The following is a 107,111-nucleotide window of genomic DNA, read 5'->3' on the forward strand; positions in this document are numbered from 1 at the left end:
ACTGTATTTGTAGATTTTATCCTCATTTAAGCGACTATATCTGTAGATTTCAGTCTTATTAAGCGACCATAGCTTAAGATTTTATGCTCATTAAAGCGACTGTATCTGTAGATTTTATACTCATTTAAAAGACTTTAACTGTAGATATCATTCCCATTAAAACTTCTTCTTCTTCTTCTTCTTCTTCTTGCGTCTGATAATTTTTTCCAACAATGATTCTTTTACAGTTACAGTCTCTTTAAACCTACATTACGTCATCTTATTAAATGTAAGTTGTAAACTTGAAAATTCTATAGGAACAGGGGATTTGAAAGGTTTTCAATTTTAGTAATCACTTATAGGTACGGAATATCGAACTTTTTGAAATTGAAAAAAAAAGACAAGAAATAGTAAAATGTTTGAAAAATGTTTTCTTTCTGAAAGTAAATATGAATACCATATTTTGAAGCTCTATATGATTATGCGTCGGTAATAGAACTGGTATACATAATGTACATCAGAGTATTGAGGATTTGAATTCGCTCGATTGGACATTAACTTGATATCCTACAGTATTGTACGACACATGTGTAACAATACTACTTGATTACATGTTAAAATACTATAATCAGCTTATATCGACCCTAGCACTCCTGTGATATATATATATAAATAATAAAATAAAAAGCCAAACACAGATCTGCTGTCTCCCTAGTACTTTCGCGGCTACATTCTGCCGCTCTTCAGGAGTACTTTCGCGGCTACATTCTGCCGCTCTTCAGGAATCCCTGAAGAGCGGCAGAATGTAGCCGCGAAAGTACTCCCTGAAGAGCGGCAGAATGTAGCCGCGAAAGTACTAGGGAGACAGCAGATCTGTGTTTGGCTTTTTATTTTATTATTATTTACCGTCACATGGACATTTCAACTTTATTCTATATATATATATATATATATAAACAACAACACAAACAACCATCAACCAAAGATTATATATTTAATGATACATAATGTTACGAGTCACATTCAATTTATTATTTAAATACATGTACGTATCTACATGCTATATCTGAAGCATTATAAATACTTACTTTATTACGGCAGAGTTAATCATGATTGACTCCCATTCAAATTTATCAATAATCAATTAACTACACCATTAATAATTAATTAAGTAAATCCAACTAGGAGCACACTAAATATTCAATATTCATACTGTGTACTTTAACATATAAGTCAACAACAATTGACAGCTGAGTGGAGTTAAATCACTCAATCGGTCTAGAATCAATATTTCAAACCTTTCTTTCCTAATTTTTAGAATACCGACCGGCACTGGCCGAGAGTTTTCTTATGAAATATCTGACACCCCCAACCCCTTAATACCATAATACCTATAATGGTGATAATATATGTCAAGTAGTAATAACGACAGTACAGACAAGTAAATTGTCGAATTTCCGAGGCATTCTGCCCCTTTATCAAGACACGGGTAAATTTCATACGATCGCATATAGACAAAGAACATGGAACAGTTACACAAATATAGTAGTATAAAAAATATATATATCGTAATGTTGTAAAAATGACCCCCCCCCCCCCCCCCCCCCCCCCCCCCCCCAGCCGATACGTAATTCGCCGAGGGACTGTTATGATTAATTAGGAAACATCTTAGGTGGTGTACATATGCTAAATGTAAATGAATGAATGAATAAATAAATAAATAAATAAATAAGGCATGGAAATTTCAACTCGGCTTGGATGATTTTGTTTGGATTTACATTTAAAATAAGAAATCAATCAATGATAAACATAGCATTGTTGATTTGATCTGCGTACGTTGTATCGAGCATTCTGATTAGTCAGTTTTATAGCAAATGATAGCTGGAATGAAAACACGTTTCACTTCTCGCCTAGAATAACAAAGCCAGGTTACAGTAAAGTGATTATAAAGATTATCATTCTCTAGAAAAAGAAGTACGTATTCAACAATACACCATGGAGATAGGTGCTGTACACGAGGGATATGAGATGTCGGAACGAACAGAAAGCCATAAGGTAATGATGAAATATTTCAAAGCTGCCCTTTTATGATAAAGTTTCTTAAGGATGTACTTCAATGATGAAACATCTTTAGGGTCACTTTAATGAAATATTTAAAGGGTCACTTTAAAGATGAAATACCTTAAGGGCCACCTTAATTATGAAGTATCTTAAGTGTCACTTTAGCGATGAAGCATATTAAGGGTAACTTAAAGCATATTCTTTGTATGTAAAAATTATACGAAACACTTTACTTTTGTACAATTTTCTGTGTTTGTCACTGTAAATTACATCAAAATGTGCTAATTACTTTGATTACTACTAGACGTATGCCGTAGCAATACAGTATTCACGCTCACATTCTAAATGTCCTACTTAAAAAGAATGTGGAATAAAGTCGCAAGGAAATGTAATGTGTATGGAGTAAATCTTCACAACAAAACAACATACATGGTTTGATTTACCAAAGGAAAAAAAAAACTTTAGGAAAAAGTGATTTGTAAAGTAAGTTCTTTTTGTGAAAAAAAAAAAAAAAATATGCATATACCTGAGAAATATACCCAAAGCGAGATATTCATGAAATATGATTATTTTTAAAAATGTATTCTGCAGTTGTTTGTTGAATTTAATGAGAGTTGGTAAAGATTCTGTGATAACGATGTTCATTATTTTAATGGCCAGTCACGTCGACACATTGTCTGCCATCAAAGCCACCATGGTTGGTTCGACTGACCAGTGTCCAGCTAATTACCCTTTGGTCGTGTTATCTTCTTTAAGTATCTCATTACAGATGTGTGATCTGATTTAACTGCCAACACATGAAATGGAATATATTTCATTTAAGTGTCACACATTTTGAATATATAAATGTTCATCAAATACATACATTAAACTGTTCAGTCATACCAGATTTGTGATGCACTATAAACACCAGACATATGTTGACTGTGTGGTTTTTAGACAAAAATGACGAGATACAAACACACATTGTTTTCGATCCTTTCAGCAGGTTATGTCACTGGAGTTTGTTTTGGGTTTCCTGTGTTTCAAATGCTATTTTTTATCAGTATGTGGTATAAATACAGGCGTTTTGACAATATTGTCGGTATCAAAACAAGAACCTACATTGCAAATATCAAATAAAATGCGATAATGAATAACAAAAAATTCAGAATGTAATTACAAGAAACTTTCAGGACATAATTACTGGGCATCAGATATAAAACACAAGATTTAGGACATAATTACATAGCATCATATATAAAACACAACATTTAGGACATAATTACATAGCATCATATATAAAAACACAACATTTAGGACAAAATTACATAGCATCATATATAAAACACAACATTTAGGACATTTCTTACATGGCATTAGATATAAAACACAACATTTAGAACATAACTTCGTGGCATCAGATATAAAACACAACATTTAGGACATAATTACATAGCATCATATATAAAACACAACATTTAGGACATTTCTTACATGGCATTAGATATAAAACACAACATTTAGAACATAACTTCGTGGCATCAGATATAAAACACAACATTTAGAACATAATTAGGTGCCTAATGGGCATCAGATACAAAACACAACATTTAGAACAAAATTACAAAAAGACAGCCGGCACGCGCTATATGACGTTGCTCACAATAGCGTCATCATTTTACGTTGGTAACCAAGTCGTAAATGATGACGTCATCAATGTTGATGCACATTCAAAGGAACATTGAAGATGGCACAATTATAAACTTTCATAAAAACTTACATTTGTTTGCAAGTATGCGTGTAAGAGTTTGGCTGGCCAGCACTCGGCAAGGCTCGTGCTGACTGGCCAAACTCTTACACTCGGGTTGAGATATCCCTGTCCACGGCACAGACCCGTGATATATTCTAATATAATTTTAGGCATGGCCTATGTGAGAGCGCAGCAATCCCGGTGCTCATGGAATTCGAGAAACAAGCACACATAATCTAGTCTACTAGAATAGTAAATCCCACGTGTTTTGTTTCATCTATGCGGAACGTAGTACAGTTTCCGATGGTGTGAAATGTAAAACAGACTGGTCGTATCACTGCCTCAAATATCATGTGAATTTAAATACATGCTTTATTTAGCGTAAGATATATATATAAGATATATATAATATTGTAATGTTTTTAAAACTCGAGGATCAAGACCGTGATTTCGATGCTAATCTATTTACGGTGGTCACGTGACTCCTCGAATACCGCGAGATCTGCCGAAGTTTACCGAGTCCACACATCACGTGGTATGAAACTCGAACGGACCGGAGCTGCACTCGTAAAACACTGGAAATATTTTCGTTGAAAATTATACCGTTACGTTTTGAATATAAAAAAATTAAGAAATTGTTCGAGATAAATTTTATTAACAAATTCTAACTAGTGTGAAGTCAAACATTTGCATATTTTTAAAATGTTGATATTTTGTTATCTCCCGAGAATGTGACTTTGAATACAGTCTTGCGCAACACTGGATCTTGTCGTGACTTCCTGTTTCCGGTTACTGAGAAAGTTTTTGAACTCTAAGTATATTGGGGGAAAAAAACGGGGGGGGGGGGGGGGGGGGTCCGAGACATCTCTACCATTAAGTTCGCTACGCGAACGGGCTTCGCCCGTTAGAGCTGCACTCTCTACTATACTCTATTGACGCTATAACACATAGTTAAGAAAATGAATCACAAGATTACGGAACTCGATATTATTCCCAGCCATCATACAGTTCCGTGTCACTCCCGAAGTTTATTATCTCCCGATTAGCTTAGTCTCCAACTAAAAACATCTGTGTCGATCATCGGTGATCAGGTAGCTCAATTGGTAGAACACCCGGCTACTGTTCGGAGGTACCGGGTTCGAACCCTGGTCTGGCCGCTACATTTTTATCTCTCCTGTTACGTATATATCTTATTAACACCAACAATTCAATGAGACCCATGATAAAGAAAAATAGATATATCTAATTAACAACAACAAATAACACCCATGCTACAGAAAAAATAGATATATCTAATTATCACCAACAAATGACACCCATGATACAGAAATATAGATACATCTAATTAACACCAACAAATGACACCCATGATACAGAAAAAATAGATATATCTAACTATCACCAACATATGACACCCATGATACAGAAAAAATAGATATATCTAATTATCACCAACATATGACACACATGATACAGAAAAAATAGATCTATCTAATTATCACCAACAAATGACACCCATGATACAGAAATATAGATATATCTAATTATCACCAACAAATGACATCCATGATACAGAAATATAGATACATCTAATTAACACCAACAAATGACACCCATGATAGATAAATATATGCTACTGTTTTCATATAGAAAACCGTAACACGTTTTATAATGTAACCCTGATAAATACTCGCCATAATACAAATTTCGATATGAGGCTCAGAACATATCAATCTGCCCTCGTATGTGACGACAGAGATCTCTTTAGCTCGATCGTTTGAGCGTTAGATAGTAAGCCAGATAGCCCGGGTTCGATCCCTAGCGTAGGCAGCGATTTAGGATTAATTGATAATGCGCTCCGTTACCATAGTTATATAACATTGAACTACAAACAATATTTCAGCACCTTGGTGTTCCTGCAAATGTGGAAAAACGAAGATCGGTCAAGCCAACCAACGAAAATAATGACGATGATCGACCCCCTCTAGTTGTCATTTCTGCTACCCTTCCGAAAGAGGAAATAGAAACAGAATTGACGACAGGTCTTATGTACAACATCAGCTCTAATGTTCCTCCGCATCTCACACTTATGTTTGCCTTACAGGTCGGTAAAACTTTCATAGGAGGGCTAAATCGGCCCACGGCGATTTTTTTCCCGGAAACATATTTTTGTCAAAAGCATAATATCCCCGATTATGTGGGAGGAATTAATTTCCATTCCTCAATGTATATATTCTTTTTTTGGTGATTTCATTTCCCCCCATCTAACTGCATAAGAAGCTAATGTTTTGACAACTAATTATTATAGAACACATTTTTATTTCCTATTTGTGAAACAAATTCACCCCATTTGTTTAAGGTTTAATTTTGTATATGAATCATCACGCTCCGTGACACTAAAATTAAATTTCAGCCTAATTTGATGTCTTATTTGTGAAAATCATTGTTTTTAACTTTTCATTTAAAGTCTAATACCACAAAGTTATTAATGGAGTACTATCAAAATTTCCGGTTAGAAATAATCTATGGATATTCATAAACATTTAATGAAACAAATTTATTTGGTGAATTACTGGATATGTCAAGATTTTATTATGTTAAATGCATACACCCCCAATTTTGGACAACATATCAAAGTACCGAAAGTACTGAAAAATAGAGGCAAATGCTAAAAATCCAACAAAACTAACAATGCAACCAGACTTTACTGCTTGTGTCAGACAGGGTGCTCCTTTTTAACCCTTGGGTTTTTAATATAATTTACTTCATGACCTTTCATTGTAAGCACAAATCTTTTGTTATCCAGTAATTTTTGATGATTTTTTTTGGTTGTGTATCAAGATTAATATGCAAACATGTTTTTTAAAAGCAAAATTTGATAGTACTCCAACGATTATTACATTTTATCTGCTTAACAAATAAAAGAAAATTTCAAGAAGGTAATTTTTTTACTGATAATTTTGTTAAACAAGCTGTAATTACACTTTCTATTATACAAATTCATACTAAACACACATGTTTTTATAAAATATAACATCACATGAGACTATCAATGCAATATGAAATTTATCAAGTACTTTTGTACGAGAAATATACTGAATTTAAAAGGGAGGGTACACATTTTTTACAGAAATCATGTTAGGTGGCGCTGCGTATACAGCATTTGCCAATTTTCGTTTTAGTGTCTAAAATGACATGTATTTGGTAAAAGTCTATCATAATATCATGCATAAAATAATATTCGGCCGTGGGCCGCCATGCACCACCTCCTTTAGATAGATATAACATAATATATGAACATTAATGTGGGTTTTTTTGGATTAAAGTAACATAATTGTAAATAGTCTAAGGTTGTTTTTCTTGTACATACGATTTACATTGTCATTAAATTATACATCTGTTGTAACATGCACGGTCTGACACAGTCCGAGTGATCTAGGATGTCATCTGATTTATTTTACATATTGGTTCAATGTGTCCTTGACACTAAGTATCTGACGACCTTTAATTTTAGTCAACAATCGACAGTACGAGCTACAGACATATACCATTATGGCGAAAGACAGAATTACGCTTTAAACAACATATCCTATTACAGTGTACATACCTCAACGCTAGGGGACATGTTACAAGCTTTTTAAGGGGCATCTAAACAGAAAATCCAGCCAAAACATTCTATATTTTACTAGGCTATAAATATATATAATTCTGAAAAAGGCCATAAAATCACTAGTTTGACAATTTGTCTTAAAAAGGTCATTCGTACTATAATCAGATGACTTAAAATTATGATATAGGAGCATTTTTAATGGTTGAAATGCCCCCCCCCCCCCCCCCCCCCCCACACACACACACACACACACACTTTATGCCATATTGGTGTAATATCATCCACAGCCGCCATTTGCATTTCAATGTCAAAACAAAATATGTGTTTTTTTTTATCTACTTAAAGTCAAATCCGTTCAAACAAATGCTCCTACCCTGTGGTATAGACACTTATGAACATGACAGCTGGGCTATTTTTCAGTTTTGGTTATTTTTGTGACTTATAATTATTCCATGCTACAACTTACTACAAAGTAACTCTATAGAAGAAACTGTATCTAGAGCAAATTATTTGTGATTTGAAGACATTACATGTCTAAACAAACATTTTGGTATATTATATAACTATTTTTGTGCAAATTTTAAGATATTTATTCGTGTTTGAAATACAACATTATTCTGCTATATAGATGACCCTTAACAGGTGCAATAAGTTATAACATAAGGAATATAATTATGTGAACATTTTCATTTTCATTCAAATCGCGTTTACACATAAAAAAAAACCCAGTTATTTTGCTAGATTATCTACAGTAAATGTACTCGCATATACTAAGGTGCTAGATATTGTAATCTATTGTGATTTTACCTTTTCTGTTAGCTAGGGTGCCACAATGTATATTAATTAAATACTAGTAGACTTTTTGGCATTTAAGGTGTTACATCCCCGACAAAAGTAATTTTGATCGATTGAAAACATGAATATTCTATCGTGAATCTTATCTAAAACCTAATTCTAATTGGTCTTATTTGGGTTTTTTAAATTTTAAGTGGGTAAATGATGTATGGCGTCCAGAAGATAATAATTTGTTCACTGTCTTTGCATTTTGAATGAAACTTTCAGTGTAAAAGCGACATTATTAGGACAATGTTATTGGTATTTTTCATTTCTTGGTATTAATATATTACTATACCGTCAATGTCACTGTTTATGTTGCTGTGATAGGCAGGTAATACGCCGTCGGTGGTGAATCATATTTGCTATTAATAAGGAATTCTTCTTGATAATAGAACATGACTATATGGTGCACATTGGCTCTAAAAGCAATGTATTATTTATTTTTCAGCAAGTCCTGTCAACCCTGTCAGGCTCCCTGGTCGTGTCCCTACTAGTGGCACAGGTTGTATGTGCAGAGGATAACGATGAATTCAAAGCCAAACTCCTCAGTTCCACTCTGTTCATGAATGGCGTGACGACATTCTTCATGGTCACCCTGGGTGTACGGTCAGTCTGCTTGTTGGCATTAAACAGTTCATTAAGCTTTTATCGTTTACAGAAATGTGTTCTGTTACTTTTAGAATTATTACATAAAATGATTGTAGCTGATATCGTTTGATTATTAAAATCTGTGTTAATACATATCTTGACTCTGCTATAATCATCAACATTAATTAGTAACCAAGAATTCTTTTTGTATTTGCGAATTTTTTTTTATATTTCGTGCTATGATGTTTGTCTTATTGTTCGAAATTTCAAGCTACTCTGTTTAAGTAAGTGTAAGTGAGCTTATGTCCTCGTGCTGTGTTCGTTGTCTGCTCGTCCGTACGGGCGTCTGTCCGGGCGTCCGTCCGACCGTCTGCCCAGCGTCTCTCTGTTCTCTTAAAACATCTTGTCATTAACTAATGAGTCTAGAGTAATTAGTAGTTAGACCAGTAGCATGCTCAGGTGTATGATTATCAAGGTCAGTATGTGTGTTTTACTTTTTACTGTCAAGATCACAATCGCCAAGTCAATCTATTTGAAATAACAAGGAGGTCCTAAAACTAAATGCTGAATAATTGGCATGTTGAGGAAGCGCAACCATTTTTCAATGAACTCTTCAGAAGATGACACGGAGGATTAGTTAATCTGTTTCTACGGATGTAAACAACACAAATGCTGAGTCTTCTGAAACGTATTGGTAGCTTTTTAACCAATCAATGCAGACTTGTAAATTACAGTCAAATTTGTGTTAATGTTAAGTTTGATAATCAGAATGACTTGTATAACTTTTTTATGGCCACGGTATGGAAATATATCTTTCAAAAAGGAGGGGTGAAAATTTGGGCCTTTCGGCGGACAATCAGTAGTTTAATTTTAGTTTAAACATATTTTATTTGAAAACATTTCAAAAGGAATTGGACACAAGTTTTACAACTTATAATTGTCCTCTTCCATAAACATAAATATAATGGTATTAACAAATGGCAGCATTTACGATACAATATAATGATATTTTACACACATATATATAAGAACACAACATTAATATGTATTGGTTGAAACAACGACGTGTGCCATACCAGTTACCAAAATTACAATAGTGTTATGGCTATTAAGTAAATGATCATGACATAATATTAATAAGTAAATATAAAACAAAATGTACAATATGGTAATAAAAATGTTGGTTTACATGTACTATCAACAATATAGTTTCGATATGTATAGTCTATCGGTGTTATATATATCAGTATTTTGCATAATATATATGTCATATATAATTTATTTTGCACAAATTGATATAGGAATTGTATAGTCTATTGTTCATGACTTATTATAGTAAAAAAAAACAACCAAAAAACAATTATGACATAAATGACATCAGGTCAATAAAAACGGTTAGTATTTTTTATATATTCTTGAACAATCAACCGTATATGGTCATTGTCAATTTGACTAAGTCTATCTGATCCATTAAGTATCAGATTTAGATCTATATGGACATTAAATACAGACAATTTCCTCAAAAACATGACACGATGATCGTTATATTGGTGACAGTGTAAAAAATAATGTAGCGCATTTTCCAAGGGAAAATCAGTAATAAGGCTGATGTTTTGAAGGAAGATACTTTAAGACCAGTTGCAAATTGTATTATGTTTCAAACATCCGATTTTGTGGCGGCTCTTAGAAAATTTGAATTCAAAGTGGGATGGTGTAACATTTCTTTGGTTAAGTTCTTAAAACTAATATTGTAGTAAAATTTATTAGTTTATGTAAAATAACTAGCAGATCTTAAAGGGTTCAGTTGAAAACAAAGCAAAAAAAAAAAAAAAAAAAAACCATTAATAAATGATAAAATGGGTCAAGGTTATGTAACTTCTTAATGGACTATTTTGATATCAAATACTTTAAGAAAATACCAGAAATCTCAATTAACATACCCCAAAATATTATGACAACAGTGTTTACGACATCTTGAAGATTATAATCTATATTTAACAAGTAATATAAAATATTGTAAACAGCTTGTCTGATTTTAATATTACATAGAAGCAATTATTCATGGCAAGTCTGGAAAGCCTAAATGCACTCTTGATACATTCCGCTGAGGATAGTATATGCAATTTGAGGGCATGAGGTCAGCGTTTAAGAAGACATTTGCAGGCTTTCTACTTTATCGCCATAACAGATTACCAGTGTTCCAAGGACCTTCCTCTAGCTACGTGGCACCACTTTTAGCCATATCTCAGATAGGCAAAGGAAGATGCAACGGCACACAGCCCTTCACTGGTAAGGTGAACCATCTCTCATAAGTATTGCGTTCATTAGTGAGTACGTCGATTGTTGGTGTGCATATTGGTGAGAAAGCCGATGACAGAGGGCCAACTGACCACGGACTTGAATTGGTTGATTGCTTTCAGAGGGACTGGCTATATTGTTATGATGATTCAAACATTCGATGCTTTAACATCTTTTCGAAGCAAAACGTATGCTTTCTTACAAAACAAAATGTTATAAGTTTTTCGTCATTTTATCTTGGATTTCCAAGAATTGTTAGCATATAACACTGTTACTAACCAAAATTAGTAAGCTTTTCTATGTATCGCTTGTGAGGATTGAAGTCATATTAAGTTAACTGGTAACATACTTTTCATGTAAGCCTTAATGAATTGCATATCACAGGTCTTTTGTTTTATTTTAGAACTCTCTCTGCTATGGAATTAATTTGAATAATTTTGCAAATTTGCAATGATCGTAGTTTGCTTCTATTCTCGAGTATGTTGAAGCCTTAGTTTATTTATCTACAAGAGCTTATACTCTCTTTTTGATATCTTGAGATCATACCTTAAATTATGTATTACACAATATATTACTGTACATTTTACTGGAAGTCAAATACCCGTCACAGAATGATGTAACACGTGTCAGTACTTTGACGAAAATGAATTCCCTATTAATGCCTATAACGTTCGTGTCATAATATATTTATGATGAAAATTACACGAACGTTACAGACAGTGACAAAAAACTATATTTCACTATTCAAATAAACCTTCGCTCGATTCTGCCTGCAGTTTTCAACAATATTTCAAACATGACAGAGACAAAATTTCCGGAAGGGTCAGACGATATCATACTCCGCTACCTACAGGCGGTAAGTTTTATTAATACAATGCATGCTGTGTGCGTACGTTTTACATAAACTACTCAATTACCGCAGAGGCGGTAACGGTATAAAACCAAAATTGTCTATGACGGCACAAATAAATGACGTCATAATGTAACTAAGCAAGAATAAACAAATCGCCTAAAGATAGCCACCAGCAAGGCATGGAAACGTTAGCGAAAATGTCATGTTGATTTCATTATTTCTACTATTTACACAATGCACAATGTCCTTTAAAGTTTTCATATATATATATATATACACAAACAATTACGATATCAGTTTTCGATTAACGTTATATTATAATAATTGCTCATGATTGTGACTACAGACGAGGTAATTTTTACATACAGGAAATGAAGGAATTTGGACATGTTTTCATATTTTTTAGTTACAAGGCAGTTTATTGGCGGCTGGTGCTGTCCATTTTTTGGTAGGAGTGACTGGATTGGCTGGAGTTTTGCTACGATTTATTGGGCCAATTACTATTGTTCCGACAATTCTTCTCACTGGCTTTTCCGTATCAGGCACAATTATAAAATACACTCAAGTCAACTGGCCGCTGTCTATGATGTACGTCGTTTGTAACTACAAATTCAAGCACTTTTATAAAATATGTAACGTTTTCGACGTGTTTTTACAAAGTGTAAAAGTTAATCGACTGCAACATGAACATGTCACTCAGTAACTATACAACTGGATTGACATGTCATATTATAAGAAGAGTGATAGTCCTATCTTGTTTTATGCCTTGATTTCTAAACTGTTTATACACTCTATGGAAATGAAAAGGATATATAATAATATAAGCACAAATACTGTAAATATTTTTTTTCGGATGTGCTTTTTTTTTTTATAGATTTTATCAGATGTTTGAAGCGAATATATAAATCGGGCAGTATATATTTTTTAATAAATCAATGTTTGCTTTATTTAATCAAACCTCGATACACGGCACATATATAATATAAAAGGCTTGCACACAAACTATAAGCACCTTTCAAAAGCTGAGCGTTAGATACAGTAAAGCTTAAACTGAATTAAACTGTATTATAAAACAAAAACGTTGTCATCTCCATCCGAGATGATAAATATTAATACTCAATTTTAATTTTCCTTACAGGACCAGTGCCATAGCCATAATCCTGTCTCTGTACTTAGCTAATAGGAAAACAGTCATCCCGATGTGGTCAAGAAAGAAATCCTGCCATTTCATACGATATCCACTCCATACAGTGTTCGCTGTAAGTACCTGGTGTACCTGTTAACACTAATTGTATACATAGATGTGTGGTCCCTCTGTTGCAGTATTATCTTTTATAACAATGACTGACACCTATCAACAAACTATTTTAGCGATTATTTTATTTGAGCTATCTTTCGAGTAAACTGAAGTTTCTGTACTCTTGATCGGTTGTGTTCGCGATCCTCTATTTCATCATTGCGCTAATTGACGTAAAGTCGGTTATGTACGCGGTCCTCTACTTCATCATTACGCTAATTGGCTTAAAGTCGACTGTGTACGCGGTCCTCTACTTCATCATTTCGCTAATTGGCTTAAAGTCAGTTATGTTCGGTGTCCTCTTCTTCATCATTTCGCTTAAAGTCGGTTGTGTACGCGGTCCTCTACTTCATCATTGCGCTAATTGGCTGAAAGTCGGTTGTCTATACGGTCCTCTACTTCATCATTGCGCTATATGGCTTAAAGTGTGTTATGTACGCGGTCCTCTACTTCATCATTGCGCTAATTAGCTGAAAGTCGGTGGTATTCGCGATCCTCTACTTCATCATTGCGCTAATTGGCGTAAAGTCGGTTATGTACGCGGTCCTCTACTTCATCATTTCGCTAATTGGCTTAAAGTCGGTTGTGTATGCGGTTCTCTACTTCATCATTATGCTTATTAGCTTAAAGTCGGCAGTGTACGCAAATTTGAGTGCGCCAAAATGAATAAGTTTACAGTATTGTCTTTAATTTTTAATCATAATGATATAAAACATTGTTCTTATTATCCAAAGAACCCGACCAGGTTCAAACAGAAGGTAAAGATGAAGATTTTTATAATTTGAGAATTAATTTCAGAAACACACTGCTTCATACAACGTGTATAATATGTTCGACATATTTGATATCAGTAACGGTATTTCATCTGGAAACGTTTCCTTTCCTTTGCGGTATGAAATGAGACGTGTTTGATGCATATTGATACAAATGGTGGTTCTGTTTTCACCCCTCAATCTCGTTTTGATTTAACATACAATTGTGTGCTGTGTATCGCGGATGAAACAGGACATTTATCCTTTCAGAACAAATGGCTTTATCCTCCATGTACTTTTTATGGGCCTTCATTTCTGCTCCTATTTTGGCTTCTTGACTTTGTTCTCTGTTTTTGTTTTGTTTTGTTTTGTTTTTGTGTGTGTTTCTTTTTTTGTTTTTGTTTTTTGGACCTTCATATGTGTTCGTATTTTGGCATCTCGATTTTCATCTCTATTTTTTTTGTGTGCGTATTTTTCTTTGTTTTTGTTGTTTTTATTTTTTGGGCGTTCATATCTGTGCGTATTTTGGCATCCCGATTTTGTTCTCTGTTTGTGTGTTTGTGTGTGTGTGTATTTTGCTTTGTTTTCGTCGTTTTTGCTATTTGTTTTTGTTTTTTTGACTGGCCCTTTAGTGTTACGTTGCCACTGTTATCTTATTGAAATGTTTATATGCTAGATCCTGATAGCTATGGCGGTAGGTTGGGCGATATGTGCCATCCTCACAGAGGTCGGCGCCTTCAGTATGGACAGGAATCATAAAGACTTCTACTCAAGAACAGACGCTAGGACAGACATCATCCACAAGTCCAGTTGGTTTAACATGCCCTACCCTGGTACGTGACCCTAATGTCAGCTGATTTAACATGCCCCACCCTGGTACGTGACCCTAATGTCAGCTGATTTAACATGCCTTAACTGGTATGACATAAATGTAAACTGGTGCAACTTGACCTACCTTGTACGTTATATAAATGCAAGTTGGTCAAATTGCCCTACCTGGTACGCTAGTACGTGACATAAATGTCAGCTGGTTTAAACATGTCCTATCCTGGTACGTGACCCTAATGTCAGTTTGTTCAGCATGCCTTAACTGGTATGTGACATAAATGTAAACTGATTCATCTTGCCCTGCGTAAGTCCGTTGTTCTTGGTCTTAAAATGTCCTGATCATTCGAAAAAGAAATATTAGAGCTAAAAGATACGTTTTGAATTATCTTTTGACAAGACGACACTATTCCCCGCATAGCAGATTGATGATCAACTAGAAACCTTAGAAAATTATTTGCTAACGATGCTTTTGCCAAAATTAGTTGTGCACATCACCATGGCATTCACTGCCCTCCAAAAGTCCTGTTACAATTATATCGTACAATATAGCGAAGTTAATCTCGAAGTCATTATTACAATTTGTTCGAATCATAACTTCTTATTATGTTTTTGTTCATGATTTCAAATGTTCATGATCATTTTCCAACAATTCATATGTTTTGTAACAATAGAAATCCTCAAAAAGCAACATTCTGGAAACCCTCTTTGTTTAATATAAATATCAAAAATGCATTTATTACATTCTTTAACTGTTAATTAGTTTAACAATTACTTTATTTGTGTCAGTAAAAACACACTTATTTCTATTCAATTTTGAACAAAATGGAAAAAAGGACCCTCCATTCCCTCTCCCTGCAACTTCAAAGAAGTGAGGTATTTTTCAAACAAATTTCAATCGTCACTTACAATAAACTATCTTACGGATATAACAATACTTTTTTTCTCAAATTCTGTTGGCTAACCATTCGATTTAAAACTTCCAAGTCTCACAGAACTTTTGGAAAGCAATGCATATTAAAATATGGAGGTTATCTAATGATTTTTACCTTTTTTCCGTTCAGGACAGTTTGGACCAATGCGGTTTGATATCTCAGTGTTCGTTAGCTTTATGGTGGCAACTGTTGTTTCCATCCTCGATTCCATCGGGGATTATTACGCATGTGCATCAGCCTGCAATGTTCCTCCACCTCCGTCACACAGTGTAAACCGTGGTATTGCAATCGAAGGGCTCTGTTCCTCCCTGTCAGGTGTAATCGGATGTGGACACGCTACTACTACCTACGGGACTAGCATCGGTGCTATTGGACTGACACGGGTGAGTGTTTGTTTGGATCAAACCAATAGAATAAAACATAGAACACATCCCCTTCTAAACTTAAACACTTGCCGATTAACGTCCATTTTATTCTTCTAACTTACCTTCTGTATCTCAACACTTGGTCCTCAGTATTACTAACGAGTCCTACAAAGGCAAAATGGCCGATATCTTTATCGATTATAAGGTGTCTACTTCGTGTATATTACAAATTGCATTTCAAAGGTGCAAATCGCGTTCTGTGTCTGCTATACAAGATATATTCAAGTGCAATGTTATGATAATAAACTTGGGCACGCAGGGCAAAAGTTTAATGGTTAGTGTGCTTGTTGGTTAAAAACACGCTGTGAATGTGTAATATAACTAATTAACCATATATGATGAAGCACGGTTAAACATTATAAGCTCGGATGAAATATATTCACCACGAATGGTAGGATTCCTATTAAGCATTTGATGATGTATATGTTATGTGATGAATGTGTCCAAACACAATGTTTTCATACATTTTAACACAAATTGAAATTCGGATTCATTAGGGCCAAAATTAATTACTACAGTTGTTTCGCCCTTCTAGGACTCGACAGTGAAGATGAAGGCCTAAATAAATCAAAAGTGTTGATACCCATATGATGTCAGGAAATTGGGTTAGGAAAGAGGTTCGGTATTGATCAGTTGTGGGTTTTTTTCTTCTCCTTTGATTTCAAGCTTGAAAATAGGCAGCGATGGCTTCTGATCAAACAACTTGTCGATTGTCAAATGAAAGTGTTTTTTTATTGACAACATGTACTAACCTACAATTTGTGTTCTGTTTTAATGTTAAAGGTCGCCAGCCGCTACGTATTCATGGCAGCTGCACTGATCTACATAGTCTTTGGTCTCGTCGGAAAAGTATCCGCCATTTTTATCACAATTCCATATCCGGTCCTAGGTGGCGTTCTCCTCGTTATGTTTGGAGTCTTTAATGGAGTCGTTTTATCCAACCTACAGTCTGTTAGTCTGTCGTCCATGCGAAACCTCGCTATCATAGGTACTTCACTGATGGTAGGATTGGTCATACCGGAGTGGATAGAGACGTACGACAACACTATCGACACAGGTATATAATTTCTATTGCAAATGATTGCTGTTTTATCAAAAAAAAGTTTATAGCGGAATTTATGAATTTCACCGTTAATCTAATTTTTATACTCGTTATTTTATTTCATGCTCTGAAGTACCAGGAAGAAACACATTCCTTGAAGATAACAATCGTAACAGTACAAAGAATGAAGCCTGCAGGCTATGTCTGCAAAATACATTAATATCATGGTTTACTTTTTTTTTAATCTTATTTTCTTCTTCAATTTTTATTTTTATATGTTGTATTATTTTTTCTGGCTTTCGAGTTTTGGTACAGACGTTCTCTATATATGTGTGTTTGTGCAAAATAACAGTACAACAACAACAATCGTACAGCAAAAAGCGAAGGGACTCTTTCGTGCGTAGCCTTTCCGTGTATTTCCGTTTCTTAGAATGCAAGTTTTATTATTCAATTACGTTTCAAGAAATCACTGATGAAAATGTTTTTATGCTTGTCTTCTGCCTTCCTTGGATGATGTCAATAAAATAATGGAAATTTACTGATAAGCAACTGGTTGCTGTGCATTTGAACTATGTTACCATTTCACAGTAATGCATTCATGCGTTAAAGATATGAGTCATTCACTGAAATCATTAAAACAGATTGTATTTCTATTTAACATATTTGTCTTTACATTATTGGACATTAATATATGTAGAATACACTGCAAATGGGAAGTAACTCAGTACGTTTTGTTGTATGATGAAGATTAATGTCGGATGGGTAATTTTCAACAGGAAACAAAGAAGCGGACAATGTCATTCTTACGTTGCTAGGCAACCCGAACCTAGCGGGCGGTGTACTTGCCTGCTTCCTTGATAACACTATACCAGGTGGGTACTGAATTAAGGAGTGTAACCTTTTAGCGATATTCATTATACAAGTTCTACTTTATAACATTTGTATCTCAATAAATATGTGTGAACCTTGATTTTCGCAGCAAATCTGGACGATTGCGAAAACTAATCACCTCGAACATATTACTATATAAATGTTATCAATTGAATATAAGAAGGTCATATCGCGAAAACGTCATTGCAAAAGTTATTATATTATCAACAGCTACAAATCCTATTTTTGACATGATTTTAAGAATTCCTAACCTTCACCTTTACCACAAAGTCGAGAGCTGAGTGAGACATCATATTGTGTATGTTGGATCTGTCAAAGTTATCTAATGAGTAAATGTTGGATAAAGTTTAGTTTAAAAAACAGTACCATAATGTTATCTATTTGTATTACTGTTTCAGCACCTGTATTATCCGTTTATGGAATAACATTATAGCAATGCAAATTATGTATATATTATTATATATCATTGCCTATTATATTGGATAAATGCAAGTAGTCTAGTACTTCCACAAAAATAGCGACTTCAGCCTTGACCTGAAATCCCTGAAACTCAAACGTGTCTGATGTAATATTGTCCTTTATCATTGCGTTCAGTTTCATCATGTAAAAAATTTAAAAAAAAAAAACTATAATCAAATTATGACCTTGACCTTAACGCTGCAACCCTAAAACTCAATATTTGTGTGAATAAAATTCCTCAAGGAATTAAGCCGTATGAGCACTTACAATGGAATTGCTGAAAATAGATAAAATTACCTGGACTTTGACCCGAACAAAAACTTGTCCAAGATATTGCAAATATGGTTCTTTCTATTCGTGCGAAATTCCTCAGGGAATGAAGCCGCTAGAGCAATGACAATGGATTTCATAGAAAATATGAATTGACCTACATTTTTATCCAAACTCAAACTTGTCTGAGATATTATACATTATGGTCCTTTGTATTTGTGTGAAGTTTGATCAAAATCCTTCAAAGAAGGCAGCCGATGCTGCATACGTATGTACAAACTTTTGTACGTATGTACGTACGATACTGACGGAGAGGTAACTAATCCCAAAAGGACAAATAACTGGGAGCAATCATATACAATAACTATTACAATGCATTAAAGATTTGAATAACTGCGATTATTATATACAATAACTATTACACAGTCTTGGATATTTTAGACTATTGGAAATAGCTTTAACAACTTTAAATTACAATATTGCAAACCCGTAAGCCGTAATATCTAATTATGACCATTCGTCAGCCTTTATTAAACGATGAGATGGGGAAAATAGAACGCGGATTATATTTGTTAAGTTTTAATGTGAACGTAAAAAATCCATTCATGTTGCTTTAACTATTACTATTATAATTTTGAAGGCACAAGGACAGAACGTGGTATAGCTCAATGGGAAACTAAAGAAGAAGATGATTCATCGTCAAAATTTTCGGAGGGATATGAAGTGTACAACCCCCTATTTTTTGACAAGCTAAAGCATTTCAAAATGCTTAGGTTTCTTCCATTCATGCCGGCTCCCCAGGAAAAGGGAGTGTAGATAGAGAGCTCTTCGTCTTTGGAACTAAGAAGTAATAATGGAACAATAATCAGAAATGAAGTGCTTTTCATTGATATGTTTATTTTTACCTACTAAACTGTACACGGAATCAATGGCTACAGAGGATGTGTTAATACAAAAACAACATTAGAAGTAGGTGTGGTGAAATGGACATCTTCATGTAATATATACTATACCTGAAATAAAATCAAAAAGTATCCTGTCGAAGTTTATACAGAAGGCATAATGAGAAACACGACAAAGACATTACCAACATGACTCAAAAGCATATCCAAAAATGTGGATGAGTTGAACGAAAAGTCTATCAGTTTTCCGAAAGCAACAAGGAAATTTGTTATCAATAGATGCACATATCACAAACAATTTAAATTTGGATTTATGGTCACAGCTTTATTGCAAAGATACGGCGGCCGGTCTGTCAATAGACCATAATGGCACGCCAACAATAAATTCAATTTCAATCAAACAAATTAATCGATTGATTCTGGGAAACAGTTCTCAACCAATTAAACAATACAATTCAAATCAATTAATCAGCTGATCCTGGGAAACAGTTCTCAACCAATTCAACAACAATTCAAATCAATTAATCAGCTGATCCTGGGAAACATATTTCAGCTGACTACAAATCAATCAGATGACAATACTGATTAGTAGATACTGGGAAACAGATATCACTGATTCGCATCAGTATGCGCAATATACATCAATCAATATCAATCAATAACTCAATAATCACCAATAAATGCTTGTACCGCGAAATCTGCCGTTCCGCGAAATCTGAACAAGTCAAATTGACTTCTGAAAGTTTATAACGCGAAATCCGCCATTTGAAGCTGGTCACAATAATCGTCAATAAGGAATAGAAGTTCATCACAATGCTCGTCACTAAGGAATAGATTTCAATTGGGCTGTGAATCCGTCGTCGAAAAGGGGTCAGGAGCTGTGACTATCCTGCCTTCTCACACCACCGCTATAAAAAGAAAAAAAACAACAGCAGAACACAGATCCTATCCTAAAGGGGAGGGATTATGGGAGGGTGAAGAAATAAAGTATTTAAGCAAGTAAATTTTTGATAAACTTAGCCTGATAACTCTCTGGCTGATCTTCACAAAGTTTTCTTCCTTTAACAAGGGAGATAACTCGATTATCACTTTCGCCAAATAGGCGTCAGGTTGCACAACACCAATAATTCATGTGCCCTCTGATAACGGCACTCTATGGTTTATTGCCATAAGTGCTATTATCAATAGATGCACATATCACAAACAATTTAAATTTGGATTTATGGTCACAGCTTTATTGCAAAGATATGGCGGCCGGTCTGTCAATAGACCATAATGGCACGCCAAAAATAAATTCAATTTCAATCAAACAAATTAATCGATTGATTCTGGGAAACAGTTCTCAACCAATTAAACAATACAATTCAAATCAATTAATCAGCTGATCCTGGGAAACAGTTCTCAACCAATTCAACAACAATTCAACTCAATTAATCAGCTGATCCTGGGAAACATATTTCAGCTGACTACAAATCAATCAGATGACAATACTGATTAGTAGATACTGGGAAACAGATATCACTGATTCGCATCAATATGCGCAATATACATCAATCAATATCAATCAATAACTCAATAATCACCAATAAATGCTTGTACCGCGAAATCTGCCATATGAATGAGTTATCCACATGAAACTCATTCACCGCCAAACGAAGACAGAAGAGGAGGCGACACATTTCCCGGTACAAGGCTGTGACCAAAATCCTAACATGTCATTATTGTTCCATGTTACTTGTAACTGTGAACTAGTAACTGTTAGGGAAGAACCTGGCTTTTTTTTTTATTTTTAAGGTGTTAAGAAAGAGGTCATTACCCAAAGGAGACAGGTGGACCCCATCTTTCAGAAAAAAAATGGTTATCTAATTTCAAGTCTGTATAAAGTACAACAGCTCCACTATGCTATAAAACATGATCAGAAATTGCATTGTTCAATCTCTTTCAGACTTTTTTAAGTGCGTAATGACTTATGGCCCCCCGCCAACTCCTTCGGGGTAATATTTACAACCATATCAATAATGTCCTAGGGAACTAGGGGACATCAGGAAATACATGATCTTCTTTAATTATATTCAATGCACCCAACCCAAGTGTTACCTATGTCATTACCCCAACAGTGTATGACAAGCCTTGCTGGTTGATCAGTTTCAAATTTCCCAAGTGACAAATTTTACTTTTGATGTCCGAAATGACCATACATGTACCTCCTTTAAACTGCCACCACACTGTTAATCCAATGCGAGACAGCCCAAGGTGTACCCCTCCTGGGCAAACCCGACTGAACAAAGGCATATTTAATGATTGATGACAAGAATCCAGACCTTCCCTCAGGTACCTACAAATCTTAAAATGTGTACTAACACTTTACAATTATTCTTTGGGTTGGAATTATGATGTATCTTTTGTAAACACTGGATTTCCACCTACCACATTCCATAATATCTTCAGTAGACATACCATATAGGGAGGTCGATGTAGTTACCCCAATTCTGAATGAATGGGATTTGTAAAGAAAATTAATGTTACAGCCAAAGCTAGTGCATGCTTTGGTGAGGACACTACTTTAGCAGCACTTCCCTGAAGTGATACTTGTGCAACAGTTACAACCCTGTAAGCCATGTCCCTGCTACTGACAGTAATTTTTACAACACGAAAACAATCCATAGAAAGCCAATGAACAGGCACAACTAAACAAAGCAACCTCATATTGGGAACTGCATATTTCATATTTTTGGCAAGACTGATATAATGCTTGCTAACAGATCAACAGTAATAGGTAATCTGGCATGTCTAATCCCAACACTAAATCCACATTACTATTCCAAGACTTTTCCCTAAAAATAACAGCATTTGCCATTGAATTGACTTAACAATTGCAACCAAATCTCTAGGTCAGCTCTAATATACCAATAGCTAGAGTATTTATTCAACTTTTTTTCCTTTTTTTTTATGTCATGTTAGGCATACAAAAACCTTACTACAGAGTAATAATATTTCAAGAATTAGTACGAAATGACATTATCCCTGCTACAGACTGTAAATCCTGTAATCTAACCTTTACCCCCTACCTAAAACTTCCCAAATCACTGTCCTTAATACCACAACTTTTTCCTGTGGGACCCTAATTGTCATGTCCACTGTGTCAATTTCAAGACCTAAGGATATCAGTTGTAGTTGGACCCTCAGATATCTACTCAGCGATGGGTATACCAATGTCTCAACATGTTTCAAGCCTAGGAGGCTAGCACATGTATCCGTTTTGTCCTTCCCAGCAAATATGAAGTCATCTATATAATGATCTAAACTTTGTTCACCAGACTTCTCTCCGACAATCCACTCAATAAAAGATGAAAACTTTTCAATAAACTACCCCACACTGAGCATTAAACCCATAGGTAAATATTTGTCAAAGTATTTGTCTTGAAACTTAAAACCTAACAATGGAAAATCAGCTGGATGGTCTCTATCTTCCCCAATAATGCACCTTTGCCCAACTCAGCTATCATCTCAACAACTTTATCCAATGATGAGTATTGGGCTGAAACCATATCAGGGTCAATATTGCTATCCATGCTATCCCCTAATTGCAATGAGAGATGTGTTATTAGGCACCACTTTCCATCCTGTTTGAGAACTATTCCACTGTGCGATGGTTTTTTTTTTAATATCAAAATAACCTGCCACCCTACCTAATTCTACTTCCTGCATAATTTTTTTTTTTTTTTTTTTTTGGCAAAAATAATGAAGTTTAGAAACGCTCTTAAACCCTTGGAGAAGAAGCCTCCCTACAGACATGTTTGTATATTTAGTAACCCAGTGCTTATGAGCTGGACATTTTTAAAGCCATAACTGTTTGTGTTCCTTATCTTGCTTGTCTTGTTCTGGGGTAGACGGAGTGTATGAAGTTCGGTTTTGACTGAAAGGAATTGGAATTTCTATTGTTTGCCTTAAGCTTAAAGCATTAGAGAGTGGCATACCCTCCATTACACCGAATACATTTATGAGAGTAAGTACAATGTGACCGAGCACAACTGCCCTTGTAATTGAAATCAAAGCATTTTTGTGAGTTATGATTCAGTGTCTGTGGCAACGCCTGCTTCTGTGGCTGCATATGTATATATCAAGTACATTTCATTGTCAATAATGTCCCATGTTCCTGTGTTTTTTTTTTTTTTTTTTTTTGCAACTTTCTAAGCCAGTACTGCTCATCATACTTCAACCATCCAGTACCACCACATCTTTGTGCCCCAAGGCAAACAATCTGCATATATTTCAATAGCCCATGCAGTTGCCCTGAATGAACAGAGGTGTAGATACTTATATATATTATAAATGCATCCATCCATTTACTTATATCAGATATTTTGTGGGTTCACTACTAACTTCCCATCAATCAAAGAAATTTTGTGGGTATTTTCATATACCCCCATGGAGTGTGACAACAAGTGGGCAAGCTCAATATATTCCACATTGATTTTTTTTTTTTGCTTAACATTAGCTGCTACATGCAAGCCTAAATTGAACAGGCGTGTAGATACTTGTATATTATAAATGGATCAGTCCATTTACTTATATCAGATATTTTAGGGGTTTGTGTTTTGGGCTTCACTACTATAACTCCCCATCAATCAAAGACATTTTGTGGGTACCGTCAGATATCCCCATGGAGTGTGACAACATATGGGCAAGCTCAATATATTCACCATTGATATTTTTTTGTTTAACATTAGCTGCTACATGCAAGCCTAAATTATCATTTACACTGTCATATATGTGTTAGTATTGCCTACCCATTGTATATGTACTCAGCCTCAGGTTCCCTTGATGTCTGTTAATTGCCAGCTGTGATCTGTTCCTGTTGAAACGACTGTGGCATCACATTCTCAGCTGACACCAACGGTTGCTCTACTGTAGCCTCCTCCGGTTGACGAACAGCTGGCTCCATGGTACCCCCTGTCCTACATTTTCTGCTCCAATACATGATCACTGTTTTGATATATTATAGCAGATGAATAGAGTATACGGGTAATTTCATATATTATTAAAGTATCAACTTTTATGAATTGCTTCCAAGTTCCATAATCAATATACATTAACATACTTTGACCTAATTTCAATAAAAGACAACTCGACCCTATATACGTGATGCCATCGGTTAAGTCCGACAAAGACCCAATTTGAATAAAAGACAACTCGACCCAACGTGGTGCGATTGGGACGAGTCGACCATTGGCGTTTGATTTAAACATAAGCACGGTGCGACAAAATATGCTACAATTGGACTGAATCTCAAAATTGTTGAGCCAGATATTTCATTCCGATGGCTTGAAGATTTGTTTGACTATCATCAGCGGTCTCAAATGTATCATATACGAGATATGAAGAAATATGGCCGACCACGCCATTTCATATATTGAACAACGATCCGGTGCCATCAACCGGTACCCATTATTAATATAAGCAATTTTTACACTGACAATATATCATCAAATATCATTGAAATGTATTACATCTGAATATTGAAGAAATAAAGTATTTAAGCAAGTAAATTTTTGATAAACTTAGCCTGATAACTCTCTGGCTGATCTTCACAAAGTTTTCTTCCTTTAACAAGGGAGATAACTCGATTATCACTTTCGCCAAACAGGCGTCAGATTGCACAACACCAATAATTCATGTGCCCTCTGATAACGGCACTCTATGGTTTATTGCCATAAGTGCTATTATTTTTAGCTCAAAATTTCAATAAAGGAGGGGGAATATAAAGAAAAAAGACATTTACCCCAGAAAAAGGTACAATAAGTATAAAGTGAAGCTCGATAAGGAAAGTAAGAACCCTAACAGAGTGGTTGGCTTCATCAGGAAAGTAAGAACCATTACTTGGAGGGTAGCCCAATAAGGAAAGAAGAACCCTAACTAGAAGGGTAGCTTAATAAGGAAAGTAATAACTCTAAAAATAGGTTCCGCTCAAGCAAGCAGGAACCCTAACCAGGCGGATAGCTCAATGGGAAAATAAATTCCTCACTAGAATGGTTAAGTTCAGTAAGGAATTTTAGAACTTCGACTTTGGAAGTAGCTCAATAAGGAATAGAAAAAAAACCTAATTAGGAGGGGAGCTCAAAAACGAAAAGTAAGAACGTTGACTGGGAGGGTTTCTCAGGAATGGAAATTATAGCTCTAACTGGGAGGTAGCTTAATAAATAAAATAATAACTCTAAACTGGGAAGCTCTATGAGTAAAGAAAAAGCATAACAAGGAGGGTAGCCCAATCAAGATGGTAAAATTCCAGACTAGGAATAGGAAATTCAATCAGGAAAGTAAGACATCTTAATTGGAGGTAAGCTGAATATGGCAAGTAATCTCCGTACCTAGGGGAGTTGGTAGATAAGGAAAGTAATAACTCTAACTAGGAGGGTAGCTCAATACGGCAAGTAATAACTTCCATCTGGGTAACTCAATTAAGATAGAACAACTATCTAAAGGAGGGGGGGGGGGGGGGGGGGGGGGGTAGCTCAATTAGGAAAGTAAAAGCCATAACTCAGTTGGTAGTTAGATTAGGAGATAACTATCGAAGGGGATAGCTCAATAAAGAAAGGAAGAACCCTACCTGGAAGAGCGTAGCTCAATACTGAAAAAAAACCCTTATCTAGTAGGGTTAAGGCTATAAAGGAAATTAAAAAAAACCTAACTAGCAGTGTAGATCAATTAGAAAAGTAATAACTTTAACGGGAAGATTAGTTAAATAAGGAACCTGATCTAGGACAGTTAATGTTCAATAAGGAACGTAAAAACCTGATCTAGGACGGTTAATGTTCAATAAGGAACGTTAATGTTCAATAAGGAACGTCAAAACCTGATCTAGGACGGGTAATGTTCAATAAGGAAAAGTAATAACGCGAAGTGGAAGAGTATCTCAATTAGTAAAGTATGATCCCCAACTAAGAAAGAAGCTGATTCAGGAAAATAAAAACCTTACTAGGAGGATAGCAATAAAGAAAATAAAGGAGGACAACTCAATAAGGAACTGTAGGAACCCCAACTGGTGGGTTAGTTCATTTGGGAAATTAAAAACTCTATCTAAGGGGTTACTCATTAAGGAAAGAAAACAAGAGGATGTCCAGAGGGCCTGTATCGCTCACCTGGTTTATTTCAGCAAGCATCAAAATAATATTTATGTCCATTTGCTAAAATCTTTATTTGTTGATGTATGATTGTAGGGATCTCAACTGCTTCAAAGACATAACCCAGAATCAAAATCAAGATTCAACATGATTGTATTAAATAAACTGGGGTGGGGAACGAACCTTGGGACCATTTTTACATCAGGATTGTGTTCATCTCTTGATGCCTCATTTTTTTATATATAAATTTGAATATCCGCCTTCTGGGGATGTAACCACTGAAATATCAATATCATACATTGCTTCTTGCTTACGGTACATACTTAGGTTTAGATAATTCGTTTAACTTTTAGCCAAATTGACACTTGTAGACCCACCACTCAGTCCCCTGGGGGTCAGCTGGACCATTTATAGTTTTTTGAATCACCACCCACTAGGGATACCAGTCAAATTTGATATAGATATTCATCGCTTATTTCCTGGTAATTAATTGTTTATAGCAATTTAGTCAAATTGACCCCTTTTGACCATGTCCTTCAAGGCCAGAGGGTCAGTCCCAACTATTTGTAAAAGTTTTAATCTACACCCATAAAGATGCTACCAGTCAAATATGAGCAACATCGATAGCTCAGTTGCAGAGAAGAAGTTGTTTATATTAATTCAGCCAAAAATTGAACCCTTTTGGAGTCAGCCCAACCAGTTGTACAATTTTGAATACTTACCCAATAAGGATGCTACCAGACAAATATGAGCAATAGCCATTGCTTTTTTCCAGATAAAAAGTCATTTATATCAATTAAGCGAAATTAACCCTGTTTGGTCTCGTCTATCTATTTATAAAAAAAATCAATCTTATTCTTCATTATCATTTTATGAATCAAATAGTCAGTGACTACTTAGAACTTTGGTTAGATGTATGATTAATGTAAGCGAGAACATTGTATGACTCTAGACCATGGTAATATATGATTAATATCAGCGAGAACATTGAATGACTGTAGACCATGGTATATATAATTAATGTAAGCGGGAATATTGTATGACTCTAGACCATGGTGATATATGGTTAGTGTAAGCGAGAACATTGAATGACTGTAGACCATGGTATATATAATTAGTGTAAAACGGGAACAATGAATGATTGTTGACCACGGAAATATATGATTCGTGTAAGCGAGAACATTGTATGACTCTAGACCATGGTAATATATGATTAATGTAAGCGAGAACATTGTATGACTGTAGACCATGGTATATATAATTAATGTAAGCGGTAACTTTGAATATATATCTGATGAATATGAACTCGGATTTGCACCAAGAGACTACTTGCCATATGTGACCTTGTTTTAGCGCCGTTGGAAGGTCACATATAACAGGTATGATTTAATATGTTTTGGTCTTTTTACCACTACTAGAAACTACAACGATAGTCTGCGGTCCGTGTTAATAACCGCTAGCGACAGATCTTCCATATAACAAAATAAGCATCAACCAGTTACCTCAGAATACGTTCAATACGTCTTATGTGTTATAGACACAAGAGAAGAACGTGGCATTGCAGCATGGGAAACTCTAGAAAAAGGTAGTCCATCGCCAAAAGATTCGAAGGTTTACGTGGAATACGACTCTTTGACAAGCTAAAACAAATCAAAACATTCAAGTTTCCATCTAAGTCTGCTCCCGGGAGGAGGACGGGAAAATAGAGACATCAATTACCTTGGTTCTATGAAATTAATCTGACATTACAGGCTAAAATATTATTCTGGGTAAAATATTCTTATTGCTGTGCTCTTTTGTATTTATCAAACTTAAGACATTGATTATATAATTTTATATATAGTTTACATAATTTAAATTCATCCTTTTTGCTGTGATATGTCTTTTTTGGCATCTATATTATAAATATATGTACAAGCTGCGGGTATTTCTGGCTATGCGATTTGGTTCCATGCATCGTAATTCGAGGTCTGGTCAGGGCACGAGTCAAAAAGTTGTCTTCCTTCGTCAATTGTGTTTGTTTGTTATATATCAAATAATTAGCACAATGTATCATATGCACTATGTGTTCGTGATCCGAAGATAAAGATTTGAATTTCCTTTCGTAGTTGTACGATGGTGAATGTTTATATTTTGTTTACAATTCGCTTCCATGAACATGTGTGTAAATACATTGGGATCCAGGTATTCATATCATCTAATAGATGACTTGCACCATGATCATGTCAGGATATCGGGCCGACCATCACTGCTTTGATACCATTTATGATTAGGAAATGATGTTTTGGTATAAGGACATGATGTTTTGGTAATATTTGTGATAAGGACATGATCTTTTGGTATTAGAACATGACGTTTTGGTATTATTTGTGATTACGACATGATGTTTTGGTATAAGGACATGATGTTTTGGTATTAGGGCAAGATGTTTTGGTATTATTTGTGATATTTGTGATAAGGACATTATTTGATATTGAACACGATGGGTTTACCACTGTGCGTTATCGGATTATCTTTTACAATACTTCTGAAACATTCTTTTACTTATGAAAATTGTTCTGCATCAGGAGATAATATCATACTTGACACATTTATTCGCACGTCTATAGATTTCTTTATCCACCATGTCATGCTTTAGTTTATCTTAGTACACGTTTCGTCTTTACCGGCATCTTCTCGAAACTTCTCGAAATATCTACTTAGTATCTACATGGTTTTCTCGTCGTATTTAATCGATGATTGTATAGCAGCACGGGAGATCACTCGTGCTTGAATTCTTAAGCATTGCCATTGATTCGTACTTCTTTTTTTCTATTTTTTTTCCTTTTTTGGGGGGGGGGGGGGGGGGTTTGTTTTGGATAGTGTTTTGTTTGTTTTTGTAACTTTTTATTTTTCCAAGAATTTTTTTCCAACAATGTAGTTACAAGACATGTACAAATGACTTCAAATGCTCACCATCACATTCATCCTTTTTTTTTTTTTTAAACTTATACACCAATATCTGTACCCATGATCATACTAGTAATTTATTGGTGATAAAACTAAGGTGTTTTTGTTCTGTATTCATAGTGCTTATTATTACTAATACATTTTGTAGTTTTTATTTTTGTTTTCACGTATATTTGATACAGTAATGTAACTGTTTTATATATCATCATGTCCGTCTATTGAAAAAAGGATCAAATTAATTTGCCTTTAGCACTATAACTACATTGTCTGAAAGAAAGGAAAGTGATAGGACAGAAAAGAAAAGAGGAGAGCGCGGTGTCTGGATTAGGAGGAAGGGAGAGCGGGAGGGGTGTCACAGCATTGTGGGGGAAAATCCCATAAAAGATCACAAAAACTATTGTGTTTAACTAGTAAGATATCATCAGGATTTGTTAATTTAATATTTTCAATCTGATAAAATGCAGCGAAAACTGAAAATTATGTTTATTCAAGTAATCTAGCCCATTTATTACAGTAATTCCCCAGTTTCTGTAAAAAAAATATAACACCTTTACCAATGACAGTAAATTTTTGGGTATAGTAACTTTCTCTGATCCGACTAATTAAGGCATTAAGGGAAAGGTCAGTTTCTAAACATCTTGATGAATAAATATATTGTTTCATGATTAATAGTATCATACCATTTACCTTGTTATTTATCTGATTTGGGTTAGAGAAGCCAAAAGTGAAAGTTTATTTATCATTATTACTTCCTAAATATTGTGAACCGGGAGACATGAAAGTGTGGTTGCAGTCTTGCTCCAAAAGCAGCGGTAGGGTAGCAGACAATTCATTAGAAGCAGTATGGCACAGAAATCGAATGATGCAGTAGGTGTAACAGCAGAGGAGAAGCTACAAAGAGCAGTAGGAGTCTATTTATGACATACTGTTTAATTAATTCATATGCATAGTGTTACGATAGTGTAAAGGCATTATAGCTCAATATTAGAGGTCACTCGCATCAATTCGGGTTTACTTATGGCAAATTAAGAGAAACTTACTAAAATGTGCAAGAACCAAAACTGAAATCTTCAAATATTTTAACAACCTGCTCATTTAATGTCTGCTCATTTATTAAAATTTACAAGTCAAGGGAGACAAGTCGCCAGCAATCACTCGTTTTGTACAAGTGGTCCCGAAGTCTGCTGAAGTGAGAGTGGGTATATATCTTGTACCAGCTTGTTAGTCAATATTTGCAAATAAGTCAATAAATTCCCATATTATCTTTATACAATTTGTTGAGTTAGTCTTTCTTAAAGGGACTAAATGGCTAGATTTCCACTTAAATAATATATAAAAAAGGATATACGATTTAAAATGATGTTAACAGTTATGCACTTTAATTCGAAGTTGATAAACAGTGCCAATATTTAACAAAAAAGTGTCATAATTTTGTAAACAATCTAATTTCAAGTATCACAACGCTTTCCGGAAATCAAATGCACGTAGAAATCATTGAAATCTAACCCTTTAAGAAGTTCACCATAACCACTACCAGATTATTTAAACTGTATACAATACATCTTCCGGCAAGATACTGGGTCACACGACAGACTGTACGTGACGATGGGGCATTGCAATCTAGGCACAATATATTTTGTAACATTTTATAATAGTAGCATACAAGTTGATGCTGTTTTTACTTTGATTCTAGTGATGACAGAATAAAGCAGTCCAATTCGTGCGTCGATTATGATGTCTTTCAGACAACTATTAGTCTGACTATTGGAATGCTATTTATATCAGGATATGTTTGCATCACCTTGCAATAAAAACGACGTATTTTACATGATCGAATGGAGACATGGCTTTCTGCGATAGAGAAGTGTAGCTACGTTGTTTATATCCATTTAAGAACAGGATTATCTGAAATAACGAATTAACTGTGACAACGTAACATAATAGAGGGAAGTAATGTTAACTATCACATTGTGAGATATATTTCACATTATTTGTGCAGGAGACGGGAATATCCATATATAAAATAAAGGTTTCTTATTCTTCAACAATAGCGAAACAAGCTATTCCAACATATATTAATCACTCTCGTTGGCCCGGATAGAAGCTCGCAATGGATCTTACTGTGGAAGGAATCCGGAGTGCCCACAGAAACCCACTTGGCTGGGCAGGTGACCCAATACTTCTGTCACGTCTGATAAGGTAAGCAAACCCTGGCCGTCTGGGTAAAAGGAAAGTGTGTTTCCTTTGTGCCACCTGACCCGATATTCATATCATACCGCATTGCACATAAGGAGAGATTAAATACGTGATCTCACAGCAGGATTTAAGATGTTTTGTCCGTGCCTGGATGTTTCAGGGACATGGAAAAGATCGTAGATATTTGGGTCCCTGCAGAATCCTAAAATCGAAAGAAATATATGCTGTCCTACTACAGGAATTGGAATTAAAAACCTTTGCAATTTATTTCTTTATTTCTTTTAATCAATGCTCTTTTTGTCTATGGTTTATTTCCGTAAGTAAGTGTCTTCTTGACCACCATCCTGATACTTGCTGTTGCGATGCGCTAAACTCAGTATTGACAAACCAAATCTCAATGGTTGACCCTGGTTTAAATGTAAAATTATATACAGATGTTTTCGAGATATGCCTCCCTTGTTAAAACATCATCCTTTCATTGTATCTAACGCAGTGCATTTTTGTTTATGCATTGTTTCGAAACGAGCGCGAGTAACCAAAGGTATAAAATGCACACACATAATCCTGGTTTTGGTAAACAGTCTTGACGTTACAAAAACACTTGCCTGAGCGACGTGATGTTTAGCTGTCCCTCTCAGATATCATCATAATTTAAATGTCAAATCAACATAAAAACACACTCTAATTATTCTATATTGCAGTCATACTTCATGTTACACGTACAAGCGTGGTAGTCAAGGACAGCAGAGCAAGGTGAGTAAGGCGGTCGTACTCTCTGTTTTTGTTGTTGTTGCTGCAGAAAATATCAAATGTTCTGTTTAAAAGAAGGACACATCCAGAATCAATAATAAACATAGCAATGTTGATCTGACCTGCGTACGTTGTATCGAGCATTCTGATTAGTCATTTTTATAGCAAATGATAGCTGGAATGAAAACACGTTTCACTTCTCGCTTAGAACTTCAAAGCTAGGTTACAGTACAATGATTATAAAGACTATCATTCTCTAGAAAAGAAGTACGTATTCAACAATACATCATGGAGATAGGTGCTGTAAACGAGGGATATGAGATGTCGGAACGAACAGAAAGTAGTAAGGTAATGATGAAATATTTCAAAGCTGCCCTTTTATGATAAAGTGTCTTAAGGACTACTTTAATTAAATATCTCACTGGTCACTCTAATGATGAAGTATTTTAAGGATGTACCTAAATGTTAAAGCATCTTAAGGGTCCTTTCAATGAAGTATCTTAAGGGTCACTTTAATGAAATATCTTAATGACCACTTTATCGATGAAGTATATTTAGGGTAACTTTAAGTATATACTATTTTTTGCATGTAAATATAATACGAAATACTTTATTATTGTACAATTGTCTGTGTTTATTACGGGACACTACACCAAAGTATGCTATTTACTTTGATTAGCAAAACATGTGTCGTAACCATAGAATATTCATGTTAAAAGAATGAGGAATAAAGTCACAAGGAAACGTCATGTGTATGGAGTGAATCTTCACAACAAATCATCATACTAAATAGATAAAAATGTGTATATACATGAGAAATATACCCAAATCGAGATATTTATAAAATGTAATATTTTAAATATTATTAAATATATAATGTTTGCTGAATTTAGAGTTGGTAAAGATTCTCTGGTTACGAGGGTCATTATTTCAACGACCAATCACGTCGACACACTGTGTGCCAACAAAGATACCATGGTTGGTTCGACTGACCAGTATCAGATACCATGGTTGGTTCAACTGACAAGTATCAGATACCATGGTTGGTTCAACTGACCAGTATCAGATTCCATGGTTGGTTCGACTGACCAGTATCAGATTCCATGGTTGGTTCGACTGACCGGTATCAGATTCCATGGTTGGTTCGACTGACCGGTATCAGATACCATGGTTGCTTCGACTGACCGGTATCAGATACCATGGTTGGTTCAACTGACCAGTATCAGATACCATGGTTAGTTCGACTGACCAGTATCAGCTTCCATGGTTGGTTCGACTGGCCAGTATCAGATATCATGGTTGGTTCGACTGGCCAGTATCAGATATCATGGTTGGTTTAACTGACCGGTACTCATAACAGTAAATATCTTTGTAATATATTTACTATTGTTCTGTTAAATGATGAATATATGTGAGGGTTATGATGAATATTATGATGATGATTGTGTATGCATACGTCTGATGACGGTAGTAATTATGTACCACTATGTGAAATAATTATTAATTAGCGCATGTATCTGAATGTATAGCATAAAAATGGTGATTTATATTTGGGCTCCTTTTCAATAAGCATAAGTATTTATAGTGAAATTATCATAAATTACGAAACAAAAGCGATTGTATAATTTGTTTTCCCCGTCGGTTCTTTTCGAGATCCGCTGCGTGAATAGAGTTGGCCTTTCAATCAGCTGAAGCAACTCGATGTTGGCTACGTTATTTTTCGATAAAAATGACGATGCACTCACACATTGTTTTGATCTTGGCAGCTTGTTATGTAGCTGGAGTTTGTTTTGGTTTTCCTGTGTAAATTGTCTTGATACTGGTAGCGTAATGCGCGGATCCGTCTACCTGATCTGCTGCCATTTTTGTTAACACAATGAATAGAATGAATCCCGAATAGCCGAAGTTTATCGTCTCCCAATTACCTTAGTCTCCATAAAAACATTCAGCTTAATCTCTGTAGTATTACGATGCCTTTTCAATTTAATAGGCTTTTCTCCACTTTCTCGCCTAATGCGTCGTTAAATACTTCATGTGCTTCTCACACTTTACTTATTGCATCTACTGTGTAGTTGTTTGTGTAATCCCTAACACAGTACCTAGGATGATAAAGGTGCCAACATGACTTTTTTTACATCGTACATTTATCGTGGTCAATAACAGCAACTCAAAAGTAAGTCATTACATGTCAGAGTACCAACAGGACATGTACCGGGCTATCTAACGACCAATCTACGGATACGTCTGACAGCACGCTTGTCTGCACGTGTGGCGCATGTATCTTTAGGAACGTTTTCAGTCGCATTCAGCCTTTCAGACACTTCCTACCAATAAGGAAACTCTCATTGCAAGAAGAAAAACTATAAACAACATTTTATTTATTTGAATATGCTGTTCTTCCAAATGTCATAGCGAAACAGCGTAAGCACTGCTAGGCAACCATGAAACAGAATTATATATATATATATCTAATTAACACCAACAAATCACAACTATGAAATAAAAAATAGATCAATATAATTAACAGCCACAAATGACACCCTTGATACAGATATTTAGATATATCTACTTAACACCTTCAAATGGCACCCATGATACAGAAATACTGATATATCTACGTAACACCAAAAAAATGACACCAATGATATAAAAAAAATAGATATATCTAATTATAACCAACAAATGAAAATCCTGATATAGAAATACTGATATATCTACTAAACACCAAAAAAATGACACACATAATAAAGAAAAAAAATAGATATATCTAATTATAACCAGCAAATCACACCCATGATTAATAAATATATATTAATGTTTTCATATAGAAAACCGTAACACTCGCCAGAGCATATCAATCTGCCCTCGTATGTGACTACAGAGATATCTTTAACTCGATCGTTTGAGCGTTAACTACATTGTAGTAAGCCAGATATCCCGAGTTCGATCCCTCGCGTTTAGGATTAATTGATCATGGGTTCCCTTACAATAATTACATAACATTGAACTACAAACAATATTTCAGCACCTTGGTGTTCCTGCAAATGTGGAAAAACGAAGATCGATCAAGCCAACCAACGAAAATAATGACGAGGATCGACCCCCTCTAGTTGTCATTTCTGCTACCCTTCCAAAAGGAGAAATAGAAACAGAATTGACGACAGGTCTTATGTACAACATCAGCTCTTATGTTCCTCCGCATCTCACACTTATGTTTGCCTTACAGGTCGGTAAAACTTTCATTGTTTTTCATAGTATATTTACATAGATATAACATGATATATCTAAATGTGTATTTTGTGTATTAAAGTAAATTCTTTATCGCTAAACATAATTGTAAATAGTCTAAGGTTGTTTTTCTTGGACAAACGATTTACCTTATCATTAAATTATACATATGTTGTAACATGCATGGTCTGACACAGTCCGATTGATCTAAGATGTCATCTGATTTATTTTACATATTGGTTCAATGTGTCCTTGGCACTAAGTATCTGACGACCTTCAGTTTTAGTAAACAATCGACAGTACGTGATACAGACATATACCATTATGACGAAAGACAGGATTACGTTTTGAACAACATATCCTATTACATATCTCAACGCTAGGGGACATGTTACAAGCGCTTTAACAGGTGCAATAAGTTATAACATGAGGAATATAATTATGTGAAAATTTTCATTTTCATTCAAATCGCGTTAACACTTCAAGATATGTAAAAAAACACACCAGTTATTTGGTTTGATGAATTTCTTTCATAGAAGAATGAAAAGAATTTTTCGACCAATCACATTTGAGTATTTACCATGAAAACAAAGAAAAATTAATTATTATATCGTGAATGTCATTGTTTATATTGTTGTGAGAGGCAGGTAATGTGCTGTCGGTGGTATATCATCTTTGATATTAATAAGGAATTGTTCTGGATATTAGAAAATGACTATATGGTGCACATTGGCTCTAAAAGCAATGTATTATTTATTTTTCAGCAAGCCCTGTTGTCTCTGTCAGGCTCCCTGGCCGTGTCCCTACTAATGGCAGAGGTGGTGTGTGCAGAGGATAACGATGAATTCAAAGCCAAACTCCTCAGTTCCACTCTGTTCATGAATGGCGTGACGACATTCTTCATGGTCACCCTGGGTGTACGGTCAGTCTGCTTGTTTGCATCAACAGTTTATTAAGCTTTTATCGTTTACAGATATTTGTTCTATTACTTTTAAAATCATTACATAAAAGGATTGTAGCTGATATCGTTTAATTACAATCTCTTTGTTAACACTGATTTTGACTCTGCTATAATCTACATTTAATAAGTAATGAAGAATTCTTTTTTTATTTGCGAATCTTTTTTTTTATTTCATGCTATGATGTTTGTCGTGTACGTGTTAGTGAGCTTATGTCCTCGTGCTGCGTTTGTTGTCTGTTCGTCCGTCCGGGCGTCTGTCCGACCGTCTGTCCAGCGTCACTCTGTTCTCTTTAAACATCTTCGGATTAGCCAATGAGCCTAGTAATTAGTAGTTAGACCAGTAACATGCTCAGGTGTATGATTATCAAGGTCAGTATGTGTGTTTTACTTCATTACTGTCAAGATCACAATCGCCAAATCAGTCTCTTTGAAATAACAAGGAGATCCTAAAACTTAATGCTGAAAAAAGGTCATGTTGGGGGGAAAGCAACCATTTTTTGATGAACTCTTCAGAAGATGACAGGGAGGTTACTTTATCTGTCTCTACGGATGTAAACAACAAAAATGCGGAGTGTTCTGCAACGTATTGGCAGCTTTTTGACAAATCAAGGAAGACTTGTAAATTACAACTCTTTCACGGTGTCAAAGTTTAATAAATGTCCGATGGTATGACATTAATGTTCCACGAAAAGTATCAGAAAAATGGAAAAGATACAACAAAAGAGCCTTGTGTTTAGTCCATAATGATCACAACTCATCTTCTTACCAGTAACTTATTTTAACCAAAAGTAATAAATGGCATGTAAGGCGCCTGACCGATATGGGTTGTGAAGTTTTTAAGATAACCATACAGATAGCAACTGTATATATTAAAAACCAGAAAAACTTAAAAGAAATCCAACTATGACCTGAGGGCACAATTCGAATTTGCTTTTAAGACCGGTCAGGTGTGGAACTGTCTCCCCAATGACTTTCGAAAAATAGAAAACTTCAGATTATTCAGGAGAATGGTCCACTCTTGGGATGGTTCCATCTGTCTATGTTATATTTGCAAATCCTGATGATTCTGCTTGTTTCCTCTGTACATGTCTAAATACTTCGTATTTTTTAACATTTTTACTTTCTACATGCAACCTCATATCAGAAAATGTTCAATTCATTATTCATTTATTTATGTCTTTTTTTTATCTATTGCGTCAGTGAGTTTGGTAGGTAGGGGTTTTCTGTCCTATTAATTATTCTATCTAAATTTGTATTTTCAAGATTTCATGATAACGCTTCATGCCTTTTATCTTGTAAAATGATACCTCTATATGTTTCGTAGTTAATAATTGTTTTAAACAGTGTTGTGCATGGTCAATCGTGTCGATGACTCAGTTGACGTGTCAAGAGTTGATATGACCAACATAGAAGCTGAGCCCTCGACATGATTGATCTGGCTACCTTGAACCGAAACGTAATATTAGTACGATATGCTTTATATATATGTTTATATTATATGTATTACAGGCATATTATAATTGCAATGTTGTTGTATACAATCTACATTTCATATGATCCGACCATATGTAAGACATATGTAATGTATATAATAAGAAATTTGCAGGCTTTCTACTTTATCGCCATAACAGATTACCAGTGTTCCAAGGACCTTCCTCTAGCTACGTGGCACCACTTTTAGCCATATCTCAGATAGATAAAGGAAGATGCAACGGCACACAGCCCTTCACTTGTAAGGTGAACCATCTCTCATAAGTATTGCGCTTATTAGTGAGTACGTCGATTGTTGTTGTGCATATTGGTGAGAAAGCCGATGACAGAGGGCCAAATGACCACGGACTTTAATTGGTTGATTGCTTTTAGAGGACTGGCTATATTGTTATGATGATTCAAACATTCGATGCTTTAACATCTTTTCGAAGCAAAACGTATATTTTCTTACAAAACAAAATGAATTGTTAGCATATAACACTGTTACTAACCAAAATTAGTAAGCTTGTCTATGTATCGCTTGTGAGAATTGAAGTAATATTAAGTTAACTGGTAACATACTTTTCATGTAAGCCTTAATGAATTGCATATCACAGGTTAGAATCCTTAGTTTATTTATCTACAAGAGTGTATACTCTCGTTTTGATGTCTTTTGATCATACCTTAAATTATGTATTACATTTACTGTACATTTTACTGGAAGTCAAATACTAACCGTCACATAATGATGTAACACGTGTCAGTACTTTGACGAAAATGAATTCCCTATTATTGCCTTTAACGTTCGTTCATTATTATGATGATAATTACACGAACGTTACCGACAGTAACAGGAAAACACTATTCAAATAAACCTTCGCTCGATTCTGCCTGCAGTTTTCAACAATATTTCAAACATGACAGAGACAAAATTTCCGGAAGGGTCCGACGAAATCGTACTCCGCTATATACAGGCGGTAAGTTTTATTAATAACAATGCCTGGTGTGTGTTAGTTTTATATGTACTACTCAATGCAAGTTTTATATATAATTAGCTTATAAGTAAAGGATCTGCTCTACTCTGTCTTTTTTCACTTTATTGTTAAATACTGCTTTAGATGTTCGATATACATGTATTACAATTTCAATATACTTGTGTTACTATGCTATACATCGCAAAAGTAGCACTGTGTCAAATGCACTATGTGTTGGTGATCCGAAGATAAAGATTTAGATTTCCTGTCGTAGTTGAACAGTGGCGAATATTTATGTGTACAATTCGCATCCATGTATGTAAATACATTGTGATCCAGGTTTTCATACTACAGACACGAGTTCCAATTTGATCATGTCAGGCTATCGGGCCAACCATCACTGCGCCATTGAAGCGTTCTTTTTAGGAAGCCGATGTGGCGCAGCGATATAAGCTGCGGGTGTTTCTGGCTAGGCGATTAGGTGACGTAGATCGTGAGTTCGAGGCCCGGTTAGGGCTCGGGTCATCAAGTTGTCTTCCTTCGTCATTTGTGTTACTATGTTATATATCAAATGATTAGCATAATGTATCATATGCACTATGTGTTGGCGATCCGAAGATAAAGATTTGAATGTCCTGTCATAGTTGAACAGTGGCGAATATTTATGTGTACAATTCGCATCCATGTATGTAAATACATTGTGATCCAGGTTTTCATACTACAGAGACGAGTTCCAATATGATCCTGTCAGGCTATCGGGCCAACCATCACTGCGACATTGAAAAGTTCTTTTTAGGAAGCCGATGTGGCGCAGCGATATAAGCTGCGGGTGTTTCTGGCTAGGCGATTAGGTGACGTAGATCGTGAGTTCAACGCCCGGTTAGGGATCGGGTCATCAAGTTGTCTTCCTTCGTCAGTTGTGTTACTATGTTATATATCAAATGATTAGCATAATGTATCGTATGCACTATGTGTTGGCGATCCGAAGATAAAGATTTGAATGTCCTGTCATAGTTGTCATAGTATGAAAAAATATATATACAATTTTACATATAGCAAAAGGAGGTATTAACAAAATGTTTTCATATTTTTTAGTTACAAGGCAGTTTATTGGCTGCTGGTGCTGTCCATTTTTTGGTAGGAGTGACTGGATTGGCTGGAGTTTTGCTACGATTTATTGGGCCAATTACAATTGTCCCGACAATTCTCCTCACTGGCTTTTCCGTAACAGACACAATTATAAAATACACTCAAGTCAACTGGCCGCTGTCTATAATGTAGGTCGTTTGTAACTACATATTCAAGAACTTTTATAAAATATATAACGTTTTCGACGTGCTTTACGGTTACAGAGTGTAAAACTTAATCTACTGCAACATGAAAATGTCACTCAGTCACTATACAACTGGACATGTCCTATTATAAGAAGAGTGATATTCCTATCTTGTTTTATGCCTTGAATTCAAAACTGTTTATTCACTCTATGGGAATGAACAGTATTTTTTAATGATATGAGCACAAATACTGTAAATATATTTTCGGATGTGCCATTTTTATTTAGATTTTATTAGATGTTTGAAGCGAATATATAAATCGGTCAGTATATATTTTTTCAATATATCGATGTTTCCTTTGTTTATTTAATCAAACCTCGATACACGCCACATATATGATATAATATGAAAGGCTTGCACACAAAATATAAGCACCTTTCAAAATTGAGCGTTAGATACAGTAAAGCTTAAACTGAGTTAAACTACATTATAAAACAAAAACGTTGTCATATCCATCCGAAATGATAAATATCAATACTCAATTTTAATTTTCCTTACAGGACCAGTGCCATAGCCATAATCCTGTCTCTGTACTTAGCTAATAGGAAAACAGTCATCCCGATGTGGTCAAGAAAGAAATCCTGGCATTTGATACGATATCCACTCCATACAGTGTTCGCTGTAAGTACACTAACAGTAAACTATTTTGGCGATTATTCAATTTCATCTATTTTTCGAGTAAACTGAAGTTTCTGTACTCTTGGTCCTCTACTTCATCATTACGCTAATTGGCTTAAAGTTGGTTGTACACGCGGTCCTCTACTTCATCATTTCTCTAATTAGCTTAAAGTCGGTTATGTTCGCGGTCCTCTACTATGTACGCGGTCCTCTACTTCATCTTGACGCTAATTGGCATAAAAGTCGGTTGTGTACGCGTCATATACGTCATCAATGTGCTAATTAGCTTAAAGTCAGTTGTGTACGCGATCCTCTACTTCATAATTGCGCTAATTGGCTTAAAGTCGGTTGTGTACGCGGTCTTCTACTTCATCATTACGATAATTGGATTTAAGTCGGCTGTGTACGCGGTCCTCTATATCGTCATTACGGTAATTAGCTTAAAGTTGGTTGTGTACGCGGTCTTCTACTTCGTCATTACGCTAATTGGCTTAAAGTCGGATTTGTACGCCTTCCTCTACTTCGTCATTGCCCTAATTAGCTTAAAGTTGGTTGTGTACGCGGTCCTCTGCTTCGTCATTACGCTTATTGGATTTAAGTCGGTTTTGTACGTGATCCTCTACTTCATCATTACGGTACTTAGCTTAAAGTCGGTTGTGTACGCGGTCCTCTACTTCGTCATTGCGCTAATTAGCTTTAAGTAGGTTGTGTACGCGGTGCTTTACTTCGTCACTGCGCTAATTGGCTTAAAGTCGGTTATGTACGTGGTCCTAGCTTAAAGTCGGTTTTGTACGCGGTCCTCTACTTCATCATTACGCGTATTAGCTTAAAGTCGGTTGTGTATGTGATCCTCTACTTCATCATTACGCTTATTGGATTGAAGTCGGTTGTGAAAGCGGTCCTCAACTTCGTTATTACGCTTTTTAGCTTAAAGTCGGTAGTGTACGCAAATTTTAGTGCGCCAAAATGAATAAGTATACAATATTTTCCTTAATTGTTAATCATAATGAAATCAAACATTGTTCTTATTATCCAAAGAACCCGGTCAGGTTCAAACAGAAGGTAAAGATGAAGATTTTTATAATCTGAGAATTAATTTCAGAAACACACTGCTTCATACAACGTGTATAATATGTTCGACATATTTGATATCAGTACCGGTATTTCATCTGGAAACGTTTCCTTTCCTTTGCGGTATGAAATGAGACGGTTTGATGCATATTGATACAAATGGTGGTTCTGTTTTCACCCCTCAATCTCGTTTTGATTTAACATACAATTGTGTGCTCTGTATTGCGGATGAAGCAGAGAACATTTATCCTTTCAGAACACATGGCTTAATTCTCCATGTCATTTTCACGGGCCTTCATTTCCGCTCCTATTTTGGCTTCTCGACTTCTTCTCTGTTTTTTTTTTTTTTTTGTTTGTTGATTTTTTGTGTGTTTTTCTTTGTTTTTGTTGTTTTTGTTTTTGTGTCTTTTTTGTGTGTTTTTCTTTGTTTTTGTTGTTTTTGTTTTTGTGTCTTTTTTGTGTGTTTCTTCCTTTGTTTTTGTTGGGAATTTTTAATGTTTTTTTTGTCTGACCCTTACGTGTTATGTTGCCACTGTTATCTTATGGAAATGTTTTTACGATAGCTCCTGATAGCTATGGCGGTAGGTTGGGCGATGTGTGCCATCCTTACAGAGGTCGGTGCCTTCAGTATGGACAGGGATCATAAAGACTTTTACTCAAGGACAGACGCTAGGACAGACATCATCCACAAGTCCAGCTGGTTTAACATGCCCTATCCTGGTACGTGACCCTAATGCCAGTTTGTTCAACATGCCCTACCCTGGTACGTGACCCCAATGTCAGTTGGTTCAACATGCCCTACCCTGGTACGTGACCCTAATGTCAGTTGGTTCAACATGCCCTTCCCTGGTACGTGACCCTTATGTCAGCTGGTTTAACATGCCCTTCCCTGGTACGTGACCATAATGCCAGTTTGTTCAACATGCCCTTCCCTGATATGTGACCCTAATGTCAGTTTGTTCAGCATGCCTTAACTGGTATGTGACATAAATGTAAACTGGTGCAACTTGCCCTTCCTTGTACGTTATATAAATGCCCTTCCCTGGTACGTGACCCTAATGTCAGTTGGTTCAACATGCATTACCGGTTACGTTACATAAATGTCAACTGGTTCAGCATGCCCTGTGTAAGTACGTTGTTCTTGGTTTTAAAATGTCCTGAACATTCGAAAAAGAAATATTGGAGTTAAAAGATACGTTTTGAACTATCTTTTGACGAGACGACACAATTCCCCGCATAGCAGATTGATGATAAACCAGAAACGTTAGAAAATTATTTGCTAACGGTGCTTTTGCCAAAATTAGTTGTGGACATCACCATGACATACACTGCCCTCCAAAAGTCCAGTTACAATTATTACGGAAAATATAGCGAAGTAAAGTCTTTATTACAATTTGTTAGAATCATAACTTCTTAGGATGTTTTTGTTCATGATTTAAAATGCTCCTTTTTGTAATAATGCATATGTTTTGTTACAGTGTAAATCCTCAAAATGCAACATTCTGGAAATTTCCCACTTTGTTTAATACAAATTTCAAAAATACATTTATTACATTCATTAACTTTTAATTAGTTAAACAATTACTTTTATTTGTGTCAGTAAAAACACACTTATTTTTATTCAATTTTGAACATTATGGAAAATATGGCCCTACATTCTCTCTCCTTGCAACTTCAAAGAAGTGAGGTATTTTTCAAATAATTTGCAATCAGTATTAACAAATAGACTATCTAATGTATATTACAACACTTTTTCTCAAATTTTGTTTGCTAACTATTCTTTTGGAGGGAAGTGTACATTAAAATATGGGGGTTATCTCATAATTTTTACCATTTTTCCGTTCAGGACAGTTTGGACCGATGCGGTTTGATATCTCAGTGTTCGTTAGCTTTATGGTGGCAACTGTTGTTTCCATCCTCGATTCCTACGGGAGTAGCATTGGTGCTATTGGACTGACACAGGTGAGTGTTTGTTAATAATATAATAAAACATAGAACACATCCCCTTCTAAACTTAAACACTTGTCGATTAATGTCCATTTTTATTCTTCTAACTTACCTTCTGTATCTCAACACTTGGTCCTCAGTATTACTAACGAGTCATACAAAGACATGGAGGCCGAATGATGATTTTTGTATCGATTATAAATAAGAAGGAATATTACAAATTGAATTTCAAAATCACAAATCCCTTGTGTGTCTGCTATACAAGATGTCTTCAAGCGCAATGTTATGATAATAAACTCTGGCACGAAGGGCAATCGTTTAATGGTAAGTGTGCTTGTTGGTGCAAACTCGCTGTGAATGTCTAATGTAACTAATTAAGCACATATAATGAAGCACGGTTAAACATTATAAGCTCGGATGAAATACATTCACCTCGAATGGTAGACTTCTTATTAGCATTTGATGATGTGTATGCTATGTGATGAATGTCTCCAAATACAATGTTTTCACACATTTTAACGTAAATTGAAATTCGGATTCATTAGGGCCAAAATTAATTGAACTGCATAATACAGTTGTTTCACTCTTCTAGGACTCGACAGTGAAGATGAAGGCCTCAATAAATCAAAAGTGTTGATACCCATATGATGTCATAAAATTGGGTTAGGATAGAGATTCGGTATTTATCAGTTGTGTTTTTTCTTCCCCTTCGATTTAAGCTTGAAAGTATGCAGCGATGGCTTCTGATCAAACACCTTGACGATTGTCAAATAAAAGTGTTTTTTGTCTTCACTGCACAATTATAATAAAGAAAAGTTTTAAATATCATGTGCTGACCCTCTTACAATAACTTGAGAATTGAAACTCTGCTTGTTTACATGTAATTATCCATGCTGTGAAGCTCTGTTTGCATATTACTACCAGGATTGCTAGATACAATAAAATAACAAAGACAGTCAAATGAGAGGCGAAATTGGCTCACTTCTTCATTGAAGTGGCCGCGTTTATTCAAACAATTTTAATTCAAAATTATCATTTCTGTTTGTTTTTCCTTTTGATGTATGATAAAATAATCTTTTTCTTTTTCTTTCACAGAATGTCAAAATCAAAAGTAAAATAATTTGGGTGTCAAAACAAAGATGGCGATCGATGAAAATCTTTTCTTCTAGTGGCCGGATGCTTTGTGGTATCGACCAATGAGAGATGACCTTTAACTTATGACCCGGATGTTATGATACAATATATGGCATGTATAGGGGGCGCTGCTAAATTAGCCCTCTAATTTAGAGGAATTAAATCAAAGTGCCATGCAGTTTACAAAAATATGTTTGTTGTTACAAACTTTAATTTTTTTATTGACAGCATGTACTAAACTACAATTTGTGTTCTGTTTTAATGTTAAAGGTCGCCAGCCGCTACGTATTCATTGCGACCGCACTGATCTACATAGTCTTTGGTCTCGTCGGAAAAGTATCCGCCATTTTTATCACAATTCCATATCCGGTCCTAGGTGGCATTCTCCTCGTTATGTTTGGAGTCTTTAATGGAGTCGTTTTATCCAACCTACAGTCTGTAAGTCTGTCGTCCATGCGAAACCTCGCTATCATAGGTACTTCACTGATGGTAGGATTGGTCATACCGGAGTGGATAGAGACGTACGACAACACTATCGACACAGGTATACAATTTATATTGCAAATGATTGCTGTTTTATCAAAAAAAAGTTTAAAGCGGAAGTTATGAATTTCACCGTTAATCAGGCGATGTCTGCTAAATACATTAATATCATGGTTTACTTTTTTTTTTATCTTATTTTCTTCTTCAATTTTTATTTGTATATGTTGTTTTTATTTTTTCTGGCTCTCGAGTTGGACAGACGTTCTCTATATATGTGTGTTTGTGCAAAATAACAGTACAACAACAACAATCGTACAGCAAAAAGCGCAGGGGCTCTATCGTTCGTAGCCTTCCCGTGTATTTCCGTTTCTTAGAATGCAAGTTTAATTATTCAATTACGTTTCAAGAAATCACTGATGAAAATATGTTTATGCTTGTCCTCTGCCTACCTAGGATGATGTCAATAAAATAATGAAAATTTACTGATAAGCAACTGGTTGCTGTGCATTTGAACTATGTTACCATTTCACAGTAATGCATTCATGCGTTAAAGTTATAAGAGTCATTCCCTAAAATCATTTAAACAGATTGTATTTCTATTTACATATTTGTCTTTACATTATTTGACATCAATATATGTAGAATACACTGCAAAGGGAAGTAACTCAGTACGTTTTGTTGTATGATACAGACTAAGTGTCGGATGTGTATTTTTCAACAGGAAACAAAGAAGCGGACAATGTCATTCTTGCGTTGCTAGGCAACCCGAACCTAGCGGGTGGTGTACTTGCCTGCTTCCTTGATAACACTATACCAGGTGGGTACTGAATTAAGGAGTGTAACCTTTTAGCGATATCCATTATACAAGTTCTACTTTATAACATTTGTATCTCAATAAATATTTGTGAACCTTGATTTTCGCAGCAAATCTGGACGATTGCGAAAACTAATCACCTCGAACATATTACTATATAAATGTTATCAATTGAATATAAGAAGGTCATATCGCGAAAACGTCATTGCAAAAGTTATTATATTATCAACAGCTACAAATCCTATTTTTGACATGATTTGAAGAATTCCTAACCTTCACCTTTACCACAAAGTCGAGAGCTGAGTGAGACATCATATTGTGTATGTTGGATCTGTCAAAGTTATCTAATGAGTAAATGTTGGATAATGTTTAGTTTAAAAAACAGTACCATAATGTTATCTATTTGTATTACTGTTTCAGCACCTGTATTACCCGTTTATGGAATAACATTATAACAATGCAAATTATGTATATATTATTATATATCATTGCCTATTATATTGGATAAATGCAAGTAGTCTAGTACTTCCACAAAAATAGCGACTTCAGCCTTGACTTGAAATCCCTGAAACTCAAACGTGTCTGATGTAATATTGTCCTTTATCATTGCGTTCAGTTTCATCATGTAAAAAATTTAAAAAAAACTATAATCAAATTATGACCTTGACCTTAACGCTGCAACCCTAAAACTCAATATTTGTGTGAATAAAATTCCTCAAGGAATTAAGCCGTATGAGCACTTACAATAGAATTGCTGAAAATAGATAAAATTACCTGGACTTTGACCCGAACAAAAACTTGTCCAAGATATTGCAAATATGGTTCTTTCTATTCGTGCGAAATTCCTCAAGGAATGAAGCCGCTAGAGCAATGACAATGGATTTCATAGAAAATATGAATTGACCTACATTTTTATCCAAACTCAAACTTGTCTGAGATATTATACATTATGGTCCTTTGTATTTGTGTGAAGTTTGATCAAAATCCTTCAAAGAAGGCAGCCGATGCTGCATACGTATGTACAAACTTTTGTACGTATGTACGTACGATACTGACGGAGAGGTAACTAATCCCAAAAGGACAAATAACTGGGAGCAATCATATACAATAACTATTACAATGCATTAAAGATTTGAATAACTGCGATTATTATATACAATAACTATTACACAGTCTTGGATATTTTAGACTATTGGAAATAGCTTTAACAACTTTAAATTACAATATTGCAAACCCGTAAGCCGTAATATCTAATTATGACCATTCGTCAGTCTTTATTAAACGATGAGATGGGGAAAATAGAACGCGGATTATATTTGTTAAGTTTAAATGTGAACGTAAAAAATCCATTCATGTTGCTTTAACTATTACTATTATAATTTTGAAGGCACAAGGACAGAACGTGGTATAGCTCAATGGGAAACTAAAGAAGAAGATGATTCATCGTCAAAATTTTCGGAGGGATATGAAGTGTACAACCCCCTATTTTTTGACAAGCTAAAGCACTTCAAAATGCTTAGGTTTCTTCCATTCATGCCGGCTCCCCAGGAAAAGGGAGTGTAGATAGAGAGCTCTTCGTCTTTGGAACTAAGAAGTAATAATGGAACAATAATCAGAAATGAAGTGCTTTTCATTGATATGTTTATTTTTACCTACTAAACTGTACACGGAATCAATGGCTACAGAGGATGTGTTAATACAAAAACAACATTAGAAGTAGGTGTGGTGAAATGGACATCTTCATGTAATATATACTATACCTGAAATAAAATCAAAAAGTATCCTGTCGAAGTTTATACAGAAGGCATAATGAGAAACACGACAAAGACATTACCAACATGACTCAAAAGCATATCCAAAAATGTGGATGAGTTGAACGAAAAGTCTATCAGTTTTCCGAAAGCAACAAGGAAATTTGTTATTTTTAGCTCAAAATTTCAATAAAGGAGGGGGAATATAAAGAAAAAAGACATTTACCCCAGAAAAAGGTACAATAAGTATAAAGTGAAGCTCGATAAGGAAAGTAAGAACCCTAACAGAGTGGTTGGCTTCATCAGGAAAGTAAGAACCATTACTTGGAGGGTAGCCCAATAAGGAAAGAAGAACCCTAACTAGAAGGGTAGCTTAATAAGGAAAGTAATAACTCTAAAAATAGGTTCCGCTCAAGCAAGCAGGAACCCTAACCAGGCGGATAGCTCAATGGGAAAATAAATTCCTCACTAGAATGGTTAAGTTCAGTAAGGAATTTAAGAACTTCGACTTTGGAAGTAGCTCAATAAGAATAGAAAAAAAAACCTAATTAGGAGGGGAGCTCAAAAACGAAAAGTAAGAACGTTGACTGGGAGGGTTTCTCAGGAATGGAAATTATAGCTCTAACTGGGAGGTAGCTTAATAAATAAAATAATAACTCTAAACTGGGAAGCTCTATGAGTAAAGAAAAAGCATAACAAGGAGGGTAGCCCAATCAAGATGGTAAAATTCCAGACTAGGAATAGGAAATTCAATCAAGAAAGTAAGACATCTTAATTGGAGGTAAGCTGAATAGGGCAAGTAATCTCCGTACCTAGGGGAGTTGGTAGATAAGGAAAGTAATAACTCTAACTAGGAGGGTAGCTCAATACGGCAAGTAATAACTTCCATCTGGGTAACTCAATTAAGATAGAACAACTATCTAAAGGGGGGGCGGGGGGGTTAGCTCAATTAGGAAAGTAAAAGCCATAACTCAGTTGGTAGCTAGATTAGGAGATAACTATCGAAGGGGATAGCTCAATAAAGAAAGGAAGAACCCTACCTGGAAGAGCGTAGCTCAATACTAAAAAAAAAACCTTATCTAGTAGGGTTAAGGCTATAAAGGAAATTAAAAAAAACCTAACTAGCGGTGTAGATCAATTAGAAAAGTAATAACTTTAACGGGAAGATTAGTTAAATAAGGAACCTGATCTAGGACAGTTAATGTTCAATAAGGAACGTAAAAACCTGATCTAGGACGGTTAATGTTCAATAAGGAACGTTAATGTTCAATAAGGAACGTCAAAACCTGATCTAGGACGGGTAATGTTCAATAAGGAAAAGTAATAACGCGAAGTGGAAGAGTATCTCAATTAGTAAAGTATGATCCCCAACTAAGAAGAAAGCTGATTCAGGAAAATAAAAACCTTACTAGGAGGATAGCAATAAAGAAAATAAAGGAGGACAACTCAATAAGGAACTGTAGGAACCCCAACTGGTGGGTTAGTTCATTTGGGAAATTAAAAACTCTATCTAAGGGGTTACTCATTAAGGAAAGAAAACAAGAGGATGTCCAGAGGGCCTGTATCGCTCACCTGGTTTATTTCAGCAAGCATCAAAATAATATTTATGTCCATTTGCTAAAATCTTTATTTGTTGATGTATGATTGTAGGGATCTCAACTGCTTCAAAGACATAACCCAGAATCAAAATCAAGATTCAACATGATTGTATTAAATAAACTATAAGTCCCCTGGGGTGGGGAACGAACCTTGGGACCATTTTTACATCAGGATTGTGTTCATTTCTTGATGCCTCATTTTTTTTATATATAAATTTGAATATCCGCCTTCTGGGGATGTAACCACTGAAATATCAATATCATACATTGCTTCTTGCTTACGGTACATACTTAGGTTTAGATAATTCGTTTAACTTTTAGCCAAATTGACACTTGTAGACCCACCACTCAGTCCCCTGGGGGTCAGCTGGACCATTTATAGTATTTTGAATCACCACCCATAGGGATACCAGTCAAATTTGATATAGATATTCATCGCTTATTTCCAGGTAATTAATTGTTTATAGCAATTTAGTCAAATTGACCCCTTTTGACCATGCCCTTCAAGGCCAGAGGGTCAGTCCCAACTATTTGTTAAAGTTTTAATCTACACCCCATAAAGATGCTACCAGTCAAATATGAGCAACATCGATAGCTCAGTTGCAGAGAAGAAGTTGTTTATATTAATTCAGCCAAAAATTGAACCCTTTTGGAGTCAGCCCAACCAGTTGTACAATTTTGAATACTTACCCAATAAGGATGCTACCAGACAAATATGAGCAATAGCCATTGCTTTTTTCCAGATAAAAAGTCATTTATATCAATTAAGCGAAATTAACCCCGTTTGGTCTCGTCTATCGGGCCCGCAGAGGTCAGTCCGATCATTTGTACAATTTTGAATCCCTACCCAATAAGGATGCTACCAGACCAACATGAGCTATATCCATTGCTTATTCCCAGAGAAGAAGTCGTTTATATCAATTTAGCAAAAATAATGCACAGGACAGACTCGATTCCTCGGAAACACTTATGTTTCTATCGACTGGATTAACGCTACTTTCAGAAGAATATCTACTCTTAAATTCTAAATGAAGTCGCCTTGACAGTAGGTTAGGAAACGTTTCCAATGATATTTCTTTCGAAACCAAATTCAGTCTAACCCGTCATATCAGTGTCGCTACAGTAACTTAGAAGACGATGTCATCTTCACAGGGGCTCGATTTAGGCCATTGACATCAGTGAATAACCACTAAACTATAATTCAGTAGGCCTTCACATACACTACACTGACCGGAACACTGTACATTGTACAATTTAAAATCTAGTACACGTACACAACCGGAAACCATATCGATACTCCGGATTATTTAAACAATATTTTTTTTTATTAATTCTTTTACTTTTAATGTTGCCGTGTCTTGCATTTCTGAAAATTCGGAACGAGCCTCTGTGTGTGTGACGACATTGACAATTTGATCATATTTCGTATAGATCAAGAATGGCACTTAAAGTAATTTCGTGTCGACTACATTTTTCTAATTATAATATAATACTCTCATAACTTGTGACGTTGCTTATTTTTCGTTGTGCCTTCTGTAAATAAACGCTAGCATTGCAAAGCTCTCTAGACCGAACTGGCGGCCATTGTTTAACCTACAACACATGGAGCTGTATTCCTACACTGACCGAATCACTGTAAATTGTAGTATACAGTCTCATGAATACAATTTGGTTTACTAACGACATAAAGACAAATGCAACACAAAATGTATATATTGAAATATGAATATCTAAATTTGTAATTTATAAAAAAAAAATCAATCTTATTCTTCATATTGTATGACTCTAGACCATGGTAATATATGATTAATATCAGCGAGAACATTGAATGACTGTAGACCATGGTATATATAATTAATGTAAGCGGGAATATTGTATGACTCTAGACCATGGTGATATATGGTTAGTGTAAGCGAGAACATTGAATGACTGTAGACCATGGTATATATAATTAGTGTATAACGGGAACAATGAATGATTGTTGACCACGGAAATATATGATTCGTGTAAGCGAGAACATTGTATGACTCTAGACCATGGTAATATATGATTAATGTAAGCGAGAACATTGTATGACTGTAGACCATGGTATATATAATTAATGTAAGCGGTAACTTTGAATATATATCTGATGAATATGAACTCGGATTTGCACCAAGAGACTACTTGCCATATGCGACCTTCTTTTAGCGCCGTTGGAAGGTCACATATAACAGGTATGATTTAATATGTTTTGGTCTTTTTACCACTACTAGAAACTACAACGATAGTCTGCGGTCCGTGTTTATAACCGCTAGCGACAGATCTTCCATATAACAAAATAAGCATCAACCAGTTACCTCAGAATACGTTCAATACATCTTATGTGTTATAGACACAAGAGAAGAACGTGGCATTGCAGCATGGGAAACTCTAGAACAAGGTAGTCCATCGCCAAAAGATTCGAAGGTTTACGTGGAATACGACTCTTTGACAAGCTAAAACAAATCAAAACACTCAAGTTTCCATCCAAGTCTGCTCCCGGGAGGAGGACGTGAAAATAGAGACATCAATTACCTTGGTTCTATGAAATTAATCTGACATTACAGGCTAAAATATTATTCTGGGTAAAATATTCTTATTGATGTGCTCTTTTGTATTTATCAAACTTAAGACATTGATTATATAATTTTATATATAGTTTATAAAATTTAAATTCATCCTTTTTGCTGTGATATGTCTTTTTTGGCATCTATATTATAAATATATGTACAAGCTGCGGGTATTTCTGGCTATGCGATTTGGTTCCATGCATCGTAATTCGAGGTCTGGTCAGGGCACGAGTCAAAAAGTTGTCTTCCTTCGTCAATTGTGTTTGTTTGTTATATATCAAATAATTAGCACAATGTATCATATGCACTATGTGTTCGTGATCCGAAGATAAAGATTTGAATTTCCTGTCGTAGTTGTACGATGGTGAATGTTTATATTTTGTTTACAATTCGCTTCAATGAACATGTGTGTAAATACATTGGGATCCAGGTATTCATATCATCTAATAGATGACTTGCACCATGATCATGTCAGGATATCGGGCCGACCATCACTGCTTTGATACCATTTATGATTAGGAAATGATGTTTTGGTATAAGGACATGATGTTTTGGTAATATTTGTGATAAGGACATGATCTTTTGGTATTAGAACATGACGTTTTGGTATTATTTGTGATTACGACATGATGTTTTGGTATAAGGACATGATGTTTTGGTATTAGGGCAAGATGTTTGGTATTATTGTGATATTTGTGATAAGGACATTATTTGATATTGAACACGATGGGTTTACCGCTGTGCGTTATCGGATTATCTTTTACAATACTTCTGAAACATTCTTTTACTTATGAAAATTGTTCTGCATCAGGAGATAATATCATACTTGACACATTTATTCGCACGTCTATAGATTTCTTTATCCACCATGTCATGCTTTAGTTTATCTTAGTACACGGTTCGTCTTTACCGGCATCTTCTCGAAACTTCTCGAAATATCTACTTAGTATCTACATGGTTTTCTCGTCGTATTTAATCGATGATTGTATAGCAGCACGGGAGATCACTCGTGCTTGAATTCTTAAGCATTGCCATTGATTCGTACTTCTTTTTTTTCTATTTTTTTTTTCTTTTTTTGGGGGTTTTTGTTTTGTTTAGTTTTTTGTTTGTTTTTGTAACTTTTTATTTTTCCAAGAATTTTTTTCCAACAATGTAGTTACAAGACATGTACAAATGACTTCAAATGCTCACCATCACATTCATCCTTTCTTTTTTTTTAAACTTATACACCAATATCTGTACCCATGATCATACTAGTAATTTATAGGTGATAAAACTAAGGTATTTTTGTTTTGTATTCATAGTGCTTATTATTACTAATACATTTTGTAGTTTTTATTTTTGTTTTCACCTATATTTGATACAGTAATGTAACTGTTTTATATATCATCATGTCCGTCTATTGAAAAAAGGATCAAATTAATTTGCCTTTAGCACTATAACTACATTGTCTGAAAGAAAGGAAAGTGATAGGACAGAAAAGAAAAGAGGAGAACGCGGTGTCTGGATTAGGAGGAAGGGAGAGCGGGAGGGGTGTCACAGCATTGTGGGGGGAAATCCCATAAAAGATCACAAAAACTATTGTGTTTAACTAGTAAGATATCATCAGGATTTGTTAATTTAATATTTTCAATCTGATAAAATGCAGCGAAAACAGAAAATTATGTTTATTCAAGTAATCTAGCCCATTTATTACAGTAATTCCCCAGTTTCTGTAAAAAAAATATAACACCTTTACCAATGACAGTAAATTTTTGGGTATAGTAACTTTCTCTGATCTGACTAATTAAGGCATTAAGGGAAAGGTCAGTTTCTAAACATCTTGATGAATAAATATATTGTTTCATGAATCATAGTATCATACCATTTACCTTGTTATTTATCTGATTTGGGTTAGAGAAGCCAAAAGTGAAAGTTTATTTATCATTATTACTTCCTAAATATTGTGAACCGGGAGACATGAAAGTGTGGTTGCAGCCTTGCTCCAAAAGCAGCGGTAGGGTAGCAGACAATTCATTAGAAGCAGTATGGCACAGAAATCGAATGATGCAGTAGGTGTAGCAGCAGAGGAGAAGCTACAAAGAGCAGTAGGAGTCTATTTATGATATACTGTTTAATTAATTCATATGCATAGTGTTACGATAGTTGAAAGGCATTATAGCTCAATATTAGAGGTCACTCGCATCAATTCGGGTCTACTTATGGCAAATTAAGAGAAACTTACTAAAATGTGCAAGAACCAAAACTGAAATCTTCAAATATGTTAACAACCTGCTCATTTAATGTCTGCTGATTTATTAAAATTTACAAGTCAAGGGAGACAAGTCGCCAGCAATCACTCGTTTTGTACAAGTGGTCCCGAAGTCTGCTGAAGTGAGAGTGGGTATATATTTTGTACCAGCTTGTTAGTCAATATTTGCAAATAAGTCAATAAATTCCCATATTATCTTTATACAATTTGTTGAGTTAGTCTTTCTTAAAGGGACTAAATGGCTAGATTTCCACTTAAATAATATATAAAAAAAGGATATACGATTTAAAATGATGTTAACAGTTATGCACTTTAATTCGAAGTTGATAAACAGTGCCAATATTTAACAAAAAAAGTGTCATAATTTTGTAAACAATCTAATTTCAAGTATCACAACGCTTTCCGGAAATCAAATGCACGTAGAAATTATTGAAATCTAACCCTTTAAGAAGTTCACCATAACCACTACCAGATTATTTAAACTGTATACAATACATCTTCCGGCAAGATACTGGGTAACACGACAGACTGTACGTGACGATGGGGCATTGCAATCTAGGCACAATATATTTTGTAACATTTTATAATAGTAGCATACAAGTTGATGCTGTTTTTACTTTGATTCTAGTGATGACAGAATAAAGCAGTCCAACTCGTGCGTCGGTTATGATGTCTTTCAGACAACTATTAGTCTGACTATTTGAATGCTATTTATATAAGGATATGTTTGCATCACCTTGCAATAAAAACGACGTATTTTACATGATCGAATGGAGACATGGCTTTCTGCGATAGAGAAGTGTAGCTACGTTGTTTATATCCATTTAAGAACAGGATTATCTGAAATAACGAATTAACTGTGACAACGTAACATAATAGAGGGAAGTAATGTTAACTATCACATTGTGAGATATATTTCACATTATTTGTGCAGGAGACGGGAATATCCATATATAAAATAAAGGTTTCTTATTCTTCAACAATAGCGAAACAAGCTATTCCAACTTATATTAATCACTCTCGTTGGCCCGGATAGAAGCTCGCAATGGATCTTACTGTGGAAGGAATCCGGAGTGCCCACAGAAACCCACTTGGTTGGGCAGGTGACCCAATACTTCTGTCACGTCTGATAAGGTAAGCAAACCCTGGCCGTCTGGGTAAAAGGAAAGTGTGTTTCCTTTGTGCCACCTGACCCGATATTCATATCATACCGCATTGCACATGAGGAGAGATTAAATACGTGATCTCACAGCAGGATTTAAGATGTTTTGTCCGTGCCTGGATGTTTCAGGGACATGGAAAAGATCGTAGGATATTTGGGTCCCTGCAGAATCCTAAAATCGAAAGAAATATATGCTGTCCTACTACAAGAATTGGAATTAAAAACCTTTGCAATTTATTTCTTTATTTCTTTTAATCACTGCTCTTTCTGTCTTTGATTTATTTCCGTAAGTAAGTGTCTTCTTGACCACCATCCTGATACTTGCTGTTGCGATGCGCTAAACTCAGTATTGACAAACCAAATCTCAATGGTTGACCCTGGTTTAAATGTAAAATTATATACAGATGTTTTCGAGATATGCCTCCCTTGTTAAAAGATCATCCTTTCATTGTATCTAACGCAGTGCATTTTTGTTTATGCATTGTTTCGAAACGAGCGCGAGTAACCAAAGGTATAAAATGCACACACATAATCCTGGTTTTGGTAAACAGTCTTGACGTTACAAAAACACCTGCCTGAGCGACGTGATGTTTAGCTGTCCCTCTCAGATATCATCATAATTTAAATGTCAAATCAACATAAAAACACACTCTAATTATTCTATATTGCAGTCATACTTCATGTTACACGTACAAGCGTGGTAGTCAAGGACAGCAGAGCAAGGTGAGTAAGGCGGTCGTACTCTCTGTGTTTGTTGTTGTTGTTGTTGTTGTTGCTGCAGACACTATCAAATGTTCTGTTGAAAAGAAGGACACGTCCAGAATCAATAATAAACATAGCAATGCTGATCTGACCTGTGTACGTTGTATCGAGCATTCTGATTAGTCAGTATTATAGCCAATGATAGCTGGAATGAAAACACGTTTCACTACTTGCTTCGAACTAGTAAGCTAGGTTACAGTACAGTGATTATAAATATTAACATTCTCTAGAAAAGAAGTACGTATTCAACAATACACCATGGAGACAAGTGCTGTACACGAGGGATATGAGATGTTGGAACGAACAGAAAGCAATAAGGTAATGATGAAATATTTCAAAGTAGCCCTTTTATGACAAAGTATCTTAAGGGTGCCCTTTAATGATGAAGCATCTTAAGGATGTACTTCAATGTTGTAGTATCTTTGGGGCCAATTCAAAGAAGTATATTAAGGACTACTTCAATTAGATATCTTAATGGTCACTCTAATGATGAAGTATTTTAAGGGCCACTTTAATGATGAAGCATCTTAAGGGTCACTGTTATGATGAAATATCTTAAGGGTCACTGTTATGATGAAATATCTTAAGGACCACTTTATCGATGAAGTATATTAAGGGTAACTTTAAGTATATATTCTTTTTTGTATATAAATATTATGCGAAACACTTTATTATTGTACAATGTTCTGTGTTTATTACTGGAAACTACACCAAAGTCTGCTAATTACTTTGATTAGCTAAACGTATGCCGTAACAATACAGTATTCCTGTTGACATTCTTAATGTCCTACTTAGAAAGAATGTGGAATATAGTCGCAAGGAAATGTCATGTGTATGGAGTGAATCTTCAAAACAAATCAACATACTAAATAGCATGGTTTAATTTACCAAAGGAAAAGAGCTTTACGAAAGCAAAATGTTGATACAAATGTAATATTTTAAATATTATTAAATGTCTAATGTTTGTTGAATTTTATGAGAGATTGTGTGGGTACGATGTTCATTATTTCAACGACCAATCACGTCGACACACTGTGCCAACAAAGATAGCATGGGTTGTTCGACTGACCAGTGACAGATACCATGGTTGGTTTGACTGACCGGTATCAGATACCATGGTTGGTTCGACTGGCCGCTTTCAGATACCAAGGTTGGTTCGACTGACCAGTATCAGATACAATGGTTGGTTCGACTGACCGGTATCAGATACCATGGTTGATTCAACTGACCAGTATCAGATCCAATGGCTGGTTCGACTGACCAGTATCAGATATCATGGTTTGTTCGACTGACCGGTATCAGATACCATGGTTGGTTCGACTGACCAGTATCAGATACCATGGTTGGTTCGACTAACCGGTATCAGATACCATGGTTGGTTCGACTGACCAGTATCAGATACCATGGTTTGTTCGACTGACCGGTATCATATTCCATGGTTGGTTCGACTGACCAGTATCAGATACCATGGTTGGTTCGACTGACCGGTATCAGATGCCATTGTTGGTTCGACTGACCAGTATCAGATACCATGGTTGGTTCGACTGACCAGTATCAGATACCATGGTGATTTGACTGACAGGTATCAGATACCATGGTTGGTTCGACTGACTAGTATCAGATACCATGGTTGTTCGACTGACCAATATCAGATACCATGGTTGGTTCGAATGACCAGTATCAGATACCATGGTTGGTTCGACTGACCAGTATCAGATACCATGGTGATTTGACTGACCGGTATCAGATACAATGGTTGGTTCGACTGACCGGTATCAGATACCATGGTTGATTCAACTGACCAGTATCAGATGCAATGGTTGGTTCGACTGACCAGTATCAGATATCATGGTTTGTTCGACTGACCGGTATCAGATACCATGGTTGGTTCGACTGACCAGTATCAGATACCATGGTTGGTTCGACTTACCAGTATCAGATACCATGGTTTGTTCGACTGACCGGTATCAGATACCATGGTTGGTTCGACTGACCAGTATCAGATACCATGGTTTGTTCGACTGACCGGTATCAGATTCCATGGTTGGTTCGACTGACCAGTATCAGATAACATGGTTGGTTCGACTGACCAGTATCAGATACCATGGTTGGTTCGACTTACAAGTATCAGATACCATGGTTCGTTCGACTGACCGGTATCAGATATCATGGTTGGTTCGACTGACCGGTATCAGATATCATGGTTGGTTCGACTGACAAGTATCAGCTACCATGGTTGGTTCGACTGACCGGTATCAGATTCCATGGTTGGTTCGACTGACCAGCATCAGATAACATGGTTGGTTCGACTGACCGGTATCAGATACCATGGTTGGTTCGACTGACCAGTATCAGATACCATGGTTTGTTCGACTGACCAGTATCAGATACCATGGTGATTTGACTGACAGGTATCAGATACCATGGTTGGTTCGACTGACCAGTATCAGATACCATGGTTGGTTCGACTGACCGGTATCAGATGCCATTGTTGGTTCGACTGACCAGTATCAGATACCATGGTTGGTTCGACTGACCAGTATCAGATACCATGGTGATTTGACTGACAGGTATCAGATACCATGGTTGGTTCGACTGACTAGTATCAGATACCATGGTTGGTTCGACTGACCAGTATCAGATACCATTGTTGGTTCGACTGACCAGTATCAGATACCATGGTTGTTCGACTGACCAATATCAGATACCATGGTTGGTTCGACTGACCAGTATCAGATATCATGGTTGGTTCGACTGACCAGTATCAGATACCATGGTGATTTGACTGACCGGTATCAGATACCATGGTTGGTTCGACTGACCAGTATCAGATTCCATGGTTGGTTCGACTGACCGGTATCAGATACCATGGTTTGTTCGACTGACCGGTATCAGATACCATTGTTGGTTCGACTGACCGGTATCAGATACCATTGTTGGTTCGACTGACCAGTATCAGATACCATGGTTGTTCGACTGACCAATATCAGATACCATGGTTGGTTCGACTGACCAATATCAGATACCATGGTTGGTTCGACTGACCAGTATCAGATACCATGGTTGGTTCGACTGACCAGTATCAGATACCATGGTGATTTGACTGACCGGTATCAGATACCATGGTTGGTTCGACTGACCAGTATCAGATTCCATGGTTGGTTCGACTGACCGGTATCAGATACCATGGTTTGTTCGACTGACCGGTATCAGATACCATTGTTGGTTCGACTGACCGGTATCAGATACCATGGTTTGTTCGACTGACCGGTATCCAGCTAATTTCACTTGGTCGTGTTATCTTCTTTAAGTAACTTATTACAGATGTGTCATCTGATTTAACTACCAACACATCAAAATGAAATATATTTCATTTAAGTGTCACACATTTTAAATACTTATAAGTACATCAATTACATGCATATAATACATTAAAACGTCCAGTCATACCAGACTTCTTCAATTATAAACGTATATATATATATATATTTATATTATTTTTTCAAGATAAGATATAAGTTAAATAAATATCAACAGTACCGATACACTATTTAGCTAACATACTTATACATCCATCAATACATGTTTTTATCCAACGACATGTTTATATGTGTTTAAAGACAGATATTGACATTGTAGTTTTCAGATATAAGCGTAGAATTGACGGTAGTAATGCTTTGACGGTTATCATGCTCTTCCGTGCACTTAAGTGTCAAAACATTATAAGCACTTAACGGGAAAAATTATCAGCATTTAACTGCAAAACACTATTAGCACTTAAGTGTCAAAAAGTATAAGCAGTTTAGTGTCAAAAAATTATTTGCACTTAAGTGTAAAAAAAATTATACACTCAGTAACAAAAATTATTTGCACTTAAGTGTCAGAAAATTATTTGCACTTAAGTGTCAGAAAATTATCTGCACTTAATAGGCAAAACAATATTTGCACTTAAGTGTCAATACATTATTTACACTTAGGTGTCAATTAATTATCTGCACTTAAGTGGCAAAACATCATTTGCGCTTAAATGGCAAAAATTAATTTGTACTTAAGTGTCAATATATTATTTCAAGTGAAGTGTCAAAAAATGATTTACCAGAAAACACTTGCACTTCAAAAAAAATATTTGTAAGAGTAAATGAACGCTTATAGAGTCGGTACCGTAATGTTACCTAGAGTAAATAGGATTTGTCGTTTTTGTATCCAATACAGAGTAGAGAATGAGTTCCATTTATTTTGATCTGTCCACTCTATGTAATGTAGATATTTCTAAGAAGCGTATTACTGGAAACGACCATCTTCCTTCAAGTTTGTTCAGCTGCTATCTACTCATAACTGTAAAGATCTTTGTAATCTAAGAAAGTATTTGCAATCTCTGTGTGGATGAGGACTAGTTACTATTATTCTGATAAATGATGAATATAATGATGATGATTGTGTATGCAGATGTGTGATGACGGTAGTAATTATGTGAAATAATTTGTTTTGGTTTTCCTGTGTAAATTGTCTTGATACTGGTAGCGTAATGCGTGAATCAACCCCCAATGAGGCTGCACAGGGAAAGGAAAACTTTCGTGGTTTTAGTGCTAAAGAGTTCCATATCGATGGGGCAATCCCTTTCGATAAAACGGATAAGAAAAAAGATGTACGCACATACCAATAAGCGTTGCGAGGATGCTATAACTATATGAAAAAATATAATATAATACATAACATATGGAATTGCTTTAGTACGCCATATATCACGGAAGGCATATGATAAAGTATATCTATATTTTGGATTTTGGATTTTTAGATTATATAAATGGATGTCTCAATCTGATTTTAGGAAACGTTGTTATAAACCTTGAAATAAAATTCAACATTCAGAACATAAATTATCAGATATAAAACACAACATTTAGAACATAATTTATCAGATATAAACCACAAGATTTAGAACATAATTACAAGGTATCAGATATAAAACGTAAGATTTGGAACATAATTAATCAGACAATAAACACAACATCTAGAACATAATTAATCAGACATAAAACACAACATCAAGAACATAATTAATCAGACAATAAACACAACATCTAGAACATAATTAATCAGACAATAAACACAACATCTAGAACATAATTAATCAGACAATAAACACAACATCTAGAACATGATTAATCAGACATAAAACACATCTAGAATATAATTTATTAGACAATAAACACAACATCTAGAACATGATTTATCAGACAATAAACACAACATTTAGAACATAATAACAAGGTATCAGATATAAAACGTAAGATTTGGAACATAATTAATCAGACAATAAACACAACATCTAGAACATAATTAATCAGACAATAAACACAACATCTAGAGCATAATTAATCAGACAATAAACACAACATCTAGAACATAATTAATCAGACAATAAACACAACATCTAGAACATAATTAATCAGACAATAAACACAACATCTAAAACATAATTAATCAGACAATAAACACAACATCTAGAACATAATTAATCAGACATAAAACACAACATCTAGAACATGATTACATGGCATCATATATAAAACACAACATTTCAAACTTAATTACTGGGCATCAGATATCAAACACATCATTTAGAACATAACTACAGGGCGTCAGATATAAAACACAAGATTTAGACCACAATTACAAAACGACAGCCGCAACGTGCTATATGACGCTGATCACAATAAGGTAACGTCATCATTTTTACGTTCAGTAACCAAGTCGTAAATGATGACGTCATCAATTTTGATGCACATTCAAAGGAACATTGAAGATGGCGCAATTAAAAACTTTCATAAAAAACGTACATTTGGTTGCAAGTATGCGTGTAAGAGTTCGGCAGGCCAGCACTCGACAAGGTTCATGCTAACTGGCCAAACTCTTACACTCGGGTTGAGATATCCCTGTCAACGGCACAGACCCGTGATATCTTCTATTATACTCTATTGACGCTATAACACATAGTTAAGAAAATAAATCACAAGATTACGGAACTCGATATTATTCCGAACCATCATATAGCTCCGTGTCACTCCCGAAGTTTATCATCTCCCGATTACCTTAGTCTCCATAAAAACATTCAACTTAATCTCTGCAGTATTACGATGCCTTTTCAATTGAATAGGCTTTTCTCCGCTTTCTTGCCTAATGCGTCGTTAAATAATTCATGTGCTTCTCACACTTTACTTATTGCATCTACTGTGTAGTTGTTTAAAAAAGAAAAAAACTTTATTTATTTTACAACAATTGCTAAACAAGTTATATTAACTTATATTAATAACGCTTGTTGGCCCGGATAGAAGCGCGCGAGGGGTCTTACTGTGGGAGGAAACCGGAGTACCCGGGGAAACCCCACGTGGTCGGACAGATGACCCCATACCTTTTCACGTCCGATCGGGGAATTGAACCCCGGCCGTCAAAGTGAAAGGCAAGTGTGTTACCACTGTGCCACCCGACCACCCTAGTATGTGTAGTTGTTTGTGTAATCCCTTACACAGTACCTAGGATGATAAAGGTACCAACATAGTTTTTTTTACATCGTACATTTACGGTGGTCAAACAATGTAACAGCAACTCAAAAGTAATTAATTACATGTCAGATTACCAACAAGACATGCACCGGGCTATCTAACGACCAATCTACGGATACGTCTGACAGCACGCTTGTCTGCACGTGTGCCGCATGTATCTTTACGAACGTTTTCAGTCGCATTCAACCTTTCAGATTTTTCCTAACAATAAGGAAACTTTCATTGCAAGAAGAAAAACTATAAACAACATTTTATTTATTTGAATATGCTGTTCTTATAGCGAAACAGCGTAAGCACTGCTAGGCAACCATGAAACAGAAGTATAGATATATCTAATTAACACCAACAAATGACAACCATGATATAGAAAAAATAGATATATCTAATCAACACCAACAAATGACAACCATGATATAGAAAAATAGATCAATCTAATTAACACCAACAAATGGCACCCCTGATACAGAAATTTAGATATATCTAATTAAAACCAGCAAATGAAACCCATGATATAGAAATATAGATATATATTATTTATAATAAATATATACTAATGTTTTCATATAGAAAACCGTAACACTCGCCATAAACCAATTTTTCGATATGAGGCTCAGAACATATCAATCTGCCCTCGTATGTGACGACAGAGATCTCTTTAGCTCGATCGTTTGAGCGTTAGCTAGTAAGCCAGATATCCCGGGTTCGATCCCTAGCGTAGGCAGCGATTTAGGATTAATTGATAATGCGCTCCGTTACCATAGTTATATAACATTGAACTACAAACAATATTTCAGCACCTTGGTGTTCCTGCAAATGTGGAAAAACGAAGGTCGATCAAGCCAACCAACGAAAATAATGACGATGATCGACCCCCTCTAGTTGTCATTTCTGCTACCCTTCCAAAAGAGGAAATAGAAACAGAATTGACGACAGGTCTTATGTACAACATCAGCTCTTATGTTCCTCCGCATCTCACACTTATGTTTGCCTTGCAGGTCGGTAAACCTTTCATTGTTTTTTATGATATAAATTTACATAGATATAACATAATATATGAAAATTAATGTGTATTTTTTGTTTTAAAGTAAATTCTTTATCGTTAAAAATAATTGTAAATAGTCTAAGGTTGTTTTTCTTGGACAAACGATTTACCTTATCATTAAATTATACATATGTTGTAACATGCACGGTCTGACACAGCCCGAGTGATCTAAGATGTCATCTGATTTATTTTACATATTGGTTTAATGTGTCCTTGACACTAAGTATCTGACGACCTTCAATTTTAGTAAACAATCGACAGTACGTGATACAGACATATACCATTATGACGAAAGACAGGATTACGCTTTAATATACTATTACATATCTCAACGCTAGGGGACATGTTACAAGCGCTTTAACAGGTGCACTAAGTTATAAAATGAGGAATATAATGATGTGAAAATTTTCATTTTCATTCAAATCGCGTTTACACATCAAGATATGTAAAAAATCAGTTATTTGGTTTGATGATCTACAGTAAATGTACTCGCACATAATATGGTGCTAGATTTTGTAATTTATTGTGATTTTACTTTTTCGTTTTCGCTGAATTTGTATTCAACTTTTCTGTTAACTAGGATGCCACAATGTATATTAATTAAATAGACTTTTTGGCATTTAAGGTATTACATCCCCGACAAAGTAATTTTGATTGATTGAAAACATAAATATTCTATCGTGGAATTTTTCATTTTTTGGTATCAATACATTACTTAAGAGTAGCGGATTCTTACAGAAGTTTGCAAACAAATTTTTTTTCATACCCCGATGAAACTAAAATAATAATTGACATCAACGCTTATAATTAATTTTTGAAAATGATTTTCTTATTTAAAACATGTTTTATGTACAATTTCAATGGTTTTGAATGGGATTCTTTTTCTCAAATCAATACGCAACGTCAATTGTCGTATTGTGAAGTCACATTTTTCGCGCCATTCTCGGAATTTCTTTCATAGAAGAATGAAAAGAATTTTTCGACCAATCACATTTGGGTATTTACCATGAAAACAAAGAAAAAATTATTATTATACCGTGAATGTCATTGTTAATATTGTTGCGAGAGGCAGGTAATGTGCCGTCGGTGGTAAATCATCTTTACTATTAATAAGGAATTGTTCTGGATATTAGAAAATGACTATATGGTGCACATTGGCTCTAAAAGCAATGTATTATTTATTTTTCAGCAAGCCATGTTGTCTCTGTCAGGCTCCCTGGTCGTGTCCCTACTAGTGGCACAGGTTGTATGTGCAGAGGATAACGATGAATTCAAAGCCAAACTCCTCAGTTCCACTCTGTTCATGAATGGCGTGACGACATTCTTCATGGTCACCCTGGGTGTACGGTCAGTCTGCTTGTTTGCATCAACAGTTCATTAAGCTTTTATCGTTTACATATATTTGTTCTGTTACTTTTAAAATCATTACATACAATGATTGTAGCTGATATCGTTTGATTATAACCTCTTTGTTAACACTAATCTCGACTCTGCTATAATCTACATTTGATTAGTAACGAAGAATTTTTTTTGTTTATTTGCGAATTTTTTTTTTATTTCATGCTATGATGTTTGTCTTATTGTTCGAAATTTTAAGCTACTCAGCCTAAGTACGTATTAGTGAGCTTATGTCCTCGTGCTGCGTTTGTTTTCTGTTCGTCCGTCCGGGCGTCCGTCCGACCGTCTGTCAAGCGTCACTCTGTTCTCTTTAAACATCTTCTCATTAGCCAATGAGCCTAGTAATTAGTAGATTGACCAGTAGAGTGGTGCAAAGGTGTATGATTTTCAAGGTTAGTATGTGTGTTTTACTTTATTACTGTCAAGATCACAATCGCCAAATCAGTCTCTTTGAAATAACCAGGTCCTAAAACTTAATGCTGAAAAAATGGCATGTTGGGGGGAAAGCAACCATTTTTCCATGAACTCTTCAGAAGATGACAGGGAGGTTACTTTATCTGTCTCTACGGATGTAAACAACAAAAATGCGGAGTGTTCTGAAACGTATGGGCAGCTTTTTGACAAATCAAGGCAGACTTGTAAATTACAACTCTTTCACGGTGTCAAAGTTTAATTAATGTCCGATGGTATGACATTAATGTTCCACGAAAAGTATCAGAAAAATGGAAAAGATACAACAAAAGAGCCTTGCGTTTTGTCCATAAAGATCACAACTCATCTTCTTACCAGAAACTTATTTTAACCAAAAGTAATAAATGGCATGTAAGGCGCCTGAACGATATGGGTTTGTGAAGTTTTTAAGATAACCATACAGATATCAACTGTATATTTTAAAAACCAGAAAAACTTAAAAGTAATCCAACTATGACCTGAGGGCACAATTCGAATTTGCTTTTAAGACCGGTCAGGTGTGGAACTGTCTCCCCAATGACTTTCGAAAAATAGAAAAATTATTCAGGAGAAAGATCCACTCTTGGGATGGTTCCATCTGTCTATGTTACATTTGCAAATCCTGATGATTCTGCTTGTTTCCTCTGGCAATTTCTATAGAGTTCGTATTTTTTAAAAACATTTCTACTTTCTACATGCAACCTCATATCAGAAAATTTTCAATTCATTTATTTATGTATTTATTTATCTAAAACGTCAGTGAGTTTGGTAGGTAGGGGCTTCCCAACCACCTGTTTTCTGTCCTATTAATTATTCTATCTAAATTTGTATTTTTAAGCTATCATGATAACGCTTAATGCCTTTTATCTAGTAAAATAATATCCCTATATGTTTCGTAGTTAATAATTGTGTTAAACAGTGTTGAGCGTGATTAATCATGCCGATGAATCAGTTTAGGTGGCAAGAGTTGATATGACCAATATAGAAGATGAGCCACTGGCACGATTGATCTGGCTACCTGGAAACGTAATACTAGAACGATATGCTTTATATATATGTTTATATTATCATAGATCAATGGCATTAACAATATAAAAGAAATAATTCAACAAAGGCATAATTTGATGATCTTGGCCACAGTTTAATAAACAATAATACAAATGTACTCCGCAATTGGCGTACCACAAAATACAATATAAAAACATCGAGAGGATCCTGGGAACAGTCAACCTCTGATGTCGAGTCAATAAGTTTGACAACAGTTCAATGCAATCAAGAGAGATCCTGGGTACAGACATCCTCTGATCTCAATAAGTTCAATGCAATAAGTTTCCTATCATCAATCAAGGAAACTTCAATCAAATAATTGTTTCCAATCATCATTCATGGAAACTGCATCAATAATAGTACTGATTTCCTGAGATGTAGCGACATCCGCCATGTGGACATGGATATCAAAATATCCAGATATCAAAAATATCCACTGTCCACCGCCACCAACAACAGGGGAGGCCAGAAGTCGCTACAGGAAAAAGGAAAACTGTGGCCCAGATCAAAACTTATCTTGAAAATGCATATCAGATACATATTCACATTTGTTTCCTACCTGAATCAATGTCTCTATTCCACCTTAGAGTGTTTAAGAATATTTCTTTTTCTAATCTTGTCAAATTAACAGTCATCTTTATACAACTCTGATGAAACCTCCGCCAAGTCTGGATACTAGAATAACCCCCTATACCTTTAACACAATTTGCTACAAGACTATTCAGATGAACCAATGATAATCCACTATATCTGTCATTGTCACTTTAACTCCACACCTACCTAGGCTAAAGTTGTGACCATCAATGTTTGTGGCAGATTCATGTATACCAATATCTTAACAAGTGCCCTCGCAGAGGTCAGCCAAGGGGTATTTTTCCCCAGTTCATTAGTACCACAATAAATGATTAACATTGATGCAACGTCTTCAAACCTTTGTAGAAACTGTACCGTCTTTCGTAGATTTGTAATCAACATCCCACTTTTGCCCGGCCACCAAATCTGGACTCCATGCACTGAATGCCCAGATTTAAACCATCTGGTCTGGCATGAGCATGCGAGAACACTCGATTATCATTGATGAACCCACTATGCAAACTAGAAAACTTGAACCAGAAAGCTTAAAACTGCTTACGGGTTGGTTGTAATGCTAACAACTTTTTTTCTTTTTCTTTTTCTCCCTCCGTTATATATATGTGACCCCTAATAGAGGCGATCGTTGAAGCTCCAATTCTGAACCAATGAGACATTTTTTTGTAACATTTTTTACCAGAACATTAATGCTTCATTTACCGGACTACAATTTTTCCTAAAAACTTCTATTAAAAGTGTTTATATATCATAAATAATTTGGGAGTTGTAATTCAGCGGTTGAATTTAATCTTTCTATACACCCAAACAGTTTCCTCGTAACAAACTTTTGGGCAACAGCTTCCATATCCCTGATTTTAAGTAAATAACTAATACCAGGGATGAGTTTGCCTGGCATAGGACTGTCCCTTTCGTGATAATTAAGCTATATACCAAGTTATATATCTCACTTAGGGCTACAATGTTGATAAAAAGATGAAAGATGATATTCTGAACAAACATGTTAGAATTATGGACCCCTGTCTGGTAAGTTTTCTTTGAATTAACTGCTACAGATGCATCTGTCGCATATTTCACGGTTGATAGCATATGGAGAAATCTGTATAGGAGTTAGATGGTGAGCTGCATGGGGGCTGGGGGGGGGGGGGGGGGGGGGGGGGGGGGGGGTTGGCGCTAAGATACAAAACCACTGAAAACTAGAAAGCGCATTAGCGTTTTCTTTATCGGCCAGATATATGCTTGTAGCTTTACAATATTGCTGGGCTTAAATAATAAACCAATTCCTCTACATTCCTCTTATTACCTTTGATGGCATTTTGTTCAATAGTGAAACTAAAGCTTGGTTGTCTAATCTAAATAGAATGCGCTTGCCCTGTTGTTTGTTTGACCAAATCTGGATTGCTTATACAAATACAATGGACACTAACTCAGGGAAAATGACATCAGACAGGATAAAATTGCCACTGAGCTGGCCAATAAAGACCAACCCATTCACTTCTGAAGTAATCTGTATCTTCAGTAAACATCTGAAAGTGTATCATTTGTAAACTAGCTTTGGTTAGGCAATAGACAGGTGCCATTGAAGTTAGTGCTGAAGGAATCTTGACCACATGTGTGCAACTTATCTCCTTCCCTTTGTAATTCTTATAAGATGATGTGGGAATTTAGCAAAATAAAGTCATCAAGATAATGATCTTGTGTATTCAACCTAGATTTTTCTCTGATAAGCCAATTGGAAAAGGTAGAAAATTTTTGAAAAAGTGAGCACAATATGAAACAACCCATTGGCAAGCATTTGTGAATGAATTACTGATCCTGGAAAATGTATTCCTTGCCTTGTCAAATCCATGACATGTAGTGAAAACTGGGGTTTTAATACTTTTATCAGCCCTAGTACAAAGCGCGTGGAAAGATGGGATGGGGTTCAATTTATACAATTAGCAAAATACAGTATCCATGCATTTAATACCATGGCTACATTATACAGTATTTTAGAGGCTATAAGGCCTAATTAATTGAATTAGAATTATTTTACTATCAATGGCACAACGAAACTAGCGGCGAGGTCAGCGAATTTTCCGATCGAATTATTGCAGTAATTTAAAACTGTTTTCTTCAGTAAAGCGTGGAAATACACCCTTTTATCATTAATAAACATATCTGGAACATTGTTCGACCCCGCTGCATGATTATTTCAACATTAATTCATATGGATGCTCTAGATTACCCGACTGCTGTCTGTTATTGCCAATCGTAACTGCAGAATCTCCGCAAGGGAGGTTCTCATCAAGGGAGACAATTCAAAAGTCAAAAATATCTCGTGACAGCACAAGGGAGGTAACTCTTTGAACACCCGGACAAATTGCACACCACCAGAATGCCATATGCCTCTGATAATGTGATTTATATATAGTACATAAATCTAATTATATGTATTGCATAATTACATGCATAATATAATTGCAATGTTGTTGTATACAATCTACATTTCATATGATTTGATCATATGTAAGACATATGTAATGTATATAATAAGCAATTTGCAGGCTTTCTACTTTATCGCCATAACAGATTACCAGTGTTCCAAGGACCTTCCTCTAGCTACGTGGCACCACTTTTAGCCATATCTCAGATAGGCAAAGGAAGATGCAACGGCACACAGCCCTTCACTGGTAAGGTGAACCATCTCTCATAAGTATTGCGCGTATTAGTGAGTACGTCGATTGTTGGTGTGCATATTGGTGAGAAAGCCGATGACAGAGGGCCAAATGACCACGGACTTTAATTGGTTGATTGCTTTCAGAGGACTGGCTATATTGTTATGATGATTCAAACATTCGATGCTTTAACATCTTTTCGAAGCAAAACGTATATTTTCTTAAGCCTTAATGAATTGCATACCACAGGTCAGAATCTTTTATTTAGTTTATTTATCTACAAGAGTGTGTGAGTGTATACTCTCGTTTTGATATCTTTAGATCATACCTTAAATTATGTATTACACTTACTGTACATTTTACTGGAAGTCAAATACTAACCGTCACATAATGATGTAACACGTGTCAGCACTTTGACGAAAATGAATTCCCTATTATTGCCTTTAACGTTCGTGTCATAAATATATTATGATGAAAATTACACGAACGTTACAGACAGTGACAGGAAATCACTATTCAAATAAACTTTCGCTCGATTCTGCCTGCAGTTTTCAACAATATTTCAAACATGACAGAGACAAAATTCCCGGAAGGGTCCGACGAAATCGTACTCCGTTACATACAGGCGGTAAGTTTTATTAATACAATGCCTGGTGTGTGTTAGTTTTATATATACTACTCAACGCAGCAGTGTGTAAGTTTTATATGTACTATTCAATGCAAGTTTTATATATAATTAGCTTATAAGTAAAGGATCTGCTCTACTCTGTCTTTTTTTACTTTATTGTTAAATACTGCTTTAGATGTTCGATATACATGTATTACAATTTCAATACACTTGTGTTACTATGCTATACATCGAAAAAGTAGCACAATGTGTCAAATGCATTATGTGTTGGTGATTCGAAGATAAAGATTTGCATTTCCTGTCGTAGTTGAACAGTGGTGAATATTTATGTGCACAATTCGCATTCATGTATGTAAAAACATTGTGATCCAGGTTTTAATAGCATCTAATAGACGACTTCCACTATGATCATGTCAGACTATCGGGCCAACCATCACTGCGTCATTGAAATGCTCTTTTTAGAAAGCCGATGTGGCGCAGCGATATAAGCTGCGGGTATTTCTGGCTAGGCGATTGGGTGACTTAGATCGTGAGTTCGAGGCCCGGTGAGGGCACGAGTCAAAAAGTTGTCTTCCTTCGTCATTTGTGTTACTATGTTATATATCAAATGATAAGTACAATGTATCATATGCACTATGTGCTGGTGATCCGAAGATAAAGATTTGAAATTCCTATCATAGTTGTAGTGTGATACGAACACTTATATCAGTTTTCGATTAACGTTATAACGTAAGAATTGGTCATGATTGTGACTACAGACGAGGTTATTTTTACATACAGCAAAAGGAGGTAATATCAAAGAATTTGAACATAATGTTTTCATATTTTTTAGTTACAAGGCAGTTTATTGGCGGCTGGTGCTGTCCATTTTTTGGTAGGAGTGACTGGATTGGTTGGAGTTTTGCTACGATTTATTGGGCCAATTACAATTGTCCCGACAATTCTCCTCACTGGCTTTTCCGTAACAGACACAATTATAAAATACACTCAAGTCAACTGGCCGCTGTCTATGATGTACGTCTTTGAAAAGGATATATTATAATATAAGCACAAATACTGTAAATATTTTTTCGGATGTGCTTTTTTTATAGATTTTAGATGTTTGAAGCGAATATATAAATCGGGCAGTATATATATTTTTTTAATAAATCCATGTTTGCTTTATTTATTAAGCAAACCTCGATACACGGCACATATATGATAAATATAAAAGGCTTGCACACAAAATATAAGCACCTTTCAAAGCTGAGCGTTAGATACAGTAAAGCTTAAACGGAATTAAACTGCATTATAAAACAAAAACGTTGTCATCTCCATCCGAAATGATAAATATCAATACTCTATTTTAATTTTCCTTACAGGACCAGTACCATAGCCATAATCCTGTCTCTGTACTTAGCTAATAGGAAAACAGTCATCCCGATGTGGTCAAGAAAGAAATCCTGGCATTTGATACGATATCCGCTCCATACAGTGTTCGCTGTAAGTACACTAACAGTAAACTATTTTGGCGATTATTAAATTTCAGCTATTTTTCGAGTAAACTGAAGTTTCTGTACTCTTGGTCCTCTACTTCATCATAACGCTAATTGGCTTAAAGTCGGCTGTACACGCGGTCCTCTACTTCATCATAACGCTAATTGGCTTAAAGTCGGTTGTACACGCGGTCCTCTACTTCATCATTTCGCTTAACGTCGGTTATGTACGCGGTCCTCTACTTCATCTTGACGCTAATTGGCTTAAGGGTAATGAATACTGCAAAATGTACATGAATTTAAAAAAAAGAATTCTACAAATATGTTGAAAAAATATATAATGTAATATATCAAAATGTTCGTTTAAGTGTCTTTTATTCATCGGTGTCAATTCCAAAGAGGTCAGTATTACTGACAGCAACAAATACTTGCCAGAAAAGTCTTTCCTTTAGAAGTTTCTAATAATCCTCATAAAATCACAATTCTGAACAAAATGAAAAGTAACACAGCTTTCAGATATAAGTCAAGTTTGTGGGACCCCTAAAATATTATTTATGTCTAAAGTCTTAACAAAGGAGAAGCTTTTATTATGGGTGATAACATCACCAGAAGCCATTTGTAATTTATATAAGGGAGGCAACTCCTATGGGACTACTTTATACTACAATGTATGGTGGCCCATCAATGCAATACTATATTTGTTTACAACATTATACATCATTAAAAACGTTATGTGAATTTAACTGTGTGGATTAAAAAAATGATTGTGTTTATATTGTATCATATCAATACATACTTCACATTGTCTTTTTATGGTGCAAGGAGGCGGGAGTGGGAGGTGTATACTGTACAGGAAGGAGGGGGGGGTCATAACAAAAATCAAAATGCTATAAATTCACAGGGAGTGTTGTAGGATAGGGAAAGAAAGACAGGAAAAATACTTACACATTTCAATGAAAATGTTCAAGTTTCTCATAATCTCCATAAAGTCACAGTTCTGAATATCTATACAAATGGTCTATGTGGTCATCTCCATCACACAAAACTCCATAGACAGCACTGGGGTCACCATTTCTTCCAAATATATATACAAAGTATATACAACAAAATGTTCAAGTTTCTCATAATCTCCATAAAGTCACAGTTCTGAAAAAAATCAAAAGTAAAACAATTTTCATGTATTAATCACATTTGTGGAACCAATGAAATATTATTTATTTGTGAAGTCTTACGAAATGAGAAGCTTTTATTATAGATGGTAACATCAGAAGAAGCCATTTGTAATTTACTTACACATGTCAAAGAATTTCATCAATAAAGACTGAAAATCTTTATACGAATGGTCTATGTTGTATAACTGGTTATCTCTATCAGACCTGGAGTCAGTATAATGTGTCTTGGTGTTGTATGGTATAAGACTGTGATACTGTACTTCAGTGAACTGGCACTCAAGTCAGCATCAGTGTGCACCAAACAATGCAGTCCATAAGCACACACCCTACGCGTATCATGCACACATAATACCATCTGCATATGACCCCCTAACAAACAAACTTACACATATCAATGAATTTGACCAATGCAGACTGAAAAAATCGTTATGCAAATGGTCTATGTTGTATAGGTGGTCATCTCCGTCATACAAAACTTCATAGACAGCACTGGGGTCGCCATCTCTTCCAGATGTAACAGTTGTCACTGTACCGTTGTACCACTTGGTAGTTCCTTTTTCGTCTTCCATCCATTTATGCGATATACGTCGACCAACAAATCGACGAGACCTGCATGATATAAACATATACATGTATCACATGAACCTTTAAAATTGAGCTGGATCAAAAATGCATAGCATGGAAGTTATAACTAAATGGTTGTGTTCAAAATTCAGACACTGCTTGTTCACTGCTTCTATGGCAGCACACCACAGAAAGACTGGGTGGCCATGGGTGGGTTTTTTTTGTTAAGCAAATAACTGTATTATGATATGTATACAAAATTTAACTGAAACAATAAATGGACACTTTAATTGGTATATTCATTATGAAGCAGTACATATAGGCTTCACACTTGTAAAAACTTAAATAAATAAATTGGTTCCGGTTCTTAAATTTCCTGATTTTCCAAAAGTGTACCGTAAAAATACCTAATTCTGAAAAACATGGCACATATCTTAGATATGTAAACATTGCCATTTTACCTCTATATCAATTATATGTTGGCACCTGTCATGAGAAACCACCTGCTGTGTAACACCACTTTTCTTTAACAGAAGGGGTGGTGTACAAATACAGGTTTCACTTATTCCATACGAATAGTTATAAAGTACTGAAAAAAGTTACCTCTGACTTGGAGCTGGACAAGCATTAGTTGACTGCCTGTTGCTGGTACTACTACGGGTACTTGATGCAGATGGTTTTGGGTCCTTATTTGAGGCTTTCTCTGTTGATTTTCTACTCTGCTTCACTTGGAGTATTTTCACAGTAGCAGACGTGGTGGCTTTGGAATTTGTAAACTGCAAAACATGATATAATAGGATTGATAATATCATATATACATATGCATTTTCAACAACCCATATCTAAACAATAAATGTTTCACATAAATTAAAAATGTAATGGTTACTATTATTTGTCATAGGTGTGCAATGAATAACTTTTTCCCCCCAATTTTTAGCAGGTTATCATAAACGAGTGCACATAAAGGTATTTTTCGTTAGAAACAGTTGTTTCAATCGAATCTAAACATATTTTAACAATGAAATACATTTATAAAAGAAAGAATGTTATTCTTCATTTTACATTAAATTTGTGAACCAAAACACAAGAAAGAACAACAAAATATTACGATGCAATGTACAAAGCCTGTGAATGGATAAATCATGTAGTGTCAAATGAAGGGACTGTTAAAAAAATTGTTCTTTGGTATGACATGTGACGCTTTTATGACCTATATAAATGTATATACTATAATGTTATTATCTATGTATATACATTTTAGTGTGTTTACATTTCCCTTAACATACCCAGCATCCTGGTTCCCTGATCCCTAATACAGTGTTGTATGTTTGAACTGCCAGTTCGGGTAACACGGCCAGGTTATAAAAAGCATCAAGCTTAGGTAGCATTAGGTTTCTCCATAAACTCTCATCTCTATCGATCCGTTCAATGAAAAGGTGATATGGATTTTCAGTTCTCACCACAAAATATGTCCAAGGCAAGTTTGCGATGTTCATCTGACTTTGTAGCTGATAATAATAATCTTGCGTTTTCTTTAAATGCAGTGTATTGTCAGTCAGTTGCAAACAAAAAGCACTTCCGAGAGTATTTGCTGCTTGGAACAAATTAATTGGTTTGTTTTGTAGCAAGTTCTGGATTTCTAAAAGCCCAGTGTCACCATTCTGTTCTATGACTTTGCCATCAGGACTTGTTGCAAGGAATTTCTTTTCCGGGTAAACAATGAGACCAACTGGTTCTACTTTCACCATACAATTTTCTTCTTGCTTTTTACAAACGTACTCTCTGATGGACATATGTTCTGCTTGGATACCTTTTCTAGTGAAGCTGTTACCTTTGAAAGTGCTATACAGCAACTTTTTTTACCAAGTTTTGGACTTTTATTTTGGGATTCCGCCTTACTACACAGCCAAAATTTGAGGATGTTATTCTTTTCTTGCGTTCTTGCTGCCAAACCGAAGACTCTGATTGCTTTCTTGTTACGAACTCAATAGATCTTATCTTTTTTTCATCCAAGTCAATGTGCCTTTCCAAATACTTCAGCTTGAACTCCTCTAGGCTGTCAGGTCCAAGATTAGGGGCTACATCTAAAGCATTTTCTCCATATTGCTGTTTTGCCTTCTTTGATTCGGACTGCTTACCACTTTCCATTTTCCTTTTCCAACGCCTGGCTTTTCGTTCTGGCTTACTCTGGTCTTTTGTTGTCTGGATGAGTGCAGAATGTCTAGTCCTGTACAGATTTACAAAGTGCTTTCCAGCTTTGGTTGATGTAGACTGCTCCCAGATTTTTGAAGACCATTCTGGACCAAGGTTTTTTCTAAGTGCCCCACCATAACATCGGGAGTGCCACGAACCACAATTGCACCGGTTGTAAAGTTTGCCTCCGTCAAACTTTGATGTTATTGACATCCATGATTCACCAAGATTAGTTGTTGAGTTACCCAAAAGACGCGACGACTTCATTGCTACCCTATTTAATATCACACTTATGTCATTGATCATCATTGAGTCTACTGTGCTGTCGATGTTACAGTCACCCTGGACATTTCTTCTTCCTCAATGTTCACAGTATCCGACCATATATCTGATAACTCCTGTAGCACGGCTGGTACATTATCTTCTTCCTCGAGCTCTCTGGTGTCGATGTTGTCATAATCATTACTTGTGTTGGGCTGCTCACGTGCTTCAACCTTCCTTGCCTTACAGAAATCTGTGCAGTTGGAGTGTTGGCCAAATACATGGTGAACATAGTTGGTTATGTCATTTTCCAACAGTCGCGCTGCTACAGTCGTATTTTGTTCTTTTGATCTATACCGAATGGCACTCCGAACTGCACTGGTGAATTTCATTCTGGCTGCTTTTGTCAATTTCCCTTTTCCCTTATAATAGTTGTTCTCCCTAACCAGTTTCTCCAGGTTGGTTCTCAGGCATTTACAAACGTGATTTGCATATTCTATTTTGTTAACTTTGCGACCCCATATTGGCACTTTCTCTTGTATGCTGGCATACACTGGTGAGTCACCGTCGGCAATAAGTTTGGTATATCTCAATCCATGCGTGGTTTCTGCCTTCATGAAGCCCTCAACTATGATATCTGCCTCCATAACTTATGAACTTTCCTTCCAATTACGAAAGCATCTATGTGTAATAGGCTGAGTATGTGTGGTCTCGGCTCTATTGCAAATGTAGCAATGCTTGTTTCTTACACCAATATGCAATAATTTACCTGTTTCGGCACCAATAATGACCCCTACACCACCAAGGGCATTGTACGTATGTTTATGTGCACGTTTACTCCAGCCTCCGTCAGCTACGACTGTTATGCATGGAATACCATCATCATAGTTTCCCTTCTCGATAGCAATTTGCCTCTCTTCAGCTCCAGCATCAAGCATTTCCTTTTCCAGATTTGCTGCCCACATATCACCAATTTCTTGCTCAATGGTGGTAAAGGTACTTTGTGACATTCCTGGAGAGTTGATAGTACCCATTGGCTCGTTCAAATTTGACATCCCTCCTCCAGTAACCATGGACCCCCATACTGCACGCACATTAATGTCATAATGCCTAGTGTTACTGGGTAGCGGTAATTGGGCACTAGATTCAAACCTAAAAGTTTGCTTGCATCCTTGACACTCCGTTAGCATAATACTTGCCATTCCATTGTTCTTAATTTCCCTTACAAGCCTTAGTGGGGGTACATTTGGACACACATTATGCATTAAATGCCAACCTTTACATGTGATAGAGTGAAGAGTAACAACAATTAAAAAATTTGAAGCTGATTTAAACTGACCAATCGGTAGCCTTCATATTCCGATGAACTCAAACGTTTTAGCTTATATTTCAAACCACCGTCCACCACCTTTTGTATACTCTATAAATTTTCAAATACACTGTTGAAATATAGGCGTTTCAATGCATTGTTTTTTTGCCTTGCCCGGATGTTATATTTCACTAGCAATTTGTCTCTGAAAATTATCAATTTGCTTTTGTGTTTATTTGTTGTTGGATTTTGAGTATGTGTCACTTTCAGTTTATAGTAGTTCCTTCTTTTCCATTTTCTCTCGTTTACATATTTCCCAGTGGCTAAACCAAATCGTCTTTTGTTGTATTTTTTTTTATTTATTTGCCATGTTTAAATTTTACCATAATGACAGTAGCTTGGTTTTGTTGTTTCTCACGTTGATGAATAAACTCCGAACATGTTGATACCTGTGACTCTCCACATATTGTTGATACTATTTGCTGCCTTATCTTTTATGAAAAAACATTGGCTCTTGTTAAAATTACTTTTTTACAGCAATTATTTATTCATTTTAATACATAATTTTATTTCAAATAATTTTTAAGAAGTCATATTTGATAGCATAACCATGCAATCAAATGCGGAATAGTCGCGGCGGCCACATGTCAACACCATCACCTACTTACCTTTTAGTACCTATACAACTTACCCAATATAAGATCGAACAGAAATCACATTTGATTATGGTACACATTGTTTACCTGTATATACTTCGGTAGAGATGAGCCATGATCAATATATTGGAAGTTCTTTTTCAGCTGTGTTTACATTCTCTCGTTCGACTACAATGGGCAAAGCACAACGATACACACCGTTCCGGAAGTAGTTCCGCTGCCAAAAAATGCACGCTAATTACACAATTATTGTCAATATAAATTTTGAAAGATCTTCCAAAATTCCTTAAATCAATATGTTGTCAATTACTGAAACTAATTGTGCTAAGAATTAACGCTGACAATGTTCAACTTACAAGTTTAAAGAAAAATTAACCCGATATCACTGCGCGGCAAGATGGCCGCAATGAAGTTTCGTGTTGTGATTCCGGCTGGTGCAAAATTGGCTGTCAAAGCGATCAGACCCGCCAAATGACATTATTGAAACAATGGATAAAGATTTTTTTGTTCATGCATGAAATCTGCACAAAGGTTAAGTTGCCCCAACTCATAAATATCCCAGATTGGTCAGGAACATTTACCACGTCAATCAAAAAATACCGCCATTCTGTACATGACTTTTCCATGGTGTACAGAAAGAGAATGATCACTTGTTTTATTAAGGTCCATTAGGCACAAACAAGGCCTCGCACGTACTGCCTTATATTCATAACAATGGATATACACAAATGTTATAAATTTTCAAACTGTATTGAAAGAGTCCGAAAACTGATCCAGAAATGGGTTTTTTTTAAAGTTTTTACACCAAAAATTGATTTTCCCAAGATCCTTTTTTTTTGTTTTAAGTACGTTCAAAAAGTTTAAAATATACTTCATTAAAAGTGATATAATTTTTGGAGCTAGATATTACTAGTTCTTTGTTATATTGCAAGATTTTCATATAGGATTTATTACACTATTTTGCAGTATACATTACCCTTAAAGTCGGTTGTGTACGCATCATATACGTCATCAATGCGCTAATTAGCTTAAAGTCAGTTGTGTACGCTATCCTTTACTTCATAATTGAGCTAATTGGCTTAAAGTCGGTTTCGTACGCGGTCTTCTACTTCATCATTGTGCTAATTGACTTTAAGTCGGTTATGTACGTGATCCTCTACTTCGTCATTACGCTAATTAGCTTAAAGTTGGTTGGGTACGCGGTCCTCTGCTTCATAATTGCGCTAATTGGCTTAAAGTCGGTTGTGTACGCTATCCTTTACTTCATAATTGAGCTAATTGGCTTAAAGTCGGTTTCGTACGCGGTCTTCTACTTCATCATTGTGCTAATTGGCTTTAAGTCGGTTATGTACGTGATCCTCTACTTCGTCATTACGCTAATTAGCTTAAAGTTGGTTGGGTACGCGGTCCTCTGCTTCATAATTGCGCTTATTGGCTTAAAGTCGGTTGTGTACGCGGTCCTCTACTTCGCCATTACGCTAATTGGATTTAAGTCGATTGTGTACGCAGTCCTCTACTTCGTCATTACGCTAATTAGCTTAAAGTTGGTTGTGTACGCGGTCCTCTACTTAATTTCGCTAATTGGCTTAGGGTCGGTTGTGAACGCGATCCTCTTCTTTATTATTGCGCGAAATGGCTTAAAGTCGGTTATGTACTCGGCCCTCTACTTCGTCATTACGGTACTTAGCTTAAAGTCGTTGTGTACGCGGTCCTCTACTTCATCATTGCGCTAATTAGCTTAAAGTAGGATGTGTACGCGGTGCTTTACTTCACCATTTCGCTAATTAGCTTAAATGCGCGGTCCTCTACTTCATCATTGCCCTAATTAGCTTAAAGTTGGTTGTGTACGCGGTCCTCTACTTCGTCACTGCGCTAATTGGCTTAAAGTCGGTTATGTACGCGGTCCTAGCTTAAAGTCGGTTATGTACGCGGTCCTCTACTTCATCATTACGCTTATTAGCTTAAAGTCGGTTGTGTATGTGATCCTCTACTTCATCATTACGCTTATTGGATTGAAGTCGGTTGTGAAAGCGGTCCTCTACTTCCTCATTACGCTTTTTAGCTTAAAGTCGGTAGTGTACGCAAATTTTAGTGCGCCAAAATGAATAAGTATACAGTACTTTCCTTAATTGTTAATCATAATGATATCAAACATTGTTCTTATTATCCAAAGAACCCGGCCAGGTTCAAACAGAAGGTAAAGATGAAGATTTTTATAATGTGACAATTCATTTCAGAAACACACTGCTTCATACAACGTGTAGAATATGTTCGACATATTTGATATCAGTAACGGTATTTCATCTGGAAACGTTTCCTTTCCTGTGCGGTATGAAATGAGACGTGTTTGATGCATATTGATACAAATGGTGGTTCTGTTTTCACCACTCAATCTTAACTAACAATTGTATGCTGTGTATTGCGGATGAAGTAGGGAACATTTATCCTTTCAGAACACATGGCTTAATTCACCATGTATTTTTCATGGGCCTTCATTTCTGCTCCTATTTTGGCTTCTCGACTTCTGTTTTTTTTTTTTTTTTTTTGTTGATTTTGTTTTTGTTGATTTTGTTTTTGTGTCTTTTTGGGTGTTTCTTCCTTTGTTTTTGTTGTTTTTGTTGTTGTTGTTGTTTTTTGTTTTGCCCTTAAGTGTTATGTTGCCACTATTGTCTTATGGAAATGTTTTGACGATAGCTCCTGATAGCTATGGCGGTAGGTTGGGCGATGTGTGCCATCCTTACAGAGGCCGGCGCCTTCAGTATGGACAGGGATCATAAAGACTTTTACTCAAGGACAGACGCTAGGACAGACATCATCCACAAGTCCAGCTGGTTTAACATGCCCTACCCTGGTACGTGACCCTAATGTCAGTTTGTTCAACATGCCCTACCCTGATATGTGACCCTAATGTCAATTTGTTAGGCATGCCTTTACTGGTACGTGACATAAATGTAAACTAATGCAACGTGCCCTACCTTGTATGTACGTTATATAAATGTCAGTTGGTTCCACATGCCCTTCCCTGGTACGTGACCCTAATGCCAGTTGGTTCCACATGCCCTTCCCTGGTACGTGACCCTAATGCCAGTTGGTTCAACATGCCCTTCCCTGGTACGTGACCCTAATGCCAGTTGGTTCAACATGCCCTACCCTGATACGCGACCCTAATGCCAGTTGGTTCAACATGCATTACTGGTTACGTGACATAAATGTCAACTGGTTCAGCATGCCCTGTGTAAGTACGTTGTTCTTGGTTTTAAAATGTCCTGATCATTCGAAAATATATATATATATTAGAGTAAAAAAATACGTTTTGAATTTGAATTCCCCGCATAGCAGATTGATGATAAACCAGAAACGTTAGAAAATTATTTGCTAACGGTGCTTTTGCCAAAATTAGTTGTGGACATCACCATGACATACACTGCCCTCCAAATGTCCTGTTACAATTATATCGTAAAATATAGTGAAGTAAAGTCTTTATTACAATTTGTTAGAATCATAACTTTTTAGGATGTTTTTGTTCATGATTTAAAATGCACCTTTTTGTAATAATGCATATGTTTTGTTACAATGTAAACCCTCAAAATGCAACATTCTGGAAATTTCCCACTTTGTTTAATATAAATTTCAAAAATACATTTATTACATTCATTAACTATTAATTAGTTAAACAATTACTTTTATTTGTGACAGTAAAAGCACACTTATTTTTATTCAATTTTGAACATTATGGAAAATATGACCCTACATTCTCTCTCCTTGCAACTTCAAAGTGATATATTTTTCAAATAATTTGCAATCAGTATTAACAAATAGACTATCTAATGTATATTACAACACTTTTTCTCAAATTTTGTTGGCTAACCATTCTTTTGGAGGGAAGTGTACATTAAAATATGGGGGTTATCTCATAAGTTTTACCTTTTTTCCGTTCAGGACAGTTTGGACCAATGCGGTTTGATATCTCAGTGTTCGTTAGCTTTATGGTGGCAACTGTTGTTTCCATCCTCGATTCCATCGGGGATTATTATGCATGTGCAGCAGCCTGCAATGTTCCACCGCCTCCGTCACACAGTGTAAACCGTGGTATTGCAGTCGAAGGGCTCTGTTCCTCCCTGTCAGGTGTAATCGGATGTGGACACGCTACTACTACCTACGGGAGTAGCATCGGTGCTATTGGACTGACACGGGTGAGTGTTTGTTTGGATCAAACCAATAGAATAAAACATAGAACACATCCCCTTCTAAACTTAAACACGATTAATGTCCATTTTTATTCTTCTAACTTACCTTCTGTATCTCAACACTTAGTCCTCAGTATTACTAACGAGTCCTACAAAGACATGGAGGCCGAATGATGATTTTTTTTATCGATTGTAATGTGTCTACTTCGTGTATATTACAAATTGCATTTCAAAATCACAACTCGCCTTGTGTGTCTGCTATACAAGATTGATTCAAGCGCAATGTTATGATAATAAACACTGGCACGAAGGGCAAACGTTTAATGGTTAGTGTGCTTTGTTGGTGAAAACTCGCTGTGAATGTCTAATATAACTAATTAAGCATATATAATGAAGCACGGTTAAACATTATAAGCTCGGATGAAATACATTCCACACGAATGGTAGTCTTCTTATTAGCATTTGATGATGTATATGCTATGTGATGAATGTGTCCAAATACAATGTTTTCACACATATTAACGTAAATTGAAATTCGGATTTATTAGGGCCAAAATTAATTGAACTGCATAATACAGTTGTTTCCCCCTTCTAGGACTCGACAGTGAAGATGAAGGCCTCAATAAATCAAAAGTGTTGATACCCATATGATGTCAGAAAATTGGGTTAGGATAGAGATTCTGTATTTATCAGTTGTGTTTTTTGTTGTTATTTTTTTTTCTTTTCCTCCTTTGGATGCAAGCTTGAAAATAGGCAGCAATGGCTTCTTATCAAACAACTTGTCGATTGTCAAATGAAGGTGGTTTTTTTCATTGACAGCATGTACTAAACTACAATTTGTGTTCTGTTTTAATGTTAAAGGTCGCCAGCCGCTACGTATTCATGGCAGCTGCACTGATCTACATAGTCTTTGGTCTCGTCGGAAAAGTATCCGCCATTTTTATCACAATTCCATATCCGGTCCTAGGTGGCGTTCTCCTCGTTATGTTTGGAGTTTTTAATGGAGTCGTTTTATCCAACCTACAGTCTGTTAGTCTGTCGTCCATGCGAAACCTCGCTATCATAGGGTCTTCACTGATGGTAGGATTGGTCATACCGGAGTGGATAGAGACGTACGACAACACTATCGACACAGGTATAAAATTTCTTTTGCAAATGATTGCTGTTTTATCAAAGAAATTTTATAGCGGAAGTTATAAATTTCACTGTCAATCTAATTTTCATACTCGTTATTTTATTTCATGCTCTGAAGTACCAGGAAGAAACAAATACCTTGAATATAACAATCGTTTCAGTATAAAGAATGAAGCCTGAAGGGAATGTCTGCCAAATACATTAATATCATTGTTTACTTTTATTTTATTTTTTTATTTTTATTTTTGTTTTTCAATTTTTATTTTTATTTTTATTTTAATTTTTATTTTAATATTCTTTATTTTATGTTATTTTTTCTGGCTTTCGAGTTTTGGTACAGACTTTCTCTATATATGTGTGTTTGTGCAAAATAACAGTACAAAAACAACAATCGTACAGCAAACAGCGAAGGGACTCTTTCGTTCGTAACCTTTCCGTGTATTTCCGTTTCTTAGAGTGCAAAATTTGTTATTCATTTACGTTTAAAGAAATCACTGGTGAAAATGTTGCTATGCATGCCTTCTGCCTCCCTAGGCTGATGTCAATAAAATAACGGAAATTTACTGATAAGCAACTCGGCTGCTGTGCATTTGAAATTATACGCACATATCAAATGTTACCATTACCTGCGTTAAGAATATAAGAGCCATTCACTGAAATCATTAATAAAGATTTTATTTCTATTTAACATAAATTTCTTTACATTATTTGACGACATCAATATATGTAGAAATCCCTGCAAAAGGGAAGTATCTCAGTACGTTTTGTTGTATGATGAAGACTAAGTGTCGGATGCGTATTCTTTCAACAGGAAACAAAGAAGCAGACAATGTCATTCTTACGTTGCTAGGCAACCCGAACCTAGCGGGCGGTGTACTTGCCTGCTTCCTTGATAACACTATACCAGGTGGGTACTGAATTAAGGAGTGTAACCTTTTAGCGATATTCATTATACAAGTTCTACTTTATAACATTTGTATCTCAATAAATATTCGTGAACCTTGTTTTTCGCATCAAATCTGGACGATTGCGAAAACTAATCACCTCGAACATATTACTATATAAATGTTATCAATTGAATACTTGTATAAAAAAAAAATCATCTCGCCAAAACGTCGTTGCAAAAGTTATTTACATTATCAACAGCTACAAATCCTTTTTTGACATGATTTTAGAATTCCTAACCTTCACCTTAACAATTAAATCGGGACCTGAGTGAGACACCATAGTCCGTATGTTGGATCTGTTAAAGTTATCTAATGAGTAAATGTTGGATAAAGTTTAGTTTAAAAAACAATACCATAATGTTATATATTTGTATTACTGTTGCAGCACCGGTATTACCCGTTTATGGAATAACATCATAGCAATGTAAATTATATAAATTATTATATATCATTGCCATGATATATATTATCATATATCATTGCCTATTATATTGGATAAATGCAAGCAGTTTAGTACTTCCACAAAAATAGCGACTTTAGCCTTGACATAAAATCCCTGAAACTCAAACTTGTCTGATATAATATTGTCCTTTATCATTGTGTAAAGTTTCATCATGTAACATTATCTAAATCATAATAATAAAACAAAACTCTATCTACCTCGACAGATCTACACAGTTAGGGATTGTCTACAGAAAACAAGCAACGATGACCTTGACCTTAACGCTGTAACCCTAAAACTCTAACTTATCCGAGATATAATGGTCTTTTATATTTGTGTGAATAAAATTCCCCAATGAATTAAGCCGTATGAGCACTTACAATGGAATTGCTAAGAAATAGTTAAAATTACCTGGAATTTGACCCGAACAAAAACTTGTCCGAGATATTACAAATATGGTTCTTTCTATTCGTGCGAAATCTGATCAAAATCCCTTTAGGGAATGAAGCCGCTAGAGCAATGACAGTTAATGTCATAGAAAATAGGAAGTGACCTACTTCCTTTTGATCCAAACTCAAACTTATCCGAGATACTATGTATCATGGTCCTTTGTATTTGTGTGAAGTTTGATCAAATTCCTTCAAAGAAGGCAGCCGATGCTGCATACGTATGTACAAACGTCTGTACGTATATATGAACGATACAAACGGAAAGGTCACTAATCCCAAAAGGACAAATAACTGTGAGCTATTAACTATTACACAGTCTTGAATATTTTAGATTATTGGAAATAACTTAAACAACTTTAAATTACAATATTGAAACCCTGTAAGCCGTAATATCTTATTGCTTTTATCAGCTTGATAACTATACTTCAACGATGAGATGGGGAAATAGAACGCGGATGATATTTTTTAAGTTTTAAAATGAACGTTAGAAATCCGTTCATGTTGCTTTAACTATTACTAATTTTGTAGGCACAAGGGAAGAACGTGGTATAGCTCTATGGGAAGCTAAAGAAGAAGATGATCCATCGTCGAAATTTTCGGAGGGATATGAAGTGTACAACCCCCCACTTTTTGACAAGATAAAGCACTTCAAAATGCTTAGGTTTCTTCCATTCATGCCGGCTCCCCAGGAAAAGGGAATGTAGATAGAGAGCTCCTAGTTTTTGGAACTAAGAAGTAATAATGAAACAATAATCAGAAATGAAGTGCTTTTCATTGATATGTTTATTTTTACATACTAAACTATACGCGGAATAAATGTCTACAGAGGATAAGTTAATACAAAAATAACATAAGAAGTAGGTGTGGTGAAATGGACATTTTCATGTTATATATTATACCTGAAATAAAATCAAAAAGTATCGTGTCGAAGTTTATACAGCAGGCATAATGAGAAACACGACAAAGACATGAGCAGCTTGAGTCAAAAGTATATAAAAAAATGTGGATGAGTTGAACAAAAAGTCTATCAGTTTTCCGGAAGCAACTAGGAAATTTGTTATTTTTAGCTCAAAATTTCGATAAACGAGGGGGAATATAAAGAAAATAGAGATTAACCCCAGAAAAAAAGATATAATAAGTATAAAGTGAAGCTCGATAAGGAAAGTAAGAACCCTAACAGGGTGAGTGCCTTTCGTGGAGTGTAACGTTATCAGAAACATTGGCGAGCGAAGATGCTGTTGTCAAGTTCCGTACATAACAGGACAGGAAATCGAAGAAATGAAAGTGAATGGTCTGTGATATATCTATATCCTATATAATACATGTATTTAATTAGTCTCAAACACGTCTCATGACGACGGACAGACGATTTATAACAGAGATATGTATTGTATAAAGGGTATAAATATGTGTTCTGGTTAAAGACATCCGTAAATTAAATAGAGGTTACACGACGAGTTGTTGTGTATGGAATTTATTTTACACGAGTATTTTTTTTTCAAAGATTTTAAAAAATAACTTTCGATTATAAATGAATAATTGAAAATTGTGTAAATATTGATAATGGACAGTTACTTGATTCCCGACCTTTCTCTTTGATTAAATGTTGAACATTGTTTAAGTCTTGACTTATTGTTTCCGGCGTCTCTCAGTTTTCCTGCGGTTTTGGAGTACCTGTATGGTGACAGCAGCATTGGACACTAATAGGCAAATCAGCAATTTCATTGGATAATGTATGTCGACCAATGAAGTACTCAGTAACCGAGGACTAACTAAACTAATTACACGGATTTCCATGTATCAGGACTCCTTAGAATCCTTAGAATTTGAAACAAGTTCAGAGTGTTTAACCAAAAATTGCATTTTTTGTCTTCGTTATCTACAAGTAGGGAGGTTTTGTTAGAGAAATAACTATAATGTTGTTTCAGGTATAGCTTCATCACAGGTTTGAGATCAATCTTTCAGGCTGATTTAAATGTATTCTTTAAGCAAGCCATCACTATAATGCCTTCAACTTTTTTTGTTCATTTAAGCATTGAACTGCTTTCATTTGGAAGTTATGGGCTGATGAATGCCAACTGGACAAAGGCAAATTTAATGAAGCGCGCTAGCGCTTCATGTTGAATTTGCCTTTGTTCAGTTGGCATTCATCAGCCCATAACTTCCAAATGAAAGCAGTTCAATGCCTATATTTACATTTGACAACGAATTTGAAAGACTATATCCAGGAATTTTACTCTGATAATGAATGAACAACTTATTATCGTCAAAGACGGAACAGCCTTTTCAACAGCCATCTTTCGTTATCGCCGACGTGACAATTATGACGTCACTATAATAATGACGTCATAATAAAGATTTGGAAGTTATGGACTCATAACTTCCAAGTGAGCTTGGTAAAGTTATATAGTGGGTCTGTAGTGTAAATGTAAATATATGAAAATGTGTCAACTAGCACATATTTTTTTTTTCTTTTACTGGAGAAAGTCTACACAGAAAAGGCTAATACTAATGTTCCTTTATAACCAATGCATTTCTGGAATCATGTAACACGATTTGTTTACATTTGTACCAGTGAAATATCGAAAATTATTCGTTCTTTAAAAATGATATATTTCACTTCTGATTTGACCAATCAGAACACTGCTGAACACTGCTGATTTGCACATAGCTGTCCGCCATGTTATATGACGTCATAATGCAAGATAGAATACATAACGTCACGATTTGGCGTCCATTTGTGAGCTTCGCATCGCGAAACAGTTCGTGTCTCGGGGGACAATACAAATGCTTTGACTTCACACCCATACAATAACTGTATACTATAGAATGTAATAAACAGAATATCTAACAGCATCTTCAGTATTGTCAAACATACTTCACTCGTGTGGTTACGCACTCGAGAAAAATTTCCAAATATTTGCCACACTCGTTTTACTGAAGACACTTAGGTATTATCTATATTTAAGCATTGAACTGTTACCAAATGGTAGTATACAGCCGATATGAATACAATTTGGGTGACAGATAAATAGAATGTCGCCCGTTAGGGCGACATGAAATATTTATCTGTCACCCAAATTGTATTCATATCGACTGTATACTACCATTTGGTAACAGTTCAATGCTTATATTTACATTCATAATTTTCTTATTTACTGTAGCTTAAGACGCGTTTAAATTTGCCGCTTCTCCCATCACTGACGTCATCAAGTTCAAATACCGGAACAGCCGAAATTTCCAGAAGGAATAATATAGTCCCTCATGCCGTTATCAATAGCAATCACATGAATTGTTTTTTGCACAATTTGGCTTTATATTATATTTTATAAACGTTTGTAGATATCTTCAAATTGTTCACATTTGCATAATTTCTGATTGTTTAAAAATAAAGCCGTTTTTCGGCGCAATGATATACGGTTAACATTTAGAAGTGATGCGGCGTTGAACGGGTATTGCACAGGACAGACTCGATTCCTCGGAAACACTTATGTTTCTATCGACTGGATTTACGTTATTTTCAGAGGAATATCATCTCTTAAATTCTAAATGAACGTCGTCTTGACAGTAGGTGAAAACGATTCTAAGGATATTTTATTAGAAACAGAATCCAGTCTAACCGGCCACATCAGTGTCGCTAACTTAGCAGACGATGTTCAACTTCACAGGGGCTCGATTTTGGAGTAAGGTAGGCCTTTGACATCAGTGAATAACCACATAACTATAATTCAGTATGCATACACAACCAGAAACCATGTCGATACTGCCGATTTTTCGCAAGATTTTTTTTTTATAAATGCTGGACTTTAAATGTTGTCGTGTCTAGGATTTCTGACAATTCGACAACGAGCCCCTGTGTGACGACAGTGACAATTTGATTCCTTCCTATAGGCCTAGATCAGGAATATAGAGCTGATAATAATTTTGTGTCGAGTCGGTCGACTTCATTTTTTTTATTATTAAATTTTACTCTCATAACTTGCGTTGCTTTTTTGTAGTGGTTTATGTAGATGAATGCTAGCATTCGAAAGCTCTCTAGGCCGAATGTAACTGGGGACCATTGTTTTAACCTATACCTGAAGCTGTATTCCTACACTGACCGAATCACTGTAGATTGTAGTATACAGTCTCATGAATACAATTTGGTTTACTAACGACATATAGCCAAATGCAACACAGAATGTAAATAGATATATATATACTAGCTTGCAGGAGAAAACCGTCTGAACAGACAGGGCTATAACTTATGACCCTTTATAAATGCATTGTATTAATGGAATCATGTAAAACTATATTTAATATATACAAGCTTGAAGAGGAAAATGTTAAATCAACATAACTAGCAATTTATGAGAGCGATATAATTTTTACTGCGTTGTGTACCAGAAGATTTCAGAATTGGTTTAAATAATTTAACGCTATTATGTTGAACACCAGATATTTTGCTGTGTGAACAGTCAGCGCTATTTTCAGGCGGCTTTTCATTGTAGCAGTCAGTGACTACCTCACTGAAAAACCTACGGGAGGCCCGTCACAAGCCGTCCAGAGCAATTAAAAGACCATTTCACATTTTAGAAAATAATGTTGAATGAATTATTGTACGGTTCATATCTTTTGCGAAAATAAGTATTCTTTTTTCTCCATCTTTTGGTAACACTACGATTTTTTTTTTCAATTAAAAACCATTTAAAGTACCTATTCTTGTGGAATTCATGACTTCTTGAGAATTTTTATACTAAAAGTGTCTGCTGGTCATATCGTCAGATAGTTACTGGTAATCGCCTACATGACTCCGCCTGTTGTTAGCTTATATATAGGTTTCGTCTCACCAGTAATTACCAATGTTCTGTCGGCTTGATTAGGAGTAGTAGCTCTCTGACTTTGAACCTGCATATATTTATGATTTTGTCTACCTTACACAGGAACAGACGTGTCATAACCAAAGAGACTAAAGTCCTGAGCAAACATAGTCTTTATCCTGGCAAGGGTTGCTGGCTTAATTCGGCTGTAGGCTTCTGCTAACACACGTTTTTTCTGCATCGACATTTGCGACTTTGAAAGCGGTGCCGTGTTAATCAACTTTAATATCAATGTCGTCAATCCTTCTGCTTCCAACTTTTCCAGCTTCTGGGGAAAAAAATCTTTGTTAATTTTGGTATATGTCTTACATGTACATTATTCAGCTGTCATGCAGCATCAAATAAAACAAAATCATTTAAACATTGCGATTAAAACGCAGAGGATTCACAAAACATTTTTTTTTGATATCACTACATAATATTTAATGAAAAACCATGTGGAAATCTCTTTTACCTTGGAAATTTCGCGAGAAATGCAATTTTTGTATGTTGACATATATATGGTAGGCGATTATTATCGGTGTTGATAATAATAAGTTGGCGGGAAACATTCGTCAATTTTTCTTTGATTACGATTATGACCGTAAAAAACAATGAAATTATTTTTTTAAATCATTAATTAAGCTTGAGAGTCATTTCCATAAAATATGGAGATACATTGTTCATGTAAATATCAAAGATCCTATGACCTTGATATCAAACGTAGATTTTCGATAAAAACCAAACCAAATACTAAATAGAGACCACGTGATCGATAAATACACCGTGTCTTCCATAACATTTTGTGATGACCTTTCAGAACGATAGCGAATTTTGTGATGACCTTTCAGAACGATAACGAATGATTTAATATTGACCAATCAGAACATTGATAATAAAAGAGATTAAATAATAGCCAATCAGTACAATAGAGAGAATCTTGTAATGGCCAATCAGAATTCTTTTGAACAATTGTAGAGACTGCATTAGATTATATCAGAAAGCGACCGAACTATGGCGAGAAGCCCATTAAAATTGATCAAATCCTCCTTCTGATCAACAGTAATGGCGTCAAAGTGTCACAGCTAATCCCGTTACTCTATCAATGTAGTAAATGTAATGAGAGAACAATATTCTTCTATGAATACCGTTCATGAATAAATAAGTACGTTAACATTTTACTATCAACATGGGGAGGGGGCTAATGATTTCAATATACCATTTACACAACATTATTATTTTTTCCAAGACACTTACTAATACATATATGTTCACATGTACCAGTTTACCTAATTATTCATGCTGTGTACACGTGTATATATACATTTCCGAGAATATACTTGAGTATCATTGTTAAATTCAAACATAAGATATGTGTCTCCAAATACGTTTGACATGTCATACACCTATTGTGTTACCGGTAAGCGTTTTCCTTACCTTGAATTCATGTGCCGGAAATGTCAAGGACAAATCGATGTATCCCTGAGACTGTAATGCTTGCCATAGTTTTTCCATATAAAGAATAATGTCGGGGCAATCGTGCTCAAAACTTTTATAATAAACCAGCTGTGATGAAATCCAACCAAACAATGTATCATTCAAGGTTGTGCCATGTATCATTTTCAAAATTGCTCTTCTTTTCGACTCTGTGATATTACCAGCATTCAGTACGTATTCTGTATCAGTATTCAGAGTTTCCTGTTTACAGATAATGTCGTAATGTACAGTGCACGGCTTACAGATTTCCGTCACAGTCATGGTGTGTTCTTCAATGATCGCCTTTGTCGTTACAGAGTCCAACATGTCCTCGAATGACACGTTGTATCCGCAGTATCCGGCACCCATTTTAAAAAGACCCTTTTGTTTGACATTTGCCAATCTCTTCCCCCAAGCAGCTAAAATAGAATACTTGTCTATATAGGCAGAAAATAGTCTTGTGTATGGGTTTCGTACAACAAGAACAAGTTTCACAGGCACTACTGTACTACTGAAAATGGCCGAAAACTTCGCTTCATTTCTACCATGGATAGATTCTCGGTTGGCATGGAACAAATTTCCAAATTCTTCACGGTGCTTCAGGGCGGATACCACCGTTCCGACAAAGGTGCTTCCGGATTTGGGAGTTTTGCAAAATGCTAAGTTGTTAGCTTCAGCGTAGAAGTATAAAGTCTCTCTGCCTTTTAATCCAATCTTGGGCGCGTTCGCACAATTCTTGTATAGGAGAGCTTGTCTTTCATAATAAGTCTGGCTTGTATTGCTTGCTTCTGTTTTCTTATCGAGATTAGCTAAGTCTTTTTCAGGACTGTATTCAATCGTGCCTACAACAACAAAAATGTAACTTTTGTTGAAATGAACAAGACATTTTCAATTTTTCTCGAACCAGTATCAAAACATCAAAACCAATATGCATGAGTAGAGAGATCTTCCGAACTCTTGGGAAACTAAATTAATATGTTTAAGCAAGAAACCTATATTTTTATGTATAATACATTTTTCTTGTGTGTATTTATTCATTTCATTCAATACTACTTTAGAATACATAATACTTTAATGCAGTAATTGAAGCAGACGTCTTTTAATCACTTATGTATATGTAAGTACGATTTCAGAGAGTTTGGTAGGTAAGGGCTGACCAAATCACTTGCTTTCTGGATTAGAATTTGTGATTGGTTTTATTTATCTGAAATATTTATTGTAACAGTTTTTCTTTTAGGATATCTATATTTCGTATCTATATTTTGTATTTTATCATGGTTAAGATGACTAATCTCCAATGTTAAACTAAGATTTATGCTATGTAACTATATACTTGTACAATGTAATTGTGATTGATATCACTTTAATAAACAGATTGATTGATGATATAATAAACAGAAAACGGACATATGTTACATATTTCTCCGTGTAAATCGATATATTGTTAAGAGTATGCCATAGTTCTGCCCACTTTAGTACGGCTATAACTGTAAAAGTCACTGCTGGAAAATGCAATCTGGTGTAATATCTTTAAAAAACAATGTATCATAAAACAAAACAAAAAATCCCCTAATAACTCAAGTTAAAAATGCCCGAACCATTATATTGACCAAAATTGGTGCAAAACAATAATATTTCAATTCGGCAGGTATTACAAGAATCCATATATTGCCGCAATATTCATTTTACTCTTAGATCTCTAGATCTGTATGTGTTCCTGTCATTCTCCTGTTTTTCTATCTTTATATTTATTTTAAGTATACAGTGTCGCTATCACAATCTTTGTAATATATATTTGTGGAGAGCGCTTTTATAAGTTTTTTCAAACTTGTACCCAATCCAATTATGGTCTAAACAATCAAATATGTTCAAATCAAATCAACGCTGCGCGACCTTAACTCTCAACCCACGTGTTCTCCATATAGCATTGCTTACATACATCAATCTCGGTAAACAGTGGTTTAAACCCGTAATCATATATTTTATAGAACATTTATTACAGAAAAGGTTCGTGTATTGCTATATCTTAAACCATCTTTAAGTATGAAATTCACTGTCATAGTCGCTTGAATATAGATTTCGTTGAAACGTCGATATCGACAAGAAATTGAAATACAGTTCAGGGAATCATCTTGTCCGTTTTTTGTTTTTGTTTTTGTTCTCATATTGTAAAATGACTGTATCAGCTGTGAAATGAAGATAAAATAGATACGGTAATCAGATTAAACAATTATATTTTTATATTATATTTTAATGATTATTTGAAAAAACACCCACTCCGGTCGTATCGTATTTCTCAACTAGTCAAGCTATTGATATGTCATGGTCTATATTTCTCATCTACCATACAATGAATTAGCTTTGATTTTCTGTAGATATTTAAGAGATAAAAGAATACAAAAAAAGCCCCATTGATTTTCTGAAATATTATCTAATGAAATAATTACCCGTAAAACATACGTTCAGGTGGAAACTTGGAACAGATGTCAAAAAAATCAATACAACGCATTCATTTGACTTGTGCAAGGCTTTCGCAACAATCCAGATAGGCTGCTGACACGATTCGTCTTATTTCATTGTTTCATAATTACTATTTCAAATATTTCTGACATTGATTAATTAATTACAAATGTAGTGGAACTAGACTGGGCTAAGTGCCGCCAGGTAGCTCAATTTCTAAGAGCGTCCGTCTAGGAGTTCGGTGGTCCGGGTTTGAATCCCGGTCTGGTCACTGCGATTTACCTCTCCTGTTACACTAGATTTACTGTGGGGGTAAAAACTTATAAGATTTTTTTTTAAATCATGATAATATAATCAATTGTCAAGTGTTTGTACGCAGAATGCGGCTTTCTGATTGGTTGAGATTTTTTTTCATACCACTATGAAAAATCCGAAAATGGCGCGAAATATGTGACGTCACAATACGGCCATGGATATTGCGTATTGATTCGTGAAAAAGAATCCCTTATAAGATCAGTTCAATTATACATAAAAGAATATCTTAATTCGAAAATCAATTTCAAAAATTAATTATAAGCGTTGATGTCATTTATTTTTAAGTTTCATAGGGGTGTGAAAACAAATTTGTTTGCAAACTTTCGTAAGAATCTTTTACGCGAATTCATACAGTTTGCAACTTTTTTTCATACCCCAATGAAACTTAAAAAAAAAGAAGACATCACTACTTAAATGAAAACAGTTGCAATGGCGCTTATGTTATGGTCTACCCAACAAGAGCTGTGCTTTAATTGAAACCTAATCTACAAGGTCGCCCGACAGTTCTACGTATAAATGACCAGAAGTTTAATTATTTATTTTGACATTGATAGCCTACAACAAACTCAGTTTCACATCTCAGCTATGATACAAACCAAGAAAAAATACAGATGCTGTGTCAGTCTTCCACTATTAAAAAACCCAAAAATATGTATTTTTGTGTTCCGAATGTGTAATAAATGCAATCTTAATTCAGAACATTTATTATCCATGTATCTTTTTCAACTGCAAGACTTTATTGGGGTTTTCTTTTTCAATGGTCTTCTTGCAAATAATTCACACTGAAAGAGTTTTTTAATCTTAGTTTTACATCCAACTAAAGATATACGATGGCTAATAAATCAGCCGCAAACGAGTACGTGGTAAGGCAGTGCAAGAAATATTTTGTTTTTGGCGCCAAAATGGCAGCTCCGGCTGTATGCTTTCCAAAGACTAGAGAAAGACTTTGAATGGTTGTTAAAAGCCCAATAACCAAAGACAATGACTTGTGAACCGTTTTGAGACAGGTATATTTCTGTGACAGAGCGCTATATGAAACTTCGAATAATTATTACAGTGTATTAATATTTCTTCCAGGATTACAACGCATATAGGTGTTCTGTGATAGAGCAGTGGAAATATTTCTTTGTAGTTTGAGGGTAGTCATGACTATCATAGAACAAAGTGCGATCATACTTTTCAAGTGTTTTTATCTGTAGATTGTAAGCTTTTATTCCAATTATATCCAACTCATCATTCTATTCAAAAGTATGTGCCTTATACATCAGGTAAAAAACTAATGAATAAAAGCTTAGTACTATTGAAACAAACTAAAATGTCTGCGCTTCCTGAAATGGGGGATTATGTCAGAAACGATTTTTGAAAGCTAAAATGTCGGCACATCCTTAGATAGGAGAATGTCTGAATGTCTTTGAAACGATTTAGGTAGCCTTTTTATTTTATTGACATTTATTTTAGATATTTTTTCTACTATACTCCAATCAGAGAACAAACTAAAATGTCGGCACTTCCTTAGATACGATGACCGCAACAAACTGTCATCACTTAAGGAATGACATTTATATATTTCTTCTTCTCACATTATTTTAAATAAATGCGATCCATGCAATATTTACATCAATCGAATGTTTTTACAGTCTTCTAAATGTTCAAAACATTAAAGTTCCTCACTAAAATCTCACAAAATAAATGTTCTAAATGGATTACATTTTGTTAGTATTGTTGTTATGACGTTTGCTAAGACCATGCCCAGAACTGTCCGATACTTTCCCGCGAAAACGGATGTTCTCTCTCCGACCTTACTTAAGGAATGACATACACATATCAGAAAAAATAAAATTTTGAATAACGACCGCAATTTATGTAAAAACCTAATATGAACAAAAACCATAAAGCATCACAGAATATATACTAATATATACACATAAGAATAATAGTTATAATTATATTAAAAGAAAACGAAAAAGATTTCGTTTGCGTTGTGTAGTCCGAATTAACCATAGTGTAATCATTTGATCAAATGATGTAGCCGGCCTATTTCTCATTTGGAATAGAAAAACAAAAAGGATAAAAATAGTAAACTTACAATTCTGAGGTCCCGGGTGAACTAACAGGAAGGAACATAATATTATAAACACAAATCCATTGATACAAAGAATAGCCAACGAAGTCTTCATATTCATCGTCTCTCTTTCACTCCGGTTAATTTTTCTGACAATGTTTTAGATTCATTTAAGAAGTCTATCGACCCAAATTAGTTGACAGCTGTAGAGTCCGAGGCGGGTTTGCTGACGTTAGTACCCAAATGAGCCTGTTCAATCTAATATCGTGATTGTTATTCTTTTAACATATCTTTGCATCTTTCAGTTTAACATTCAGTACTTACGGAAATTACGGACAGCGAAGACTAACGTGGAACACATTTAATTGATTCGCTCCATACACCTTTTATACGATGTCTGTACAATTTATACAATTTGTATAGATATTTAGGTCAACCTTCTAAAGATGCTATCTTTGTTGAATGAGCACGTACCAGATGTTTACTTCAAAACCTAATGTGTAAAAAACAAGAAAACAATTAAAAAAGTACCACTACATAGATATACAAAAAAAAGTATCACTATATTCATGTAGATATATAAAAAACAATTAAAAAATTATCACTATATACATATATAAAAATAATATAAAAAGAATCACTCTATACATAAACAAAACAATATAAAAAAATCACTAAAACCGTCACTATATACAAAAACGATATAAAAACAATCACTCTGTATATACACATACAGTAAAACAATAAAAATGTGTATATAAAAATAATATAGACAACGATCAGAAGATATATACAAAAATCAATAGTAAAAACTTTCACTATAAACATATACATGAACAATATATTTTTGAAAAGTTACAATATGCATATACACTGTATACAAATAATACACTTAAGATTATATCTGTACTGCAAGGATAAAGAAACGAAATTAAAAATCGTCAGGTTTACAACGGGAAATATAAAAAGATGTTATAGCATGTAATAATGGTGTACATATATTTGAAAGATAGTGAACCGATCTGTCAAAACGAAGTGGCTTTCCTCCACCTCCAAAACCTGGCTCGTCCATAAATGACCATAGCTGTTAATAGGACAAAAACATATCAAACCAAGTCATATCTGAGGATGCGACCGGGTTCAAAGTCCTATAAATACTCGATGTTCTGATTAAAACCTCTATAGTTTCCAGTCGGATATAAAGAACATGTATGTGTACACTTTGAAAATGGATCTTAATTTACCTTTTGTTTTTATAATAGCCGTCATGATAGATATCACATGTACATGTTCTAGACTAAATCTGATCAAGATGCGACACGTCCTTTCCTGTAAGGACATTATTTTAAAACAAATTTTAGATATAACGTAAAAAAATGATTTTCAAATAATACGTAAGCATTTTCTAAGTATTGGAGAAACACCTCAAACTGTGGAATAATCAAAATAATGGATAGTTAGAGGCCCGTCAGGACCAAGATCCTTGCATGGTGCTACTATTGAAACATTTACTCAGTTCATTTTTCAATATTCAACATGGAGGACTGTGCACAGCTCGGATATATATCGTGTGCATTCGATTTGGAATAGAAATATAATCAAGCAATGCAGGAAACAGGGCAAAAATTGGAGAACCAACATAACCGCCAGTTTCAGAAATACCATGGCAAATTGGACAGTCAGTCATTTGAGGCCTGGAAGACTGATAGAAACAAAAAAATAGGTATAAACCGTCAAAATGTGTTTATATGAAGTATGAGGGAAAATGTTATGTTTTTTTCTTACCAAAATCTTGATTACCAATTTAGGAAGAATTATAACAGAAATACACTAAAAGATAGAACAGAGGTTCAAGGGAATATATACTTCATGAAATAATTACTGGAATTCAGTGGTATTTTTGTGAAATGTGTCAAAGCTAAGATGGAAATTTTAGCCATTCAAAAATGTCAAGCTTCTGTAATTTATTTTGTAGAGAATATGTTGTGCTATTTGAATTATGGATTTAACAAATGTGAACTTCCTCATGGATTATGGATATCTTTTTACTATTGTTATTTTTTTATTTTGTTTTTCAAAATCAAAACAATCTATTGTTAAATCATGAAATAGAGTTGAGACAGATCTACTTTTATCACCTTCAACTGTGGAATACATGTAGTTCTTGGATTACTGTTGAATAGTTTGTATCTATTCCACAGCTGTAGGTGCAAAAAGAAGATATGCCTGAACTATACTTCATGCTTTAACAATAGATGACATCACAACCATGTTTTGATAACAGGTACGAATTTTTTAATAACAGGTATGAATTTTCTAATAACAGGTATGGATTTTCTAATAATAGGTATGAATTTTCTAATAACAGGTATGGATTTTCTAATAACAGGTATGGATTTTCTAATAATAGGTAAGGATTTAATTTTATAATAACAGGTATGCATTTTTAAGAATATGTATGCAAAACAAGTCAGTATTTTTTGTTAATACCTTTTACGTTTTTAATTTATTCACAATCCATAATTTCCGTCTCAGATTAACTATAGTTGTCAGCACAGCGGGTATCGACACATATTTAGTGGTGACGTGGTCAAATGCTCGCTTGGAACTGCACGGTTCGGCCATCTGTTGTTAGCTTACCTCATGGAGAAATTACATATGCACCCATTTCTGCAATCTTTAGTTTAGTCTTTGACAAAATACTCTCTTCACATTAACTATTTGTGCAGCCAGAGATCATCGAGCAACAGGAGAAAACGCTAAAATTGCGTTGATCAGTCCTTTCAAAATGGCGCCGCCTAGTTGACGTCGTAATTGTGGTACCGATCCCCGCGCTTATTAATCCGCTGAGCCTTTTTACACTGCGTATACGCTAATTTGTTCGCAGTCAAGAGTTTACTAAGCTGAATAAGGCAGAGATCTGAATATTTTCTAATAACAGTTATGAATTTTGTAATAACAGGTATGAATTTTGTAATAACAGGTATTGTAAGTTCATTCAATCACAAGGTAGCTTACATTATAATATAAACCTGTTTTATACTGGTATAGTCTAATGACCCTCAACCAACATAGAGTCGAATAACTTAAATATAAAATTCCCAAATATGTACGTGTATCTAAATTTCTAAACTCAACCTTATGCAAAATTATTTCAGTCTGCCCAATTACGCTGAAATATGTACATCAAAATTGATAATGATAAAAAGGAAATCCTTCGCTGTTGTTCAACAGTCTGGATATGTATATTTTCTATTAATTTATTTTGTGTGTTTCATATATGATAACTCATCCGGACAACACATCACACATCTGAAAACAAAAACCTCCCAAGTGAATCGCCTGGGTTTGAAAATAAATGTAAAAACAAATGATGAACAAAAGAAATACTTAAAATTTCGCTGGGATGCATCATGTGTTCCTGTTTACAAAATAAGTGCTTTGTTTTCAAAACAGCTACGTGGTATCATCAGCGCTACATTTGAGAGGGGTTTCCCGGAAATAATCGTGTGATCTAGCTGGCTACTGATAAACGATGTGAATATTGAGATAGCATAGAAACGTAATTGGAAGTGTATAAAACACTTACAATCAATTAAAAAACAATGTTTTTACCGTGATGTCCCTTTAATATTGTCAGGGAGAAGAATAGCTTGTTTTCGAGAAAATAAAACAAGAATTGTCCCTAAATGTATAGGAAATCTTAAAAAAAATATATACGTTTGGTAAAACCACATTGGTGTAATAATTATCCATTCACCAACGTCAAATGGTTACAAGGAAATACCGATTGTCCTTATAGTGCAGACACATTTTGGTATCTGGACCAAAGAATGCATTGATTTGACAATTCAACAGTAACAATACTTTGTCAAATAAATGTGATGTTCATTCACATAATACGTAAAATCAAATTCATGTGACGTTTTTATTATTCCATACAGGTAATTGTACCTGCATACTTACATGTATGACAAACAAATTTAAATAAAAACAAATTTGGGGAAGTTGTTCGGCACCACGATTTCATTTCATTTCAACTAGTGTTTTGCTGAGCATCTTCGTATGGTTTTAATAACAACGATGGCGTATTTTAGTCTTTGACAGAGGTGTGCCCTGAATACGGTATATAACATCCTTCAGAACTTCACAGGTCTATGTCATTAGTTTGTAACTTCTGACAATTATCAATATGACTTGTAGGATTACATGGCCAGATTAATTCATGTAGATTGCACATCTCGAGCTACTACAAACAGCGTACAATAGAAAGTTAACAAAACAAATATTTCATAACAATATCAAACAATTTAAGTTAATATTATCCATATGACTTGTAGGATTACATGGCCAGATTAATTCATGTAGATTGTACATCTCGAGCTACTACAAACAGCGTACAATAGAAAGTTAACAAAACAAATATTTCATAACAATATCAAACAATTTAAGTTAATATTATCCATATGACTTGTAGGATTACATGGCCAGATTAATTCATGTAGATTGTACATCTCGAGCTACTACAAACAGCGTACAATAGAAAGTTAACAAAACAAATATTTCATAACAATATCAAACAATTTAAGTTAACATTTTCTTTTATCTTAGAATTACATCTCAAATCTTTAAAAAAAAAATACTAAAAAATAGGTTGTATTTTGCAAAGAGCTACATTCGTATCTAGCTATTTGTAATTTAACGGATCGGTGTGGCTTGTACGTAGTGTTAAAAATACGGTCGGTATCTGTCACTAAGCTGACGGAGCGGGTCGGTATCACTGTAGTGTTAAATACGTTCGCTATCACTCAGATGACGGATCGGGTTGACTTGGCTTGTGCATAGTGTTCAATACGTTCTCTATCACTCAGCTGATGGAGTGTGTCGGTATCAATTGCTTGTACATATTGTTAAATACGTTCTCTATCACTCAGCTGACGGAGCGGGTTTGCGTGGCTTGTACATAGTGTTAAAATACGTTCTCTATCACTCAGCTGGCGGAGCGGGTTGACGTGGCTTGTTTTTAGAATTCAATACGTTGGTCGGCGTGGCTTGTACATAGAATTCAATACGTTCTCTATCACTCAACTGGCGGAGTGGGTTGACGTGGCTTGTACATAGTGTTAAAATACGTTCTCTATCACTCAGCTGGCGGAGCGGGTTGACGTGGCTTGTACATAGAATTCAATACGTTCTCTATCACTCAGCTGGCGGAGCGGGTTGACGTGGCTTGTACATAGAATTCAATACGTTCTCTATCACTCAACTGGCGGAGCGGGTTGACGTGGCTTGTACATAGTGTTAAAAACAATCTCTGCCACTCAGCCTCTTCTGCTCAGGAGTTGAGTCGTGGCTTATTGCACGCCTGAGACCCGGGTTCAATTCCTGTCGGGGTGGGAATGTATTTTTCCCTGTTCTTTTTCATATTTATAACTTTGTCTTTGAGATGTAGTTAATTTGTGTCGTAAATAATATCGGAAGGATTTTCCCCAAATATTAGCCATTTTGCATTAATTTTTCCCAATTTCAGCCAGATGGCAATCTCCTAAAATGGCAAGGTAATATCCCCCATGTCCGATCCAGATGGCACCATCCTCATGTAGGCTGTAACTAATTACCCATGGTATTTCTGCAGGAGATGTATAAACAGTCCTCATACAGTGTCCGGTATTCCTGTCAATCAAAAGAATTGATTTAGTGGACAATTCCGTTACCAGGACATCACCAGCTCCATTAAAGCAAACATCGTATGGAAGAAACTTAGATTTGGATGTTTCATTGTCTTTACAGCGAAACTTCAGATTTAGGTCTTTATCCATCACGATGACTTGAGGCTGATTGTCTGGCTTCCTACCCGCCATGTAGTCATCATACACTACACCATCACTATCAACAGCAGCTACATCCCCGGTCTCTGAACAGGACACTATGTGATGAGGCCAGGATGCCACCTGTCGACAAGGACCGTCCGCTCCAGCTGACACCGCCCGGCCGTCTGTAGTGTACAGTTGCATTTCTCCCTTCATCCCTACCACCACCATGTCATCACTAGTGATACACAGAGAACCTGGTGTTTTGTTTGGAACGGTAAAGCGTGTGACGATGTCACCACCCGTCGTAATTTCACGGATACTTCGGTCATCACGCACACAAAACCAAACCCTGCCCGTGATCGGGGATACGGAGATAGAGCCGACTATATCCTTACACTCAATCTTTTCCTTTACATTGCCTGAAAAATCCACCCGATAAATATTTTCCTCTTCCCAGTGCGATAACCATGTCTCGTCACCAGTAAGACACGGTCGAAATACACTGAAAGGGAAAGACGTCTTAAACTCGGACAGAAACACAGGTTTCGGAATCGGTTTGTACGACGGGTCTTCTCCATCGACAAGTATCTTTCCAAGCATGTGTTCCAGAAATTCGACGGAGACGGTCCCGGGTTTGAATTCGACTGTCTGCAAACGCCCAAAAGAGGGTGAATCAATGGAAGTATTCCCTATTTCCCTGCGCTAATGAAGTGACGTCAACGGTTGTACCGGATGCCAGTACCTGCTTACACTTGTCCAGTTTGGGATAAACGTCCTCTCTCGAATTTTCAGAAACACCTGTATCATTTTTCTCTAGCTCTGTACACATCTTCACTAACAAGTCAATGGCATTGTCGATGTTGTCTTTCATCTGTTTCCCCTGACATTTAATGTCATTAATAATTTTCCTATCTCTGCTGTTTGTCTCATTTTCATAAATACCTCCCTCAATTTTAGGAATTTCGGTTTCGGAAAGCTTGTCAACATACTGCTGTATTTCTCGTTTCTGGTCCGCCGGGTAATCAGTCAGTTTACCTAGAGTGTGGCCGTTGTGACTGTCTATTACACACTCCATACAAATTAACTCGTCCTCACATGATTTACACACGTAAACAAACCCCGACCCAGGATGTCGGGAACACCAAGGGACTGGTGTCTGGGCCGTCATGTCGCTAAGGGTAACGTTGACATGTGTAATATCTTCACTTATCTCCTGTTTGTCTATGTATATGGCGGTGACACTTCTTCGTATTTTAGAGAAAGAGTAGGCTTCCGTGTATACGCCACGCAATGTGTTCTATTTTTAGTTACATATAAGAGTATCGACTTTTAACATTTATCTCCCCAATAGTTCGAAATTGCGGTAATAGGAGGCGCTATAGCGCTGACGTAGCCGTTATTGAATCCATGCCTTCTCATCCGTATCGGGGTGGTCTATGTAGGTCAGTGTTCGGCAGTCAGTAAACCGTTTGGTTAGGCCTATATTTTGGTGATATCTTTTGAAAAGTGTATCGGAATAGTTCCAATACGAGAGTAGTATTGAAGATATATTCACCGTGTCATTTCTCGCCTAGAGTGTGTAAAATCAAACGGGTGGAATGTACATAAGCCGACCTGTATATGTACGTCCCTGGAAAAACCCAGCAATACGCTATGCCAGGGACGTACGTGTACATATGCCGACCTGTATAAATAATACATCTAACGGGTATGTGTGTCCCTGCCTATATACCAACCCAATTACTTATATTCCACTTAGGCCTATGTTAATTATATGTGTAAATTATATTTTGCAGAAGGAAACTATATTTACCAGGGTCACATGTACACATATATATAGATATATGATATATTTTATACAGCTAACAAGGAGTAGTTTCTAATCAATTGATTATTATTTTAGATAATTTATCATTTTCCTCATTTTTCAATATACCACAAAATTGTCCAGGCGAGTTTTTTTGTGTCGTGTATCAAATTTCCATAATGATTAAAAAATTGGTATAACATATGCTTTCAATATCTAGTTATATTTATGATCAATTAGTTTCCCCATAAGATTATTTCAACAACTTTCAATGACAGACAATTTGTAGAAAAGAAAGGGACTTATAACAGGCTTAATATATATATACACATGTATATATTTAGCTTCTACATTTTCTATCAATTGGTTTGTATGGACACAATGTATTTACAGAGAGTGACGGATATTGTGTATTAAGATCAGATAAATTGACACATATCACATAAACAAACAACACAATAGTCATACAAACTCACACATACCCTCACCACACACACAAACTCACACATACCCTCACCACACACACAAACTCACACATACCCTCACCACACACACAAACTCACACATACCCTCACAACAAACACACAAACTCACCCTTACCCTCACAACAAACACAAACTCAAACATACCCTCACCACACACACAAACTCAAACATACCCTCACCACACACACAAACTCACTCTTACCTCACCACACACACAAACTCACACATACCCTCACAACAAACACAAACTCAAACATACCCTCACCACACACACAATCTCACACATACCCTCACCACACACACAAACTCACCCTTACCCTCACAACAAACACAAACTCACACATACCCTCACAACAAACACACAAACTCACCCTTACCCTCACCACACACATAAACTCACACATACCCTCACCACACACACAGACTCACCCTTACCTCACCACACACACAAACTCACCCTTACCCTCAACACACACACAAACTCACACATACCCTCACAACAAACACAAACTCAAACATACCCTCACCACACACACAAACGCACCCTTACCCTCACCGATGGATCCTTCAGCATAGCTTAATGTCACAAGTACCTCATGGGGGACAGACAGGCGGGCGGACAGACGATGGATCCTTTACCACAGAGTAAGCTCACAGGTAGTACGAATAATCATACCCTGCCTACACTGCTCTCTCTTCAGTCAGAAATTGTCCGTCTGTCGTCCACAGCTATATTATCGCAGCTAGATCACAGGTACCTCATGTCGGACAGACGGACCGATAGGCAGCTAATCAATAACCATAGGGTAAGCTCACAGGTACCTCATGATGGACAGACGGACCGATAGGCAGCTAATCATTAACCATAGGGTAAGCTCACAGGTACCTCATGATGGACAGACGGACCGATAGGCAGCTAATCATCAACCATAGGGTAAGCTCACAGGTACCTCATGTCGGACAGACGGACCGATAGGCAGCTAATCATTTACCCATAGGGTAAGCTCACAGGTACCTCATGATGGACAGACGGACCGATAGGCAGCTAATCATCAACCATAGGGTAAGCTCACAGGTACCTCATGTCGGACAGACGGACCGATAGGCAGCTAATCATTTACCCATAGGGTAAGCTCACAGGTACCTCATGTCGGACAGACGGACCGATAGGCAGCTAATCATTAACCCATAGGGTAAGCTCACAGGTACCTCATGTCGGACAGACGGACCGATAGGCAGCTAATCATTAACCCATAGGGTAAGCTCACAGGTACCTCATGTCGGACAGACGGACCGATAGGCAGCTAATCATTTACCCATAGGGTAAGCTCACAGGTACCTCATGTCGGACAGACGGACCGATAGGCAGCTAATCAATAACCATAGGGTAAGCTCACAGGTACCTCATGTCGGACAGACGGACCGATAGGCAGCTAATCATTTACCCATAGGGTAAGCTCACAGGTACCTCATGTCGGACAGACGGACCGATAGGCAGCTAACCAATAACCATAGGGTAAGCTCACAGGTACCTCATGTCGGACAGACGGACCGATAGGCAGCTAATCATTAACCATAGTGTAAGCTCAAAGGTATTTAGTGTCATTTCAGCTGAAAAAAAAGCCTCTTCGTTAATCATTGGTTATGATGAAAACAAAATAAACAATTAAACATACTGATAAAATTTTATTTAAACAAATATATATAAAATAATCAACATGTAAACAATTTAGTAAAGAATTATTTGTACTATTATAAATTCAAGAGTTAAA

The 107,111-nt window shown here is 35.5% G+C and overlaps 4 protein-coding genes across 5 annotated transcripts; 3 read left to right on the plus strand and 1 right to left on the minus strand.

The window, feature by feature from the left end:
- Positions 1-5,551: 5,551 nt before the first annotated feature.
- On the plus strand, positions 5,552-20,094 carry LOC117340897 (solute carrier family 23 member 2-like). The gene is made up of 11 exons (XM_033902676.1): positions 5,552-5,876; positions 8,668-8,825; positions 10,996-11,096; positions 11,882-11,961; positions 12,365-12,546; positions 13,097-13,217; positions 14,684-14,840; positions 15,897-16,150; positions 16,976-17,249; positions 18,011-18,106; positions 19,495-20,094. Exons 1-11 carry the CDS (start codon positions 5,820-5,822, stop codon positions 19,668-19,670), a joined length of 1,656 nt encoding a protein of 551 aa, XP_033758567.1. The 5' UTR covers positions 5,552-5,819; the 3' UTR covers positions 19,671-20,094.
- Positions 20,095-31,936: 11,842 nt separating this feature from the next.
- LOC117340521 (solute carrier family 23 member 2-like) lies at positions 31,937-48,369 on the plus strand. The gene is made up of 10 exons (XM_033902280.1): positions 31,937-32,025; positions 32,724-32,775; positions 35,798-35,998; positions 36,765-36,922; positions 41,240-41,360; positions 42,992-43,148; positions 44,275-44,390; positions 45,780-46,053; positions 46,714-46,809; positions 48,194-48,369. Exons 1-10 carry the CDS (start codon positions 31,937-31,939, stop codon positions 48,367-48,369), a joined length of 1,440 nt encoding a protein of 479 aa, XP_033758171.1.
- LOC117340898 (solute carrier family 23 member 2-like) lies at positions 38,499-87,211 on the plus strand. Of its 2 annotated transcripts, XM_033902677.1 has the most exons (9): positions 38,499-38,693; positions 71,215-71,294; positions 72,127-72,308; positions 72,656-72,776; positions 81,619-81,775; positions 82,864-83,117; positions 83,973-84,246; positions 85,057-85,152; positions 86,612-87,211. In XM_033902677.1, exons 2-9 carry the CDS (start codon positions 71,235-71,237, stop codon positions 86,785-86,787), a joined length of 1,320 nt encoding a protein of 439 aa, XP_033758568.1. In that variant the 5' UTR covers positions 38,499-38,693; positions 71,215-71,234; the 3' UTR covers positions 86,788-87,211. The 2 variants fall into 2 exon arrangements, with proteins under 2 accessions (XP_033758568.1, XP_033758569.1); XM_033902678.1 differs by lacking the exons at positions 38,499-38,693; positions 71,215-71,294 and adding an exon at positions 70,580-70,681.
- Positions 87,212-90,030: 2,819 nt separating this feature from the next.
- On the minus strand, positions 90,031-97,653 carry LOC117341092 (carbohydrate sulfotransferase 11-like). The gene is made up of 3 exons (XM_033902926.1): positions 97,259-97,653; positions 92,359-93,239; positions 90,031-91,210 (listed from the first exon to the last, which is right to left on the minus strand). Exons 1-3 carry the CDS (start codon positions 97,353-97,355, stop codon positions 90,998-91,000), a joined length of 1,191 nt encoding a protein of 396 aa, XP_033758817.1. The 5' UTR covers positions 97,356-97,653; the 3' UTR covers positions 90,031-90,997.
- Between the last annotated feature and the right edge of the window lie 9,458 nt (positions 97,654-107,111).

The sequence above is a fragment of the Pecten maximus genome, chromosome 13 (assembly GCF_902652985.1).
Source record: "Pecten maximus chromosome 13, xPecMax1.1, whole genome shotgun sequence".
NCBI classification, from domain to species: Eukaryota; Metazoa; Mollusca; class Bivalvia; order Pectinida; family Pectinidae; genus Pecten; species Pecten maximus.

Excerpts from the sequence above, each read along its gene's own strand:
- LOC117340897 (XM_033902676.1), top strand. The coding sequence starts at position 5,820 with ATGTACAACATCAGCTCTAATGTTCCTCCGCATCTCACACTTATGTTT. Across the intron at positions 5,877-8,667 it reads CACTTATGTTTGCCTTACAG|CAAGTCCTGTCAACCCTGTC; the intron begins GTCGGTAAAACT and ends TTTATTTTTCAG. Across the intron at positions 12,547-13,096 it reads AACTGGCCGCTGTCTATGAT|GACCAGTGCCATAGCCATAA; the intron begins GTACGTCGTTTG and ends TTTTCCTTACAG.
- LOC117340521 (XM_033902280.1), top strand. The coding sequence starts at position 31,937 with ATGGATCTTACTGTGGAAGGAATCCGGAGTGCCCACAGAAACCCACTT. Across the intron at positions 32,776-35,797 it reads GTCAAGGACAGCAGAGCAAG|CACCTTGGTGTTCCTGCAAA; the intron begins GTGAGTAAGGCG and ends ACAATATTTCAG. Across the intron at positions 43,149-44,274 it reads GTTTAACATGCCCTATCCTG|GACAGTTTGGACCGATGCGG; the intron begins GTACGTGACCCT and ends TTTTCCGTTCAG.
- LOC117340898 (XM_033902677.1), top strand. The coding sequence starts at position 71,235 with ATGACAGAGACAAAATTCCCGGAAGGGTCCGACGAAATCGTACTCCGT. Across the intron at positions 71,295-72,126 it reads TACTCCGTTACATACAGGCG|TTACAAGGCAGTTTATTGGC; the intron begins GTAAGTTTTATT and ends CATATTTTTTAG. Across the intron at positions 83,118-83,972 it reads GTGCTATTGGACTGACACGG|GTCGCCAGCCGCTACGTATT; the intron begins GTGAGTGTTTGT and ends TTAATGTTAAAG.
- LOC117341092 (XM_033902926.1), bottom strand. The coding sequence starts at position 97,355 with ATGAATATGAAGACTTCGTTGGCTATTCTTTGTATCAATGGATTTGTG. Across the intron at positions 93,240-97,258 it reads TCACCCGGGACCTCAGAATT|GCACGATTGAATACAGTCCT; the intron begins GTAAGTTTACTA and ends TTGTTGTTGTAG. Across the intron at positions 91,211-92,358 it reads TTCCGGCACATGAATTCAAG|AAGCTGGAAAAGTTGGAAGC; the intron begins GTAAGGAAAACG and ends TTTTTTCCCCAG.